At 31.9% G+C, this 144,179-nt stretch overlaps 1 protein-coding gene across 1 annotated transcript; it reads left to right on the forward strand.

Moving 5' to 3' along the window:
• The first annotated feature begins 24,316 nt into the window (after positions 1 to 24,316).
• Positions 24,317 to 89,155, forward strand: LOC113401931 (uncharacterized). Its single transcript, XM_026642009.2, has 8 exons — positions 24,317 to 24,510; positions 68,879 to 69,235; positions 69,879 to 70,375; positions 73,297 to 73,398; positions 76,964 to 77,072; positions 77,935 to 78,081; positions 82,807 to 82,941; positions 88,815 to 89,155. The coding sequence occupies exons 2-8, from the start codon at positions 69,019 to 69,021 to the stop codon at positions 88,943 to 88,945; spliced, it is 1,338 nt and encodes a 445-aa protein (XP_026497794.1). The 5' UTR covers positions 24,317 to 24,510; positions 68,879 to 69,018; the 3' UTR covers positions 88,946 to 89,155.
• Positions 89,156 to 144,179: the final 55,024 nt, after the last annotated feature.

Consider the following 144,179-nt stretch of genomic DNA (forward strand, 5'->3'; position numbering starts at 1 on the left):
AATATATATAAATTTGTGTGAAAGACGATATGGTTAGAAATAATGTTACTTGTGAGATGACGTCCGACAGAGAAGTATGGAAGAAGAAGACGTGCTGCGCCGCCCCCAGGTAAAATTGGGATAAGGGCAGGAGGATGATGAAGCTATTTATTCTGATTATGCAATAAATACATACAATATTTTTATACATATGTATTCTTCATTGTTAAAATAAAGTTTTGACCGAATTTAGTTGAACAAAAACCATCGGTAAAATCTAATTTGCTTGTTGTGAATGAAATTATTTTAACATTTAATTATTACGATTCATATTTAAAATATATTTTGTTGTCAGCGGAAATGGACGCAGTATTAATTTAGTCAATTTATAACGTCATTGCTTTTAATATTAATGGATCCCAAATAATAAAATTATGCGGCAGTATATGATACGGACTTGAATCACTTTTATTACATCGACGAGCTCTAGGTGGCAGTATAACCAGGTAACTACCATTATCTGAATCGAAATTTTATTTTTCCTACGATAATATTGTTATGAAAGATGCAAATAATCTCCATCCTTCAGCACTCCAAGCATTACTTGGTTATTGATTCTCAAAATTGTACAAATAGCTTTGAAGAAATGAAAAGAACCAGATAAAAGAACTGAGCGGAATTCTCATAATAAAATGTATAAACGAAGATTTTTTATCATCTACAAAGTCATTAGTTTCATCATTGCAAGTAACCGTTTTTTTATTGTTTTTTCACGATATTTCTCATTGATTTCTGGGATCCTATTATTTATGTCGTCGAATAACAAATAATAGGCTAAGGTGAGTCGATCAAAAAAATTTTTTTTTTAAATTTTAGTAATTTGGGTTCTAAAAACGATCAAAAATGTAATCAAAAAACAAATTAGAGAGTCCAGCAAAAATTATAATTGACTTCTTATTAAACTGAAAAAAAAACACGCCAGTTTTAAGGTATACTGAAAACCATATACCAAGTTCCATCACAAGGTATAAAAATATCGTAACGTTAAAATAATTGTCACACCTTATTGTTTTATTATCTGTGCATTTATTATGCACAGTTAATAGCCCGCTTTGTAGCCCGCTCGTAATTCTCTGTAATAGTCCATCAATGACATTGGTGCGTTGGATTCAATTCATAGTTAGTATTATGACTTCCGTTAAGACTAAATTATATATTTCGTTCCATGGAGTTGTATTTCTTAAGTGGAAAAAATTTAAATACCAGCCATGATATGAGGAGAGATACATCTTATTTGTGCCGTTATGACTTTTGGGGAGAGATATTTCTCATTTGGAGCTCATTCCACCACGCTGTTCTAATGCATGGTCTTGGATAAACATGTCATAGAATTTTAGTTCATTTACACACAGACAGGTTACCTCACCGATGTTTTCCTTCACCGCTGAGCACGTGATGAATTATAAACACATGAAAATTAATTGATATTTATATTATCAGTTCAGATTCACGTCTTCAAACCACTGGGCGATTCCAACTTACGGATAAAATCAGGGTCCGTGCTATTAGCCGATTTTACACTCATTTATTTAAATATATTTTAATATTTCTAACACTATTTGTCCGAAAGTGTAAAAAGCAATATATATCTTGATAAAAGATTTAAAGTTGATATTTTAATTCGAATTAATATTGTGTAAAAAATATTTTTCCCTCTAGTCCAAACATATAAATGAATGAATGAAACTATGAGTCTTCCTATTACTATGAATCTTCAATATATATGTTTATGCCGTCGTGATCTTTTTTGTAGAAGTAGAGCCCTAAAAAACTCTTATATTAGCTGTCCGTTCCGAGTTCGTCGAAGTAAAATCCATATAAATTTAACCCTCCCAGTGACACACGTCTCAAAAAGAGTTACTATGCTAAATTTCAAGTCAATCGGACCTATAGTTTCGGAGATTTCGTTATGGGTCATTCAGTAATATTTCGCTTATATATAATAAATTATTACACATTTAATATTATATTAAAAAATATGGAAGTTCCATATCAATCGAATTAAAGTTTATTGAGTAAAACTAGGAATAGAAAACAAATATACAAAACCTACATCTTTGTAACATTCGTTTCATATAATTACTAAATACAAGTACTACGAACAGGATAAGTCAGCGGTCACCAACGCCGAAAGACATTACTCATTCAAGTCGGAACAGAATAAATAAGTAAAGTGCGTGTATATATATATGTATACCTATTTACGCGTGTATATATTGGGCTATGGTGACCGTCTTCATCCGCCCACCCAGTCTTTGCGTTTGTGTATGTTTTATCAACATAAGATTTACATATAATAAAAACCAAGTTGATAATATCTTCAGAATCTAATTTTAAAACCAATAATTTGTTCTTTTACAACGATTTGTGCTGATTCCTTCAATATTGAGAGTATTGTGAATATATATATATATATATATTATTAGATGTACGTCGTTTTGTTATCATTCTGTAATACCAAGCAAACATATAAAAGGACGGTGCCCAGCGATGGTGGGGTGCCTTTCGTCTCCCGACATCGCACGGACCGGACCTCTTCGCATTTGCTTGGTATACGTGAGCCATTTCGTTTTGCTATTTCTTTTGTTATTTTGTTTTACTTCTGTCTGTGTACTGATTTGTTGTAATAACAATAAAAATTAAGTAAGGCTGTGGGCAGTTGTTTCCTTTTATATATATATATATATATATACATGTAATGTATGTATTCATGACGACAAAGATGTATTAATAATATAAAGTATCTTATTTTCAAAATCGTATGTATCACTATCGAAATAAATTGAGGAAATATAAGAAGAGGGGGAATAAATTTCCCTCAGACGTATGTTAGAGGGAATAATCGAATCGCACACAGTTCTGGTTCTCGCACGGATATTGGTTCCTTCATTGGATGTTACATTTGTGTAAATGTTCGAGTTTAGTTGGAAAAATTCGAACATTTACATTTTTTTTTTCTAAAATGTTTTGGCAATTAAAAATATTTATTTTGTTTTTTATTCGTACGTAGTGTTTATTTTTATTTTCGGTTACTATATACCTGGTGGTACGTGCTCCCCACCAAATAAACTATACTGATAAAATAATAAAGGCCTGTATATATTGGCAGTATAAACTAAAAATGGCAAATGTATTTTTCTGTACTAATATATATATGACCCGAAATTGCTTAGCGGCTAGAACGTGTAGATATTAACCAAAGATTATGGGTTCAAAGCCGGACAAAATTTACTGGGTTTCCAAGTGCTTTATTGTTGTTTGTAATTTGTCTCGTGCTCGGCGGTGGACGAAAACATCGTGAGGATTGCGAGTGACGAAATAGGCATCAAGCTATCTTCAAAAATATACGAGGTCCTTATCCAGCTGGAGGACATTATTATTGCAATGTTTTAACAATTATATCTACCCGTCGGGTCCTTTCATGTCGTTGACCCTAAACCTTTTCTGCTAACGCGCTGTTAAGGCTTTAATTGACTGTATGTTGTTCTTGTTTAATAATTATTTTTTTCTCTACCTTCTATAAGTTATATTGTTGTTTATATCTATCTATCTTTGTCTTTTTCATATTTTTTATCTCTTTCGTTTTATTTTAATTCACTAATAATAAATAGTCATATTGTTTTTAATTTAATTATTAAGTCTCAAAGTCCAACTGCCATGATTGTTTTTATTCTAACTGTCGTATTGTTCCGTTTCTCTCCAATATTGAGCCATTTACTCCGCAGAACGTGTTCACGTCAATCGTCCGCGGCAGTCCGTTACCACAATATACAAGAAATTTTATTTCTTGTTCAATATATTGTCTTTTATAAGTTCTGGCACGTAGTGATGGTTTGCAGGATGAGTTTTTTTTTTTTTTTAAACATGAATCTGACAAACAGTACACCCGATTGTAAGTGGTCACTATTGCCCAATGTATAATATATATATAATGTACATAGTGATACTAATTTCATCCTTACCATCTCTTACAAGAACTAAGATATCATGTTCCTTATACTGGTTAATTGTCAAAGTCAAAAATCTACCATCTCAACATCACTTTCAAACCAGAACACAACAATACTAAATTTTTCTTTTCAGTTCCTACTCAGTGAAGTGAACAGATTATGTATCTTATTTAACTTTATATTGATTGAAATAGATAAATATTTTATAATTGATTGCGTATTTTAATATAATTTAAATAGAGGAATACATCAGTTTCCAGTATAAATAGACCCTACATAGAAAGGAAATGCAACGCAAACACGGATCTAAAAACATTTGTACGATGTACTATCGCAAACACAAAGCATGAGCTGTTGAAATAGACAATACAGATATTAAATTTCTATCCATTTTTGCGTGAAGCGATGCATAGTTCAATCGATTTCACAGTCGAATCGCTAGGTTTCTCAATGACGCTACAAATCGTTCTAAGATAAAAGCATTCATATTGTGTACCTACACAAGTGTAAATGGTTCGATGTTAATGAGTGGAAGACCTAGTTCTGATGTGTTAGTACTTCATTCAGATGGAAATGTTTTAGATTTCTTTTTAGATCTAGAAATAGTCTACTCAAACGAGGTTTTATGTCTCGCTAAGTCGCTATTTATTTTAAAGGGCAATAATTATTTTCAATTAAAATTGGATCTGGAAGATGTAGTGTTGAATGTAGGTCATACCATTTTTCATAGTAATAAATTAACAGCCCGTTTATATTAGGTATTTTTTTGCTTTCGCTGGACATACGTATTTACGCATTCCCCCCAAATAAAGTAAATTCACTGGAATACCTATTGAATACCAAAGGTACTCCGTTCCCCCAGGGGACAGGCTACCGTGACACGTCTTCGTTAACATTAGGTCTGCTCAATGTTACAGGATATTATTTTTTAAACATTCTGGTATGACAGCGTTGTTTTTACTAATAAGTACTGGATATTTTTTTATAATTAGATTTGAATCTTATATTTATGTTTATAGGTACAATTATTAAATATACTAAAATGAACGAATTAGCTTCTTTCTCAATCATTATATAATTTTCATTTAAGAAAACCTACAGCGATTATATTTTGATAACATAAAGGCAATTAATTTAAAAATAATTTAACAAGAGCACAATACCAGCATATTCAAAATAGCTTATAGATCTATTCACTCACAAATGCGCGTGCTTCTATGTTAAATTATATCATCAGAGTGCATCAGTGTTAGAGAGTTACACTCTTACCAAATTTGTTAGTGTGCGTGAGATGACTAAGAATAAGAAATAGCAAAAAAATGCAAATTAGATGATATTTGTTAAGTTTATTTTGTTAAACCGTACATCATTTAAAGCGGAGAGGCGCACCCTAGTTATTGAAGAGATCTGTACTCTACTCGAATTGAACTGAGGGTTCCGACTTCGACGAGCATAATGATAGACTTCTTGCGTTTTTGTAACATAATATACTCATAGTGAAATAACATCCGAGATGTTCTGTTTATTTATATTGATACAGACGTTATTATTGTAATACCTGACAAAAATCTCGAATACGCGACGCATTTCAGAGAACCATTAAGTATATGATATTATTAAATAACTAGCACTGCTTCGCAATTTCGTCGGTTTTTAATTCATACTACTGATGTAACAAGCGCGAATGTGTTTGCTCATGCGATACATAAATCGAAATGTGTGTCGTGTAGACATTTTAGGAAATACGTTAGTATTTTCTAGTTCTTATTAGTGTGTGTTATTTAAAATATAGTGCAAGAGAAAAGATAAAAACCCGTATCACTGTCTGCTTTGAAGCCTAACATGACTTACTGTGAAATCTTGAATAGGCTTGTGCGTCTTATTTAGGAATTACTCATCACTCAAACGCAAGTAAATAAATAAAGAAAAATAAACTAAAATTTCATTTTAACTTTTAATAACTACAACTTACTCGCCACTTTGCTCGTGTTTTTGTGTTCGGTCGTCAGGCATAAAAAGTAACTTATGTCTTTCCTTGGAGTTTCAACGCGCTACATACAAATATCATCAATTTAAGTTCAGTGGTTTGGCCGTGAAAGAGTAACAGATAGAGTTCCTTTCACGTTTATAATATTACTGTAGATTAACATTTAACAAATTCCCATGAAAATTAAATGTTAAAGTTATGATTGACTTTGTAAATGTACGGAAAGAAAATTATTCTATGACATTCTTTATTTGAAATATAAAATTATGTATATATTATTATAAATAATGTATTTAATACAAAAAAAAAACAATTTTTTTTGGATAATCTTTTGATTTTAAGAAGAAAATTCAGTCGTGTTATGAATTTTACCGAGCAACGTAAATACGCTTTAATTTCCGCCCGTCAGCGTCAAACAGAGCTGTGACAGCCACAGACACGGTGCTAATATCGCGAAGTACTAGATGTTAGTGACCCAATTAATCACAGACGCAGAAGATAGAAAGTCACGTGAAGAATACTTCTTGCCATTTCCTAAGGATTGAGACCCTCGTTGCTTATAATGTAAAGGTTGCTGTACGCAGCGGCTATAGGCATCTGGCCCTTAATATAGTAAAGTGTATCAACACAACTTCCTATTGGATAAAGCAAGAAGAGTCGGTCTAGATGTACCACAATGAACTGTTCCTATATGACATGATGAATAAACTGCCATATTTCCTTTTAAACATAAAAACTTCAATAGTAACAAGTCTTTGAAGTAGCAAGCTATCCTCGAAGTCAACTTTTGAAAATTAGGAGCGCTTTTTTTTATGTTAGAGGTGGCAAACGAGCAGGAGGCTCACCTGATGGAAAGTGACTACCACCGCCCATGGACATCTGCAATACCCGGGGGCTTGCAAGTGCGTTGCCGGTCTTTCTGGAAGGAGTCGCGCTGTTGTGGATTTTCGGACATCTAGGTGGTGCGGGTGATATTTGAAATTTTGACGAGATGTCCGAAGGTGAAATTCAGCAGCCGGGATTATTCCGAATAATTCCTCGGAACATTCCCCGTGATAAATTCTGTAGAAGATTCAGAGCGATCCAACATTTCTATGCAAAGCCAAAGGATCAAGCAGATCGGAAAGGGCTTGATCGTCGATAATTCGAGCCGCTCTACGTTGGATACGGTCAAATGGAAGGAGCTGGTATTTGGGAGCACCCGCCCAGAGGTGAGAGCAGTCCTTCAGGTGTGGCCCAATTTGTGCCTTGTAGAGTCTTAGACGATAGGCCGACGTGAAATACTGTCTTGCCTTGCTGAGCACACCGTGCTTTTTTGATGCCAATATGGCTTTGACTTCCAATTGACCGCGGAACTGAACGAGGCTCGAAATATCGACGCCAACTATTCCGATACTAGTTGTGGCAGCTAACGGAATGTTCTCAAATCGTGGAGATACGACAAATGGTGTTTTTTAAGCAGTTAACGCGCAAACTTGCGACTTTTTGGGGTTGAAATGGACTAGGTTTAGCTAGACTCGATTTCAGACACAAGTTTGTTCCGGTTTTCTTCGATGTTTTCCCGAGAAATATTAGCACGACCGGTGTATGAGGCATTTGAAGTTTTTAAATTAAAATTTGAAATCAGAATATACACCATTCAAGTAGGCTCCCATAAGCACAGTCGAATCGTCATTTAACAAGATTAAATTAAATTGAAAGTTAAAACCACTTTGTTACGTGAATTCTGTCGACAAAAACCGACAAGACAATAAAACGGTACAAATTATTAAGTGAATGAAATACAATTAATAATGTATTATCATATATACTGCATTCACATCAACGAACGCTAACTGAATTTCTTATAAAAAATCGGCCAAGTGCGAGTTGAACTCGCGTTCGATCATTATCTATGAAACTGGCAAAAAATCGTGTCTGTTGTATGGGAGCCCCACTTGAATATTTATTTCATTCTGTTTTTATTATTTCTTGTTATAGCGGCAATATTAATACACCATCTGTATAAATTTCTAGTATCTAACTATCAAAGTTCATGAGATAGACGGACGGACAGCGTCTTAGTAAGTAGGGTCTGTTTTACGGGACCTAAAATAAGAGACATGCACTAAATCTGTATCTAACTATATATGGAAAACGTTCTTGTTTTGAAATCTAAGTAAAAACAGCTTCCACAGCTCCCGTTTAGCGTTAATCAGTGCTCTTCCCCTATCGTCATTTCATTCATCCATTGGTCGCTTCCCCTAGCGACATTTGTGTGAAGATTACAAGTTATTTATTACAACGAGGGGACGGGACGTTGTTCTGCTTAATTCTTCGCTTGTTCACGCTGGGAGTTTAATTTGTCGATTGAAAATTAACGTATTGATTTATTATACAATGGAACATACCATTAATATTATTTCTAGTAAATAATGAATTTAAAGAAAAATATGAAGAAACGTTGAAATATTTTAAGGTGGTTAATAAAATAATTATATTATTCTATCGTTTTTTTATATACATACATACATAAAACAAGAAAATATACATCTAAGTAACTACCTATTTGTTTTTGACGAAAATAGAAACGCTTAAAAACGCCTAATGTGAAACAAGCCTAAAAGATTGTTAAAAGTTAAAGCGTCGTTTCAAACTGCACTTATTTTTTTATTTCCTTGACCGCGAAAAATATGATAAAATATCGCAAATAAAAAATAATGTGACGTCATTCTAATTCCAATATGGTGGAACATTCGAGATGGCAGAATAGTTATTTTTTTATCCACTTATATAATATGGATGTCAAGAATAAATTGAAGGCCTATTACTGAAATTATATGGCCCTGCTTCCGAAGAGCACAAATGTATGACACTGGTATACCATCCGTCCGAATAGATTTCGGTAAAGACGGTGTTCACCTCATTCAGCCCAAATCTGTGCAATTTCCAGCAAAATATAGTCACGGAACCGTGGAACGAAGAAGGCTGCCACTTATATTATGCTGGGCTTGCACAGTACACAAAGTGCAGGGTAGTACTGTCGATCACGCCGTTGTTTATTTAGGCAAGAAGCTCTTTGCTTCTGGTCAAGCATACGTGTCCTTAATTAGGATAAAATCGTTAGAAGGTCTTGTTATTGAAGATTTAGACTGTTCGAAATTAACCGGCAAACGACCTTGCAACAATGATGCGTTGAATAAGATGAATAGACTCAGAAACCTAGACAGTCATAACTAAAAAGTAAAAAATAAATTCAAAGTAAAAATTCTTTTTTAAAAAAAGCTTTTATTTAAATGCTCTAAAAAGAAGAAAATAAAATTTTCCTTTAAAATTTTAACTATCAATTGATAACCTCATGATACACAATTTCTTTAATCATAAAAGCTTGTCGCGAGGTTTTCGTAAGTACATACATAGAAGTAATTAATTAAACTGGGTTAAAACAACTATTTATCAAAATATAAATTAATTACACCCCAATTATATCATCTGTCCAATTAAGAATTTCCGATCACAAAACTTTCGAAGTCCCAAAACTAACAAATATCTTTGATGATGGCTAACGTAATTTAAATAGTTCATATTTATCAAACGTAATCTTTAATATTCACAACTTTCTTGTTTGTTCACTTTAAAACAGTAGTTTCGAATAAATATTGATATATTATAATAAAGCGTTGAAGATTAAGGCTATTTTTAACTTTTAATTATCGAATGAAAATCTTAATTTGACATTAATTTATGAGTTTTATTTTTATATTAGGAGTTGTTTTTGTCAAAATACGTAAAGGCAGGTCTCCACTTCTATCAGTTTAAGCCATTTGATTGATCTTTTCTTTATAAAACTATAATTTCATAATATAAATAATTACGAGGAACCCAGGCGAGAATTTTCGCAGATGTGGCGGTTGCAGTTAACTACGTCACAATAATGGCGGCGTTCAACGTTCCCGCCAACGATGCGACGTTTCATCAGACCGACCAGCTGTCAAATCTTGTATCCTTGTAATTTAAAAGATGGCGTTAGCTATGTCTCGTATATATAAAAATAGTATAAACATCGTTACGTAAGGGAAGCTTAGGCTATTGTGAGATTGAAAAAAAATCAATATGAAAAATCTCTATATTATAATCTTCATATTGCAAGTCATTATAGATCTATTTAGTCAAGAAGATGTAGCCCTCCACGTTAAATCATTATTGATGTATGAGTGAGTGACTCTCGTGCTTAAAATATGTCTTAGTGTGTGTGAGACGACTATGAGTAATTATATTATAATTTGTTAAGTGTATCTTATTTAAAAAAAAAAACCGTTTACGGATTTACCTCTGTCAGTCATTACATACCGATATAGAAATCGCACCGTATAGAGCTACATTTTAGTGGATACATAACTCTAGTGGCCATTAAAATATATCAGTAGCCTGATAATTGATTATTTTAGGAATCGTTAAAATTCGATGAGTACATTTTAATGGCCAGTTTAAGACACCTTAAGACTGATTTATTATTATTCGTTCAACTATTTTAACGATATCTAAATTAGAAAAAAGTTGTAAAATGCGTTTTTTTTATTATAGGTTTGAATATAGTCTGTTTTTGTGGTGAGTTTGCTTTTTTTACTGTCATATTTTTAGAGTCGAGATGGCCCAGCGGTTAGAACGCGACTGTTAATCGACTTAACCGATGGTTTCGGGTTCAAACCCAGGCAAGCACCACTGAATTTTCATGTGCTTAATTAACTGGCAATACTGAAGTTATACTTCTTTATGAAAAATGATGAAGGTCCTCGCTAAACAGCCAAAAAAGTGACAGGCCGCTCGAAATAGATAACTTCACACCTTGCTTTATGTCGTAATGTTTATGTTTTTTGAATTTGAATTTTGAATCATTAAAATTTTAAGTGAGTGTGATTAGTAATCGGAAAAAAGGAGAATTTACTTTTATCACAATAATATTAATTATTTTATAATTAATAAGTTTTTTTTTAGTTATAATTATATTTATAAAAATATGCAAGTTACGTATATTATTATTATTTGATTGTACTTGCATGCAATTAAAAACTATTTATAATTGCGCCGAACAAGTAGAACTTCTCACGCCCGTACATAAGTACGCACTCTTTTATATTATTCAGCTTGGCGTTTTATAATTACTTTTGAATCGTTATTTTACTGGTTTATATTAAATGAATAGCTGATATTCTTTGTAGACAAAACCCGGCATAAACTCATAGGTTACTATCATACGCCACTTAAATTACATACATTGAATGTTGATTCAATTGAATTAACGTAATATTCAATATTTAAGATATATCTCTATATCAATTCTTCTGTATATCTGTATATTAGAAATTAACCTCCTAAATGACTGTAAGTACCGATTTTGATGTTCTTAGCGTATGTTTGTGTTGATGGAAGGTTCAGTATTTGTTTAGTTGTATTAGTAGGAATAATGACCAACATCATCCTCCTGCCCTTATCCCAATTTTACTCGGGGTCGGCGCAGCATGTCTTCTTCTTCCATACTTCTCTGTCGGACGTCATCTCACTAGTAACATTCTTTCGAACCATATCGTCTTTCACACAATCCATCCAGCGTTTCTTTGGTCGTCCCCTACCTCTATATCCACATCCATTCTCAAAACCTTTCTCACAACATGGTCCTCATTCCTCCGCATAACATGCCCATACTAGACAATAATAATAACATATAATAAATAATAAGTAGGAATAACGACCAACATCGAATATAATGTAAGTTCTAACATATATGTGTTTCTTATACAAGGGACATAACATCTTAGTTGCCAAGGTTGATGGCGCATTGGCGATGTAAATAATGCTTAAAATTTCATACGGTGCCAATCTCTAGGCAATGGTGACTTACCATATTATGGTTTATTTGCCTGTCCGTCTTCATATGATACAAAAAATATATATGACCACTATAACATAAACTAGAGAAGCCGTCGTGATTTAAATTGGTCAATAAGATATCATAATATATCTTAAATTTTATTTTCATGACAGTAATTAAGTCTATCCCTTCCTAAGTTATCGCGTTAGAAAAGGACAAATCAATAATATAACACTCGCATTTCTTACGTTAGAAGGAATTTAGCATTTAGTGGGTTGAGATAGCTATTTTAGTGCAAGTGAGTCAGTGTGAGTCAATACAGGTACAAAATAACATTTTAGTTCCCAAGACTGTTGGTAGACTGATTTAAGGTGTAGATCATTTTTTTTTTTTATAGTTCTGATATCTGTGTGCGGTAGTAGCCACTTACTATCACGCAGACGATAGTATGTTTACCGATATAAAATAAAAAAAATGAAAGAAATAGGTACCTGCAGACTTTCAGAAAAATTTAATTTAAATAAAAGTAATAATTTTAATAGAGCTAATTCGAATTTAATACATAATTATCTACAAATATAAGAGTTTATTTAGCATTGCGACTCGTAAATAAGAAGATCAAAAGACTTTAAATTTGAAATAAATGTTTAATACGAGTTAAACAATTTAAAGTAGTTTTATTAGAAGAAACTTCGCTCTTAAAGCTTTTTATTCGCGCTAACCACTGATTAAACGCTAACTACATTTTATAATTTTCCCAGGAGCGCGTTAATAAAATTGCAATTAAAATCTCTATCGTCACTTTTATAATCTTTCCGTTTACAAAAAGAAACTTTTCATTGCTACACAGTTTCTAGGAATTTTCGTTTGAAAAAATGAGAAAAAATATTTATTAGTGAAACGTGGAGTTGAAAATTGTTATTTTCTAAGAATAGGAAACAGTGAAGGTCTATTATATCATAGTATTAAATATACGATTTATTTACTTATTTTTATTAGGCGTAAAGCTATATTGTAGGCGAAATCAAATTATAAAAATGCAAATTGAAATTTGATATTATATAACGACCCGCCCTGACTTCGCACGGGTTCAATGGTGATACTGAATATACTACAGATATCTTTATATGCAAGGTTCAGAGCCTATTAATATCTTTATTAAATACAAAATATATTTAAGGTACTTAATTGGATAAGGATTAATACTGTATTGCTTAAAGTCACTTCGTAAATATGCCATAATATCTCGTAAAAGGCAAAGGATAAAAAATGGTTATTGTGGGTTATCCGTACGAGATACGCGTAAACCGTCCTTGACTTTTTTGTAGACCTTTTTTAGGCGTATAATACTGTAGTACATTATTTTGATCTATCTAAAAATGTGTTTATTTACGAAATATCATTAGAAACTTCTAAAATTTTATCAGTGTTTCTCTACTATATTATGCAAGTATTATACATATAATATACTATTGAATCACTTTATCTATTAAAAGAGTCCACATAATATCCGTTGCGTATTTTTAAAAATCTAAGTAGACATAGGGACAGACAGACAGCGGGAAGCGACTTTCTTTTATATACTATTTAGTGATGCAAAATTCATTTTCATAGGTTTTTTCACGGTCACAAAATCATACTTTCGAGTTTAAAGTAATAATATGATGCTTACTTATATTGTCTCAATTCAAACAATTTATAGAGAAAAGTAAAGTCTTCTCCAAAAGGAGAAAGGACTCTTCTCCTTTTGGAGAAGTTTGGAGTTTAGAACTCAATCCTAAACTCTGCTCCAATACGATTTGGAGGATTTATGTATATGTGGTAGTTTGTTTAGATTGATGCAACTTTCCTCGCGGTGTCTTCTTTCTTCTCCGAGCATGACATTTATGAACCCAAATGAAGCACATGTAAATACAGTGCTTACCCGAGCTAGAACCCGCAATCTTCGGTGAAGATCAACGTATATTAGCCGGTGGGCCACCTCGTTAGTATTTATTATTTATGGCACAGTACTTTTAGAATGACGAAATTTCGCAGTCTTTTTGTACAAGTTATATATAACAAAAACATTATTAAAGCGTAACACATCTTATTTCATTCACTGGTGACGGGGATAATTTATTTTTCGCCCAAAAATCGGGATGCGATTTGACGGGAAAATTACGCTATCATTCATGTCAACATTCCACGTGGTCGTGATTGTACTGTAGTTATTTTTAATTATGATTCGCATCTAATAAATATTCTTATCCTACTATATATTACTTTTGAATAATCTATATTTATAAATCACGAAGGGTTTTTTTAAATGATCACTAAAACTTTTCTGTGGTTTCTGGGGTTATGTAATTATATAAGTAGCTGTGCTTTGCAGTTTCATCCAGCTTCAATTAAGAATATTGTTGTGACTAATATTGTTGCCTTTTTGTTCTTGTATAAGCTCAGCATTTTTTTAAAATAAACACAAGGGAAACTGTCAGTAGCCGCATATGATATGTAGCACCTGACATCTGACATCATATTAGTGTTAATAAGTTTCTTCATGCAACAACTTATTGAAGAATAAAGTCAACCACATACATCCGTCACTCTGTAACACCTTCCGTACTTCAAATGGTATGTCATCTGGACCCAAAGCATAAGGGCAGGAGGATGATGAAGCAACATTAACAGTATATCCTTTTATAAAATGGATTGATACAATCTGATAGCCGCAACCCAAAAAAATTAACGAAATCAAAGTAAACTTTATTCAAGTAGGCTTTTACAAGCACTTTTGAGTAATTTTACAAAACTATATTAAATAAAGCGACCTATATCTAATATAAGCCAATCGCAATGCAAAGCGCCGGGCGCACTCATTGTTCAAATCGAATAGCGCGGGTTTTCCCAGCTTCCTGTTACAAACTTCCGTCCCTTTTGACGAAATCACTTCCACATATCGCAGGAGTGAGAGAAAAGATGTTACATATCAGAAATAATATTTTTTTAATCAAAATCAACTTATAACAAGATATACTGTTAATTGCAAGAACCTAAGCAGTATTTCTACGTACAAATGCTACAATGGAAAAGCATTCGAATATTTACTATATTAAGTATATAAATATATATATATATTATGATATAGAAAGTCGGGCGGGGAAATGGGCCACCATAGATGGTATGAGATCACAACCGCCCAAAAACATTGGCTGTAAGAAATATTTATCATAAATATAAAGACATAGATTTTTTTTTTCGATACCCTTTGGCGAACTGGCGATGGGTCACAAAACATATTAACGCCAATGCACCACCAACCTTGGGAACTAAGATGTTATGTCTTTTTTGCATTAGCTCACTCACTCATCAAACTGGTACACAACAATAATAATTATTGCTACTTGGTGTTATGTAAATAGGTGGTACCTAAACTTGGCTTGCACAAAACCCTACCAACATACATACCGATTTATATGCTTCCGTTTCAGAATACAATGTGACTAAGCGAAAAAGCGAAGTACGAGCGTAACGCTGTATTATTTGACTTCGTATCTACATCGAAACGGAATGTTTGGTTTATTCATAAGTCATCAAATTATTAAGATCGAATTTAATAATACAAAAAGGTGATAAGGAGATGTGTAAATCCTGTGCGAGTATTTTTGAAATCGCTTCAGAATTGTAAATAAAAATCGTAAGATAAAATTAAAACCACGCGTATTTCCTAAATATATAACCTTTTAGTTTTAAAGGTATTTTCTTTTAATATTTTTTTTTATCCTTTAGAATTGAGCCATTATTTTACAATTAATATTATTTTTCAAATTTTGAGTTCTGTCGATGTTTTACTAAGAGTGATATGGAAAATTATTTTCCAACCGTGGTATTGCCCGCGTGTGAATTCGTAACAAAGAAACAAATAAACAAAAATCGATTTCGTAATTATTATATCAAAATGAGTTCACTCTAAGGGACTTACTAATATCTATAATTGGTGGAAGAGTAATTCTAATGTGAGTTAATCCTCAATGAAGAACAATCCTGAGTGAAGGAATAGAGATTACGTCTCTGTCCGTGGACACATATATAATAATAACTTTAGTATAGTTGACAGTAAGGACTTCATAACTAACAAATATCATACATATTTTAATAATAAACACACAGTTCTTTGATGATATAAACATATCCCGTCCAATCAAACGGAAACAAGACAAACATAAACTGAAATACGATCACAAGGGAACTATAAAACACAAAGTGAACCAATAGATTCATATCACACAACGCAACTAACTTTTGCCGACATCAAGCGCCGACAAAAGCCGACAAAAGCCGACACCGAGATTGTTATCTGAAATATGATCAGTCATGTCGCTTAATTGGAAACCACATATGATGTTCTTAATAACAGTGTATGTAAAAGCTTATTTTTTGTGTGAAGTAACAATCAAAAAGGCATTAAGGTTGTATATTTTTAAGTAAGTTTATTGGTTGTTAAGACTTTTAGATCTCTATAGCTTATGTATCATATGAATAAAAATTCTAAATTTGATTTTCTTGATTTTATACAGAAGCATTTCAGTAATTTATTGATAGTCACAGTGGATACTAACGCTGGTTCGAAAAGAAAATACCCAGACCAGAAAATATATCTATAGGTTTTTTTTGTCAGACATTTATATTGCATATGAATGAAGATTAGTCCTGACCGATTTCGTAATGGGCGCCAATGTTAAAATCCACAAGTATGTGCGCAAACATAGACTGTGGACTCTCAAATACCTCACTTTCATAATTCGATGGGATGGCAAATCCGACAACAAAACATAAAACATAACATAATCAGCCTGTAAATTTCCCACTGCTGGGCTAAGGCCTCCTCTCCCGTTGAGGAGAAGGTATGGAGCATATTCCACCACGCTGCTCCAATGCGGGTTGGTGGAATACACATGTGGCAGAATTTCGTTGAAATTAGACACATGCAGGTTTCCTCACGATGTTTTCCTTCACCGCAGAGCACGAGATGAATTATAAACACAAATTAAGCACATGAAAATTCAGTGGTGCTTGCCTGGGTTTGAACCCGAAATCATCGGTTAAGATGCACGCACAACATATAAAAATAGTTTCCGTATGTTATGAGTATCAATGAACACGACTCCCGATCATTATTTGTTAGTGCAAACGGAATTTCGATTTTATTTTGCATTTCCCATATTATTTCCTCTTACTTACATTGTGCAGCACATCTTGACTCGTGTGTTTTATTGAATTCATTCTATACATAGTCCAGTCAATAAAGCCCAAAATCCCTAACAAATTCGTAACTCGGCGAAATTTTGTGGGTTTGATTTTGCAGCGTCGTGGGTTGAAGGGAAAGGGTTGAAAAGGGGTGAAAAGCGTTTTTTGTTAATACCATTGTTAAAAAAATTAGTAACACGCTGCAAATTTCCAATTATCATAATTTAGGGCATTTTGCAACATATATTAAATTTGCAGCGTTTTGCAACATACCAAACATTGTTTATTATTAAAAAAAATAATGATATTTTTGAACAATGTTTGGTATGTTGCAAAACGCTGCAAATTTAATAGATGATACAAAATGCTATAAACATGATAATTGCAAATTTGCAGCGTGTTACTAATTTTTTTAACAATGGTATTAACAAAAAACGCTTTTCACCCCTTTTCAACCCTTTCCCTTCAACCCACGACGCTGCAAAATCACACGGTAAGTTATTTTACCTTATTAAACAAACCCACAAAATTTCGCCGAGTTACGAATTTGCTAGGGATTTTGGGTTTTATTGACTGGACTAACAAGAAATAAATAAAATCCAAGTATTTGTCTGTAATGTCAAACAGCTTGTATACTAAACGCATATAAAAGTATGAACGGTATTTATAACAAAAATTAACAACATTTTTTTGTTAGTCAGTCTGCTTTGTTTGGCAGATCTGATGTTATCAGAATTAACTAAAGCTAGTTTTATTTCATAAAAATAATAACAGTTCCGCCCAAAAAAATTGAGGCCCATGAAATTCTTAACTTAATCCGATTCAACAACCACACGTAAGAAGTCGCGGGTTTTATTTATATATTTTGACGACCTCCGTGGTCGAGTAGTGTGTACCGGTTTTTCATGGGTACGCCACTCCGAGGTCACGGGTTCGATTCCCGACCAAGTCGATTCATTATTTTTCTATGTTGTCCTGGGTATGGGTGTTTGTGGTACCGTCGTTACTTCTGATTTTCCATAACACAAGTGCTTTAGCTACTTACATTGGGATCGTATAATATATTTATAGGATAAGGGATCAGAGTAATGTATGTTATGTTGTCCAATATTTATTTATTATTTATATGTAGATAGACTGTCAAACCAGGAGACGCGTCGAAAAATAATGACCAACAGTTGGACACTAACTACAAACTACTAAAGTCGTATGACGTTCGACGAGTGTCAAGCGTTGCTGTAACGCACACCAATACAATAAAGTTTACTGTTTTGTTTTAGTTCTTTTGTACTACGACACGACAACTATGACGTACTCTGTCTAGATATTTATATAATCTATGATGTCAATAATTTTAAATAACACATTTAAATATAGAATGTAAATATATTATTTTATAATAATGAGTAAATTACGAAAATCTCTGCTAATACTATTCGCAGATCAAAAACAATTCATCTTTTGAAAAACGAATGAAAAACTATTACTTACAATTGAATGATTTTATAACGCTATCTTGTAAATTAAGGAGTCTACGCCATCTCTCATTGATAAATTCTAGCCCTAGACAACTGTTTGAAAGCAATCGTTAAGCAATAAGGCCGTCTTATTGTATCAATGTATCTTTTGTAATATGTACTTTTGTATTTCCTCTATCAGTGTTCTATATTATAAGCTTTACTAGGTAGAGATTGAAAAGGTATTGAGGCAAGTTTAAAATATTTAAATTGGGGCAAATGCTTTATAGACCTCTGTGGACCGTTTTAAATCAATAATTTAAGCGCTGAACGAGTTTATTACATTAACAATTTTAACGGTGAGCCAGATGTAATTTCAGATGACCTTGCTTCTATTATAAAACCAGCTGGACACTCATTGCCATAAGGATTTAATATGTTCAAATCAAATCAAAATATACTTTATTCAAGAAGACTTCTACAAGCACTTTTGAATCGCCACACAAACCACAATTTTAGTATATGAGTCTATAAATAAATTAAAAAGTACTTTTTATAAAACGAAGGTTATATGTTATTATGTTATGTATTATAATAAATAAGTAAATTATGTTTGATCTGATTGACATACTTGGTGGTAAATTAATTCAAAATCAAACCTAAATTCCTTTATTCAATATGGAAGCATTACACTTACTTATTGATAGTCAAATGAAACACTACCACCGGATCGGAAAAGAAAATACACCGACCTGAGAAGAACCGGCGAAAGAAACTCAGCGGGTCTTATTTCTTGTCAATTTTAGTATTTACACAATTGAATGTGAACAGAAATAGCCAGGAGGCGATCGTTTAATTCCCAAGGTGTGGTATCAATCGTACTGTCGTGCCATTCTACCGTCAAACAGTATTATTGTTTTCCGGTTTGAGGGAGACTGAGCCAGTGTACTTCAGTGACTTCCCGAGGTTGATAGTGCTTTTACGATAGAAGGAACAATGAATATTTCTAATAGAACCGATGTATATGGACGGTGGTGACCACTTACCGTCAGGTGACCTATTGCATGTCTGTTTACCTATATCAAGAAAAAACCTATGGGTTTATATTTATTTATTGATTTTTTGAAGTGATAACTTCAAGGGAAGGTAAAACGTTACGTAACGCGTTACGGCGCCAGTCTGTCTGGCTTTCCTTTCTCTTATAGCGCCATTGTCTATGGGTGGGGGTGGCCATTAACCATCAGGTGACCTATATGCTCGTCCGCCAACCTATAACCTAAAAAAAATAGAAAGACCAGCAAAAAACTCTGCAGTTACTAGCAGTTACAGTTAGTCACTAAATATATTTAAAGATACAAAGAAAACCTATAAACAAACTTAACCAATTGATTTTTATCACACTCACCCGGGAAAAATAAGATAGAATAGTTGACTCAAAATATCGTTTCTATTTACTTCGAAAATAAACAGAGTAAACAAACTCACTGTATTTTACTTCACTTCAATCGAAACTTTGGTTTTTTTTGCTTCTAAAATATTCCTAATGGAATCATAGATTAATATAAGATAAGGAGTCACTAATATTTATTTTTCTTTTGATTCGAAATTCATGCTAAGAGCTTATGTCATTTTTACATAGATTATAAAAAATCGGCCAAGTACGTGAAGGATATAGAAGGGTTCCGTATCATCATGTATAAAAAACAGCAAAATAATCATGTTCGGAAAAATATTTATTCTAATTTTTAGTATTTGTTACAGCGGCAGTTTGTTGTTTGTACAGCGGCAGACGGACGGATGTTTTACGCTTTAGGTATGGACGTCTAAAAACTTAGTGCTTAAGCACACATATTTCAAAATCTTAATACTGTTTTTAGGTGTTAAAGTTTGTGTTACGATTGAGAGCAAATATTGTTCGGCACGCGTTGGTTTCCTATTAATGTCACGCACGTGAAAATGTTGCCTTGAGTTTACCCGCTATTTAAGGTTGATTAACGGGTACTAATCACTGATCCATATAGCCTGTTGACCGTTAAATATTAACATAAAATCTTGTTAATTTTGCAATGTAGAAAATTTAAAAAAATGACAAAATTATTTATTTATATTAAATGTTCGGGGATACATTAAAGATTAAGCTGGCTCACTGGGTTACTGGTTTATAAGGCAGATAAACCAGGATTCAATCCCTGCGTCAGGGCACTAAAATGTTATTGCAAAAAATTCTCAACAGCAGCCGGAACTTTAAAAGTTTGTCGGTTAGCTTGTTAGTTTGGAAGTTTTAAGTTAGTTATATGAGTGTGCTTACATTCTCTTGCCCCTGGAAGTGTTAAGTGTAGTACCGTGTTCCAGGATGTCGATAAATTAAATCTATCATCGAAATTAATATTTACAGCCGAGCCGAGATGACTCAGTAGTTAGGACGAGTGCATCTTAACCGATGATTGCGGGTTCTAACCCTGGCAAGCAGCATTGAATTTTCAAGTTTAATTGTATACAATTCATCTCTAGCTCGCAGTGGAGGAAAAAATCGTATGGAAACTTGTGTGTCTAATTTCAATGAATTCGTCTACATGTGTATCCGCCAACCTTTGGAGGAGCTTGATGGAAAAGCTCCAAAAAGCCAGTTACATTTATGTTTTTTAATAAATACAATCGTATTTTATATCAATATTACATATATATATATTCCTATTTTATAAAATTAAAGTGCCTCAGACGATGTTTACTCAGTCCGATTGTATTAGAGTAGAGTGTTCCAGCTTCCAGTCAGCTCGTGATAAAGACAGGTACAATTTTCTTGAAAAGTTTGCCAAAATAATAAAAAGTTACAGGTTGAAACCCAAGTAAACAAAAAAAAACTTACTAAATAAAAACTTTAAAGTGTACAAGTATATTTATTATTATAATAATGATGAAGATTGTGAAGCTGTTTTCAAGGGAGAAGAGTAAAGTGCGCGGGACAAAGTGCACAAGTGTGTCCGCAAACACAGGTGAATCTCTGTTTTTCACTCACAATCTGATGGGGAGCTGAAACGGAAATGAGGCGATGGCTTTAGGTGTTTTACTGGATACGGGAGTTTTACTACTGCGATTGATTTTTTTTACGGAAACTCCAAAAATGTGTGCAAAATATATATATGGCTTTCAAGAAATTACAGAAGTCGGTTGAAATGATAAAACCAATATTTTATTTATAATATTTTATAGATCATTGCAGTGCAATGACCTAAAAATAACACTTATGTAATATTATGTACTTAAGTATTCATTTATATATATATATTATGTGTGGGTGGTTTAGGTTAGACCCAGTATGCGAATCTTATTAATAAAATCGATAGGCGGACTTGCAAAGGGGATGCACCCTGATGGTAAGTAGTTAACGTAGAAATTTTTGCCGTTAGAAATTTTACCATTTACAACCACGTCTTAAAGCACCAATTCGCTACCAACCTTGGCAACTAAGATGCTATGTTAGTAAAGGCCATGTGCCTGTAGTTACACTGACATACAACCACCCTTCAAACCGGAACACAACAGTACTGAGTATATCTTATTCGCTACTAAGTGATTGATGGCCACTGGACTAATTTCGATACTGCTTTTTTGCATCCCTGATTGGCTTAGATTGGACCTGGTAGATGTCACTGAGATCGTGTTACTGGATTTTCTTTTTTATAAAACAAATAAAAATATTTTACCCGCACATAGTCGTGACGGACGTTTTGTGTGTCAATTTAGTTGGGTACCTGGCAATACGATAGAGTTTTAAGATTTTATAATAACAAAAAATATAAAATCATTTGTTTATTTATTTCATTAGCACGAAGTCTTGACAGCTAGCTAAATTACTATGAAGATTTATTAAGAGATAATATACTATATTTTGTTGTATTATTCTTTGCAATTGAATATGTAGTTATTCCTTGGAATTCAAACTTGCTTGATACCGAGTTTCATCAAATTCGGCTCAGACGTTTGACCTTGAAAGAGCATCAGACAAAAAGACAGACATACTGACTTACATTCGCATTATTATGTTGGTTCAGATGAAGAATGGTGTATTTCTATACTTACTTAGAACTCGACTAAATCCAAAGCTATCAGTGAGCTGAGCAACTTTCAGCACAATTCGTTTACCTATATGTTATGGTTAATTCCATAATACTATTGTGAAAATGTCCAATCTGTCTGTTGGATTTTATTTCGAAGAATGTCGCAGGATTAAATCAGTGAAGCAATTCCAGGAAAATTTACCATTGACAACTAACAATGGTTACCTACGCTATAAATAAATAAGATCATGTCTCAATACAACGTCAGCGACTATGTTGTATTATTATAAGGGAGACTCGAGAAGAGGACACAAATGGTAAACGCTAAGACTCTGGATTACAATCTCAAAATGGCGATCCATAATACAGATGACCAGATTATTGATTATGATATTTATTATTGATTATGATATAGATTTGACAAACTGGACAAATATTATATTTTGAAGACTAATAAAAGAACAGAACCAAATAAATGAAGTTGTCTTCGTAGAATTCAGTGTAAAATTTTCAATATCAATTTGTATCCAAAAAATTCAGATGCAACCTGTTAATAAAATGTAAGAATATTATAACAAAATAATTTGATAAAACAATTATAAATAATATGATTTAACAACGGTGCGCACTGTATGCCTTCGGAGAAATAATAAAACTGTTATTTTGATCTTACTTAGCATTATGTACTCATACGTATTCATCATATATTGTACCGCTAAATAGCACTACTTTACTTTACTTTAAAGGTTGAGTTTCAGGGTAATTATAGGCACAAGGGACATAATTTCTTAGCTTTCAACTGCTGCGTTGGTGATGTAAGAAACAGTTAATATTAATTCTTCAATCCATCACCAGTTTGTTTTCCTATTCAAAATAAAAAATATATCGACTTTATTGGTGGATTGACATTTTGTTTGTAATCAAAATGTTTTAATGCTAATTAACAAAAAAGAAATACTATTTACGAAGTAAGTATTTACGATCAATTAAATGACAATATCGATACTTATGCGCAATCAGAAATTAAATTCGTTTGTTTTCAAAAAATATATACACAATATATTAAAACATTCGAAATACTTATTACAATTATTAGTTCTAAAGAATAAATTTGATAAACCATTGAAATATAAGTTCAATGAACCCTCTTATAAAATAATGGTACAAATTTGTCATTCATTAAATGGATATTAAAAATTAGTAATCATAATAAACAGTTTACTGTATAATCTGCAACTCCCATAAAATAATTCCAAGTTTTAAAGCTTTACGCACTTTCAGAGACATTATTAACTCTATACAATCACTAAGCAATCACTACAATGTATAATTATAGATATACGATCCCAGAACTATTGATATATCATCATAGCAATATTAAATAAAAACATTTTATAATAAAAAGGCTAAAAAAATTAAATTTATGGTTTTCTACGCAATAAAATATTAAGATCATTTAAACCATCATTAGTGTTTTATTAATATATTTCATTATTGTAGAATTTATTAATTATTAAAATAATTACTTTTAATTAAACATAGACTTATTTTCATAATTTAAGTTATTACGATTATGTTTACATACGCGTAAACCTCATACAAATCTCGTCCAAAAGCTTCCGTATTACTTGGACAGTTTATAAGCTGTATGGATCACACCCTTGCGTTTAAAATACGTCTGTCTCGCTCCCTCACTCGTATAAGCGCACCCTATTCAGTGCGTTTCGAACTCTCGAGCTAGAAGGACGTGTATTCGACCACCGTCGATATTTGCGCGATATTACGATGTATTAAAATTGTGAATATATTTACTTTTTAATTTGTGTAGATTCTGTGTTAGTGTTGGTGGTTTATTTCTTTGATAGATTAAATTTTCTTATAATTTCTAAGTGAATTGTGTAAGTGTTTAGTAAAATGTGATATTACGGTCGAGATATTCAAGGTAACTTTTTTATTTTGTTGCAAATAATTAAGTTGTAAGAACAGAATTATAGATGAATGTTTTAGTAGTTTTCAATTGGTAATAATTTTTTTTATTAATCGGATTTGAGCTAAAGTACAAAGTATTCATTAAAAAATGATTAAAAATCAAAACGCGATGAAATTTGTTATAATTTATTTTATTATAAGAGTTTGGTTTTAAATACGATATAAATACGATAGGTTCATGATTTGATAGTGATGATTGATAATGATGTTAAATAATGTACAAAGCATTTGAATCAGTACCTAAAATATTGCGTATTACTTACCAGATATATTAATTAAATATAAAATACTTTCGTATATACAAATTGATATAATTTCAAAATAATCAATATTATATTAGAACTTATGTCCCTGAATGTACATAAATTCTTATAATTTTAATTAATTTTAAAGCATGAAGTTTTTACGGAAATCGATATCAATTATTAATTTGCAATTTTTTTTTTTTATAAATCTGTTAAACTCCTGTAAAATCAATTATCTCTTTAAACATTATTTGAATTATTTTGGAAAAGTAAATCGGTTATAAAGTAGATCAATATAGAAACCGAGGTTAGAGCAAATTGCTGGATACATTGTGCAGTAAGTGTGGTATATTGATTTACACATAATAATGTTCATATTCATCAGTAGTTTTCTATGATGGATATTATATAAACATTATTCCTTGTGAATAAAAAAAAATACTATGCTAATAATACATACGAACTGTCAAGAGTGTATATTATTTTTAAATTAATTTAATAGTGTTAACGAAGTTTTCTACGTTTATGAGTTTTATCACCGTTTCATTACTTGTGAATTTAAAAGTGACAATATATACCCAATAATTTTAATATAGTTGTATATCAATACAACTTTGTTTTGTGACTGGAAATTTTAAATTGGTTTTATTTTATATTATATTAGGTGATACTCTACTTAATTCTAAGAAAAATATGTCTTTGATGAATTACCTTATTAAACAATAATAAAATTATATATTACTAGCATCGACAAGGAAAGAGATCTGTTTTTTTTAGACTTTTAATTTAACGTATGGTGTATGAGAAAATCTTTAACAATTAGTTAGGTACTTATAAATTTAAAATTATTTTTGTTTTTGTTAATTTAAAAGCATAATAAAAGGTTCTTTATTACGTTAAGAAATAAAACTATTTTCAATATGCCTTGAATTACATTGACTTTTATTTTTCTTAATACATTAAAGGAAAAGTAAGACATATTGAATTTAACTAAATTAATCTTCTACCATTTCGTTATTGAACGGCTTTATGTTATTTTAAAGTCGTTACGAGTTTGATTAATCATATTTTTGGCTAGGTTTTTGACATTCGACTGGCTTGTATGCTAATTTTTTATATTTTTTTATTCAAAATATACACACTAGTAAATAACACATCTGATAGTATGTGCACACCCTTGCGCCCTAAGAAATATTTAATTCTCTAAGGGATTTAAAGAATATTAGCCCTTACATGGACAATGTGTCTTTACACTTGGAGACTAAGATGTTATGTCATGTGCCTTTTGTTACACTGTCATATTAATTTTTCAAATAAGAATAGAACGATACTAATTATTGCTGTTTGACGGTAGAAAATAAGGTACCTATCAAGAAGGACTTACACAGAGCCCAAACAAGCAAAATAATAAATAAAAACAAAATTCTCACAGTCGTATATATAATGATATCTTCTATTCGAAATCTTATACAATTTTAAATAAGCCATCACGAGAGACATCGTTACCGGAACACAATTTTATCTGCGCCCTCAGGGAAATTTGGTAACATCGATGTTTCAAAGTTACATCCCAGTACATTCGACTCAAAGATAACATATTGTTAATATAAAATACTAGTTGATTTTATAAAATCGTTTGCTTTTACCGATAATTTATTTATATGTAACAATATTGATTTTACTTTCAAGAAATGTTATATATTCTAGTGAATGTCTGTCTACACATAGGTATTTTATTTTTGAGTAAAGGATTTGTACTCACCATCCATTCCAATTGGGGTCTGTGAATGCATAATGTGGTACCTCTCAGTCTCTCAGCAGATATTCCGCCGTCAAATATCAATAGTTAACACTGTTATGTTTCGGTTGGAAGAGTGAGTGAGCCAGTGAACCTGTGTAATTACAGGCACAAGAGACATAATATCTTAGCTTCCAAGATTGGTGGCGTATTGATGTGATGTAATATGATTAATATTTCTTCAAGCGCCAGTATACGTGGGTGGTGGTGACCATTTACCATAAGGTGGTCCGCCTACCTATCACATAAAAAAGTAATAGATTTTTATATGACATATGCAGGTTTCCTCACGAGAAATTTATTAATAAACTCAAATTAGAATCTGCTTCCTTCGATTCAATTGTTCTAACTGCTAGACCATCGCGGCTCAGAAAATCCTCCGTTGAAAATAGTAATAATATTCGTAATTTTTAAATAAACCTTGACATATTTTAGAAGATATTTTGTTTGCAAAGGCAGAATATTTACAACTATATTTCTCTATTTCTACGTAAAAGAAATCAATTTCATTACCTACTTCTAAGAATAAAAGTCGGACTGTTTTGTATATTATAGTTAATAATAAAAAAGTGTGGACTATTTATTTGTTAGTTTCTAGGCATTATATATATATATAACATAAATACATAATCAGCCTGTAAATTTCCCACTGCTGGGCTAAGGCCTCCTCTCCCGTTGAGGAGAAGGTATGGAGCATATTCCACCACGCTGCTCCAATGCGGTTTGGTGGAATACACATGTGGCAGAATTTCGTTGAAATTAGACACATGCAGGTTTCCTCACGATGTTTTCCTTCACCGCCGAGCACGAGATGAATTATAAACACAAATTAAGCACATGAAAATTCAGTGGTGCCTGCTTGGGTTTGAACCCGAAATCATCGGTTAAGATGCACGCGTTCTAACCACTGGGCCATCTCGGCTCTCTATATATATTTCATTGTAATTTATTCACATACTCTGTAATTAAAATGGTGAAAAAGATTAACTACTGAGTGTCTTGCTGGTTATTCTCGGTACAATTTATTTTCCTAACCGGTGGTCGCTTTATATTTTATTCAACACTGTAAAAGTGCTTTTATATGCGTACTTGTAAAGTGTATTTTGATTTATATAAATACATAAATTATTGGATAACATCACATACATTACTCTGATCCTAATTTAAGTAGCTAAAGCACTTATGTTATGGAAAATCAGATGTAACGACGGTACAACAAACATCCAGAACCACGACAACGTAGAGAACTTATGAACTTTTTCTACATCTACTCAGCCGGGAATCGAACGGGAAATCGGAGTGGCATGGCCGGTGTACACACTACTCGACCACGGATGTCGTCGATTTTTATAATTATATTAATTATATGATCGTTATATTATATCAAAAATAAAATATGTGTATTGGAATTCTCATATACAAACAAGAAAAACAATTTGCAACAACTTAAACAGATATCTGTAATCTTCAAAACTCAAATGAATTCGACTTTGACCCAATTCGAATAATTAATTCTGACGTATTTACGGATTCTAGCTTTTATTTTCATAAGATTAACGTTTTATTTATATTTTATTTTAATAACTTACGCCCTATTTAAAAATGATTTAGAAAATTATATTTATATATTAGGTATTGTTGATAAACGATTATTGCGGGTTCGAACCCAGGCAATTGCAATGGCAGATTTTCATCCTCCTTGATGTTTCCTCACGATGCTTTCTTTCGCTTCCAAGCAAAACATAAATTATAAATGCATCACATTCAAACATTCTAAATTCATTACAATGACCAACATGTATCGCCTTGTCAATATATTGTATTATTGTTTGAAGGATATGTGGGCCAGTGTAACATCTTAGTCCCATCGGTGGTGGCGCACTAGCGATGTGAGGAATATATCTTAGAGAATTTATATCTATGGAAGGTGGTGATCACTCAACATTAGGTGACTAATTTGTCCAAAAAATTGAAAAATAAAATCAAATAATAATCAGCGGTGCTTGCCTAGCTTTAAGCCTGCTATTAGAGCTCAGATGTGGTAGGGCCTTAATCAGGTCCGTCGGGGTTAGTACCACCCACTCATAAGATATTCTGCCGCCAAGCAGCAGTACTCGTTACTGCTGTGTTCCGGTTGGAAGGATGAGTGAGCCAGTTAAAAAAAAAAAAAACAGGCCGGCAACGCACCTGCACCTGGGTCACCTGGTGGTGAGTGGTCACCACCGCCCGTAGACAATGGTGCTGTAAGAAATATTAACCATTCCTTACAACTTTGAAACTAAGATGTTATGTCCTTTGTGCCTGTAGTTACAACAATACTGTTGTTTGGCGGTAGAATATATAATGAGTGGGCGGTACCTAGAAAGACGGGCTTGCACAAAGCCCTACCACCAAGTAAAACCGTTAACAATATTACAACTTTACGCTGATATACATATGTATATCTGCCGAAATAGCTCGGTGGTTAGAACACGTGCGTCTTAACCGATGATTACGGGCTTGAACCCAGGCAAGCACTACAGAATTTTCATGTGCTTCATTTGTGTTTATAATTCATCCCGTACTCGGCGGTGAATTTAATCATCGCGAGGAAACCTGCATGTGTCTAATTTCAACGAAATTCTGGCCCATGTGTATCCACCAACCTGCATTGGAGCAGCGTGATGCAATATGCTCCAAAAAATTCTCAAAGGGAGAGGAAGCCTTAGCCCAGCCATGGGAAATTTAGAGGCTGTTTCTTTCGTTTATAGTATGTACACAAAAGAAACGGCCTGTAAATATATATATATATATATATATATATATAATAAATAAATTTCAATGATAAAATTAGAAACTAAGTGGAAAAATTGTCATTCATTTAAAAAAATAATTTTCATTGACATTTCAATAGCAGGAAAGGCAGGCGATTCTTTTCTAAGCATAATTTAACATCAACAGTTTAATCTATATACAAATAATCTACTTATAATGCTTAAATAAAATCAGAAGAAATAAAATATAAAATAAAAAGATCTTAAATATAAACGTGGGAAGCCATTAAAACTTTTCCTTATTCTATTTTAAAAAATATCCACCGAGTTTTTCATAAATTACTTTGAATAGTAAAACGGAACGAACGAGATCATAATACGAAATAAAAGTTGAACTTTTCCATATGCTTTGATTACCGATTTATTAGACAATATACAGACAAAACAATGAGTTTGATTAGAAGAAAATTGCTATCAAAATAACCTTGTTTCTATCTATCTCTATATCTCTATTTCTATCTATCTACAGCAAAACTATGTCGTTATGTTATAAAGAGTAACTTCTAAGATTCTTGCCGGTTCTTCTCGGTAGAATCGACTTTCCGAACCGGTGGTAGTTTTCCAATTAATTCAAATTCAATTTATGAACCTATTTTAATGAAGAATATTTTGTTTTATTTTTTTTAAATCCAACAGGATTTAATTTTTATAAGGTAATCGATCAATTTATCAATATTTAACAAAATAATAAAGTCCATTGCACGAATACTGTTATCAAACATAACAACACGTTGGGTTCGCTGTTTGTTAACACACGCTGGGCGCATGATGTCTGATAATGTAACTAATTGCAGGACACGCGTAATTTCCTTTCTTATCTTACCTGGTAGACTACCACTGTAAGTGATAAAGGTCGTATGTAAAAAATAGTTCTAATTTGTAACTGCAAAGAGTCGTATTTACTGTAATTATCGATTGAAGAGACGAAAATAGGTTATTACCCTTGAATCTTAACCGAATTATACTTATACTTTACCGATTATTCTTATAATTTTTAACTATTAATCTCAAAATTGAATCATATAAAGACCATAAAAATTATAATACAGGTACTATAGTAAAATAAAAGAAAATTAGCACTATGCTTTAAATATGTATAAATATATAACTTTATATCAACAATATACGCACAATCGTACATACGACCTTTTAAACTAACAGTAATACTGTGTATTTTTTTTATTAAATTTACATTGTGACGCTTTAAGTAGTGATCGACCATTAGCTTCGATTTCCAAATAAAACTCTTATGATAAAAACGTTGTATATACCTCAGCTTGTACGAATCTTAGATAGAATAAACTCATCAAATTACATTCTCAAGATTAGTAAAATTAATTGTAATATTGCATTGGTCACAATGTTCAACCAACAATAATCGCATTACCGTATGAATAATATTATAAAGTTAAGAGCATTTAAAGTATATAAAGCGCTTTATGAGCACTGGCTTAGCGTATTTCAGTGTAAAGTATTAGATATATAGGTCATACTCACATAACGTTACAGAATATAATATTATATTTCATAGTTGTTATAGAGAATTTTGATAAATGAAAAACAGTTTCCTAGTAACAGAGCTACGTTTAATTTTTTTTTCGTTTCTACTCTAAATTCAAACAAAGGAGACAGTGTGTATGCGAATTCGTCCAGGTTGGTACGTCAGGTAGGTATGTGATACCTACCCAGTCGGACACAGCCTACCTAGCTAGCACTTTTTACTGGGCAGCTATTACTAAGGTGGCGCATATTGCACTCCACCTTTCGCTTGCATATAAATAACCAAACTACATAATAAAAGATTCGACGACCCCCGTGTTCGAGTAGTGTGTACATCGGTTTTCATGGGCACGCCACTCCGAGGTCCCGGGTTCGATTCCCGGCCGTGTCGATGTAGAAAAAGTTTTCTATGTTGTCTTGAGTCTGGCTGTGTATGGTACCGTCGTTACTTCTGATTTTCCATAACACAAGTTTAGCTACTTATATTTGGATCAGAGTAATGTATGTGATGTTGTCCAATATTTTTTTATTTATTAGTTTAACTAAGCACAGAAAGGGAAAGCTTATTCCGTAACATGACGTAGTTTTTCCCGCAATCGGCCATTTAAAAGCAAAATAAAATAAAAGCGTGAACAAAGCATTGTTTATTAATTGAATCGATAGTTTTCTAACTTTTAACTCGTGGAAAAAGCAACACAATCGATAAAGAATTCTATCACAAAATAGCGTAGATGTAAGTACTATTGAAATTCCGAATTTTCGTACATAAAATTTTCAGTACAAATTTTTGAACCAATTATTCCTGACAGTTTGTCTCTGTTCGAATTAAACGAGTGTATTGACGCTGAAAAAATCGAAAAAAATCGCGAATTGTGTGGATTTTTCACTTTATTTCCGACTCTTTTTATTTGTATGCATTTTGTTGTGTCGTGAATCAAATGGACGAACAGTTTGGGTAAAGTGTCAATTAGAAATCTTGTTCTTGTATAATATCGTGTTCTTGTATTAAAATTTTTAGTAAGGCAAGATGGATCAATATTCCGAACACGTCAAAATCGTACAGAATCTTATCCTAGTAATAAGGGCTCAAGTGCCATAGACTTTTTATGTGATTTATTTATTTTAATAATAAATTCATGTACATATTAATTATTCAAGCCGCATCTAAGAAGCGTGATGGAAGTAGTGGTTATAGGCAGACTTTTACTACTAAAATGTTATCTATTTTAAATATATGTATTGTACATAACGGTTTTTCTCTAGTGTTTTCATTCAATCCTACTAACATTCAAGTGTTTATAATAGTATAGGCTTCATAATTGTTCTATAAGACCCTCCGATTTCTCTGAGACCTTAAGTTGATTATACTGTAGGAGTTGAATTAAACCTAGCTCTGTCATTCTTCAATTCGATTGTGTTCTTGGTTATATTAATAAGGAGTTTTAACAAATTATTAAGGTCATTGGATTATTTCTAATTAAGATTATAGTTTATAAAGCCAGAGATAACGTATGCACAAATAATTGTTACACCAACATAAATTTGTATGTTATATTTACTCGTACTTATGTTGAGAAGTCTGTTACGGATTTATTTTAAATCCCCATTAACCAACCATATTTGATTTTCCGCAAACATTCTTTTAATAAAAGCTTCATTCATATTACGGTTGAGACTGATTACATAAAATATTTTTGCTCTAAAAATGTTGACCTGCCAATTAACAATTCGAAAACAAAATCCGATACAAAACCTATGATAGTAAATAACTTCATCAAGTGATGAAAATATATACAGATCTATTGAAAACCACAAATCATTCAAATGCTACATTCATACATGCGTTCAATATTTTAAATCTGGTTAGTGAAATTTCACTTTGAGCAAAGTAGTTTTTTAATATTTTGTGTTTAAAGGAAATATTCATTGAACATTTAAGGCTTCATTTCCAACATTTCTGATAAATATAATACGAATGTTATTAATTTAAATGTATCAATCCTTACTAACATAAATAAAACAATTATTTTGAATAGTACTTAAATTGTATTAATAATACTTAAATTGAAATTGTTATTTACAATTTCGACGAATGGATTTGGATTTATTGAACGTGTAAAATATGCATCGGTCATGCGGCGGGACACTTTACACTGGGAAAACGAATGGTGTCGTTGACTGTCTCGTTATCCTAGTGACTAGCATGGCGCGTGATTCGAGCCAAAAAAGATTTTATTGCCAGTGTTAACAACTCCGTGTTTTGAAAAGTTCAGGTCGAAGTCCCTTTAGTCGTGTTAGATTGCTGTCTAATTGGATTATGAGAGGTAAAATATCTCCTGGGATTCTCCTTTCAGAGGTGAGACGGACACCGGTCAAACCGACATCAGATCAGCGCCAATGCTGCACAGAATCATAATGACAGTGCTATATTAGTAGATTATTTTTGCTCCTAACAAAAATGAAAAGGATAATTTATACAAAATGTCAAGACATATTCTAAATTTTTATTTAAAAGGACTTTAAGTTGATATTTTTATTTCAAAGGTGTGTTATCATCTGAACAGTTTTTTTTTAATTGAACATTCACTGGGGTTCTGTTGTAAAAGTGTACTCACGTGTATTTACCCCTTTATAAGCGCGTCTAACCAGTTCAATTGCTTAGAGTTAATTATTTACGTAATCATATTATTGATTGGGGAGTTTTTACTATAGGTAAACATAGAAATTAAATAAGAACACATCCTTTGTTTGATAACCCAAGAATAGGGTTGATCATTTATATAAAAATAAGATAGAAAAATGAAGAAAAGACCCTTATGGAACTCCAATTACTCACCTAGTCGGAAATTACTTTATTGATGGAGGCTTCTATTATGCCGTAGTGACGTAACTTCCTGACCAGTGTATCATGTATACAATCAAAAGCCAACTAAAATTAATTGCTTGTATTCGCAAACTATTATGTCCACTAAAACGACGAGATAAATAATCTTGTGTTAATCAACTGAATAAGAGGCTGACATAATTGTTAAAATGAATTTCATACTCGATTGTTAACATAATATACTTAATAATAATATTTTTCTATGTTTAGTTGGATATAACAATCTTTCAATCGTTGATAATAGATACATTGACTTCCAGGCAGGAGACATAACATACATATTTTATATTTTATACTTATTTTTAGATGTTGATTCTTGCCGGTTCTTCAAGGTAGAATCTACATTCCGAACCGGTGGTAACTTTACTTTAAATAGTTTGTTAAATGACGATTCAAAAGTGCTTGTAAAAGCCTACTTGAATAAAGTATATTTTGATTTAATTTGATTCAGTAAACATAAATATTTTTTTTATTATTTAAAGCATGCAATAAAATTTGCATAAAACAATTAAAATCCAGATTAAAAAGTCAAACTTGTTGTTTAATACAAGAAAGAAATCATCAAATTAATAATTCAAGCTTTGACATATCGCTTTGAGATATCTTGTATTCGAATGCATATAATTATTTGCGGTGTATGCATTTGACTACATAGTAAAACCAATTCTAACCACGATCAGATCTTGCCCCAAGATAGAATGCTTCGACCTTTATAATTAATCTTTCCAAACCATTAAATAAAATGTGGTAAAAATACCTACACGTGTCAAACAAAATGAACGAGAATGAGAACGTTATAGAATTAGCTTCAAACCCTTCTTCGTTTGAGGAGAGACACATTGAAAATTTCATCGAGCGACGAACGCAGATGTCAGATGGCAATCTAAACGGTCAAAAGTTATTCACTAAAGCTAGAAACTTGGAAAATCTAGGTTGGAATACAAAGTGACCTGTTCACAACTCACTGAAAAATATATTAGCCATTTAAATACAGGGTGTTTTGGTACATGCAATATTCTCAAGAGACTTTTATACGCAAAACTTATTAAGCCTGCTCTATTGTTGTTTCTCATTCCACAAAGTGAAAATGTTTTGCATAGTAGGTTCCACTTTTATATTTACTTAATACATTATAAACATCTGATTAAATTTTGGACTAATGAATATAATTTATTATATGCGTAATTTTTTAGTCTAAGGTTTTCTGACTAAGATTATCATCACTGTTTTATTTTTTAAGATGTTTTTTTATTAAATTAACCATGAATATAATGTTTGATTTATATTTTACAGTAGTACAGCTTATATCTCAAAGCAGGGCTTAAAGCTTGGTGGAAACAAATGTCGACCAGTATATATAAGGACATAAACTTCTTTTTTTATTGGCTGGAACAATGTATTTACGCTTTTCCAATTCTTCAGGGGACGTCACGTCATCACATGTGCAAGATGTCGTGACGCCCCGATGATTAGTCTGCCTATGCGATGTTACCTATTTATCGGTTTATCGGTTTCCAATAAAAAAAAATCTTACTAAAAACAACCTTATTAAACGATTAGCTTAATTTAAAAAAAAGAATGAGATTATCAATTCGTTTCTATTTATTTTAATCTGTTATCTCAAAAATCTTTCATTTATGAACAAATTTGGAAATTGTTTTCACTTTTAGTTTGGTCCAATGAGCATTTGAAGAATGTTGTAGGCGGTTTTGTTTTTATTAAAATTTTATATAATTTTCCTCCATTAATTGAAAATCGATATTTTTTTACTGTTCTTAATTTAAAAAAAAAAGGAAAAAGGAATAGGAAACAAAGCTTTAAACATACAAATTGATACATATTTTCCATATACTTTCAATACTAATTTTTATGGTTGAATTTTCACCAATGGTTACTTCGACCAGTTCTATGTTGGAGTACTATAGACTAAATATAAAGACTAAGTACATAAACAGTTATAATAACTGATCATAAAATAAAATAAATAATTTAATACTATAACAAAAGAAATTTTTTTAATGTTATTTTTAAAAGTGTTTTTTTACGTTATTTTATAAATTTACTTGAGTTAGCAAATCGTTCAGGGAGAACTTAAGAAACGGTTTTTGTTATCATTTGGATTCATTGTAACCCACGCACTTCAAAAATGAGTCACAGAACGATATTAATTCTCTCGGGTTTTTCTGTACACTTTGACCTTTTCATACAACTAACTGAAGAAAAAATCGAGCTAATTATAAAACAGAAATAAAATAAATAAAAAAGCAGGTTTATTTTCTTATTACGTCTTGTCTGTAAATGTTATGTCTTCATGTATATAATATTTCCGTACGTACAGTTAAATTATGTAACGTATGTCATTGACCTCTTAAACGACTGGACCGATTTTAATGATTGGGTTTCCAGTATGCTAAAATAATGGAACGCTTTAGTACTTAAGTCGTAAAAATATTCGTCTCTTATTTCAAATTAACAATTATAAGAATAATAGAGCATAAAATAATGATTTTACAGTCTTTCCTATCGGCTCCTCTGGTGATACTGCGACATTGGTAAGGAACCAATGTCGCAGTATCACCAGAGAGTTAAGATAATTAATGTTGCAATTTAACAGGAAAATGCATCATCCATCGGGCTCTTAGTATCTTGTTCATCAGTGCTATTCTGGAAGTCACTTTTTATTTCACTTCTGAAATGTTTGATCCATATGTACATTAAATAAATAAACCAATAGAATCAACACTTTCCGAATTTAAATAACATCACTTTATATATGTTACTGTAAAAGCTCGAACTAAGGTAAATCTTAAGATTTTTCAGTAAAACTTAAGATTTACCAAGTGAATGATGGTAAAAGTTCGAATCCCAAAGTTTGGGACCATTCATATATATATAATATATTATAATTTCAAAAAACTATGACGTCACAAATTGTAAATCGAAAAGGCCTGAGGCAAAACTCGTAACTCACAATTATTTTTAACTTTTAGCCTTTATATGTAAAACGATATTCAAATTTGGATATAGAATGTAAATGCCTATGAATTGTTTGCAGTATAACAAGATTACGCTTCTGGCTTGAGACAGAATGTTTTGCATACGAAAGCCTCGTATAAAGAATTTAGGGGTTAAATTAAGTTATCCCTTTCGAGAGGCATCGATAAATTGGCTTGAGGTTTTTAAAAAGGTGCTGTGAATGTTGTTTGAAAATTTAAATGAAGCCAACTGAAACAAGAGTTGATGAACTTGACATTATAAGTTAAGTTAAAGAATATACGCTAATGAAAATTAGATATAAGTATCCGACAATATAAAAAAATATTTATCGTTGTACATGTAAAATTTCATACGACATAAACGAATTAGGTTACTATATTTGTTTTCCTTTTCTCCGAAACATCAACATGACATTTTTATATATTACTAGCTGAACCCGTGTCTTTACCAGTGTGAAATTTATAAAACTACCCATACACAAACCTTCACACATTCACCCCCTCGAGGAGTTAATTAAAAAAAGATAAAAGTAAAGAGTTACCGGTTTTCTTATTATAAAGACATCAAATTAGACACTTCACGTGCTGTTAACGTTATTCTGACTGAATTCCATCCGGGTTTACATTCCATAAGAACTAAATATCTACGTAGGATTTATTGTGACAAAGTATGTGCGCAAACACGGATGCACCATCTATTATTTCACTCTCATTGTCCGATAGAACTATCCGATACGATGCACTCGAGATTGGTAGGAACAGCTATCTGTATATACTTTACTAATTTTTTATAGTATAGGTAGGCGGACGAACTAATGAGCTACCTGATGGTAAGTTAACATCGCACATGGGCATTGCCAACGTTATTACGTTAGCGTTATTAAATATTGCCTATATCACCAATAACCTCTAACCTAAGCTAAGGCTTATCCTTATCTCTTTTGCTTGTAGTTACCTGGCTCTCCCTTAAAATCAGAATATAAAGTATTGCTGTTTGGCGGTTTTGCTTAATCCTACCAATTCATGCTTATTTTATAAAAACATTTTTATATAAGAGGTTAATTCGTATTTAATTATTAATAAATTTAATTTCGTTGCTTAGACACAAAATATGAATCGCAGTATTCACATTCGTATTGTGTACATATGATAAACCATTAGACCAACTTATCTTAAAACCAATAACAATAATTCATCAATATCTTACCAAAACTGATCAAAAAATATTTTCCCAACTCTTTTTGAAAATCGAACAAAAACTCAATTATTTAACATGATATAGCGAAATGTAGAAAAACATTCTAAGAATTATTAAACGGTCCCGAAAGTTCTATCAATAATTCTCGAGTCCGATGTCTGTTTTTCTCTTTATATATGAGAGAATGGGTCATTGACATTAAGTATTGTAAGAACCTTAAAATATTCATCACGTTAAAGGAAGGAAATTTTAGATTGGACGACTTCTTTAAATCTATTTACACACAGTCCTTCAAAGGAAGCGGAATCGCCGCGGCGATGGTCAACTCCATCTGAAAAGTAATAAACGAAACTCAAACATTTGTAAGAAATGCAGCACCATCAGCGTCTGATTCTACGCCATCGTGAGGCACAAAAACGACACAAAATTTTTTGTAAATTATTTTAAGACTGTCAAACATAATTTATAATTATTAATATAATTGCCATTAAAAGATTGAGAAAAAAATGGTCAGTATTTTTTATAGCCATTCTACCGTATTTCTTATGAAGATCAATATTCTTGAGTACAATTAAAGAATTAATCTTTTTAGACTGACTTCCTGTAGATAAAACTGTTTAGATATCCTGCTTAAAATTTACATCATCTAGCGTAAGATTTTTGAGAACAACCTTGCTTAGCTTATTTTTTTTTACCTCTATCACTCAAAACTAAAATAGGTATTTCACATTTCCAACTGAATCATATTAGTATATGTGTTCCAATACACCATAAAATGTTCACATCGTCAACATTCATTGGTATATCAAGTAAATAAAAAGCGAACGAATTTAAAAATCGAACCGTTTTTATTGACACTATTAGTAATGACCAATAAGGTGATGGCAAATTCGAAAATTTTGGAAAATTGCTCCTCGCTTTTGTGTCATATAACGAGATTTCGCTCTGATCCACACATCGCAGCTGACTGGCTTTAATTTCGAGGCTGCTCTCATTTTCGACATTACGAACTACTGAATGCTTCATTTGACATAACTGAAACGTTGGCACATAACTGTAGGTATGATTAGACCCCTTTGGATGACAAAGGAAATAGTTATGCAAGAGTATGTATCTAATATGCAGACCATATTTTGTATTAAATTGTTATTTTATGTTTTGTTGGCCGAGATCCAGTAGCTAGAACATTTGAATCTTGACCAAATATTACGGGTTCAAACCCGGAAAAACATTACTAAGTTCTTATTTATTTCGGATATGTATATGCAGCAAAATTGCTGCATATACTATTGACTCTCTGATTTTCCTCTGCTGAATCTTCTCAGAACCGGTGTTAGATTTTTGATAAGCAAGTTTAACGCTTCTATATTGAATAAAGAATTTGACGTTGACTTTGTATAAGCTCCAATTATTTTCCTCGAGAGACGATAAGGCCCAACAGTGAGACATTTACAAGCTGTTAGTTTACTTTATGTTTTTGTTGAGCATACAAATATCCGTCCTTCGAAAACCAAATACCAAGTACATAACACGCCATCCATATTTTGTTTAATATTAAAATACAAAAGAAACACATAAAATCTGAAAAGTCGTTCTTAAACTGAAAAGTTGTTGACACCAGCTAGTTTTAAAGTAAAGGAAAAACTGAAAAACCGTTGATCCATAGAACAAGACGATATTGAAAAATGATACGAGTTTTTCCACTGTTAGCGGTTCGAACCAAAATATCAACAAACTACTTCGACTTCTTTGGACTTTGAAGCAAGCCGGCAAAAGTTTAAACTTAAGGTTTACTTTAGAATAAAACTGTCTACGACAATTCAGAATATATTCAAGATGGACGATTAATAAGTTTTTTAAAGCTAATATTTATTTAAATTAACCGAAAAATAATATATTTCTTTGAACAGTTCATTACAATAAATATATATATTTACGAATAGAGATTCGATATTATAGTCTGTTTTACTCGGAATAAATTATTCAAAAAAGTTTTTCTATTTATTTTATGAATATTATTATAGTGAATAAATTAACGCTTGAATTTTAATCGCAGACCAAGAGTTCAAGTCCGCACAAGCCCCATTGAATTCTCATGTGTATAGACCAGATTTGTGTTCGGTTTTGATGCACGATGTGTGATATTAATTTATCACATAAATGTATTCCAACTCGCATTGGGGTATTGCGATATAATCTCTAAGCCTTTTCCTCAACAGAAGAGTAGGCCTTGTCCAGAAGTGGGACATTTAAAAGTCGTTACGTTATTTTACATTTATATACACATAAATTGTCTATTTCAGAAAATTTTTGAGCGTAGGACACGTAATCTCGATGTAGAAGCAGTGGCAGCAGAATTGTGAAAATAAATAATTTAAAACAAAATTGATCTTATTAATAATAAAATATAACGTAAATATGCAAATAAATATAATACTTTTATTATTATGGTATAATAAAATCTGGACAAGTCCACAATTACTATCAATGGCGGTCAAACAATCAATAAAAACATTCCCAAGCAGAGTCTAGTATCCTAAATCCATGCAAAGCTAAAAATGCAATGCGTTGACCAAGTATAACAAATGCTAAGTTTTTCGATGACTGGCAAAACGTTATTTCAAGGAATAAAAATTTCTGGCTAGACATCATTCTCTTTATAATATCTAACTATATAACTTCTCGTTTGACGCCTTTTTGAGAACATACAAAAGAAACTGCCATATCGAACTTCACGAAAACGTAATCGTTCGTTTACTATGCAATTCCGTGCAAGATTCGGTTTTAAGGAATAAATATTTACACGTGTGTGTATATTTATATAAAGAGAAGAAAACATTTTTTAATTTGATTGAAATCAGCACACAGATAATATAATGCGATATTATAAAAAAATAGCAACTGGGCTAGTGTGATTTGGCCTCGTGCACTGAGGGTTCCGCACCACCAGATAGATAAACAACCAGACAGACGACCAACGAAGTGATCTTATAAAGGTTTGTTTTTTTTAAAGGTACGGAATTCTAATAACATTAAATCTTAAATCAATTAAAAAAAAAACAGACACTCACACAAATACATACGCACACACAAACAAATTACGCGAACTCTGGGGTCCTCGGCACGTGATCTGTCAAAATAGCTAGTCGAAAAGTAAACATAAACATATAAAACATCACTGAATATTTAAACTACATGCATGGCTAAAAAATGTTCTATTTTTTTTGTACGAGTATATCTCGCCAGCCGCTGGATAAATGTAAGGAGACGTGTTAAGTGTTTTCCACTCACAGACCTACAGCATTGTGTCATCTCCGAAATTCTGGAATCATGCCAGATACTAATTTAGTAACTACGGTTTTCGTTAAAATATTTACCATAGGGATGTCATTACGTGATACTTAACCTTAAAACATAATTGTTTGTGTATAATTATACAACAAAAATAGTACGTACGTCTATCGTATGGAAAGGAAATTAATATATACAGTATAATTTGATAATAACGCTATTATTCCGAAATGAAATTATAATACGGAAACGAATATATCAAATTAATACATACCTTCTAAGATAATTGTGTCTGTTAAATAACAATTTGAGCGAAATTATGACTTTTATGGAGCATTTTGTAAAGACATCAAATTATTCATACACTAATTTAATGTTGGTACTTGATGGGACATTAGAAATTTAAAACGTAACCAAAGGTACAAATTCTGAGTGTTATCAAACGTATTATAAGTGTTAATATTAAGTTTATCTTTCATATAAGTATGTACATACATCAATAATAATCAAAAAATGCTCGAACTCCTTGGAATTTTGTAGGGATATATGCTCATTATCATTTGAAAACATTAACTGGGCGAGTCTGAACTCACAAATTTTAATTTGTTTCACGTGTTGTTACCTAATAAATTCAAATAAGATGGTAGTTATTATAAGAAGGTACGTACGATTGCCTGATATGCGACATTCATTTATTTTAAATTCTTATTAAAATACACGGCGCCCATTGAACTGTATAGATCAATTCACTGACAAAGGCGCGCCCCTCAATAAATCTTTATCAGCGTGTATTATTATGAATGATTGACGCTCTTGATGACAAGACGTCTTAGTGTGCGCGATACGACTAAAAGTAAAGACAGAAAAAATATTTATACAAATATAATTTAATTTGTGTAAATAGAATAATTTTACGTAGAGTGGCGAGCTCTAGTGAATTGATCTATACGGAGGAAAATATCGGTTTGCGAATGTATATATATTTCATTGAAAAAAAAATGCACCGCATAAAATCCTTATTTTACTCGTATGAATTTGGACGGGCAGCTAGTGTTTTTAAAAGAAAAACATATCGTATAAAAAGCACGTATCGGAATAAATGTTAAAAGAAGTGACTTTGTATACTGTATATACATATTTAAAATGGAAAGAGGCAAGAGCTCAGCTCAGGTACGTTTTAGTGTCGGTATGGTGTGTAGTATTTTAGGTATATATGTTGATAAAATTTGTTTTTATAGTAATAAGCTTAAAGCAATTACGACTTTGATTCGTTAATAAATATTTCTTAAGGTTGAGTTGTTGAAACAATTAATTGCATTTCTCTAATTTACGCGTGCATCTTAACCGATGATTTCGGGTTCAAACCTAAGCACCACTGAATTTTCATGTGCTCAATTTGTGTTTATAATTCATCTCGTGCTCGGCGGTGAAGGAAAACACCGTGAGGAAACCTGCATGTGTCTAATTTCAACGAAATTCTGCGACATGTGTATTCCACCAACTCGCATTGGAGCAGCATGATGAAATATGCTCCATACCTTCTCCTCGAAGGGAGAGGAGGCCTTAGCTCAGAAGTGGGAAATTAACAGACTGTTAATGAAATGTAAAAATATGAATAACATTAACGTTATAATGAAAGGATTGTTCATAATTTTATTCGTTTTAACTGTCGATGATGTGTTTATAATACTTCATTAATTAAGAAGGAATATTTGACGATAATATTGAATCAATTACACAACGCATTATCGTTCGTATTAAACGAAATCTAAGTGGCCTTTTCCGTGTAATGCGATTAAACAGCCCAGAGGTATTAACATATTTGTACGCAAATGAACGCGTGAACCATGGATTGAGCCGTTTATGAACAGTTTTGAGCCGTAACGGAATATTCTGAGCCATTACAGAATGAGGTGAGCCATTGTAATTGTTGATTGCGGTTTGACACGAGTTTGCGTGGACATTGGTTGTAGATATAAAGTATTATGACTATTCATTCGGAACCTCTTTGTTTTCCGGTATTGAAATTACGAGTATATTGATCTGAAATATATAAATATAATAAAATTGGAGTGTCTGCTTGTAATATTAAAATAATCGCTTGTTTGGATACACGATACATATATCAAAATATATTTTTTTTAATTTTTGTGTGTCTGTCTGTTTGTTCCGGCAAATGTCTGGAATGGCTGAACCGATTTTGACGGGACTTTCACTGGCAGATAGCTGATGTGATAAGGAGTAATTTAGGCTTAAACAATAACTTTTTTGTTAAATTCGAACGCGCGCGAAGTCGCGGGTACAGCTAGTATAAAATAAAATTATAATCAAAATATACTATAATACCAATATTGTAGGTCAGTTTGCTTTTATGTTTTCATCCAGATTCAATTAAAAAATTACTAAATTGATTTGATATAGAACTCATTTTTCGAGTTTATAGGTCCGAGGTGGACATGGACTTTATAATATAGTAATAAGTTACATATTTGGAACTCTTGCTTAGTTAATAAGATGCACTTTCTGTAAACCCGTCTGGCTAGATACCACCCACTCATCAGATATTCTTCCACAATACTTAATATTGTTGTGTTCCGGTATGAAAGTTGACAAAAAAAAGACCCGCTGAGTTTCTTTCGCCGGTTTTTCAGGTCAGGGCATTTCCTTTTCGGAACCGGTGGTCGTGTTTAATTTCACTAACAATAAGTAAGTGTAATGGTTCTATATTGAATAAAGGAATTTGAGTTGAGTTGAAAAGGTGAGTGAGCCAGTGTAACTACAGGAACAAGGAACATAAGGAGCATTTGTAATTTTAAGAATGGTTAATATTTCTTACATCTCCGATGACTATTGGTGGTGGTGAGCATTTCATTCAGGTGGCCAATTCGCCTGTCCACCTACCATATCATAAAAAAGTATGTCTTAATAAATTTTTTTTTTTCAAACTAATTATTTCAGTAAACATCCATTTCGATGTTTCGCATCTGCCGTACGTCCCGTGACAGCTTAGATTTATATAAAATTACATACTAAGTTTTCGTCGTTATTAATTAAGTTATATATTTTTGTAACTACTTAATTAATTAAAATATTTTATTTACGAATCAGGTACCTTAATTCTCAAATTAAACAGAGGTACATGGGGATGACTTCAAATTCAGACAGTTTTACATGAACTACAAAAAATATATTTAAAAAAAAAAGATAAAGAAACTGATTACATTCTTCTTAAAGGGAGAAGAGCCTTAACTCACAACTGAGCCACAGGACATTACTAACTTCTTAACCAAATAAAACAAAACATGTGTACATTGATATATCGATTAAGTTTTATCGAAATTATTTATTTTAATCAATTCCAATGAGGTCAATATTAAACCAGTTGTATAAACAATTATCTATACAAAAATTAAAATGACCGCGATATTATGCTGTAATTTCCCACGAAGAGTCTTGATACCCCGATGTACTAATATGTGCACATAGTATATTTATTTATAGGTTGTATTGGGATTAAGTAAGACCGTGGAAATATGTAATTGTTACGCGTGTCAGCGATAACCAATCGAAAAATGGATTAACCCACATCGCTGGCACACCGCACGTTTGATTTAAATTATAATATTTTTAACACGTTAATATCTATGATGTAAATTGGTCATTGCTCTCGAAACCAATATAGTTTAATGCGAAAAAGGTAATTTTCACATTGGTTCATTTGAATTTAGAACTTAATTACCGTGGTTTCATTTATTAACCGGTATTAGGATTTTAGTATTGTTATTATAATTTTAGCTATAATGTTCATATCTATACATATAATAAAATTGGAGTGTCTGTTTGTAATATTAAAATAACCGCTTTTTACTAAATGCATATGTATGTATACATGGTACATATATCAAAATATTTTTTTTTACAATTTTTGTCTGTCTGTTTGTTTGTTCCGGCTTATCTCTGTAACGGTTGCACCGACCCCAAATAGATTGGGACATGAGCAGGGATAATAAGATTTTATAGGATGTGTGATACAATACAAGCTTGTTTTATTCTTAAGTAGTAGTTATTTGGATAATACGTATAATAGATGTGAACATTTTTATTAAATAAATTTTAAGTTAGTTGTATTCGGGGGATTCAGAGTGTCCAATCAAAGTGAGCTAAATATTTTCTGCAATTACTGCTTTATACCTAATTAAGATTTACGATTAGATTTACAATACAATCATTTCTTTCAGTAACAATCAAAGGATAAACAAACAAAACAACAAAAAAAATACATAATTATTAATCACGATTAAAAAGAACCACACACATACAACCAAATATTGAATATATGTATTTAAATCCGCATGTCTGTGTGACGATTTCATTAACCAATCAGATGCCTCAAACAGACACGAATAGTCTTAAGTTATAATAATACCATAAGAGATATTATTATACTGCAATACTGTAAGAAATCAATCCTTAGTATTGATTTGTTCCGGTTATAGTCTAAGCTTGTGTCGACAATCGACATAATGTCTTAGATGTATTATCGTCGGAGGCGTATTGACAATGCTAGGATTTTTTTTTATTAATCCAATGTATATGGCCGGAGGCGACAACTTCAAATGCCCTAGTTTTCCGTCTTCCCTTCTGCCATTAGTAAAATTAAATATTGCGGTTGTTTTATAAGTTATTCATAAGAGAAAGATGAATCGAGTTAAACTTTTCCCGTATTTCCTTAGTCTAAATTTTTGTTAGTTTAATCTTGTCACTCAAATATATTAAAATGTTTAATTTTTCATCGCAAACTGTTCAAATATTCACACATGTAACACCTCGATTCACTATTTTTAAAGTCCTGTTTACACTCGAAAATTTGTTTATCCATTAAAAATAATAGCTCAAACTAATAAAAATATTTATTTATTTAACGTGTAAACAACCAAAACGAACAATCCATTTATTAATACATAAAGTGTAAACTGTATTTTTTATATATAATAGGTAGGTATGCGGACATCAAAAAGGGCCACCTGATGGTCAGTGATCACCACCGCTCATAGACATTGACGCTGTAAGAAATAATAACCATTCCTTACATTACACCAATGCCACCAGTCTCGGGAGCTAAGTTGTTATCTCTCTTGTACCTGTAGTTACACTGGCTCACTCACACCCTAAACCGGACTGTAATAGTAAGTAGGTACTAATTATACGTATTGTTGCTTAGCGAGGCCCCAAATGGGTTTGTTGTTTGAAATTAAAAATTATTTTAGCTGTGAAAACTTTAACCATTAAACTCAACTTAGAGTGCTGACAATTACAGTTTTACGATTTATTAATTAAAAAGTCGAGATGGTTTTCTCCAACGGATTTCTAGTAGCTCTTCATAATTGAACTACGGTTCCTTTGTCAGGTCAAGACTCTTCATTTTTAAGAAATGTATTACGTTGTTAATAAAAATTCACTCAAATGAACGAACGAATGGAATTAATTATTACTACACAGTAATGAGATTTCGGTTCGTATCAGATTTAAAATTTAGTCAATTATTGTATTTACGAATAAATTTTAAACGATATGTCATATTACAACAAAAATATTACATGTTTAAAGTTGTTTAGGACTAGCTGGTGCCCGCGACTCCGTTCGACTCAAAAGTAATGGTTTTGAGATTTATATGTTTGACATATCTGTGTATCTTTGAGTCTGTCGTGGCATTGTAGTTCCCAAAATGGATTATGATTTTTTTTTTTTGATAGATTTTAGTGCTTTGCCAACGTAAAAATCAAACAATAAACAACCGAACATTTTCAATTTATGATTTAATCTTGTAATATTAAAAAGTTATGGTGTATTTGTCTAACTGCGTTGTGCATATTAAATGATATTACACGTAGTGCTGTAACCTATAATATATTCTACTATTCAACTAAAATTATATTTTATAAGGCTAAACTAATTATTCAGACATTAAAAATATTGACTCGTTCGATATATTCAAAAAGCGACTGTCCCAATACATTATTACAAAAATATCTGTCTAAGTATGTAGAATCGTAGTTGTGTTTGATTATTTCATGATTCGTATGTTATTTTCTACAGTGGAAAATGTAAGTACGACAATGAATATCTGTAAATTGTTTTAATTTTTTTTAATTGTGTTCTCATGTAAGTGATGTAATTGTCTTTATGAGAATAAATAATCTTTAAACCTAAACCTAATTATTGTTAGCGAAGATTATTAACAAACAAAAATAATTATTAATGAAATGTATTATCTATTCGAATAAACGACAGATTGCGTAAATAAATACGCCCAGTACTATTTTTTTGGAATATCTTCTATATACAGATTTCGACCAGTTAAGATTTTATTATATGTATAGATATAGAATATAGGTATATATATATATACTAGTGTGAAAAGTTAAATATTTTTAGTCTTTTATTATGTTATCAAATAACACTTGAAATCATTAAAACAAATATACTTTAAATTTTGGTATTTCGTTCTATAAATAGTTTACTTATGTAGAGAATAATTTTAGTTTTAAATTCAAATAAACATAATAATTCAGTGTACGTATGTTTCGTTACGAACCTTTTGGGAAATTTAAATATATTTATGTATGTTTTGTAGTTTATACATAACAACTTTTAGCTTAATACAATAAAATATTGGTAAAGAAGGCATATTATTCGATTCTAGATTATATTGATGATAAAAAATCGTGGTGTAAATGCTTATTGACTTCCAGGCCGGAGACATAACATACATACATATATAATTGTATTTAACTAACACGACTGTATTTTTAGATATTGAAAAAGAGTAACTACTGAGTTTCTTGCCGGTTCTTCTCGGTAGAATCTAATTCCGAACCGGTGGTAGCTTTACTTTAAATAGTTTATTAAATGACGATTCAAAAGTGCTTGTAAAAGCCTACTTGAATAAAGTATGTTTTGATTTTGATTTTTTGTGATAATCTTCTATCGCTCTTTGTCAAAATCAGAATGTTTTTTATACAGGTTATTGGTAATTCGACGTATTCCCGTTATATTTAGGAGGTAATAGGGGTGACTTTTTGTGATAATTCGAATCCCCATACGCCTGATGCAAAAGTAAACCATTTTTGAGTTATTACGTTTTTTAGCTTTTTCTTCAAAAATTTATTTAAATAAATTTATAAGAACAATTAAACACTGATTATTTATCAATATTAAAATTATTATTATTATCGGTCCAAATTTTAAAATTCGAGACGGAAAAGAACACTATTTAATAAAATCGATTTTCATTCCACAAAATGCCTTAAAAACAAAAAAAAAAAATCGTTATAAAATCAGTCCTGGATGTTAACCGCTCTGACAAGGTTGTAAAAAGCCCTACCACCGACTTAAGGTATTTCAATAATAATAAAAACATGTGAGTTATCTAAGTTTTTAATAATATTTACAGTAAACACTTCGTTACACTACTAGTATCGAATCCGTGTTAATTAGGTTTCTACCGAAGCTTATTTGCCAATTAAATAGTGTATTCAAGTACTTGTAGTGATGAAATATTGATACTCTGGAATGGAATTTTGAACTCACTTACGGCTTATACTACAGTAGTATTGACAAATGAAGCCTTCTAAAAATCTTTATTTAAATATCAAATCCAAATTGATAAAACGCAACTGCATATGAACTCGTATGCGCTTGACACCTAATTTATATTGACATATTCAAAAATACATCTGTCCTTGTTACTCATTACTGGAAAAGCAGTCTCACTCACAAAATGAAACGAATGAAAATGGAATATCGAATATTCGATAGCAATTTGACGAAAATGCCCGAACATTTCACTCTATGTCCGGTTTAGTCTGATTTAGACACAAAACAGTGGCATTACAAAAGATACTCGATCCAATTGTCACACGAAATTAAACTGTATCCCGTTGAGGTAAAATTCAATTTCCCTTGTAAATTGCCGCTCCAATTTTCTTACTCCAAAAGCCAAATTCTGAGGCCTTGTCTTTGATTAAGCTCCGAGATGTGTCTGTTTCAACCGTTTCACTTACAATTTTATTTGTGAAATACTCGTATTACAAAACACAGTCTACTTTCATGCAATTTTGTAAATAAAATGAAAATATTTCTAAAAAAATATATCACAATTATGTAATTTTATTAGTTTGAATTATTTTAAAAAATTAACTTAGCGTACTCAATAATGTATCGTGGAAATGTTACAGATCTTATATTTCTGCACAAAATAATACACGGAACGATACATTGTAGTAATCTGTTACAAAAGATTCAAGTTAATGCTCCTTCTCGCATATCCTGTATAAAAGCATATAAACTATTTAATATTCTGACATTTCAATCAAGCTTAGGACATAACGCTGCTGTTCCAAGGCTCTGTAGACAATATAACACACTTTCTAGGAATAATTATGACCTCGATATTCATCGTTACAGCTTGTCGAAATTCAGAGTATATCTCATTAAACTTTTAAAGTAACAAATAAAATCTTTAATGAATAAGCTGTTTCTTAAATTTAAGTTTCTAATTTATATTTGATGTTTACTGTTATGTATTATTTTTCTTAATAGTGCATGCTGTGGTCTCCTATAATTGAAGGAGCACACAGTTTGTAGCCCTTATATTGTTTAATATTAATAATTTGTATTTAGTTTGTATCTTTTGTTGGAGAAACATAAATTAAATTAATTAATTATTTAAAAATAAATCAATTTTCATAGTACATTCATTGAAAATATCCAATTAATTAATTAAAAAATTATAATCATAATTAGTGTAGGTTTTGTCTGTAAAATTGTTTCCAATAAAGAAATCTCTTATTATTTTATTTGTCTGAACAACAGTTGATTTAATTGGTTAGACTTATTTCATAACTTAATATTTAACTTTGTAAATACCACTTTATATATTTTTTTGTTTGCAGTTATCTGATACGTTCGAGAGACTATATACTGTGCGATGTTCAATTTAAAGAATTTCTCTCAACAAAGGTCGACAAAAACTGTATAAAATAAACTTAATAAATGCGTATAATACATAAAATAAGTTATAATTTTCATATTATAGACGTATTTATAACGACAATATGGTGGTTGGCTCTTGATAATAGATTTTTTGATAAGGTTCTAAAAATAAATATGATGATGTCCTCCTGAAAAATTCCCATGGCGGCCATTCTCAATGAAAACTAACAAAGTTTACTGCACATAAATTATACTGCAAAAATGTGTCTGCAAACACTTACCTAACGTAATAAATTCGATCTAAAAGCCTTACGGCTCCAGGTCCAGGCCCAACTTCTTTGCGTTTTAGGTTTCCAGGATTGCAAAGAGAACTTCGTTGTTCCTCTAATTCTGCTCATACGAACTTCCTGCTACTGTGAATTCCTTGGTTTTGAGGATTTGAAGCTGAGACGCCGGGATGTTCAGACTTATAAGCTATTCTATACAACGTACTACACAATCGTTGTACGAGTATCTCCTAAACGTGGTGTTAAAGTTTTATTAAGTCTAACTTTACCATTAAAGAACTATTATAATTTAAATAGCAAATCTAGAAGTCCTTTTGTTCTTTTATTCCGCATAAACTTCACTCGTTTTTAGACGACGAACAAAAAAATTTTAATGTAGTTATTAAACTTAAGACTTTTTAAGCAAATATAATGAGGACATTTTGACGACGTTCTGTCTTGCAGATGAAATGAACACTTGAAATTAGCTCAGAATTAAAGTGGTTTAAAAATAAAATAGTATACTTACTCTTTTATAAATAAACAGATCTCTATTAGAGGTGTGGTCCATGCCTTCGGGTACTTTTCTATTATTTTGATTGATCAAGGCAATAGCATTAATATTAACTACTTTGTACTCCATTGCATACTAGAATATTTAGAAATCCGATTCGAAGGTCTCGTCTTAGCTTTTTTTTAATGATGAATTTAATGCGAGTAAAATTTAAATTTGGAATTTGAGAGCAAAGTTACAAATTTAAACGCTTGTATCGTTCTGCTTCTGTTATGTATTGTTGCAAATGTTCGTTTTGTTGTTACATGATCATAATCACTGATATATGAAAATGAATGTTCTATTTTTAAAACCTATATGACGAATGTTTCTATGAATTCACAATTGTGGAAACCTTTCCTTTTAGATGTTATTTATATACGTTTCTTATTAAATATTATATATTTGTGCAAGACTTTAAAGTTTTAATACTGTCGCACCCACTACTGACGATAATAAAATACCTTCTTCAAGTATACACATCGTAATTTAACACAAAACTCATTTAATTTTTTAACAATTAATACAGTTTTTTTATGTTATAGTTTGGCGAACGAGCATATGGGTCCCCTGATGGTAAGTGGTCACCACCGCCCATAGACAATGACGCTGTAAGAAATATTAACCATTCCTAACATCGCCGATGCTCCACCAACCTTGGGAACTAAGATGTTATGTCCCTTTTGCCTGTTACACTGGCTCACTCACCCTTCAAACCGGAACACAAGAATACTGAGTACTGTTGTTTGGTGGTATAATATCTGATGAGTGAGTGGTACCTACCCAAACGGGCTTGCTCAAGGCCCTACCACCAAGTTAAAATTTTTAAGACCTATTTATAAATTAACATAAATTAAAAAAATATATATCACTATTGCACCCAATAGTTATAGTGATATTTAATTAAATACTTCTTGTATATAAAACATACTTTAATACAATAGGTTATTAATTTTTTCAATTACAGTTTTTAGATAAATCTATGAAAACTCATTTAAGGTTATAAATAATATCTGTTTTCTTTCCCAATATCTTAAAGACAAGCGTTACCGCGTAAAACGTTTACTGCTTTGCCTACGTGGCTCATAGAGTGATGTTTATAATGTTTATACCATGTATATTGTTTTAAAATTAATAGTTTATCTAACACGACTTTAGACTGGGAAATCCTGAGATTAGTACAAACAAACAATTTTATAAATTTATGTAATTAGTTTAGATAAGTAGAACGAGAAAATATAGTACTATACCTACATTTAATAATGAACAAAGTACTTAAACTTACAAAGTACTTTGTCATATTTCAGAGAACTATACACAAACTTTTAACGGATTTCATACAAACATTTGTGTAGTGTTTAGGACACTTCATATAATTAGTTTGTGGTCTTTCCATCATCATAATACTTTGTTATAAATTAATTTTACAAAGTTATGATAAGTTTTAGTAAGCTCGTTTGCATATATTTTCACTTATAATGTAAATATTTTTATAATATTACCCATTCGTCTTGATTTATGAAGAATCGACGGAAACGTTTATGGTAAAGAAAAAGTATAAAAAAATAACATTTTTTGTCTGACCTTCTCGAGTGTATGTAAAACAACTCACTAAAGTTTCAGGAACGAATACATAGCAAACATCGACGAAGTAAAATAATTGTATTTTTTTTTTTAAAGTTTCAGCTCATCCGGTTGAGTGATACTGCTTTAAAAATATATATAAATTATTTTGATTTATTTTAATGTGTAGGTGTTGGGAAACATTAAATATAACCTTTGCATATCGTCGTGTGGGTACTTGTAGTATTTTTAATTTGACATTTCATGAATTCAAGGCTAAATTTTATTTTTAGGGACTTAACCTACATATGAATCATTTTTCTAAAAATAATCTGTACTATGTAATTCCGTACTGACGTCAGACGAGTCACTTCAAGATGTTATCAAATGTATTTTTTATTTGACTGCATTCTTGGTCTAGTAAATACATTTTCAGCTCCAGATACCCAATTTCGGGTTCAATTCCAAGGTCAAGGTAAAAGGTTTTTATCTACAGACAAAAGGGACATAATATCTAAGTTCCCAAGGTTAGTGCCACATTAGCGATGTAAGGAATGATTAATATTTCTTACAACGCTATTGTCTATGGGCGGCGGTGACCGCTTACCATCCGGTGGCCCATTTGCTCGGCCACATACCTCTATCATAAAACAAATACAGGTATATACAATTTAAATATTTTATTTCATATAACTTTACATACTAAATTATGAATGTATTACATAACATAACTAGTCTGTAACATGTTATTAAACATTGGTTAAAGTCAAACAATGGTAACAAACGGACGAACACGTTTGGTTTTATTTCAAACAATGTAAAAATTTCAAATTTACTTGGTGGTAGGACTTTGTGCAAGCCCTGGGTAGGTACCACCCACTATTCTACCGTCAAACAGCAGTACTCAGTATTGTTGTGTTCCGGTTTGAGTGAGTGAGCCAGTGTAACTACAGGCACAAGGGACGTAACATCTCAGTTCCCAAGGTTGGTGGCGCATTGGTTATGTAAGGAATGGTTAATATTTCTTACAGCGCCATTGTCTGTGGGCGGTGGTGGCCACTTGCTATCAGGTGACCCATTTGCTCGTCCGCCTACCGATATCATAATATATATATATATATATATAATAAAATAATGACTATATTTTAATTAATACGCATTTACAAAACGAACGGGTTTATTAACAAGTAAACAATTGTATTCAATTCAAATAAATCTTGATTCATGAATAATTTGTATGAAATTCGTTACTCGTATTTAATATATTATTGTTAATAAAGTAAAATCATCATTATCACGCTCATTCAGCCAATGGGGGGTCAGACTGGCCAATCATATTCCAAGGAGCGAGAAAAACAACTGACAACAACCAATCACATGCGGAATATTTCCTCGTGTTTATAATTAATCTCGTGCCTGACGGTGAAGGAAAACATAGCGAGGAAACCTGCATGTGTCTAATTTCAACGAAATTCTGCCACATGTGAATCCACCACCCCGCATTGGAGCAACGTAGTGGAATATGCTCCTAACCTTCTCCTCAATTTAGAAAATTCACTTAATGTTACTATATCAAAACAGTAACTTGCAATAACAGTAAAAATATTGGAGACATAACATTTGAATTAATATTTTACGTAATACTTTTAAGATAGTTCTTTTGACAAAAAATACAGCGTAATTTCGAAATGGTCTTGATATCGACTCGACTCCGTTAAGAATATTCTCCCTATAATTTGGTAAAAGGAATGATGAAAGATTTTTTTTTACATCACTGAATAGACAAATTGAATTGGTAGCATTTTCTACTAAAATTCTTTTTATTTTTTTGTCAGCATATCTGTTAGCTACCGTTATCAGATGACCTCGATTGTAGCTGTCTCGCTCTTCCATATGTATAATGATAAAGATAGAGAAATTCAATCGACTATAGGAGATTTCATTTAGATTATGATCAGTGCAACGATTCTGCTGCGTTTTTTCGCTTGATTCGTTCGCTTCATTCGAATTTTTCTTATTGGATTTACTTTCCGATTCGATGCTTCATGATTGAGTATTGTAAACACAGTTACATTTTGAAATACAAACATTTAAATGATACTATAAAAATAAATGTGTTATTTCAAAGAGATTCTTTAAAACATTTTTTTAGAAAGAAATTAGAAGTCGATATTGTGTTTATTATTTTAAATATACCGTTAAATGTCTATTTGTATATCAGACTTACAAATATATTATGATTCTAGTAATCTATTACTGGAGGTTTTTTTTTTTTTTATGTTAGAGGTGGCAAACGAGCAGGAGGCTCACCTGATGGAAAGTGACTACCACCGCCCATGGACATCTGCAACACCGGGGGGCTTGCAAGTGCGTTGCCGGCCTTTCAGGAAAGAGTACGCTCTTTTCTTGAAGGTTCCTAAGTCGTATCGGTTCGGAAAAACCGCCGTCGAAAGCTGGTTCCACAGAGTGGTTGTGCGAGGCAGAAAGTGTCTTAAAAATCGCGCTGTTGTGGATTTTCGGACATCTAGGTGGTCTGGGAAAGTATTAGTGATTATATTTTTCTACCAAGAAATCATTATTAAAAGTAAGAGTTTGGTAGAAAGCAGTGCTTTTGTTTTTTGGATAACACAAAACGTTCGCTAGTCCTGAGTGATGGATTGCAGTCCTATCTAAGTGATAATGTAAGTGTGAACGGAATAAAATTAAGCACCTCGTACTTATTCATTCGCACACTCTTGTGCAACATCGTAATTCAATAGAAGGATCTCATCGAATCCAATAAAAAATAATATTTTAGAGTTCAAGTTTTTTTTTTATCCAATTTAAAAAAAGGCGGTTATTTATAAATCTAAATAGAGAATCGCTCTACAAAAAAAAAAAAAAATAACAGAAGCGAGCCAACTATTTTTTTTCAATTTAAACTACATCCACTTTTAAAGACGCCCGTGCCTTATTTATTTTTTTAGTTTTAGTTAGTTGAGGCGGCTTACAATTTTTCTTATTTACTATATATCAGCAGATCTTTGTTGAACTTGGAAGTCGTCGACCTTTTAGAAAGACGTGACTCACACTACTCTGTTTTTTTCTTTAAATATTATATGACAAGTCAACTTTATAATCTTTGTGTGTGTGGCAGCCACTCTTGACACTCTTCAAACGTCACACTACTGTACATACTAGTGTGCGTGTAGCTTTAACGCATATCTCGAAATACAAATAACCAAAGCAAACGTATTTACATATTAATCGCTAAAACCTTAAACCTTCTAGGATCAGCATATATGACTCTTTACAAACGACTTACAGAGTAGAATGAAAGGCGAAATCCCAAATAGTAGCTTGTATTGTTTCATACTATATAGGTAACAAACTTTTCAAAACTACGTACTCCGAATGTTTTAGCACTTTCAAAGATCTTGGCCTTTGAGACTCCTTTACATGTACAGAACAATCCAATTAGCCGCGAAGCTACGGTATGAGTACGTCACTATATATATTCTGCATATTTCGTTGTAATCATAGAACAATAAAAAAGCTAATCCATCATTGATTATTTAATAAAACTATGCGGATTAATTGCCTTTTGCTACTCATTGATCTTAAGTAAAGTAGTAAATAAATTATTAGTCTGTGAATGTAAAACAGTGCATAAGTTCTGTGCAAGCCCGCCCAGATACGTACGACACAATAATCATATTCTACGGCAGTAGACTATATAAATAAAGCAGTAATACTTAGTACTGTTGTGCTCCGGTTTGAATGATCAGTGAGCCATTGTAACTACAGGCACAAGATAACATCTTAGTTCCCAAGATTGGTGGTGTATTGGTTAAATAAAATTCCATACGGCCAGTGTCTATAGCCAGCTGTGACCACTCATCACCAGGTCATTAGCCAAACAGTACCGACGCCATGAAATATTAATAGAAATAATATTATTTTTATTTAATTTTTTGTAAGTTTAAACTTTTATTATACTAAAATAAACTGCAATGGAATTATTCAGGGAGCTTAAACGGTAGAACAAAACGCGAGCAATAAAGATGGAATGTACATTTTCAGCGGTTGGGCATCGATGTCTCTATGGCTTGCTCCACGGTTATCGATTTCATAAAATAATTATATGAACAATTTAACAGCGCTTCAACTCATATAAGTTACAAAGTTACCGCCTCAGTTAACGATACCCAACTATTTATCGAATCAAAAGACACTCGAGTACTTTCATTAAGAAAGTTTAACGATAATTATTATTTATTTTATTCTAGAACTTTATCATTGGTAATAAGATATTGATTTGTATATTTCTGAACTTCATTAATTTGTCTCTTGAATGGGAATTGCTTTGAGTGAATCTTAGTTCTTTTTAATTCTAAAATGATATATTTATAATAACGCTGACTTCGTACGAGTGAAATGAGATATATTTTTATTTGATAAAATTCAGGAATCATTTTCCAAAAATCACGTACTCAATAAAACAAACATAAAAATATCATCACGACAATCCAGCCGCTTAGTAGGAGTTAAGTAATAAACACACGAATAGAATAATTATATATACGTATAAAGATCAATTTTCCCGCAGATGCTTAAAAGTGAGCCTCGATGAAGTTCTTTTATGTGACGTCACATGCTAATCGACCAATGAGTCTACCTGTTCTAAGTTGATGTTGAACTTTATATGTATAATGTTTCAATGTTACTTCTAAGTAAAGAACGTGTGAACGTGTTCTAAGTAAACAAGCAATTGATACAATTAGAAGATTTAGTTAGAAGCGCGGTACAGCTAGTTAACGTACTACTAATTAATATGATATATCTACACCATGATAACAAACATCAAGATGAACAAACTATTCTATTATGATATGTAGAATAACAGATCACTTTGAATCCACTTTAATGATATCTATAGATAGATTTTACATAATATAATTTAATATATATGTATAAATATAACCTGCTTTATTAATGAATTTAAATTTCATATCAGAAATATATTATTATATAGTTTGTATGTAATATTAGTACATGCGTTACTCTGGCAATCCGTTAAATAAAGTTACATTATGATTTCAGGAAAGATATTTAATTATCTCTATCTTCTAAATCGACTCACATAAACAGCCTTATCGGTAAATGAAGGAAATCAGTGTCACTGAAAACGTTACCTAGTTACCTTAGACCAAACAATATCAGCCAAGTAAATCCGAGACGACGTCACCACAAGGGACCGACGCAGCGACCGAGATCAAACCACATAGACTCTGACCCCACGACCAGTCATTAAGAACCCGCTGGAGTATTATCAGTACAGCGCTCTAACAATGCCGCAAAATTTTACTTACTATAATCAGTTAGCTCTAGTTGCAGTATAACTTCACCAGATCAATGAATGCGTGAACATTTTTAAAACGCTATTCTTATTAAAATAAGTTTTTAGTATGACCTCTTTATGAACTTCCGTTTGTAGTTCGGCATAGTTAATGTTGAGTTATAATTTAATGGACTATGCGAATATAAGTCTACCTGTCACGTGTATTTATGCATAAATATAAATTATATACTAACATATACGCCAATTCTTATTGATACCTTAATACGGATCGATGATAATCTTGAAATGAAATACCTTTTTAGATGATAACAGTTGGGTAGGTACCAACCACTCATCAAATATTTTACCGACAAATACTCAGTACTGTGGTTTTCCGGTTGGAAGGGTGAGTGAATCAATTTAATTTCAAGCGAAAGGGATATAATATCTTAGTTCCCAAGATCGGTGGCTCGTTGGTAATGTAAATAACATTACTACTTCTTAGATACCAATGTTTTTGGGCAGTTGTGACCACTTACCATCAGACAGTCCATTAGACCTATCAATGTTATAATATATATGTATATAGTAACCTGAGGTAAATGCGTCTTTTGATGCAATCGTAGAAAAACAACACTTTATAACTACCACTTTTTGTTTATATGAACAATGTCTAATTTAAGTCACTAAAGGAGTGTATGGTTTTAAAATGTTGTGCTTCTATTTCATCATCAAAAGACGAATTAGACGCATTTACCTCAGGTGACTATATATACATATTTATATGTATGTATGTACTGGCATACGTTAGCCCTGGTTGTAGGATTAGTTTTAGGAGTATATTCTTTGGGGTTGAAAAAAATTAATCAGTGAGAAGGTTCGAGAAATCACTACCGAGCTACATCACCTAGTATCATCACTGATAAGGGTCACTGTATCACCAAGACTCATAATTCTCTTTTGTCCATCACTAATATCACAGCAAGTCTCCGAGCACCTTCACTTATATTATTGGCTTTAACCACAATGACATTCGGCACAGTGTTCCCAGTATTTATCGAGAAAAAAATGCCTCTAAATATGTCACTTACTGACATATTTTTTCTCTTTATAGGCTTTACAAGACTATTAAATAAACTATTATCAGTAAATAATATTAAAAAAATATATATAGAATGGTTATTATTACATTATATATAATGTAAAACATTCTATTGTGTTCATATATTTCCCGGGTATATTATTTAACTACAGTAAAAAAGGTACAGCCATTTGTTCAAAACAGCACCACTACCGAACAATATTGTTACAGCCGCATCGTATAAAAAGGGACTAATTCCGTTTCTTATACATAAAAGAAGTTATTAAAGCGATAAAACACTTAACAGGGACCGGAAAGTAGACCTAACTAAATATACCTTAATACTTTAAGGATTAGCCGTTCTATCTGGAACGTCGCTGGAGGCTTGGTTAGTGTAGATAACAATCTCGTGAGTGAAGCGCTTATCTCGTCGATAAAATCGTTATAGTAAATCTTTATAGCAGTAACCTACATCGATACTTGATATAGTTACAGTTACTGAGGCCCCGCACTAATATTGCTCTTCCTAAAACAATAGTAAATTTAGACTAGATATATATGAATATGACCAACAGCTGGACAAGCCTTATCTCATTTTGGGGAGAAGATTTAAAGCTAATTCACCCACGCAGCTTTGACGCGGTTCGTTAAATTCACAAACGGTAGATTTTTCATCCAACTAAAATAGATTCGGTCGTCGTTTTTCTTCAACGTCAAACATGAGATGTCTTACAAACACAGACATAAGAAGATTCAATGGTCCTTGTCGGTAGTTGAATAAGCTCTGATCTTTAACAGAAATCGAGGTCTCTGTCCGTTAGTAGATTTGCTGACTGGTTCTTGAACTTCAGTTTTTTTTTAATGGGAAAAAAACATAACGTTTGGTTTCGAAACGCATTTAATAAATAAATATTGGACAACATCACATACATTACTCTGATCCCAATGTAAGTAGCTAAAGCACTTGTGTTATGGAAAATCAGAAGTAACGACGGTACCACAAACACCCAGACCCAAGACAACATAGAAAACTAAATTCTTTCTACATCGACTCGGCCGGGAATCGAACCCGGGACCTCGGAGTGGCGTACCCATGAAAACCGGTGTACACACTACTCGACCACGGAGGATTTATAAATCAAGATCAAATAAAAATGTTTGTACCAGGCACGGGGTCGTACGAATACGTTACATCTATTTTTCCCCATCTTTTCCCTAACATGAATTAAACATTAGCGTCCGGCAATACTTTGTACGGTAAGTTGTTTTCGTGACCTTCAATCCGAAACTAAGATTTTCTTCCCTTATTCAAGCTGAAACGCTTTAACGGACAATTAAACATGTTTTGTTTTCTACTCAAATACTTCAAAGGATTCTTTTGTATAAATACAAAGTTCTGTTCAAATGAATTTCGTTTGGGATGGATTGCATTATATAACAATGGAAGCACAGCTACGTTTCGTGTTACTTTTGGTATTAGAAGAACAGAACAACCAAAAAATATAATTTATTCACAAAGACTATTAACACTCATTAAAGATTTTTTAAAATTTATATTTTATATAAATTCCACGTGACGATTCAAAATTGGTTTTGAGCTTGTTTGATTAAATCGTATTTTGTGTTTGGTGTTTTACGTTTATAGTCATTTTTTTTTCTAAATATAGCCATATTTAGCTTTACATATAATAACTCACAGATTCATATACAGATAGATAAATTAGTCAATTATTTATTTAAAACGGACTTATTTTTAAACTAAATCTTATCCTACTAAAAAAATATTGCATTTGTAGACACGACCTATTTCTATTAATTTACAATTCTAAATTTCAATAATTTAAGTTTTTTTTTTTAATTTGTGTGGTGAGTGATCAATACCGCCCAGAGATATTGGTATTATAAAAAACATTAACCATACTTTCAATCGCCAATGCGCGATCAACCTTAGGTACTAAGATGTTATGGCCCTCGTGCTCACTCACCCTTCAAACCAAAACACATAAATAATAAGTATTACTCTTCGGTGGTAGTATATAGGAATAATAAACTAATCTAAAACGTATACGAAATTAATTATACAATACTAATAATAATTTATTCACTGAAAACATTAATATTAAAAACCATATTTTGATTAATAAATATTAGTAATCTTTTATCAGTATTGCTTTCTAAGTGATATAACATGGATATAGTGATATTCCATTAGCTAACTGAAACTACGTCAGTTAAGTCAACCGTAACTGGTAGACTAGTATACTAATTAAGTGTAGTTAGCATGTTACTTGTGATGCTTTAATGTATTGTCAGTTGTTATGTACATTTTATCGACTATTGTTGGTTATTAGTGGTTACATATATGGCTGCAAAACTCGAGGTCCTCAAAGCCCAGATCAGGCCTTTAAAAAAATTTTGGTTTTTTTTTTGGGAAAATTCGAAATACACTCCTGTGTCGACGAAAGCACATAAACCGTTGGGTCAGCGACTAAACTCTTTCCAGTCGTATTCATCGTCGTGAATTTCTATATAGTCTTCCATATGATTGATTGGTCGTAGCTGAAATTGATCAGGAAAACACCATCATCATACAGAGACAAATAAAATCTCTGAAACTTGATCAAATCAAAATATATTCCAGAATAATCGTTTTATACGAGATTAAATTAAATTTCAAATTTCCATCAGGTTCCCAATATAGATACTTCTGAAAAGGACAAGAAAATGTTACACTTATCCAACACTTAAAAATGTTTTTTTGTAAGTTTATTCAGATGTTGATTTTTTTCTTTTTGTGACGAACATTTTTCGAAATTTAATTCTAGTTGCATTCGATATTTTGTTTATTCTTACAGACTGTTATGAACAGTATTGTCCAATTTTTAAGTGATAATGCAACAATATAAAAATAAGCCTAAATTTGTTCCGGTTTTTCGTATATATTTTGAGCCATGCAATTACCTGATTGGAGATTACATATATGAAAGTGTGGAGTTAGCTTTTGTTGATTTCAATACAGGATAGAATGTAACGATTGAATTATTTTATATATTATGTAACTTAAAGATGGATTATAAATAAATAAACATTGGACAACATCACATACATTACTCTGATCCCAATGTAAGTAGCTAAAGCATTTGTGTTATGAAAATCAGAAGTAACGACGGTACCACAAACACCCAAACACAAGACAACATAGAAAACTAATGAACTTTTTCTACATCGACTCGGCCGGGAATCGAACCGAGGACCTCGGAGTGGCGTGCCCATGCCCACGGAGTTTGTCAGATTATTTATAATCAAATAAAATAATTTTTATTCAAGTAAACTTCACAATGAAGCGTTTCCGAATCGTCGATATTTAAATACTACCATTTTCATTCTAATTATAAGTAAAGATGCTTTGCAGATTTAATACTAAGTAGATTTTAGCAAATTGATTACTCATTTATACGGATCGTAAGACACTATGAAATAATTATTCATAATCTTGTATCCTGCACGGAAACGGAATTCAAAATATTACTTATATATAACTGTAGCGTCGACTTATATGTTAACCGATGTTTTTGTCTATGATTAAAATGTTACAATAAATTTAAAAAAAAAGTATGAAAGATATGATATATCAAGTTTCAATATATTATAATAATAGCTGTAAATAAAAATATTGTAGTTTAATAGATAATATTTAATCGATTATTCAAAAACAACAATAACACACACAACATTACGATAACATCTAAAGTTTTAGGAAATGTCGTGTTTATTCACGGAGAAGATAAGACCCATTCCTTGAGGGTTATAGAGCGAAGTTATAGTTTGAACCAACAAAAACGAACAACAGTAACATAAATATATATGATAATCTTAACCTTGACCGACATTATTATACCATATACCTAAATATACATGTATATAAATACATGTATATTTACATAAGTATACTAATGGTTGAAATAAGTATTATTATTCTTGTTTCGTGTAGAACTTATTATTTATTTGACAGCTAAATAGAGAAGCAGAAAATAGAAAAATCTGTAGTCTTCATTCTGATATTTTGGGTTTTTAGATGTTAATTAAATTAAATATAGAAAAGATCAGGTTTTCCAATATTATAACAATTGTATGAAACCTTAATATTTTAGCTCAAAGGTAGATAATATGACATCATTATTGTTATAAGCGTCTCGTGTTATGCGAGTTGTCGTAGCGCTACGTTAACTTTTGTGCGGTCCACTAGTTTTTCAATCTGCTACGAAACATAGTTATGATTTCTATTTAAGATTGTTTTTAAAAATATATTATTAGTGCTTTCGTAACGTGTTTTTATTTTATAAGTGAATGTGATCGATTGTTTTTTGTTTGTCTTTAATTCAAAGGTAGAGTTGATTAAATAACATAGAGGGTATTTGGCTTTGTACTGCACAAACAGCAGTACCATCACACTATAAGAGAAAGATTAGGGGCTTATTCAAAACCATACTTATATTATATATATATGTATGGAAGTGAGCAGCTTACTTCAAGATATTTTCATTCATCATAGAGCACGAGATAAATAATCTCTAAAGGGATTTGAACTCGCAATGCCACGAAGAAAATCATACGTTCTGTTCATTGCGCCGCGCATTATAATTATTCCTTTTTTTATTAAACAATTTCTAGAATACATTTTGTTTTATCTTGTTTACTTAAAAGTGACAGCAGGAAATATTTATGTTGACCTAAATCCTACATTAGTATAATAAGTTCACCTTGACCCGAGCGCTGTAGATCAGAATAAAGGTCAGATGACTGTGAGCGTGCAAAAAATACTCTCATTTTTATCGGATTAAATTGTTTTTCAGACGACTGGTTTTTTGCACCCTTAGTTTAATCATTAAGATTTTTTCTTTATTCGCATTTCACCTTGGATTAAAAGAAAAACTCGATTCACGTAAGACATTTACGGATACACTGTAAGATGATTTATTATTACTTTTTATAATTACTTATATGTTCAACTAAGAAGTATTCTTTTATCAGTGTATTGATTATCTACTGATTATAAACTATTGGACGTCACTCTAAATTTAATATCAAGTATTAGACTATTTGACTACCTTGTCGGTCTAGCTACTGGATATAAAGCTTCTGAAGTCAAGAGTTCAAGCCCGGTCTGGTCGACAGAAAGTTTGTTTGTTTATCTGTCAGTGTTTGTTTGTTGAATCTTATAAATATCTGATTTTGTTGTTGACTGTACAATTTATCTTTGATAGTTATTATTAATTGCTTACTTAAATGCATGCACCAGCTGTGCATTTGAGTAATAATATTTCTGGAAATTTATTGATATATTTATATTATTCATTTTATATGTCTTTTTTAACAACTGTTTAACTAACTTACTGTGGTCATTGCTGTATAGTATTATTATTTTCTAAACAAATATTCACAGACGAATATTCCAAGTTCAACTGTGGTGTATCTCATTTTTATTTCTATTAACCGTTACAAATGTCATAAATCGATCACTAATAATAAAATGAGTATGAAAAAAGCTACACTTCGTTGTCAAATAACACACTGAACTGTATTTGAGGAGCCTATCATAATTTCTTGGAGTTTAGGTGGTAGGGTTTACCCACCAGCAATACTAAATATTGTTGTGTTCTTGTATTAAGGCTGAGGGAACCGTTGTAATCTCAAAATTACATAATATATAAACTAAATAAAATGTAGTATATAATGTCCCGTAATAAAAAATAAAACGAAAACGAAATCCAGTAGAGAATATCTTAATGTCTTGTCTGCTATTTTTTTTTTTTAATAAACTCGTTAAATTCGTATCTATGCCATCTTCAATATTTACTTTATAAGACACGAATCGCATTACAATTATATTTTATAAGTATCAAGTACAACCGACACGTTATACAGATTTTAATAATGGAGTGAATAGTTTAAACGTCAATCGCATTACGTAACACACAGATTTGCGTTCAATAGATTTCTGTACGATCATTATCGGATCGTTTGCTTTACCGTTATTAATGGATGGTATTACAGTCAATTAACCAGTGATCTGATAATACCGTGAATATCCGAAAATCTCTTATGTAATTCGTATATAATAGTGTTATAAATGTATGTATTTACGCTATTAATTGTGATGATATAATTTTCCGAATTATCATATAATTTTATCGTATAATCGAAATATTGAACTTCGATAGCACCTTTGTGATGTAAATGTCGAAGGTTTGAAGCGTCTGCTACGTAATTAAAGGGCTTTACTGCTTATAAGTTAATTAAAGAGGATTTTGTTATTCTATTTTCAAAATTTGGAACTTTTTTATTTTAATAAAGGTCGCAACCATATCGAAATCTCTCGACAGCATTTATTTTAAACAAAAAGGTCTTTTATAAAATGAATAGAATATATTATGTATTTTACGAGAGTGTAAAGAAGCGTGTTATAATATCGTTATAATTTATTGAAAATAACGAAACACTTGATTCGAGAGTCTTTAAAATAAATTTGTTTTCTTTTACTCTCGTTTGCCCCTTACTTCTTTTAAAGTGATGTTTTTTCAACTCATAGAAAAACAATCACGAAGAAAATGAAAGTCTTTTATCTTTTGGTAACTTTGAATATATTATATTTAAGATTATTCGCTTTTCTCCTTTATTATTGGTAGATAAATAGTTTAGATATTCGTTTGATTATGAATATATTACATATATCGTTAATAGAAATAGTATTAAACTGATAAAACAAAAGAAATAAGACTACGTAGTTGTTAAGTGAAATAAGGCTTCGTGTACACCGATGCAAAATAAAATATAAAAACCGCACCGCCACGCCGGTACCGCGCTGGTGCTGCTTGGCGTATAAGTCGTTAATCTCACATTGAAAAATTGTTGTAATGTTAAACCTACCCTTGAAGAGTTAATATAAGGTTTCGATTGGTGCAGCTGTGGTGATATGTATACACCTTCCTTTTCATCCAATCAATATCACCATTTTCAGTGCCGTTAAATGAAAACTTTTTTTGATATTGTAAGATTTTTTTTCATGATGTCTTTTTTTTGTAGAATGTTCAAAAAATTCAATCGAAATTTTTTCGTATCTTCAACGATCGAGGTTTGGTTGGAATTATAGATTCAATAAGAAATTAATATTTTTACTTATATTTTCGATTTATTTAATATTTACAATAAAAGTAGTTTATAAGTAAAAAAAATACTATTAATTAATAATATATGGTATTATTAATAATACATCGTTCTAAAATACTTCACAAAAATCGAGTCTAGTTTAACGTTTGCTTGAAACTACAAAGTTAAATTTAAAGGCATCCTATTCTTAAAAGATTCTTTCCACGACTGGGATAGCTGTGGTAAGAAACTTCCATTTTTTTTAGTTTACTTTTCCAAAGCTTTCAAGTTTTAGTACTATATAAAATACTTACTAGTAGAGAATAATTTTGAGATGTATCTACAAACACACTTATTAACCTTTTTCACACACCAATTCCAATAATGTGATGATTACACCTAAAAATAATTTCCGGCTCAACTAAATTACATCTATAATATATAACTTATGTATATTGGCTCAGTATTTATAGCAGAAGATGTAGCGCGCTTTGAAAATATTTTAGTTTACAATATTATGTATGATATGGGGCGCTTAAGAGTTTCATCTTATTTACGTTTAGACTATTGATGTGACTTGCGTCGATTTCTTTTTCTTGTTGATAAATAACTAGTTACCTCACCCGGCTTCGCACGAGTGCAATTTCTTTTTAGTGCGCTTATCAATAATGTGTTAATTAGGTATATTTATTCAATAACGTTTATTTATTTTTTGGTTTATATAAATATGCCATACAACAGAAACATACGATAACAGATTGTTTTGAATACTAATTTTACTTATAGAATCTATAAGAGATTATCAATTTGAGTATATCAACTGCTAAGGTCAAAATTTTACTGTCAAAGTTATGTAAGGCTACCTCCATTACCGAACAATATATTGATTGCTTGTCTGCAATATCTATATTCATCTAAATTATGCAAATTATGACGACCTTGTCGTCTTCCAAGAAGACGACAAGGTCGAAGTCCAGCGAAGATCTGCTGATGTTCAGTAAAAATATAAAATAACGCCACAATTTATAAAAATAAAATGTAAAAAAAGGCACGGGCAACTGTGAGCCCGTGGATGTTGTAAAATAAATAAATAAATAAAAAAAAAAAAAAAATTATGTAGTAAAATATAGTTATGATATATATTACATTTTAACATACATTTTTATATACATTTAAGTTAAGTAAGGTGTTAAGTAATTTAAAAAAATCTATAGTTTTTACTTATGTATAAAAGATAGAAATAGTTAATGTAAGTTTACCTCAGAAGATATATGAAATTTAGAACCTTTCTGAGGGAATTTTTATGACATACAATTTTGTACAAAATAATTATAAACTAAAATTATTTATGGTATAGTTTGGCAGACGAGCATATGGGCCACCTGATGGTAAGCGGTCACCACCGCCCATAGACAATGGCGCTGTAAGAAATATTAACCATTCCTTACATCGCCAATGCACCATCAATCTTGTGACCGAAGATGTTATATCACTTGTGTAGTTATACTGGCTCACTCACTCTTCAAATCGGAACATAACAACATTGAGTACTGTTGTTTGGCAGTAGCATATCTGATGAGTGGGTAGTACGGGCTTGCACAAAGCCCTACCACCAAGTAAAAAACCATTAATATTAAAACCACCGTCATTTAACGTTATTTCTTTTAGTGAAAACTGTATCAAAAACAAATGAGAAGTTTAGATGAAGTGAGCGGAGATACATATAGAAACAGAAAGTGATTATGTTCTATAATATTTATAGAAGAAGAAAACAATTAAATGATAACTAAGAACAATATTGTAGTTTATTTCAAGAAGCAGAATTTAAAAGGATTAAAAGCGTTGAATCCAATGTAACAAGGTACATAACTGCCCTGAATACCTAAATAACTCGTTAGTCTCGATCGATTCAACTGAAATAGGACTCATTAAAATGTAAAAGGTCTTTGATTTCTAAATCAGGTTAACATTTTGTATGAAATTTATTATCAATTTATTACTTTTAATATATAAAGTTAAATCAGTATAAAGTCATAACGCACGTCATTCATCATAACGTCATACACTGATTTTCCAGGTTATTGTCTTTAAAGAATTTAACGATTTGCTTATCTGAATTTAAGCAATATTTCGTTAGAATAAAACCGACATAAGGACGTCGATAATAAAGAAAAAAAAAGTACAACTATTTGATAAGAAACACGACCTGTTACAGAATAGTAAATTAAACGGAATAATTTTGCGGAAAGTATAAGATAGCTTTGAATAAAATGAAAAACGTCATTTTTATTATTAAGACCACGGGACCATATTATTAAGACTCAGCTGTCCGTTTGTCTATCTGTCCGTCTATCACCAGGCTATCACGAACCGTGATAGTTAGACAGTTGAAATTATCACAGATTTTGTATTGCTGTTGCCGCTATACCAACATATACTAAAAAACAGAATAAAATAATATCCAAAATTCCATACAACAAACGTTTTTATAGATAATAAAATTATACGGAACCCTTCATGCGCGAGTCCGACTCGCACTTGGCCGGTTTTTCTAAATACTGACTTTTATCCAAACTTAAATTGTCAAGAAGCAATAACCAAAATATGTGACGACATTTATGACGTCGTAGATTACAAATAATATATATTTGAATTATTGTATTTTTGTTACAGAATGCAGAAACTGCGGAATCATCAACTACCTCAAAGAAGCTAGCGTTCTTTAATTGAAGCAATAATGACTATAAATTTAAGTGCGACGAAATGTGACCAAGTTTCCCAAATGTGACTTTCACTAAATTCAGTGCCAAACAATGTTTTGCTGTAAAGAACTTAAACTACTCTACGCCACTGTTGTTCTTTTACTAGAAGCTGAATTATTGGTGAACACAGGTGCTATGGAGTCGAAGAGGTCTTCCATTCTGGTCACTCAAAATGCAGACGATCTAAAATCCTTAGAATTGTGTACGACCAGAAATCAACAAAGATTGGGCAGTGTGTTTGGGAATTTTACTCGACACCATAAAAAAGGTAATCATTTGGCATTTTAGACGTTTAAATACACCATAATATTAACAATTGTTTTAACAATTCAACATGAATATTTAAAGTATGCTGTGGTCGAAAATACATAACTACCATTATTATAATGTCGAACATTACTAATTAATAAGTAAACAGGCAATATAGCTACTGCACCTGAATAGCTTGACACAAATAAAATACAATGGCTAATGTTAATTAACTTTTAATAGTAGTGAATACGGCCCGTAATTATAAATCCAATAATTAAAAATTAACCACAGTAAAATTTTACGACCAAATGGAAACAGTTGAAACCAACAAAAGCGCTTAAAATGTTCTACAAAGAAAATTACGTTTTTGTGTAAATATGAAATATAATTATACTGAATTAATGATATACTTCTGCATACTCCATTCATATTACAATCTATCTAACAATTTAAAACTTAATATTGTATTAAATTAGTCGATGTCTTTTGTAATTACAGACAAAAGGAAGCTAATTACACAAATCACGTATTAGTTAATCTTACAAATTTATTTATTAATAGAAAATGGAATAGTTAAGGCCTGAAATCTTATTATTAAAGCTGGATCTGATCCATTGATAGATCAAATCGTTGGAATTAACTTAAATGCATTTTTACAGGTCACAGAAGAAGAACTACAACTACCACGTCATCAACACAAACCACAATAGTTTATACAACTATCGATACAGATGAAGATTCTACTGAGTCTTATACGACGAGTGCCTATAATATTAGCACAACCACATATCCTAATCTGCCCAAACCACTTCGTTTGTCCTCTGAATTAGATAAAGATTTCAATGAAGATGTATATAATATAGATAATGTTCTAGAAGAAGCTAAGGAAATAAGTCGTGAAAGACATCACAATAAACACCACGAAAGGTTACAAGATAAGGAAATAATTACAGAATTAGACGAAGGAGCACTATCAAAATCTTTAAATAAAGTTAAAAAAATGTATAGAGATTCGACCGCGTCGGCGGTTAATAAGCTTAGTGCAAAGGGTTTAAAAAACGGTATATTTTTGACAGAGAATTGTACTACTGTTATAGCTCAAATAGGTACAACAGCAATATTACACTGCGAAGTTAGTGATATAACAGAAAACACGGTAAGTTTCCTTTGTAATGTACGTCATCATATATTAAAATCCCTATGACGATTGGCTTATTTACATTTATTTATCCTTTTTATTTATATTTTGGGACACGATATCCACATGTATTTGACTTATCAGGAGAAAATATTTTAACTAATATACACTCACAAATCATCAGTTATTCATCTGTAAAGAACAAAATCAAACTCCTTGTACCTTTTTTTTATGTTATTGGGGGCAAACGAGCAGGTGGCTCACCTGATGGAAAGTGATTACCACCACTCATGGACATCTGCAACACCAGGGGGGTTGCAGGTGCGTTGCCGGCCTTTTATGAAGGAGTACGCTCTTTTTTTGAAGGTTCCCAAGTCGTATCGGTTCGGAAAAACCGCCCGCGAAAGCTGGTTCCACAGAGTGGTTGTGCGAGGCAGAAAATGTCTTAAAAATCGCGCTGTTGTGGATTTTCGGACATCTCGTTGATGCGGGTGAAATTTAGAATTTTGACGAGATGTCCGAAGGTGAAATTCAGCTACCGGGAATAATCCAAAAAATTCCTCGGAACATTCCCCATGGAAGATTCGGTAGAAAATGCAGAGTGATCCAACATCTCTACGCAGAGCCAAAGGATCGAGCAGATCAGAAAGGGCTTGATCGTCGATAATTCGAGCTGCTCTACGTTGTATACGGTCAAATGTAAGGAGCTGGTACTGGGGAGCACCCGCCCAGAGGTTTTGAGCAGAGTACTGCAAGGCGCAAATTCATGGAGTACCATGTGAGGCCGAATTTCTGCCTTGTATATTCTTAGGCGATGGGCCGACATGACATACTGTCTTGCCTTGCTGAGCACACCGAGCTTTTTTGATGCCAATTTGGCTTTGCCTTCCAATTGATCGCGGAACTGAACGAGGCTCGAAATATCAACGCCAAGTATTCCAATACTATCTGTGGCGGCTAACGGAATATTCTCAAATCGTGGAAATACGACGAATGGTGTTTTTTTGCAACCGGCACTGTACTCTGAACGAGACAGTGGTCCGACGAGCCCAGAGGGGGATCGACGATAATCTGATAGCTATCCGTATTGGAAGTCAGCAGAAGGTCCAACAGGGAAGGTGTATGATCCTCCGCGTCTCGTATTCGCGTTGGCGAGGTGACCAGTTGTGTCAAATCATATGCTAAAGCGAAGTCGAGAACAGATCTACCCGCATGATCGGTTGTGCGTGATCCAAGCCATTCGGCATGGTGGGCATTAAAATCGCCAAGAATTACGATCTCTGCGGATGGGATCTGCTGCAGCACGGAATCTGTAGTCATTTAGACGTGCTCGACAAGTCGGTCGGTTTCGGCATTACCGCTATGGGACCTATAAAGGCACTCGTAGATTCGCGGATGGTCTTTGCAATCTACACGCAGCCAGATAATCGATAGGTCCTGCCCGTCAAGGCTGCCGATGCGTTGAGAGCAGATATCATCTCTGACGTAAACGCACACCCCATCTCGTGGTACAAAGGAATGTTCCAATTTATACCCGGGGTAGGAAAGAAAAGTCGTATCGGCAGGAGAGGATATCTGGGTCTCGGTAAAAAAGAGCAAGGCCGGCTTCGCCGTAATGTAATGTAAAAATGAGTTTTAAGGTGAACGGCGTTCAAGTTGGAATTGAGCCCACTTATGCTGCAGAATTCCACAGTGAGGGTGGTAGGGGTTGCCTTATGATACCTGCTCTGTTTGCCCCGAACAGTGGCGAGCGCAAAATTGCCCCCCCCCCAGAATTCGGAGGGCAGCCTGGGCATCCCTGCTCAGGTGGTGTACGTCCTGAGCATGGATGTAAAGAGAGGTATTCTCCACCGCAGTCGCTGATGGTACCCTCCTGGGGTAATGTAACCAAATTCTGCACAACCATCATGTTTGTGGGGCGGGGGTCGGGCCACCGGGACTCTCACGTACCAGACGAAACGCGGTAGCAGAGCTACCACTTTACGCCGGTTTTAAGTGAGAGAGTGGTACTTCCCGGGCGTGCCGGCCCATTCGGCTGCAACCCGAAGGTATGCAGTGTGGCACTACCACTTGAAAAATCTCAAAATATGGAGCTAAGTTATAATTTGGAAATCCAATAATTTAACTTATTACAAAAACTTCCAAATGGAAAGTTAGATTTGCTTCAAGTTTTGACTTAATCAAAGAATTCAGATAAAATAGTTAAAAGCAATCAAAGTTTTTCAGCAAAAACTTCTATAAAACTTTTGTATAATTATGAGAAATAATATATACATGATAAAATACACATAGTATATTTGCATAACATACTGTATAGAAATCAATGGCGACATAAAGACAGCAGCAGCATCAATGTAGGCCAACAGACGTGACCATTATTGGCTTTAAGGAAAAAAAGACGAAATCACGAAAAATACAAGAAAAACCTTATTTCAAACATTTTACGCATCTCATTAGGATATCGTATATAATAATTTAAAAACGTTTTAAGAATTTGTTTTACGTGTCGTAACTGACTTGTCAAATAACTTGTACGTGTTAAATTCTATCAAATTTAATAAATTACGCACATTTTGTATTTCACCTCCGTTAATACTTTTAAGCAATATTAATATATTTTTTCCATTGGCCATTTTACTTCTATATATACATATATAGCAGCAAATAATTTTATCTTTTCTAAAAGTAAAGTTATTATCGTCACCAATATATTTATATCACTTTGACGATGAATACATAAAAATCGTACTTTTTATGGAATTGTAATTTTCGCATAAGCCATAAAAACCCAATAAAATCGAAATATACTTATACTATTAATGTTCATATTTATTTTTTATTAACCCCAGAGTGACTATGTTGTTGGTTTACGATAATCTCATCATGATCCAAGAGTCGATGATATTTTCTTGTTTAATTACATACGATTTTAATTTTAGGTGACTTGGATAAGACGGAAAGATTACTCGCTGCTATCCGTCGGTCTCGTCACTTACAGCGCTGACAGTAGATTCTTTTCAGCTCACGGGAGACATGTCAAGGTAATTGTGTTTATTATTAAAATTGTAAGTAGAAACTTAAATGTACTCTCTGTAACAGTACTATTGTTAAAAAATATAAATAATCTCTGAAAATCGCTTTGACTTTTGGTATTAAATTAAGTCAGTAATAATTATCGTCGTCATCATAATCATTATCATCATCTACTATCTCTATGGCTGTATCGTTTACAGATTTTTTTGGTTATTGAAAAAAAAAATTATATCATAAACTTTCAGCGAGTAATACCTCACGAGCACCTTTGAATTTTAATGATTTCTTAAAGGTGAAGCTAGCATCTACTGGAAATATGGATTCTGCAGTAAATAAGAGCTCAAATTATCGAGAGAAAACCTGCCTTTTGCATATTTCTAAAATCACAAGTTGCAATCGCAAGCAATGATGGCGTCTAATTCTCGCATTGCTCGCATTCTATTGAGATGTAAACGTACATTTAGCCTTGCTATCTAAAAACATGTTATATTTAAATTAATTCACAAAATACGATTTCAGAATTGGCATTAGTCTATCATTTTGGGATTATAATAATTTTAAAATATTTTTATATTTTGATTCTGTAATACGTAATAAGCGAAAAGTTCCTTAATAATTAATTAGATCACTTCTTTTATGCCTTTTTCGTTTTAATTGTTATTCGGACTTACGTCAAACTTTAACGGTAATTCTCATTGTGAATGTCAAACATTGTGAATTTAGTGGCGTGTAAGGCTGCAAATCTCGAAGTCCTGGGCTGGCCAGTAAAATATATATGTTTTTTAGTCAATGTCCAGTAACAGTCTGGTGTTGAAACTTTATCACTACAGTCTAGCGTTTTACTCTAGTTCGAAAAATGAACGTACAATATCCGTTGGTCCTGCTCTTTATCTTTCTCTCTTTCTTTAAACTCTTCTTACTCTACAAGTTAAATACATGAAGTCAATGAATCTATTATTATCCACATATTTTAATAAAATATGTTAGTGAGAAATATTAATAATTATATAATGTTTACGTTTATGATTTAACGTTTAATAAAATCGTTTGCAAAAACCCAACAATATGTACCTCATAACTCATTCAAAAAAGAGGTTTTTATTCATTTATTTATAAGAAATTCAATTTCCATACCGATATATTACTTTATAACGACTAGATTTATTTTTATAAGAGTTTTTTCAACTACTTTAAAGAGTTTCGTTATGAATAATGTAATAAATCGTCTCTTGAACAAACCAATAAATAAGATTATGGATGAAGATCTCGATTTAATTATATTATAAACAAAACCATTGTCGTATTAAAACTCAATTTTGTCAGGAGTAAGATTTTCGATTACTTTATAAACTTTTGAATTATAAATTTAGGAAGCTCCTGATTGTTTGATTATCTGATAACATTAATGTTTGAAGATCGAAATAGAATTTTGTTTCTTGACAATATTAACTTACTTTTGCTTGACATCAAACATTTATTTATTTAAGGAAGAACAATGATAATTGGGCTATCTATGATAATTGGTCAAATTTTCCTACAGATACTGCTACAGTGTGAAACATTCCTTATACTCTCAATGCATTGCTTATCATATCATCTAAGGTGTTATATCCCTTATGCTTGTAATTATGCTAATTATATAAATGACCAGTTAGATTTTATACATATACCTGTAGCAGGTGACAAACTTTATCCTCTACAAGGGGGGTTTTACAGGCCGTTAAAGGAGTTTTTATATAATTACCTTATCCATTATGGTACATCGTGGGTAAATTCGCCTTAAATTAAATATTATAAAAAGTGCTATTTCATTTTACCGTAATATTAATACTTTAAAATATCTACTCATAAGATGTTTTGATAAAAATCTCATATAAATATAATTTACACAAATATTAAAAATTATGTTATCCGTAAGATTGTTAAAAGGTTAAATTGAATAAATAAAAAAGTCGAAAATAGGCTTTGACAAGAATGTAGATTTTTTTTGTATCTTCTCAAAAGTAATTACGTTAAAGATATATTCGAGACATATTTTAGAGTCTTAATAACAAGTAATGCAAATAACCAAATATCAGTCCTGCTTATATGCTTTTAAACTCGCTTATACTTTTTTATGTAATTTTATAATTTATTCAGTTTTCAATGTCAGCTGTCAATCATAACCGAAGTTAATCCAGTTGTTTTGATTGATTTTAATTGACAGATTATTTGCGACAATTATTTACAGTTATCTATTAATAACCTCAAATTTTGCGTTACAACAACCTTTATAAATTAAATTCCATCGTATACGATTACAGACAAATAAAGGGCAGTTATTTTATTTTCACGCAGAATATATAAGTTAAAATTGTATATGTATTGATAAAAAGGTGTTACTACTCAGTTTTTTACTGATTTTCCAACGAATTCCAATATGAAGAATCCAAACAAAGTATAACTTTACATTAAATTTATCTTGTAAAATTGCGATTCGAAAGTTTTTGTATAAGAAGTTCATTGAATTAGGCATATTTTATTAACTTTGCATCATATCCAGACGATGATTTCTAAAATTCTAAAACTCAATCTTCATTGATCGTAATCAAATACCAATTTTAATTGAAGATACAATCTAACTGGTTTTTTTAAGTATAGGAACTTAGGTGTATAATTTTCCAAATTCATTTCATCATTCCACGTTACAAAAGGAACCTACCTTCCCAATTTCATACTCCAATCTCCAATTGTTTCGGCCGCGCGTCGGTATCTCAGTAAACATTCTCTTATATATTACGTATACCAGAATGTACCGAATTCGGGTATTCCTAGTATTCTTTTGAAATACGAACAATATAATGTATACGAAACAAATACGCGATCAGTTTTCTGGCTTGGGTAAATACTAAATACTCAATAATAAATATCATAAAAGGAATTCGCGTATGAGTGAATGAGTTACCGATCGATGAGATGATAGAGAATAAACAAGAATGGACATATAAAATGAATAATTTACACAGATTAAAAAAAATGGATTTCGGCTTAAATTTTAAAGCCTAGTCCTTTCATCTTGAAGGTTTGCAGATTGTTTAACTTCAATACACACGTAAAAAGATTTGTTCAAATAAATGTCAGTCCCATTCAACACGTGGTAGTTTCCTCACGATGTTTTATTTCACAAATGAAGTGAATTATACACACAAATCGAAATTATTCACACGGTAAGTCATTGTTGTGTGACCGGTTTTGGTCCACAGTTTTAGTAAATTTACTCCTAAACTCTCAGTTATGTTTAAGGTTCTTAGAGTTTTATTGATATGTGATATTTAGGTAGGTGGACTGTCAAATAGGTCACCTGATGGTAATTGGTTACCACAGCACACAGACATCGGTACTCACATCATCAATGCATCACCGATCTTGGGATCCAGGAAGTTGAAGATTTTTTACCTCTTGTGCCTACTACCCATATAACTATTTATGGGTGGTAAGTACCCAGCCGGACTTGAACAACGCCACCATTATTTTTTTTTAAATTCATTGTTGTTCTTATTCTATTTTCATTTTAAAATATAGTTTTACTTGTAGGACTGGGCTCTGCACATACGCTTTGCAACGTCGGCTGATGCGGGCTACTATGAGTGCCAAGTGCCAACTCATCCACCGACTAGTATCTTTTTTAAGCTCGTCCTTGTCGGTAAGTAAACCCTTTTTGTTCCTAACCTTTTTGGTGTATAAATATTCATGAAAACGTTAAAAGGAATGTGTTATTTTTAACGTCAACCGTTATAATATAGTTAAAATACCTTTTAATTAAATATAATATTGTTGTAAATTTAAAATAAATTAATCAAATTAAGATTCATCTTATAAAAGAACTTTTTACATTAATAACTAACAGTGATTATTGCTATTGATATAAAACAATTCAATTAATCTTTGTTGTATATTAAAATTGTAACAATGAAAATAAAATATGTACACAAGCGGTTTTATTGTTAATTAAGCTATCTCTTTAAGACTACCTTTGAGCATATGACACAAATTATAAACGACGGTTCTGAGACTTACACCCTTTTAAAGTATTGAAGAATAAATAAAATTAACCCTTATTTTTTACACTAGTAATTTTACTATATATACGTTTTTATTATATAACATATTTCGATGATAATTCCATTCTTTTTTTAAACTTTTAAGTCGAACATAAAGTATCAGGAAGTAATATGTATCATTGACAACAATAATTGTAACATTTAAATAATACACGAATTTAAATAATATAATATATAATATCACCGTATAATTTCATGTATTATGTCAAGTATATAATGACAGAATCGCAAGATAGATAACCTTTTGTTATAATAAATCTAATCATATAAATACCTACCTAAATATCTACATTTATGTATTTGTGGTTAATATTTAAATACAAACATACGTAAAAAGTATATAAGTAAGGAGGCGAACGAGTTCCAAAGTCAAACAGAGTAGGAATAAGTTTGAGAATAAAATTAAATTATATTAAATAAATTAATTTAATTATTTTCCACCAGCCGCTTACGCAGAGATAGTCGGTGAATCGGAGAAGATTATCCATGAAGGGTCCATGTTGAAACTCGTGTGTGTCGTCAAGCGATCCACTGAGCCACCGTCTTATGTATTCTGGTACTTCGAGAACCGTATGATTAACTATGACCTGAGTAAGTATATTTATTAAAACACTACTTATATAAAATCTGTATAGCCTAGTTTGTCTTTTTCTTCTAAAATGATTTGAGGTCCTCTATGTATTCTCCTTCCTCTCAACCTTTTGTAATGAAATCTTAATGAGTGGTTCTGCATATGTCAGCAATACTTGGCGTTCAATATTCGTTTATAATTATTTATTACACATACGAAAGTAATTCTGTCCGCCTGTCTGTTACTATTTAACAGCCAAACCACTGAAGGAATTTGATGACATGTTGAATAACCCTTAAAAACGAGCAAAGCTGCGGGCGATAAAAAGTTTATAATTTTTAAATATAATTTACTAAAAGTAATAAATGATCTTGGGAACTAAGATGTTATATTATTTTTGCCTATAGTTACACTGGCTCATCCACCTTTCGAACCGGAATACAAAAATACAAAATTTTACTGTTTCATGCAAGAATATCTTATGAGTGGGTGGTAAAATTTCCTATTATAATATAGGTTATACCATTACATAAATTAATATATAATTCGTAAAACCTTGCAAAGTCTAACTACGAAATAATCCTGAGTTACCATACAGAAATATAAAATATACATACGTAAATTTATCGACGGTTCTTGTATTTTATTAATTAAACTTAAGCTTGTGGCAACTCAGACTTACTTTGTTGGACAAGAGTTCAACTAAGTTGACACTACCATTCTAACGATCGATTTTATGTTATGTTAAGGTACGTACTATTGATATTCCTTAAATTTGGCGTATGCTACGCTATATACGCTAGACATTTTTATAGCTGCAAACAATTCTAATCGATGTATAAATAATGTTGGTTCGTAATATGTTTGAGATTAGATAAAAATACAAATTGACACCGTTCGACAAATTAGTAATCATATTTTTTATGGAATACACAATATAGTTGTTTTATATTTAAATACTAAATAAGCGAATAATTCTTGGATTATTTTTGTATCTAGATAGAGTTTCTTACTACAAAATAACTAAAATTAACGAGCTAACTTTTCTATGTTGATGTGCCTGACAGTTACGCTTGACACTCGCGAAACGTCACACTAATTCACTGATGTGTGTGTTTATAGTGGCATATTTTTTCACTATATATTCCATGCGTTCCCTACTGTAATGTTATATCTTGTTATATAAATAATCAATCAAGTTCCTGCCACTAATAACAACATTGAATAGCTTAAAACACTAATCATAATAATTCGTAATAAAACTTTAAGAATGAAACAAAAATAATTAATAATAACCTCGTACTTTGTTATAACTTGCCGACATCTATACCAGTTAACCAATTACCATGATTAAAATATATTTTCACTGTTAAATTGCTAATATTGTTAGTTGATTCGCTATATTGTTCATTATTAATCTAATCAGATTGTAATTTTTTGAATTATTATAAACGGAGCATTCAAATTACAATGAAACTTAAAAAATCTATAGATTTAAATTTCGTCTTAAATTGACCTGTTATACTAAAAACACTCATGACTCATGTTAGAATCTTAACCTTTAAAATCTGAATGTCAACCGATGATTCCGAGTTCAAACCTTTGCAAGCATTGAATTTTCATGTGCTTTGATTTTATTTATAAGTTGTCTCATTCTTAGAGGAAAGCGTCGGTCACATACCTCGCATGTAGGGAATGAAAATATGCTACGTACACCCTCCAACATTCTCCTCAAAAAAAATTGAGGAGGCATTAGCCTAGCAGTGATATATGTACACGCTCTTACTTTTTTATTTACTATTTACAATCTGGCTATATTTATTACAACGAACGTTCCTTACAATTATCCTGTAACATATAAACTCAACCAGGACGTCGTCTACCAGGTTTTAAATCAAATTCCTGTATTAAATATAGAAGAATAACACTTACTTATTGATTGCCAAATTTAACACTACCAAAGGTTTAGAAAACAAAGTACCCTAACCTGAGAAGAATCGACTAAAGAAACTCAGCGGGTTTCTTTTGACAATTTTATTATTTACAAATATTCAATACCAAAAGAAATAGTCAGGAGGCGATCGTTGTATTACAGAAGCGTGCTATCAACCATGAACTCACTAAGTGTTTTTTTTTTTTATTTTATTTGGCAACAAAACTATTTCTGGAATCCTGTTGTAGAACCGTATACATTGTCCCACAAAAAAGTTACAGATTCTATGCAGTCAAGTAGCAGGAGTAACAAGTTTCTGTTTGTTCCTTGTTAACCAATGCTACTAGTATCACAATTTCTCACAAAATCATTAACATTTTTCCGTCCATACATAACATTACAGAATATATAATAAGAAGCAATAGTTAATATATTTACTTATTTAAATGTATACCTCAATGATTCTTTAGCTCCTAGGTTTTGATAGTATTATACGATTATTAAAATACATCAGCTATTCCTTATCAGTTAACTATGCTGTATTTGTATTAACGGAAGTATCATTAAAATAACAAGATCAAGTGAGTCAAAGTAACCTCATAAGGAAATATGCAACATAATCAGCACAGCGTGACTTCATTTGATCTTAATTCCCTGAGTGGTAACCAGAAATTCTGCGAAACTATTAATAATAATTTCCCAGCGTATAGCGTAATAAAATCACGCAGAATGTTTTCCGAGCAGTATATGTATTAACAAGAAACCTTGCTTCTTAAGAGGCACTAATGAATTAATATTTGTTGGTTGCCTATAACAATGACCGAATATTTCTTAGTAGTCATTTTCAACAGAGATAATCCAGCTTTATTTTAATTATTTTAAATTTGGAATATAGGACATCTGATAGTAAGTAGTCACGATCGCCCCAAGATATTAGCACTATGAGATATATCAACCATCCCTCATGGCGCACGTGCGGCCGAGTTTAGGTCTAACAAGATATCTAATTAAGATGCTATGTCTTTTTCGATTAGCCCAATATGACGAATTGTTTTTAATAACATGGGTTGGCGAACGGGACAAATGGGTCACGTGGTAGTAATTAGTCACCACTGCCCTGAAACATTGGCGCTGTGGGAAATTTTAACCAATCCTTTCACCGCCAATGCGTCACCAACCTTGGAAGCCAAGATGTAGTAACTAATCGTTCGTGTAGTTAGATCACGAAGTACGAAGTATTTCTTACCATCTTTATGACCATTTATCATCAGGTGGCATTTTTGTCCCGTCCGCTTACCTATACTATAAAAAAACCCATAATATCAATCCTAAACTATAATTCGATAAAGTACAGAAATCTATTTAATTCATGAACATGACGTTACTTGCAACCAATAAATCAAATAAGTAATGTTTAAAAGTTCGCTATGAAATTATTGTTTTAATTATGTCATTACTCATTGCGTTCGGGCAGTTTTCAATTTATACATACATAAAATAGATTATTATTACAGTAGCTTGATTTACGTTTGCTTTAAGCCATTTCGTTTTTAATTTAGCCATAATTGCGGTGTTCGCGACGTTTGTAGATTTATTCAACATAACTCAGGACAAATAATAAATGTTTTTTGCAACGTAGCCTTTTATACGGCTTACAGTAAGTTTACATTGATATCGTCACGTAAGGAAAAACCGTTTTGCCTTCTCCCAGCGACCTTTTCCTCTTTGTTCTGTTTCTGTCTCGTATATACGACTTAATATTAAAATAACATCATTTAAACTATTTTTTTTTTATTTTGAATTTATGTTACAGTATTATTTTTCAATCGGTTCTAGTATTGATTCCATTGTATTTGTTATTTTATACATAATATTTATGTAGCGATAGGATTTCATTCTAACTGGGTCGTCCCAGTTTTTCGTTTTAGAAACATTATTTATTGTAATTTAAAACTAGGATTCTAATTAAGTATACTATCATCATTTATGTGTGAAATGAAAGTAAACTAATAATTATTAAATAGGTACCATTCACAATTTATTCTAGAACTGAGCAGAAAATATTGGCATCGATGTGTTCCTGTTTAAGTTTAAGGATTTGTGTGACAGCGTAACTACAGGCACAAGGGATAATATCTCAATTCTCAAGGCAGGCGGCGCATTAGCTATTGAAGAGATGGTTATAATTCCATAATATGGTGCCATTGTCTTGTCTTACTTGGTGGTACGGCTTTGTGCAAGCCCGTCTGGGTAGATACCACCCACTCATCAGATATTCTACCGCCAAATAACAGTACTCTGAATTGTTGTGTTCCGGTTAGAAGGGTGAGTGAGCCAGTGTAATCACAGGCACAAGGGACATAACATCTTAGTTCCCAAGGTTAGTGGCGCATAGGTGATGTAAGGAATTGGTTAATATTTCTTAGAGCGCCTTTGTCTATGGGCGGCGGTGACCACTTACCATCACCATATGCTCGTCCGCTAACCATAGCCATATAAAAACGAAATGTCTATGGGCAGTGGCAATCACTTACCACCTATGACATAAATAATAAAAATAATCGTATACAAAATTTAAATAGAACCCTACGACGGCAAAATATTCAAGATTTATTTTGAAATGATTATTGAAATCTCTTAATTTCAATATTTTCTCGTTTCCGAAACGCTGATCAAAATTCGATAAACTAATTTGAATTTGTTTTTGGTCGATGAGGCAATAATCTAACAAAAGGCTTTTAGTCAAATTAGTATTCGGTTTTTAGTCAAACTTTTTTTATAATTTTAATATATTTTTTTCGAATTTGTCCAGATGGCGTCAGTGTTCACAACGGTCGTCAAACAAGTGAACTTATCATTGGCAAAGCAGAACCTCGACACTCTGGCAATTATACCTGCGTGCCAGCGAATGCCAGAGCTGCATCTGTCACCGTACACGTCGTACAAAGTAAGTAAACATGAAACGAATGGTTTTTACCGTTTTTGAACATCGATCAATCAGCTTCAATATGAATAAGGTTTGTTTTTTTATTTATTTATGAAGAACATTTTTTGTTTAGTAGACTCTCAAATGAGCAACCTGAATATAAATGGTCACTATCGCCCTTTGCACATACATCACCAACAGTAGGATGTGAGATGTTATGTCGTCTTCTGTGCCTACAGTCACACTCACTTACTCATCCTTCATACCGGACCCAATAATACTAAATATTGCTGTTTGGGGGTAGAATAATTGGTGATTGGGTGTAACCTGCTGAGATGGACTTTTACAAAGTTTCTTACTTCAGTCTCTTAGGCTTATTAACAGAAGCCTAAATACCGATAATTTCCATACAAATTCATCTTCTATTGAAACCCCTTGGTGTATAAATTTTCTTCCTCAACGCTCAGTGTTCCATAAGGAATTTCTTCGCAAATGTGATTTACTTGTGGCACACGGCTTTACAATTAACGTGGGCGAAGGGTGTGATTACTAGTTATACTATATTTATATAGAAATGTATAATATATACAAAAGTTCAAACAGATTGACGTCATTATCTATAGTATTATTATAAATGTGAAACTTTGTCTGTCTGTAACCTTTCATGGCCGATCCACTGAACCGATATTAATTAAATTTGATACGAAACTAGCTTAAGCTCAGAAAGGACATAGGCTTTACGTTTAACACTTGATGTCCAACCCTTAAAACGAGCGAATCCACGTAGGACAAACATATATTATATATAATAGGCAACTGAATGAAAATAAAAAGCCTTTGTTATGTTTACTCTGCCCTATATATTATACCAATATATTTTGTTATAAAAGAACACTAATACATAATTGAAAAACTACACAAATAATAAACAATATAAATGTTTTATATACATATTTATGTTCCAATATAATCAGTAATGTTAGGTTTTTTAAATAAAAAATGAACTTTATTTATTTTCTCGGTAAATACGGGCCGCTGGATGTAACACTATAGAATTGGACATGGTACACAACGTATTTGATCTGTATGTCATTATTCGGCTCGACGCGTTACGGTATTACACCCGGCTGATCTATAAATAAGTTGGTTTAGAATTTGAAACGAGAATTATCTGGTTAGGCTACGCCATTAAGAGGCTCCACAAATGTTTGCGATCGGACGTAGAAAGGTCGCTTTTGAATTGAATTCGATTACACATATTATAAGATGTGATGTCCCAGTGGGTATAAAATTTGTATTTTAACCAATGATTTCGGATTCGATTTAGGCATAACGTCTTTTCACGGGCTTCATTTATTTATTTGTATTTGTACAACATTTTGTCGTATTGCGGTAATGTCTGAATGTACGAGCCGAGATGGCCGCGAGTTAGAACGCGTGCATCTTAACCGATGATTGCGGGTTCAAGCCCAGGCGAGCACCACTGAATTTCCATGAATCTAATTTGTTTTTATAAATTATCTCGTGCTCGGCGTTAAAGGAAAATATCGTGAGGAAACCTGCATGTGCCTAATTTCACATGTGTATCAATCAACCCGTATTGGAGTAGCGTGGTGGAATAAACTCCAAGCGTTCTCCTCAAAAGGAGACGAGGCTTTAGCACATCAGTGGAATATTTACAGGCTGTTAAACATCACTATCATTGAAATAAAATGATAGCTCAGTGAAGATGGGTTTAAATTTCAACCAACATTTTTTTAAAGTGTTGTGTTCACATTCGCATGTTGTAAAAAAATGTGTCTTAGGACGTTGTCTCTATCTAATGATACAGAGTCACCGAATCTATTCATATATGTGCATGTAGTAACATGTAATATGAAACTGCCTGGTTTCTATATTTAACGAAGCGTTATTATGATACCAGTTTGAATATTAGGAAATATTTTTTTTATAAAATCACATTTAAACATTGCAAGCTATTCGATTATTTGTAAGCGAATAATAATAATAATGTTAAAATGAATCGATTTCGAATATAATAGTATAGTAATCATTCATTAAGTAACTTTGGAAAACTTAGTCGATTACGTTAAAGCTACGACAATTCTTGTTAATACATTTCCCTTGAGAATTTCCTTGAATATTTTATTTTAGATTTTTCGAATAAATAAATAACTATAGGTAAATAAATTCAAGATAAAAGGCAGTCAACTCGTACAATCTCTCTCCCGGGACTTCCGCGCACCTGACTCTAATACGATTTTAGCTTTTGATAATATTCATCTTTTGATAATCTTGTTCCTCATCTTTTGAACGAATCCCGTTGAAATGTAACTTTCCTTTAAACTCTAAACTGTTTTTTAAATTCTCAAAGTTTAATCTACAATATTTTATATTGATCTTTTTTTTCATTGTATAAGGGAAAACATGAAAATTTGTAAGAGAAAAAAAATAAGTCGAGTCGAGATAAGAAGACCGAGTCGCGTCAATTATAATGTCGATGTCTTGTGATAATATAGAAACACATGAAGTACACTCCTAAGGGAAAGCTACGTAGTACATAGTATATTAAGTATACATAGTATCATAGTATATTAAATGTAAACTCTATGTAGTTGCATTTCACTGATTGCAGTTTACCAGCATGACAACTACTGATACTTGAGTAGGTTGCTTCGACTGCCTCGTTGGTCTAGTAGCTAGACCATAGATCTCGAGCTCCTGGGGTCAAACTCCAAGTTAGACAAATAAACTTTTTTCTCACAAAAATGTCAGGAGCAGCCCTAGAAGTTAGAAATAGACATTTCCGTGTTTCGGAAAGCAAACTTTTTGTCGTGTCGGATTTGCCATTCAATCGGATTATGAGAGTGAGGGAATCAAGAGTATTTGCACACACACTTGAGCACTGTAATAATAATCCTGCGTGGTGGGCTCACCCTTGAGATTAACCGCCGTGAAAAAAATCGGTGAGGAGAAAATATTAAATAAACATAAACTCTGTGATATTTTTTTCCCACACTATTCCTTATTTGAGCAAGAATCATATCAATTAAAGAAATAAATGCATAATCATGTTTAATATTTCAATATTTATTAAATACTAGCTGAATTCATTAAACTATGAAGCATATAAACCCAGGATTCAAACTGTCTACATAAGAAATTTCGTCTAAATCAGTTTAGCGTTTCAAGCGTTACGAGGTGACAGACATAACGCATTATAATATTTGTAGGGTAATGAAAAAAATATGTTTTTATACTTGTACAATTCAGTATCATTTGATCTACTTTAATCGCAATTCCTTAGGTGCCTGACGAAGTAAAAGTCGCATTTTCGAATTTGACCTCTTGCCCTATATATGTAACTGTCATTCACACTCCTAATACAAGCTTTACTTATATTTATAGTGGAAGAATATTAGGGATTCATTAAAGCGGGCATCATTATTCATCAATATACACCCAAACATGTTTTTCTAAATAAAATATGGCTCAGTAAACATAAAATTATTATATTTCAAATAAATGCTACAAATAAAACTTCAGAATAAATAAAAAACAAACCACTGGACTCACAAATTTTTTATCGTAAAATATTATCCTTAATTATGGAACATCTCAAACGATTTGGATAAATATTAAACCATATTAATAAAAAAATCATAAAAGAAAATCTCATAGAATACGAAAATGTAAGAAAAGTTTATTTTCATATAATGTTATGCTATAGAAGAGATAATTTTACCTTTTTCATATTAATTAAATATCGTATAATCTTCATTGAACAAAAAATAAAAATCTTTTGATACCATTAGCCTTGGATATAGATTAAAAAAATGCCTTTCGTATAATTAGTTGCCCTTTTCATTTAATACAGAATTAATAAAATATTTCTAAAAGTAATAATTCGCGTAATGCGGACAATATTTTGTTGAAATAGCGATCTGCCCCGGCTGCGCGCGGGAAATAAAAATATACTCGTATCATACAAATATATTATAAGTATTTAAAACGGATTATTTACCATGTTTTTTATTTTTATTTGGTGGAGCTCGATATTTTGACATTATCTACGAATGTCTTGTTCAAGAGACTGCCGGTAAATATCCCGTTTTAAATACTTAAAGTAATAAAAATAACCATGTTAATTTAAAATCTTACATACAAATATAGTTTATTAACATTGTTTTTTTTTTAACTATTAAAGAACTTGTATTTGAACCTTTAGATCGCAGTATTAGTTGGCAGGATTTAAATCGTTACCTTCACTTATATATAATATATTCTAGTAGATATGTTAGCGTTGATACATTGTTATCGATATATCATAATGTCATTACGGTAACAACATATTATTATATCCACTTGATAACAAATCAACGACTCTTTGCCTTATTCCAACGTACAATTAGATGGGCCTTCCTTAAAAGCAATCTACTCCGTAGAAAATTATAAGTAATGTTTTATGAGCCCGTCAATCGTAAGTAATTGTGATGATACTCAAATAATACTATGTTATTATGGACGCAAATTAAATCAAATGGAAACCAGATACTATCAATATAAAATGATCCAAAAAATAGCTCTGTTCTGTAGCCGCGAATTGAAATATAAATCAAGTTCTGCTTTAGCTTCTGAATTCAACTATTAATCTTCCAGTTTCATCGACCCTATTCAATTGAATACGTCAAAGTTTTTTTTTTCTAACCGCATCTACGCTTATAGAATAATGAATTCATTTTGAATAAATTTAAATTTCGAACCCAATATTTAGAATACGTGAATAACTTATCTTAAACTAGCAGCGGGATATTAAATCTTGGGTTAATTTTATGCTAGACTTTGGGTTGAGACTCAGTTTCTCATAGACGCAGAATTAAATTTTAAACTACTCAGAAAGGTGCAGTCTTAAAATTTGATTAAATAAATATTGGGTGTGTTAGGGCTTCGTGCAAGCCCGTTTGGATACACACAACCACTTATCAGAAATTCTACCACCAAACAGCCGTATTTAGTATTGCTGTGTTTTAGTTTGAAGATCCAACGAGCCATTTTAACTCCAGGCACAAGGAACATAACATCTTAACTCCCAAGATAGGTGACGCACTGGTTTGATGTAAGGAATGGTTACTATCTCTTACCAACCAATGTCAATGGCTGGTGGTGACTACTTACCATCAAGTGGCCCATTTGGCTGACTACCTAAAACATAAAAAAATGTAATATATACCGTGTAATCATACTAATATACGCTATCAGTGCAAGCCCATCTAAGTAGCCTTTCCCGATAATTTTACCATTACAAAGTGTTTTTGTATTCCAGTGCGAAGACTCAGAGAGTCAGTGTTACTACAGCCTCAAGACTTTTTTCCATCATAGATATTGCATTGACGATGTAGGATTAACACTTATATCCTCATTAACTATTTATATGAAGAACTGTTTGACAAAGGTCAACCAGTGCGATGACATTGGTCTTTTGTCAAACAGTCTTCATACTTTAAATAAACTTAAGATTAGTAAATTACAATAAAATATAAATATGATAGGTATCAATAAATAAATAATAAATAAATAAATATTTGACAACATCACATACATTACTCTGATCCCAATGTAAGTAGCTAAAGCACTTGTGTTATGGAAAATCAGAAGTAACGACGATACCACATACATCCAGACCCAAGACAATATAGAAAATTAATGAACTTTTTCTACATCGACTCGGCCGGGAATCGAACCCGGGACCTCGGAGTGGCGTACCCATGAAAACCGGTGTACACCCTACTCAACTACGGAGGTCATCAAATAGTATATTTTGCACTTAGCAATATAGGTTTTTTTTTGTATATGTGTTATGAAGTACGGTTATTTACATTCATTTTATTTTTCAGGTGAAACGCCAGCCGCAATGCAGCACGGTAACAATTCATCAATGAAATCTTTTCATGTGAATTTAGTGAAATATTTAATACTTCTTTCATTATTACTTAATATTGTAAAAAGTTTAGGCGAATTCGGATAACAATAATACGATGTACAGTTATCGATGTAATCCATTCGGATAATGATGTTTTCTAGTTGAAAATATGTACAGATATATTTAAATGAATAACTTGTATTTAATATATTATCGCTTTAATAAGTGATATGATTTACATTTTAATATTTCTATATTTTCGTAATAAGTACTAATATATGTGTAGGCAATTATGATTTTATTGGATTTCAAATAATTGTAGATATTTTTTTTGAAATAATCTTTTTATGTTGTTATTATTTTTGCGAAAATTTATATTCAAAACTATTTTTATGAAAAATTTAACTAAAAACTTTGATTAAACAACATCTTTTTTATTAATACAGATATAATTATTTATATATTTAATTATATTTATATTAAGTCATCATTAGTTATTGTAATAAAAATATGGGTAACAATTTAAATTCTTGCTTACTTTAAACAAATCCAGACATTCGTAGAAATAAGATTGGGTTAGTTTCTTCATAATGATTTACTTTGAACGTTTGACGTTTTAAATGGAGCGTAACTGAGCACCATAAAGTAATATACACAAATGGCTATAGTTTAGAACTAACGACGCTGTATTAAAACATCAATTTGTCATTTACTGTCTATCTTGATGTGAAACATCAATTAGCGCACTTTGGGGGTAAGAAGTAGCGACGACCGACGGCACGGCAAACGCCATGACGCTCTTTTATGCCGTAATGCCTCTTCCCGCGCTCCCTACTCCCACGTCACAGGGGAAATGTGTAATGTAGATAAATATATTTAATTTATTTACGAAAATCTATGGTTGTATTTTTCCGTATTAAATGATTAGTGGTTTTCTTTAATCGTATATTCTTTCGATAATCAATATTTTAATGTTTCATATCAGGAGACTGTTATGCTATTCTGTAACAAGAAACTCGAAACTCACAGAACACGAGCTTGAAAATTCAGAATTTAATATGCGACAAAATGACGTATCACTATAAGTCTATTGTCAATATTTCACGAGTGAGATTCGAAGGGATTTCTTTACAGAATCGCACTTCTGTGACGAAAAATTTTCTGTTTCAGTATGACAAATGACAATGGCCAAGTAAAGATACATTATTTTATTAAAATATAATACCATTATGTGTACTAAAATGTATTTTATTTGTGAGTTTAATAACAATTGAAAATGTTAAACATTTTAAAACTATTTACAAGCAACACTGAATTCAATGACAGTGACAGCTCACACTGAACACAATGACAGTGACATAAAGGTTTGTTGACCTTAAAAATAGAACAATAAATCCTTTGTTATAAAATTTTATATATAAAAAAAACTTTCAAACTGGAAAACATCGTGTAAATTTGAACATTTTATTATAACAGTTGATAAAAATAAAGTATACCAATGAAGTACAATAATATTTGATGTAAATAAGCTGTGAGATATGTTCACATATAAGTGATAAATATGTAAAATTATCTGTAATGGTTTAAGAATAAATAAGATTTTGAATTTAACGTGCCAAGTTTCGATGTGTTTTATTTTTCATCATATACGTTATTTTATTTAAATAGAAGAACAGACAATTATACCCAAATATGGTAAGCAGTATTGGATTTAGAGGAATGCAACCGGGGCACCTGCTCCGGGGCCTCCTACAACAGGGATTCCGATGAGATAATTACTTTTTTTAAGTTACTGATACAAAAAGTAAACATTATTACTAACAAACCTGACTTACAAATGAAAATGTTCAAATTAATTTGTAAAATAATAATTAGTGACCCCCGCTCCACTATCGCTGCTCGGCCTCCACTCATTTTTGGCCCCAGGGGCTCCAGATCTTTAAATCCGGCTCTGGTGGTAAGTATTCTTTTTTAAATATCTCCAGTAAATGGGGAGATTGTGAGTGTATATTTAGGCATGGTGTAACTTTTGTTTTGGTTCGGGTTCAGTATAGCTCGACTGGGATACCATCTATATTTCATTGGTTATATTTATTTTTATGAATAATAAATTGAAATGTCAGATGTATATAATGTTAATATTATGATGATGAGAACTAAATTGTTAAAGAACGAATCAAATTAAATCCTATTTTTATTTAAGAAGGAGGATGTAACTAAAAAAATAGAATATAATTTAAATAACAATAAAGAAATTAAATTTAAATTTACTAGTATTTAATACTTGCTGAACCCGCCGCTGTACCTACGATACCCATTTACAAAACTTTACCTATAGCACACCAAACGTAAATTAAAAAAGTAGCCTGTTTTCTTCTCCGGGACTAAAACTATCTCCATAAAAAAGCGTTACGAGGTAGCTGGCAGAGTTACTTCCACATTTATAAAATTAGTATAGATTAAAAATGTTGATAATAATTGGCGATTGATAAGAATTGTCAAATAAATTCAAGCGCGATGACATATCCTCGAACAGCGACGGTATTCTATTTTCAAATAACAATTAATTCCTGCTTATACTTAATGTAAATATAAGCAGTAAAATGTAAATAAAACAAAAATGAACGGATATTATTTATTTGATGGCAACCCAACGCGACTGTGGAAAACAGGCGTAGGAGTAATGCGATTTCCAAGGAATGACATTTTAACACTACTGACTACCTAACTCCGAATTACTACTGTGAATTTTTCGACAACATCACTCATCATCAATCAACATATTTTAATAGCCTTAACTGGATTTCACTTTTTGGTAGGACTTTTGCAAGTCCGACTGCGTAGTTTCCACTCACTAGCAGGAATTCTACGGTCAAACAGTAGTACTTAGTATTATTGTGTTCCGGTTTTACGAGTGAGTGAGCCAGTGTAACTCCAGGAACAAGAGACTTAACATATTAGTTCTCATGTTTGGTGGCGATGGCGTATTGGCGATGAAGGAATGGTTTTCTTACAGTGCCGTTGTCTATGGTGACCACTTACCATTAGGTAGTTCACTCACACTTAGGTAGTGTACTCGTATAAGTATTGACATCAAAAAACTCCTTCAGTGCTTCAAAAAAAAAAAAGTAACAACCATTTGAACCGTGAATTACTTTAATAATTATTTTAGTTGTAATATATTACTTGTATGAAGTACAAGTACCGTTGAATTGTCTTTGTAAATGATTGAAAAGGAATGAACATTTAGAATATTCGCGAAATTTCGCGAGCTACATTCAACGACTGTTGGCATGTTCTAGCACTTTCGAAAGTTCTTCAACTTTGAGATGTAAATTGTACATGCATGCTACGGGTGACCTTTTTACGAGTGCAGAAACCAATAAACTTGACTTTATTTCAACTGTTACATGTATATTTTGTTACGTTTTATTGCGACAAAGTTTTAAAAGTTTGAAAAATATATGGCGTTGTGGTCTTCCTCGTGTTTTCGTTACAATTATAATTAAGTTGAAATTTTGAAAAAATAATAATTTAATCGAATGCATAATTATTTACGCCTGGGGATTATTTTAATCACTCTCTGATCAATCACGTAGTAATATTATGTTAATTATAGTAATATTATATTTGACGAACTCCGTGGTCGAGTAGTGTGTACACCGGTTTTTATGGGTACGCCACTCCGAGGTCCCGGGTTCGATTCCCGGCCGAGTCGATGTAGAAAAAGTTCATTAGTTTTCTACGTTGTCTTAGGTCTGGGTTTTTGTGGTACCGTCGTTACTTCTGACTTTCCATAACACAAGTGCTTTAGCTACTTACATTGGAATCAGAGTAATGTATATGATGTTGGCCAAAATGTATTTATTTATTTATATTATTGGCGATACATGGCTAGACCAAAATTCACTTAGTATTACTTCGATTGTAACTACACTTTTGATATACCCCATGTGTCTCTGTACGTTAACAAGAACCTCAAATGGTAATAATTACTCAGGGACTTTCAATTGATAATAGAGCTTATAACTTTTTAAATGAGACATAATTTTTTTTACAAAACCTATACAATATTACACTATACGGTAATACTGATTGTTACAGTAAACATCTGTTGACCAAAGTAAGGGTAAATAAAATATCCGCCACGCAATATACTGGAAGATCTTATTTATTTATTTATTTGACAACACCAACAAGTAGTCAAACAAAAATACACTATAGACCAAAAATTAAACATAAGTAATTAGGTAATTGTCTACTTTTTTACAGGTGTTCTAAAATTACTCGTGAGTTGAAGTATAAGTAAACACGGTAAAAACTATAATTATAAAAAGTTAATTGATAAAATAAAACAATTTAAAATTAATGAGATAATAGAAAACAGTCTAAATAAAGTTTTCTGTCAAAATACTAAAAATAAAATAAACGATTGTGAATTTAAAAATACATCGTTAGAATTTGTAAAATGTCAATGGAGATATAAAGTTTGATTTAGACATACGAGTGTTATAAGTTCAAGTGTAAGATCTAAAAATCAGGATAATATGATAATTAGCTTCAAGAGAAAACATCATCAACTTGTTGCCAGGTTTGACATGTTACTTTTGTTCTAGGATTACTTCTAAAGAAAGAGCCAGTTTTCAATTACGTTTTTGAAACATGCTCATTTGAAATAGAATAAAAAATATTCTTTAGTATAGTGAAAATGTACAAATTTCTTCAACTTCGGCCCAACATAAGGTAAATAAGCTCCTAAAAGAATTCGCTGTCAACTATGAGTTAAATCTGACAATAAAACGCTGTTGATTTAGGTAGATTGTGAAAAGATAGTATTCTAAAAAATACATTATAATAGAATTTTTCTGTACAGTTACCCAATGTGATAAGATTTAATTTGACTTTTATTTGATTTATTAAAATTTCTTTTGAAAATATTAATTAACTCCTGAAGTCCCCATATTTCGGAAAGTTTAAAATTATAGTTTCCATATTTTATTATTTTTGTTTAATTAATCTTATGCGTAGTTGATTTATGTCACTGTGTCTGTTTCATAAATAATATATAACGGTTTTCCTACTATACTTGTTTCTTTATGATAATACAATCCATTTGAGCAATATTTTAAAAGCTCTTAATATCATATATCCGAAAACTCATTCAATAGACGAGGTCAGTTCGAATGCCAATCAAATGGAACGGCGAGATCAACCCTTCAATCGATCTGATTGATGATTGTTTTCTAACCGAGTGGTCTGGTGTGGACACGTTGAAAGTCTTTGTTTCCTCATCCATTCAATGTTGGAATCATACGGTGAAGGTTTGGCGTGTTGACAGCGTGACCGACTTTTAACATTTGACGTGAAATGTCTTTTTGTTTTACACCCAATTTTTTTATTGAGATACCATCCATTTGTTGTGCATCGATGATTAAAATTGGTTAAAATTTCTTACGGCCCCAATGTATCTATGGGCAGCGTTAGCCACTTTCAATCAGATATCAGGTTTTAGCCCTCCGCTTACGAATTCTATAAAACACCTTCATTGAACTGTTATTACCATCGATATTGTTATCATCTACAAGAGTCACAGCCTCATATTAAATAAAATTTTTAAAAATCTTATGTTGTTAAACTGTTTGAAGAAAACTTTTTTTCTATGAAACTGTTTTTCATGATTATTGTTAGGATTTATTGAGGCGTACAATGAGACAAATTAATGATTGTCAGAAGTATTTTTAAAATAGAAACGCTTTTTTTATTTTTAATATGGGAACCGGAAATTATAAAGGAAATGGGGGGAAAATCATTAAGCGTTCCGGATGAGAAGATTCGTACGCGAAAATAAATTGTCAATAAGGAGAACTGAGAGAGAATTGTATATAATATGATACTGCTACTGAAACTGATTATTTGCGTAGCCAATTTGAGGGTAAAAGCGTTATGTAAATAAACTTATGTTTAAAAACCTTTAAAAAAAATTAGCGAACTTAAAAAAATATACTGCTAAGTATTTGCTCACATTTATTGAAGAGTTCCATTGTTTGTCTCCGATACTAATTTTATCAGATGTCTTCGAAATTTTAATGGGATAATTTCTGAGGAAACTATCGAACAAAAAGGAATTGGAACTGGAACAAAAGCTGAAGTGGATCTGGGGTGGTCTCATGTGTCACATACCCAATAGCTATTGCTAAAGGCGAGTAATTGAGTAGAGACTACATTCTAGCAAACGTCATAGAGGTAGTGTAAAGGTGGACGATAAAATATGAAAAATAGCCGTTGGTTGTTGTAAAGTAAGGTACGAAGGTTCGAGCGTTTGCGTGGTCTTGGTAAGGACTAATTTCTGCAATTATTATTTAATTGCTAGTGATTTAATTATTGTCTATATGACGCTTGTTATATCAATAGTGTAAAATTAAGGCTTGCCACACTACAAAGTAAAACTAGTATAAATAATATAATCTTAAGCAATATATGGTTGTTGATACGCAGTGTAAGTTGTCGGCACTGATTCCTAAAATACAGTTGGATCTAGTTTAGGACTCAGAGGCACGTAACATATTTGTTAATATTGTGTTGTAATTAAGATTATTCTTATTATATTATTATTGGTTATATAATTATATTCAATATTAAAGCCTTCTCCGAACGCGATTCTTATTCGGGTATGATTTTTATATATTTTGGTTTAATTTATTTCGTCAATTAGATCCTATATTACTATGAAATATGTTTGAAAAAAAAAAATCACAAGTAATTCAAAAATTTAACTTATACAAAATGTGTATAATATTTTATAAATATTATTCTTGAATGTGAAATACTTGAATTTATTTTGTTGTATATATTTTTTCGAACTTTATAATAATGACTGACTGAAGTTCTTTCGTTCATTATGACTTATCAGAAAACTTTATGTATGTCACTCGTCATTAAAACATTTTATTTTCGTTTTCAAGTAGACAGTAAATTTTCATCATTACCTAATAGATTATTTGATTACTACTAATGCTGTAATAGGTTATATTTGTTTGTATGTATGGGGTATTAGTTAACCAATTATTATTTTTTTACTAACGACCTACATTATACCTATAGGTATAGGTATTAGGGTATATTATTATTATTATAAATGCAAAAATAACTTTGTCTGTCTGTCTATCTCTTTGTCAAGGTTTCACGGCCGAACTAATTAAGTGAATTTAATGAAATTTGCTATGGAGCACGCTTGAACCCTAAAGAAGGACATAGACTATTTTGTTTACCTAACACCTGAGTACCAACCCCTAAATTATAAATGAATCTGCGAGGGATGTCTAGTAGGGTATAATTATATTTATATTAAATAAATTTCTTTATAATTAAATTGCACCTGTGCGAAGACGGATGGTTCGCTAATTATTAAAAATCTAAATGTCGAAATACAACGCGTTATTTTAACAATGTAAATTGTTATAGATCACGTTCTTGGATACTGTTAAACCGGGCTTCGTGTATGTATCTAAACTTATTTTTTATGTGAATCTAAAATATTTTTTTTTTGCCTTGTATACATTTCTAAGCCATTCATCTAATTGTGTTGAAACTCTGACGCTGTTTTGCTTACGCGAAGGTTCCTGGGTCAAAAAAAGGTTTTTTTTTTATGTTTGACCTTTAACAAATATATTACAATGGTTAATAAACAAAAAAACATATATAATAATAACGGTCTACACAAACGTTATGTGTAGACCGTTATTATACCCAAATATTAATCTGGGTCTGATAGCTGTAAATAAAGAAAGGCCAATTGTTTTATGAGACAAGGGACATAACATCTTAGTTCCCAAGGTTGGTGGCGCATAGGTGATGTAAGGAATGGTTAATATTTCTTACAGCGCCTTTGTCTATGGGCGGTGGTGACCACTTACCATCAGGTGGCCCATAAGCTCGTCCGCCAACCAAGGCCATAAAAAAAAAAAAAATGTCTCAACATTAATGAACAGGATATAAACCTTGTCTGCAGATATAAATATTACAAGTATACATTCTATATCCTATCCTATCCTACATCCATTCCTTATTTGTGTATTTGGTATTGCGCTATCAACCATGAGATTTAAAATGATATTACTCCTCTTGGGCATGTTATTACAATTGCCTTTTACCTAAAAAAGATTGAAGAGCTGAGATGGATGAGAATTCATCAGCCGTCTGGTCCAGTGCTTAGAATACGACTAGATGAATTCTCACCCAGGCTTGCGAGCGCACAGACATTGTATTCCGAGTATTCATGTATGTATTCACAGCAGTAACATTATATATTAATTGTTAAAATATATATGTTTTTTTGTTTTTCAAAATATCCTACTTTAGACTTTCTCATATGAATTCAAAGCTATTACTTTCTATTCGTGCAAAAGTTTTTATTTGAAAAAGTCCAGCCACTCTGGAGAATTAAAAAGTGTCGAACTAATATTTATCACGTATAAATAATTTTTTATCTAGGAAAAATTCGCAAAGCGACAACTGACTTTATAAATTAGTCTGTAATATACTGCAGTATTTAAATAATGATTGTCTCCTTATTAGTGGCTACATTTAAGGCCATTGATCCCTATCTTGAATCCACGGATTCAAACTCCAGGTCATGCTGACAAAATACTTATTAAGTTTTTCTGTTAAGAAAATAGCAGTAGCAGTCCGGAGTCTAGAAGTTTGAAATGTTTACAGCCCTTTGCTTCGGAAAGCACGTAGAGCCGTTGGTCCTGCACCTAAACTCTTTATTGTCCTGTTGGATTTCATCAGATTACGAGATTGAGATAATAGAAGGTGTACCTTTCTCTGTGCACACTGGCTGTTCTCTTTGGTTATTATTATTATTATATATATTATTTAATAATGGTTGAACTGGCTACTCCGGCCAAAATCAGTCAGAAGGAAATTTCAGTCAATTGTTATTGAATGTATTCCAATCGAAACCAACCAAGCTAAGACCTAAAATGACATAATTTAAATCAATCGTTCTATAATCATACTACGCAATGATTTTTAACTTATCAAACTTATAGAAATATATAATCACTTTTATCTAAGACACGATTACCAGAACATGTGCCCGAAACATTTAAACCGAAGATTGTCTATTGAAATCCAAATGCTTCTGATATCTTATATTTTCCTTAATTTCGTGCGACATTGAAAATATTGTAAGAAATTCATGGATGGACCATTCTCCAGCATAGAGAAATTTAGTCTAGTTCTCCTTATAAAAATTACTTAGAAGTGAGGCTGCTCTAATCTCAAGGTAAATGTATGTCAAAGAATGGCCAACCTTTTAAAAAAACAACCATTGCAATTAAAGAAACAGTCTTCAAACAATCTGAACAATAAATTTCCGAGAAAACCCATTTTCTACTATTATTTCACCGCAGCATTTTTTAGAAACAATCAATTTATATACAACCAATCGTAACATATTTCTGAGAATTGGCAAAGTCCTAGAAATACTAAATACATTCGAAGAAATGACGTCACGTCAGAAACAACCAATACACATTATGAAAGACAATTCTGGGAACGATGGATCAATGAAAATGCTGTGTCAACTACAATACTTATTATTGTATGTGTTTAAAGAGAGAGTGAGCCAGTGTAATTAGAGCCACAAGACATATAAATATCTGTTCCCGAGGTTGGTTGCGCATTGGCGTTATAACAACTATTATCGTGTAGATTATTTGACCTTTGTAGGTCATATCAACATAAGTCAGGTCAGTACCTTCTCGCCCCGCTGTAAGCGTTACTGAGAGTTTCTCTGTACTCCAGGAAACTTTCTAGATTGGGGCCTCCAATCTAGAAGGGCTACCGAAAAGGTGAATCAACCATCCATGTAGCATGCGCAAGCGATCTTATGATGCCCCTGAAATACGGAGTCGGTACCGGTGTTTTTTAGCTGGGTGAGCACCAGGGATTGTCAGATATTCTACTGCCAAACAACAGTACTCAGTATTGTTGTGTTCCGGTTACAAGGGACATAACATCTTAGTTCCCAAGATAGGTGGCGCATTGTCGATGTAAGAAATGGTTAATATTTCTTACAGCACCATTGTCTATGAGCGGTGGTGACCACTTACCATCAGGTGGCCCATATGCTCGTCCGCCAAACTATACCGTAAAAAAATACAACCCTACCCTTACAACATCATGTGGGGAAATCGCGTGGATCGTTTTTACTGCGAGAATGAGTTAAAAAAGTTACCCTCGTTATGAAAACAATCAACAACTAAAGCAAATGATGAAAAGGCCGCGTCACTATGATTTTCAAAAGAAAATACTCGCGATAAAACATACATTAGTTTTTAAAACGGCTTTGAATCGTTACACGTTACATCGAATAGGTTTTAAATTCACTCACGTGACGTAATTTGTTGAATTATAATGCTCCAATTGCTGGCTGAATTAATTTCAGCGGATTTTGTGGGTTTTGATTAATTTGATTTAATTTTAAAACGTCATTGCAATAAACATATTTATCAATTAAAATAATACACTGCTTATGTTGTTTTGTTTTTAATGAAACGAATAATTCATTTCATATTTTAATTATGAGTTTATTTATGTAAATTTACTTATTTTTGTTAATGATCGTAATTAAGTATATTTTACGAGTAATTGTTGTTATTTCATTAAAAATTTATATATGGACATACATTGTTTGTGTACCATTAAGCTATATATATAAATACTTATAATATGTGATGATCATGTCGTCTTGACTGATTTCGACCACTGCATCTTATGTCAAAGGACCAGCCACCCACCAGGTGGCTTACAGGTGCGTTGCCAGCCTTTAAGGAATGAGTACGCTCATTTGTTGAAGGTTCCCAAGTCGTATCGGTTCGGAAAACCGCCAGCGAAAGCTGGTTCCACAGAGTCTTAAAAATCGCGCTGTTGTGATTTTCGGACATCTAGGTGGTGTGGGTGATATTTGGAATTTTGACGAGATGTCCGAAGGTGAATGATGCACACTCTATTCTCCCACTCTTATAATTTAACGGGACGGCAAATCCGACACGACCGGAAAGAGTTCAGGTGGAGGACCAACGGCTTAACGTGCTTTCCGAGGCACGGGAGTCAACACACTTCCAAATCAGACTCTAGGTTGTTGCTGAGAATTATTCGTTGGAACTCTCGAAACATTCTTATCGGCCCGACTTAAGTTTAAAACCCAGAACCTCGATATCTACAGCCTTATATGTAGCCACTAGACTAACGAGACGATCAAATAATTATAATATCTATACATATGACAACTTTTCCAAAATCTCAGATGATAATAATTTCGTAAACTGTTGTTCTTGAGAAAGAATGACTATTAAAGTACACAAGTCTGTACGTAACTCTCTTGAACAAACAACTTTAGAACTTTATAATGGCCTGTCACGGGATTTAAGATTTTGGGATCAGTCTAGGCTGTCTTGATACCGTGACACGAATACGAAAAATCTATATAAATCAGATTACCACTTTTAGATGTAAAACATATATCTTCATGACATAAATCTTACATCACCATTTTACATGCTCTCTAACTATTGCCTTAAAGAAGGTTCGCGGTTCATATACTGTGTAATTTAGAGCAAAAACTATGTCTACAAGACGCTCGACAGAAGTGATAACTTAATCTAATCTTAGTTGAGCTATTTTATATTAAAGCTCTTTAACTTATGTAAAACTTAGGTTATTACATAAATTTTATGTATATTATAACATAAGGAAAGGTTATTTATTAATAAATTATTTTATATATTTTTAATTACAATTCTTGAATATTTACATAAGAATTTTGTGTATGTTCATTATTAGTATCATTATTAACTACCTAACGCTGCCGTATGCGTAAGAGAAAAGAAAGCCAGATAGACTGGCGCCGTAACGCGTTACGTAACAAAGCGGTTTACCCCTCCATAAGAAGTTATCACTGCAAAAAAGAGAAGTGTCCTGGTTCACAGATTGGAACGAAATTTCTTTCGCTATATATAATGTATTAAATAATAGACACAATGGAATACATTAACTTAAATTAATTTGTTATTAGAGATGAGTTGAAATAGTGTTATGTAAAGCCGTGAAATAGAAAGAGAAAGAGATGGACAAGTCTGGTAGTCTCGAGTTCACTCTAGCGTCTCGCGTAAAAGGACATCGTTTCAATGACTAATTGATATCCGTACGAAGTTACAAAAAAATTGCTAAATTAAATTAAGAAATATGTTACAACAATACTATGTTAAATTTTATGTAATTTCTCGTATTAGCTTAAGAAGGAATTTCTCAAGCTCGAAAGTATTACCCAGTAACAATTGATATATCTAATGTTGGCGTGAATCCAAATTGTAGTTAAACTTGTTTATTTAAAGATTAAATCTGAACCACAACTTCGTAGATTTAAATTAGATAACATTAATCCAAGTGCAAATGACGAAGTAAAGTAAATTTCATTTGAGCACATTTCATCGTATGAAAGTAAAACTTATGCTTAATCTGTTTACAGCAAATGGCATAAAAAATTTGAATTTATAATGTTACAAGCGATCCGCCCCGGCTTCGTGCGGATGCAATGCTGATATGTATATACTAAATATACTACAGAATATCTATACCTATACAACGTTGAACAGCTTTTTTGTCATTAGACAATACAAACCGCTATGTCCCTGCTTTTTAAATCTGTAATATCTTCGAAAAGATTTATTTAAATTACACGCTGTAAAGAGTCATATTGATCTGTATTAAATTTGCAATGTATTTAAGGTACTTTATTGGATAAGGATTAATGCTATATTGCTTAAAATCGAAAATAATTATTTCGCGTATAAAGTAAAGGATAAGAATGGTTGTTGTGGGTTATCCCTAAGAGATAGACATATGCCGTCGCGGAGATTTTTGAAGACGTTTTTAAGGTGTACAATAGTGTAGTACATTATTGTAAGCGCACCAAAATGAGTTTTTTTACATCACTTTAGAAACCTCTGAAATAATCAGTGTTTCTTTATTACATTTTGCTTGTTTTATACATATAAACCTTCAACCAACCTCTTCTTGAATCAATCTATCTATTAAAAAACACATTAAAATCCTTTGTGAAAGATCAAAGCATACAGACAGACAGCGGTAAGCTACGTTTGTTGTATACCATGAATGATAACGAGCATTAATCATAAATAATAATATTCAATTTCTTGCTTTAATTTCTGAATTCCTTGTAAAAATATTTTCGGAAAATTGCAATTCCGATAAATTTTGATTAAACGGAATAAGGCTTTCATTCTTGTCCCATTACAAGTCATGGTAGGTACAGTTACTTAAAAAAAAAACATTTAAAAAATATATTTTTGTACACTTACACTTTCAACATGAGAATATAAATTACAGTATAAATTATCATATTAATATTATAACTAGCTTTATATCTCATTGGATTAATGTAAATTTTTTTTAAATACAATATTAAAATATAATAACCAGTACAGAATTTAACTGAAATAAAAGGATCGTAATGACTGTTATTAAAAAATTATTTAAAAAATTCTGAATATATTATACAGGTAGTATGAAAATAAATTCGGTCCAAGAAGTTAAAAACTTGTTTGTCTCATTTTCTCATCGCTTTAATTTGAGGAGGCAGACGAGCAAGCAGAACAAATTATGTTAAGTCACTGAAACATATACCGATAATTTTACCGTCATTGCGCCTGTAACCCTGGATCTATAATTTTAAGACTTAACAAACAAGGCCAAGACCTGCCTGGGTCTATTTTTCCTGATAAGTTAAACTCTGGAGCCTTTAAGAGTAAAGTTTCTTTTCGATGGGCGTGTACCACCTTCGTCTTCATCTACACTTTCCATCAGGTGAGATGGAAGAAAAACGCCTATTCCTTTACAATTATAAAAAAAAAAACTATATAAAAAAAACCTTTTGCCTCTAACAATCACTCACAAAAGAGCAATATAAAATATTAATATTTAGTGTAGAGCAATTGATGATTTAGTCGTATCTATAGTACGGGCTTATTATATAATTTATGTTGAAAATAATTTTCATTTGTGAATTATTGTGAAACTTACATTCACTTTATTCGTAATGATAACTGTACATACTTTACAATGCATTTCAATAATATTAATGATATCAGAGTAGACATAATAGCATACGAGCGAATGGAACGGTTAACTCATTATATATGAACATGTTCACAAATTCAGTTGTGGGGATTTTAGTGTATTTCCGTCTCTGGGAACTGGGTGCTTATGAATTACCAGAAAATATTATTACATACCTTACTATTAAACTAGTTATAAATATTTATTATGCAACATTGCTATTAGTTATTTTATAAGTATTATTGAGATAATATTTTAAGGTACCTAGAACTAAATGATATTAAGGGCATATCTATATGTGTGTGTATTTGTATGTATGATAATATTTGAGTAAGTTATATACCATATTAAATCGACGTGGGTCAGTTTTTATGAATATCGATTTCGTTGTGTTTTGTTCGTAATAAAAAAAAAATATAATTATTAAATTATACAATTTATATGAAGTAAGAAAAATATATCAAGAAGACAATATAATATATATGATAATATAAACGGAGAATTAGACGGAAAATGTTGGAGGAGGAGTTCAATGTGTTCACAATAATACCAACTATTGCATTTTTATTGTAGAACATGACATGGCAGATTAAAAATTGACAGCTAACCGAAATTAGACCGAACGTACAAACAGACGCGATCGAACACTTTAATTTATGATCAAGTGATTGATACTGCGTCACACCTCGTTTCGCCGTATGAAAATTACTTCAACAGTAAAATGATACGAGGTTATTGTGTTTTTATTCAATGACCCGAGTTTTATCGACCATTAATATCGAAGTTAACGCTGACTCATTCTCATTCGGTTATTCAATTTTTTTTTTTTTATCAAGAATTTGATGTTAAAATATATGAAAAACGTAACACGTGTGCGAGGTTTTATTATATTAGCGATTAACTGCCTCGTTGGTTTAGTGGTTTGATATAAGCCCCCAGAACGCAAAGGTCAAAACTGGGGTTTTCTCTCGAAGACATAAAAAAACATAATCAGCCTGTAAATTTTCCACAGCTGGGCTAAGGTCTCCTCTCCCGTTGAGGAGAAGGTATTGAGCATATTCCACCACGCTGCTCCAATGCGGGTTGGTGGAATACACATGTGGCAGAATTTCGTTGAAATTAGACACATGCAGGTTTCCTCATGATGTTTTCCTTCACCGCCGAGCACGAGATGAATTATAAACAAATTAAGCACATGTAAATTCAGTGGTGCCTGCCTGGGTTTGAACCCGAAATCATTGGTTAAGATGCACGCGTTCTAACCACTGGGTCATCTCGGCTCTAATTTCTCTCGAAGAATTCCCTTTTAATAGCTCGGATTCTAGAAGTTGTAAGTACACTTTCACATCTTGGGAATACGTGAGGCCGTTGGTCCTGCGCCTGAAATCCTTTCTCATGTTCGATTTGCCGTCCTATCGGATTATGAGAGCGAGGGAATAGCCAGTGAGCAAACACAGGAGAATCATGCGCAGGATGTATCGGCGTTACGTGCTCACTGAGGCACGGCACTAGAAACACCGGCAACTTCCAGACTTTGACCTGCTTCAGAATCATTTTTGATGGAAATACCAAATTAATTCGTATTAGTTCATTTCTGACGCTTTGAACCAAGATCACGAGAACTGCGCCTTTAGACCAACGAGGCACACTCATGTCGCCGCATTATATTCTTAATTTGAAAACTAATGAGTTTAAGTCTATTAAATCATTTTCAACAATTCCTATATAAAATGAACACAAAGATAGAACGCTAAGTGCTTTCATAATTTATTTGCACAACCACAAAGCTTGAAAGGAATCCAATTTCATGACTATTTACTTTGAATTACAAACTAACATAATGAGATGTTCTGACTTCGAAATTATTTCATAACAAAGCATAATAAATGTTAAATACATCATACTCACAAAATATAAATTTATACGCACACTAAAACCCACACATGTACATACGTATCAACACGACCGCACGCAGACATTTATACGTTATAAACACAAATAGAAGATCACGAGAATGGCAATATAGACCATTCTTAGATACTTACCTCGATTAAACATAGATAATTGTAAATTTATACAATAGTTAAATTTATCAAAGGTATGGTATGGTATACTTGTATATATGAGCTTCTCTCTATTAAAACACCCATCATCAATAGACTTGTTTGATCTGTCAATATTTGACTTGCCCTTCTATGAATTAGGATATAAATCAACAAACCAGGAATATATAATACTATCTGTTATATTTATTGTCTGTGTAAATATAACCGCGATGCCAAATGACCCGATTTGGAAGAGAAAATTTCGCGTTCCAATTTTAAAATTTCTGGGTAATAGATGCTTTAACAATGCATACCCTTTTATACGAATTCGAACACTATCTCTTTAGTAACATTGGGTAAAATGAATCATTATAATTATTATTTTATCACGTTCAATTTTGCATGTTTCTTATTTTCCTATCAATAGCTACTTGGAAACAAAAAATGTAATCAAAAATCTGATCGGCCTGATTTTATTGTAAATGGTAACTCCTGCTGCCAACTATTATTGCCAGCTACTTATATAACTTAGTGGTAAGGTTTTGTGTACGCCAGTCTGGGTAGGTAACGCCCGCTCATAACTCAGGTATTCTACCATCAAGCAGCAATACTTTGTATTGTTGTGTTCCGGTTTGAAAGGAGAGTGAGTCAGTATATTTAAACACATGTCCCTGAAAAAAAAAATTAAGATTAAAATTTCGTCCTGCGTCAATGTTTATATATATTATTAGGTAAACTACTGAATTCTTAAGAAAAAAAATATACTGGCTTTAAGAAAAAAATGAAATATTATACTAGAATTATCATGCCGATATACCTCATGTATAGAACCCGTGATTCTTAACCTAAGATGACGACAAACACCGCAGAGTTTTTATACATTATACTTAATTCAGATTCGTAATCCATATTGTTTCTGCGATAAAGAAAAATATTGTAAGTATGTGTTGAATTAAAATCTGTCACATGTGAATCCAGCCTACATAAGAACAAAACAAAAATGAGTATTAAAATATACTTTATTCGAGTAGGCTTTCACGAGCATTGTTGAATCATTGTTTTACAGGATTCGGAATGTAGACTCTAACGAGAAGCACAAACAAAAAAATCAATAGTTACTCTTTCCAGTGTGATGGAAGAACCTTCAAAAGAGGAGCCCTTTGCCTTTATTAAATGAAAATAATAATAAAAATAAAAAGAATCACGCCACAAAATAATTAAGATAAAATTAAAATTCGATAATTTAAATCCTGTCAAACCGCGAAGCATTTTTCATCAGCCTGCCTTCGATCACAGATGCGCTAATTAGCTTCAGTCACGTTAATTGCGTGTCCATATGACGTGAAAATGAGACAGCCATCGGTTTTAATGTTCGGTAAATATTGGACGTTTATCAGATAGTTTGTGACATGCAAAGATATTATTATGTAATTAATTTTCCTGATACGTGCATACATATTTTACATCCCTTTAGACAAACAACTATTGAGAGTCACTAAGTCAAGCATAAGCTGTGCTGTAATTTCTATTGTAATTTGTCAGATATTAATTAACAACAATCAACATCTTTACTTGTTATACTTCTTCCATTTGACACAAAAACACTAATAAGCTATGTGGAAACCGGCTGTCATGTTATACGGAGGAATGAGGACCATGTTTTAGAAAGGCCTTGAACATGGACGTGGGCTGATATAGAGGTACCCCTACCTCTTCTAATTTCTTCTAATCCACGACCAAGGAAACGATGGATGGATTGTATGAAAGACGATATGGCTAGAATGAATTTTACTAGAGAAATATTGAAGAAGACATGCTGCGCCGACCCCAAATAAAATTGGGATAAGGGCAGGAGGACGATGACAATTAAAAGAAGAAATAATTAAACTGTATCGTATGTATTAAAAATAAACTTATTACTTTACACACATACATACAAACACGTGCATATTCTGAAAAGGTGTAAGTATTTTAATCTTATACAATGAAACGAGTAATGAGTTTATTGTAATGCTTTGAAATCACTCATTACACAAGTTATGTTTACGATTGATATTATTGATTATCAAAACTAGATTAATATCTATTGTAAAATAAATAATTTTAATTTAGTTTTTCTTTTTAATTTAAACTTTTTTTTAAACTTAGAATAAATGTTTTTTTTCTGTTTATAGCCGTAGCAAGCTATTTTAATATTCTTCTCATAAATCTAGACTCAAAAATCATCAAAAATCGAGTGACTTAAGGTATATTTACTCAAGTAATATTTTTTTTAGCTTTTATTTTTAATGAAACCGTTTAACTTGAAATATTCTTTTAACTATTTTATAATATCCTATAATTAGAAGTGCAATTAACTTCACTTGGTTGGATGTTCTGAATAAATCCAAAAATTTCCATTTTCATGAGGTTCTTTTGTTAAATTATCGTATTTATAATACAATAAATTGATGTAACACTTATGATTACAAAAAAAACATAAATGAAAAAAAAATCACCGTTTGAAAAAAAACAGCATTTTTGTGCAATACGAAGTATTAATTAAATAATTAATTAAAGGTCAGGACACATTACGTTAGTCTGTAATGGAAAGTAAGTCACGAAATTGTAATTTCCTTTAAAACTGTCCTTTCCTTTCAAATTGTCTTATATTCTTTACTTTTCAGATTTAAAAATCGAACAGATACTTTAAGAATATGTAAACAGTGTTATATGTAATGTAACTGTAATACAATTGCCACAAGCGAAACCACAGGATTATTCATTGTCAGATTACAATTTGAATAAAGAAATAAAAGGTTTCACTGGATTATCCAAAAGGTGTATATTATGGTTTACCGCGTTTATAGTTTATTTAAGTAACAGCGTTTTATAACAAAACCAAGGGAGCAATAAAGTTTTATTTAAATCTTGGTCAATATGGGCTATTATTAGGTTTTTTGTACCACACTGTCTGTAATAATTTGGAATTCCGTCCACTATTCAAAATTTAAAGCCGATTAGAGGCGATCTGACCCGATTGAGCTATGAAACGAATCTTAAACACAACTGATGATTTCGGGTTCAATTCCAGACAATCTTTCTATTTAATATATATTATTGTGTTTATGACTCAGCATGTTCTTAGCGAAAAAAACTATATGTGTCTGATGAAATTCTGCCTCGTATTTTGCCAACAACTGGCATTGGATCAGCGTAGTGAAAATTGAATCTTATTCTTAAGAAATTTACATACTTTTAAAACATTTCAAATTTACATGAAGCAACGAAATATTCTAAACTAAAACAAAACTAAAACAAACAAAAAATCGAAATTCAAACAAAATGGACAGTGTCAACACAAAAACCACAATTCAAAGGCAATAAATATTACAGCTCCATCATCCGAAACACATCCACAAACAAGTTGCTACAGTATTAAAGGCATGTAACCTAAAATACGGTGCGAGCAACTCCGCGTGTGGCTATTAAATATGCAAGATGAAGTTTGTCCTTGTAAGTTCTTTGTACTAGATCAGTATGAGTTAGCGAAGTTACACCACTAGCTGTGCTCCCTCGTGGGTTACAATTAATCTCTATTATTTATTAGTTGTCGAACAATCGGGTTCATATATATAAACAATCACTACAAAATTACAAAACAAAGTGCCGCGACCACGTCAAAAACTACTACACAGATTTTCATACGATTTTCAATAAATTCAAATTGTAAGTTTGACGATCTCCGTGGTCGAATAGTGTGTACACCGGTTTTCATGGGTACGCCACTCCAAGGTCCCGGGTTCGATTCCCGGCCGAGTCGATGTAGAAAAAGTTCATTAGTTTTCTATGTTGTCTTAGGTCTGGGTGTATGTGGTGCCGTCGTTACTTCTGATTTTCCATAACACAAGTGCTTTAGCTAATTACATTGGGATCAGAGTAATGTATGTGATGTTGTCCAATATTTATTTATTTATTTAAGTGATATATGAACATAGTTTGGGTGTATAAATCATTAAGGATTCGCGTAAATGGGCTGTTATATGACGATTCTTTTTGAACATTTTGAAAAACAAACGCTTCTTAGCGCGCTTCGTTAACAAATAACGTTATGTGCGTTACGATATAAATGTTTTATGCATATTCAAATAAATTATGTTTATAATTTGAACAAAGGAAATATCTTATCGTGTAATTATAGTATTAAATATTAATAACCAGCTAATGGCTCACCGCTGCCACCTCCATTTTCCTTAAGGAATAAATAAGAATACTCGTCTTTGAACTCACATTAATTCGATACAGCATGTAGAATAAATATGTTCGTTCAACGCTGAGCATGAGATGAATTATAAACAGATATTAAGGACATGAAAAGCGATTTCTGGTTTTCTCGATGAGAAATCTCGTCCTTGGGGATATTAGGAAATAGTAGATGATGAGAATGAGAATTAAAGTAGTTATTAATCGCAATTGTTTTTAAGAATCCGTAAATTTATTTGAAAGTAACTAACATGTTTTTTGTTCGAATTCGTATTCGAAACTAAAACCTGTTTTTTTCACTAATTTTCCCTTATAATATATAATAATTTTAAGTAATTTATAATTTATTTAAGTCGACACTTTTAATTATGATCGCGATCAGCTATCGAATTAAAATTTATTGCGAAGCAGTGTTATGTTTATTTATTATTATTATATTAAATTCAAACTTGCTAAGAAGAGCCTTATTAATGAAGGAATATTTTGATTCAGACTTTTTCATTTTAAACATCATCTGTTTTTTGTAAAAGATGATATACAGAAAGATACACGACAGGTAGCTGAGCAACGCAAGAACTAACCCCACAGCGAACGCATGTGTCCATAAATAGTTGAGTTAAGTAGGACGTCATTCCGGCAATAATATTTTAATAGAGTACCTCAGCATCTTTTGCTCGAAAATATTCGTTTTTATTTTGACCTCATAATTAAATATGATCAAATTAATTAATGACGAAATAAAATATTGTTTAATACAAAATATTTAATATTTCGCAAGGCTACATGTTTTCGTAATAAATTTTATTCATGACGACAAATATTTCGCACTAATTAAATGTTTCTTTTTGCTAATATTCGATGGGCTACTAAACTTCTTTTGAAAATGCCCGAGGCACGGACACACTTCAATAACATATTCACGATATTAATTTTTATATATAGATGGTATGTAATTATACGTCACATCAGATTCATCCGCTTGTAATGATATTTCTACATGGCCGTTTATTTGATAAGTATATGTATATAATTTCATAGACTTTTTTATATTATCGAACTTTTTGTTATTCAGCACTCGATCGCTTTGCAACACATTCGATTCAAATCGACTATATTTATAGCCAATAAAAAATATAGCCCAATAGTTTATCAATCAAATTAATGTAACAAGATGTATCGACGATATTATAAGAGTCACGGGAAGCAGCTTGATGCGGGTATCGTTAGATCGACCATCGTGGAGAGCCTTGGGCAGACCTTTGTCCAGCAGTAGACGTCTTTCAGCTGAAACAATGATAATGTATCAATTAACTATTCTAAAGTTTGTAATTTACAACTTTTCTAGATTTAATAAATATTTTCCCCTTTTTTGAATTAATTCCAATAAGAAAGTATACAGTAACAGCTTGTTAATATACCACTGCTGGGCTAAGGCCTCCTCTCCCATTGAGGACAAGGTTTGGAGCATATTCCACTACCCCAATGCGAGTTGGTGAATACTCATTTGGCAGAGTGTCCTCACCGCTGAGTACGAGATGGATTATAAACACAAATTACCGATACGACTTAGGAACCTTCAAGAAAAGAGCGTACTCTTTCCTGAAAGGCCGGCAACGCACCTGCATGCCACCCGGTGTTGCAGATGTCCATGGGCGGTGATAGCCACTTTCCATCAGGTGAGCCTCATGATCGTTTGCCACCTCTACTATAAAAAAAAATTAAGCACATGAAAATTCAGTGGTGCTTGCCTGGGTTTGAATCCGCAATCATCGGTTAAGATGCGCCCGTTCTAACCACTGGGCTATCTGAGCCGAAATAAGCTATAAAAAAGTATAAAATAAAGTAACAATTATCATTCTGAAAATCTTTGCGACAAAATGTAAAGCTTGTACATCAAGGAAGATGCGCAGCTTTCGATTTTTTTAAATAAATTTTATTTGAATCAAATTGACGATAACACTTGGAAATATTATTTCATATTATTAAAAATTATCTAAGTATTACATTCTCGATGAAAATAAACTAAAGTCAAACACAACAGGCCAAGCTTTAAATAAATAAGCTTAATGTATATAAGTCGAAGAGTAATGTTATGTTATTGCGTTGAGTTTAATATGTACCTTTTGGTAATTGAAAATTTATACAAGTTGACACTTATGATTGTGATTTTTTGGTATTTTAAGATATACAAATTTTAGCTTTAAGTATCGTCTTAAAACTTAAGCCGTGATTGTCAAATGGAACACTTCATAAAAAAAAAAACATTTTTATTTAACAAAATAAAGTTCGCGGATTCAAAATGATAAAAAGTGTAACACAACTTGATCTTGTGCTGAATTTGTATTTTTAGTCCTTTTAATGCTCCAATCTCAATTTAAATAGAATTGAATGTTTATTTTTTTATATCTAAATATCGCTTCGGCTCGGAATTTCGTCTAGTTACGATCGATATAACATGGTTTATGATAAACCCAGTCTTAGACCGTCAGATATCAAAAGTTCAATCGACTATACAGGGGTCGAATAAATCAGATTTCTCTTCTAAATAGGCTCTTGTTATAAATATTTTGTTTTATTCATTTGAATGTTAATAATTCATTAACAGAAAATATAAGTAGTTGGAATTATGAGATACCAGTCTCATTTCCTTTAACACCTCTTGCGAACAGCTGAAGGATTGTCACTTCTCCCTTCTTTCATCTTTATATGTTTAACTTATTTTGAAAAGTATAAAACGGGGAGATATTAAAGGATATGGAACCGGTATCTTTCTATGAAATTTACCTATTGTCTGCTTAATTGGGTCCACATATGGTCTGTATTAGACTCGGTAGTTTGCACTGTGATAGGGTTACAGAATTTTGTTAAAAAAATAATTTTATTATTTGCCGGCAGTAAAAAGATATTGTACTAATTTACAGACTGCATAGCTCAAAATAATTTAATATGTACTTAATAAATAAAAAAAGCCTTCTCCTTCACAGAAGAGGTTATTGTTTAACATTTTCTACTTAGTTCAATCATCGGTACGTGTTATTGTTATCACAAATATCCATATGATAAAATTGTTGTAATTATTGACAATGCTTAAAGCCTGTTGATTGCTTAACTCTAACTCAATTTCATGGTACGGTTTGCATTCATATTAAGACCTTGTTATCGGTGATAAGCTTGACGACAGTCAAGCTGACTCATTTTTATTAAAAATGATAAAACTTAGGAAAAGTTTCGTCACGAAATTTAAAATATTTGTATTATCAGAAAAGATTTTATCATCGAAATCTAACGTACTATCTGTTAAAATACAAGACAAACTGTAATATATTTTTCATACTTTCTTACGTGCAATGTTTTTTTTTTATGCAGGAGGCTCACCTGATGAAAAGTGACTACTACTGTCTATGAACAACTGCAACATCGGGGGATTTGCAACTGCGTAGCCAGCCTTTAAGAAATGTGTACACTTTTTTCTTGAAGGTTCCCAAGACGTACCAGTTCGGAAAAAATGCCAGCGAAAGCTGTTTCCACAGAGTGATTGTGCGAAGCAGAAAAGGCCTTATAAATCGCGATGATGTGGATTTTCAGAAATCTGGTTGGTGCGGGTGGGTCTTGGAATTTGTGTTGTTCTGGAATGACAAAATTATCTTAAGTGACTGCTTTAGCCCAGGTTAAGGTGCGTTAGCCACCACAACAGTCTGTGCTAAGCTATAACTGATAACTGAACTCATTGTTGGGCTAAGGCCTCTCTATTTATAAATGGCTGCAATAGTTGGATACTCATGGAATAGATTTTCATCCCACACGTGCAAGTTTCCTCGACGACGTTTTCATTAACCGCCAAGCCCGAGATTTATTACAAACACAAGAAGCACTTGTTCGGTGCCAATGTAACCCTTACTTTTGGTTATCACACAAGAAACAATGTTGATAGTTGTTTTATATTTGATGTCTTTTTGCTTAATATTCGAGTCATTTATTACAAATGTTAACAACATTACGCCGTTTCAGTACGTATACACTTTTTATTATTTTGGTCACTGGTGATTTTTACCCCAATTGTTTGGCGTGTTAGATGAGTTAAGAGTTTGGGTTTCAAGGGATATTTTCGTAGTTACTTTACTTGGTGGTAGGGCTTTATGCAAGCCCATCAGGGTAGGTAACACCTATCATAACATTTTCTACCGTTAATAATACCAATATCAATTTTGACGACCTCCGTGGTCGAGTAGTGTGTACACCGGTTTTCATGGGTACGTCACTCCGAGGTCCCGGGTTCGATTCCCGGCCGAGTCGATGTAGAAAAAGTTCATTAGTTTTCTATGTTGTCTTGGGTCTGGGTTTATGTGGTGCCGTCGTTACTTCTGATTTTCCATAACACAAGAGCTTTAGCTACTTACATTGGGATCAGAGTAATGTATGTGATGTTGTTCAATATTTATTATATTTATTTATTAATCAATACTATGTATTGTTGTATTCCGGATTTAAGTGTTACTGAGTAAAACTAAATGGAAACTAGGACGTTACATCTTATTTCCAGGTTTTTCACGAGGATGCATGTATGTTTATGTAGTAGGTATAAAATATGGATTATAGTTTTAAAGATTGAGTTCATTATTCATGTTTTATGTTTGTTTAACTTTAATACATATACCAAAATAACATTATTAAAATTTTTGTCAGTCTGTCTGTCTGTTTGCTCCGGCTAATCTCTGGGACGGCTGAACCGATTTTGACGGGGCTCTACTGGCAGATAGCTGAAGTAATAAGGAGTAACTCGTTGTTACAAAGGAGATAGTCGCATAATTAGGAAGGTAGTTTCTTATGTATAATACCAAACTAATAATAAAAAACTGAAGAACATTGTTCAAAGGCACTAATCAAAGTCAAAACATACTTCATTCAAGTAGGCTTTTACAAGCACTTTTGAAACGTCATTTTACAAAACTACATATATTGAGTGAATTATAAAGGCTTGGAATGTAGATTCTACCGATAAGAACCGGTAAGAAACTTTGAAGTTAATCTTTTTCAACATTTAAAATATGAAGTTATGTTAGTTAAATACAATTATATATGTATATAATATATCCTGCCTGGAAGTCAACAAGTATTAGTTCCACGTTTTTTTATCATCTATATAATCTTGTATGGAATATTATGCTTGTTTTATTAATGATTTGAATTTATGAATCGCAGAGTTAAAAAAATTATGCGGAACTTTAGTATAGAAACAGACACTTTAACCCAAGAATGATTTATTGACTCTGCAGAGTCGGAAACTTGGCGTTATAAGTTTATCCTCTAAACTATATAATAAAATTATCTTATAATCTAAGAATTTATCACGAGATTAAAAAAAAGAGTTAGATAGGTATCTTATTTGAGAAATTATAGATTTTCATTACGATCAACGGGGCCAAAGCAGTTACGTGTAACGTGTCCTTAATACTCCTATTAATACGTAATCATGACGAACACACCACGTCCGATTCCGTTCCATCCATTTCATCAATCGAATCAATAATAAACTGATTATTTATACGTCTATAAAGACTGTCAAAGCTAGATAGACCACAGAGTACACGCACACTAGTAAAGTAGTACGACATTTGTCGAGTGTCAAGCGTAGCTGTCACGCACACAAAGACATTAAGTTGTTTTTAGTTATATTGTATTGCGACACTCTATCCAGATATATTAATACTCTAAAGATAAACTGTTGTGGAAAGCGAAACGAAACACGAAGTGCGTTTTTTAATTATTTTTTTTAATATTATATATAAGTACTTAGTAAGTGATTGCTGATAGAAACACAATTGTATTCCAAGACATACAAACTACTTTTGTTCATTCTTATTATGCTTACCACTCAAACTGAAATACATTAATACAAGGCATATATATTATTTAACTGTTTTTCTTCATAATAGTATTTCATTCGGTATATTACTTTGAGTAAGAAAAGAACCGTTCAGGCTATTCCTGACCTTGAGCTCGAGCTTTTCTTTTGTACGACTTAACAAAGTAATCATACTCACAACTTTGTCACAATGATTATGTTAACGAAAATATTACGACTAATGATGGTAATATTGATTATTTATTTATTTTAACACGAGAATAAATATATATATATAACGGGGCGAGATTACTTTGATTGTTGATTTGGATAATTAATGAATAGTTGGCAATAATGTTTGATGGCTGATTTACTTTTAAGAGCGGGTCACCCCGACTGGAGCGGGTCAGTCCGACATATATATAAGAATCAATTCAGCGTGTTCGTTACTATAGTAAAATATCATAGGTATATTTTACTTATCAAATAAATTAATTGAAATATTTTTTTAAAAGAAAATTCTTACTAAATATATGATAAAACTAAATGTAAGAATTTTCAATTGAAAGTGTACATTAGGTAAGAATCATGTATTTAAATTTATTAATAATTGCTAATGAATCCTAAAAAAAAGATTTCTTAATTTTAAATGTCCTTTTAAGTGAAAAGTGTATTCATTTACTTAATGAAAATCCGGCTTTGCTCGAGTAAAAAAGAAAAAAACTAAACAAATACGGTGTATCATTTATTAATAATTTATAGTGAATGAGTTTCTATTGACTTTATTGTACCCCTGCAAATAATTATTTGGAACACTCTCAATGAACGTGACCGTGTTTAACGTTTACGGGTGTAAACGTCCAACGATCCAAATATTCGTATCTTATTCCATTTGCTGCTAAAACACTTGGACCTTGAAGTAATGGTGTTAAAAGCTTAATTAAAAGTATGACACCTCGTCTTATTGCTTCCACTGGGGACAGGAGGGCAGGTTAATTTTTTGACCAGAGGATCGGAATTGCGATTCAACGGAGAAATGCTGCTAAGAGTCTTACCAACATACCACTCGATCATGATTTATACAGTAGCAAAATTAAATTCATATTTGTATATATTTAAACACTTCATGTTAATAATTCTTATGTCAATAACATAAACATAACATAATCAGCCTGTAAATTTCCCACTGCTGGGCTAAGGCCTCCTCTCCCGTTGAGGAGAAGGTATGGAGCATATTTCACCACGCTGCTCCAATGCGGGTTGGTGGAATACACATGTGGCAGAATTTCGTTGAAATTAGACACATGCAGGTTTCCTCACGATGTTTTCCTTCACCGCCGAGCACGAGATGAATTATAAACACAAATTAAGCACATGAAAATTCAGTGATGCCTGCCTGGGTTTGAACCCGAAATCATCGGTTAAGATGCACGCGTTCTAACCACTGGGCCATCTCGGCTCAATAAAAATACAAATTATATTATATTTGTTAAATTTATAAAATTAAAATTTAATTCATTTAACTTTATAGAAACGCACCATCGTGAATAATTAAACCTATATGTTTTTATGGGAATAAGTGTCAACTAATTCCACGTGGTCATTATTTTGTACGCTAGCTTTACAATTTTTATTTATATAATTATACTTAAGGCCGTAAATATTTTGTAAATACATGACGGGGAGCCGGCAAGATTGTTTGATTCGGGGTCACCATCTTCGTCATACGTATTCATGAAATAATACAACAAATCGATAGCTGGATTATCCGTATATTGATTTTTACAAAATTTCATAGGCCGCGACCACATCTGTCATATCCCTCTTGACAAACGACATTCCATGTTTTTCTAACGTGGCAACGAGCGATTGACCTCAGTGTCCATCCAGAATCAAATCTCAAAACGAAGAGATTACATCATAGTATTTAATTATTTAACGCTGTGACATATAAATATTTCTCACTATACAACAGTATTGATAATAAAAACTGTTGAGTTGATTCGTTAAATATTACAATAATATTTAAATTCACCATAAAATAAAGACGATATTGATAACGTTACTTCCTTGGTAAACAACAGTAACTACGTTTCTTGTTCGATTGTTCTCAAATCTAAGCTACGAATAGTTGGTTTGATCTTTAATTTAATACCGAAAAAAAAGTTCTAGTAGTAACTGAGTAATGTATGTTTTGGATTTTCGACCAGACCCAGACCGTCAATAGGTATCGTAAGATGTAGCATTTTTTTATACGCCTTATTAGTTCTAAATTATATAAATAAACTTTAAAATCAAAGGTGCATTTGCTTCTAATATTTAAAACCCCGTTTACACTTTATCGGAACGTATTTTATTTAAATATATTTTTTGTGTATGTATGTTTACAAGTAATGCTAATTCGGAAATTAATCCTATCATTTTCCACCATTATCATATATATGGTTAGAAAGAATGTTACTAGTGAGATGACGTCCGACAGAGAAGTATGGAAAAAGAAGACATGCTGCGCTGGCCCCAAGTAAAATTGGGATAAGGGCAGGAGGATGATGTTGATGATGATCATTACCAGTTACCAACAATAGTTTTAACCATAAGCGAAATATTATAAGAGTAAGAATAAGAGTATATTACTTTTTGAGTTAAAATATGTAACAGGACGTCGTCAGATTATTTATAAAATTCATTATAATTTTAATATAGCAACGTAGTCATTTGTACCCAAATTTCACGCCGACGTTCAGCCGAGATACGTTCTAACAGGAATCACCCTAATGACGTTCGTCTCACTGAGCCCTTACGTAGGCTCCCCTTTTCTTGACTGAGTCTCAGTACTCGGCCCCACAACCGGTAACGCTGTCAAGGCTACTGCGCCAGTAATTTACAATTTAGAAAAAAAAAACTGCTATTGTATTTGTTTTATCGGTATGTTACGCTAATGACTTTCAAAAAGTTGACCATTATTAAAATTTTACTTTAAGTTTAGAAAAACTTATATTATTACTGTGAAAATGATTAGTAGTATGTAGTTGTGTTTCTTTCTCTGTTAGACTCTGTTACACTTTTACGGCTAAACTACTAAACTAAATTTGATGAAGTTTCATATGAAGCCAGCTTGAATCGTATGAAAGGGCATACGCTACTATTTAATACCTAAAACCTACGACGCCTTTGATATGCGGGCAAACTTGCGGGCGGAAAGTAGTACGAACATATATAAGTAATTGTAGTTTCTTCTTTAACTCAATTCAATATCGCTTTGTACTTTTTATATTATGGGGAGGGGGGCAAACGAGCAGGAGGCTCACCTGATGGAAAGTGACTACCACCGCCCAAGGACATCTGCAACACCGGGGGGCTAGCAGGTGCATTGCCGGCCTTCAAGGTTATTAGTTTAAGTATTATTAGTTTTAGAACGTGGGACATAAAAATATTTTCTTTCGTATTATAAATTACATTTATTAGTAACTAATTGGACTAATCTTTACATACTTATGTAAATTTTGATAAAGCTTTTTAGATAAATAAGACAAATTAATAATTAAAAAATTTAATATGAAAATTTTAAAGCAGTAGTCTTTGTAGTAATTTAAATAAATGTACTTTAATCAGGCTCCATATAATAAACAGGATAGTGCCAAATTTTTGTCAACAACTTTTGTCACAAACCGCCTCGCATATGAGGACACAGTAATGAGCTCGTTCGTCAGCTTCAAACCCGAAACAAGGTACAAAATAAAACGCGAATAAAACATTTATATTTAAAAAAAAATACTTAACACAATGGACGTTTCTTTTATTTATAGGACAAGTAATAACTGCCAAGTGAGATGAAATATGAAATAGCATTACTTTCGTGCTTCAAACTTGAAGACAAAGCTGTTGTGTAACATATAATAAGTAACCTTGAAGTTACAAGGTTACACAGATAAACATAACAACATACACATTTCACTTGGTGGTAGGGCTTTGTGCAAGCCCGTCTGGGTAGGTACCACCCACTCATCAGATATTCTACCGCTAAATAACAGTATACTGTATTGTTGTGTTCCGGTTAGAAGGGTGAGTGAGCCAGTGTAATCACAGGCACAAGGGACATAACATCTTAGTTCCCAAGGTTGGTGGCGCATAGGTGATGTAGGGAATGGTTAATATTTCTTACAGAGCCTTTATCTATGGGCGGTGGTAACCACTTACCATCAGGTGGCCCATATGCTCGTCCGACAAGCAATGCCATAAAAAAAAAAACACGTAGACTGCAAAATACTGCAATAAATACAAAAGTATGAATTACAAGTCATTAGGATATTGAAGAAAACAAGAAATAAAATTGATCCCTGTGGAACGCTTACCAATTAAAAATAAATTCGTCAGATTCATAGACACGTATGTGTATATTTCGATAAAGTGTGAACTAATTAACTGAATCGATATCTTTCTTACCATGATAAATATTTTTTTGTTGAATATCTCCAAAGTCTCAAATCCAGGTACGACTCAATCAAGTTACACACAAGTACGAGTTTTAATTATATGTATGCAAAAAAAAACTTGATTTTGTTTACAATCCTTATTCCGAATCAGATTTACTAGAAAAATAACGACTTCAAAGTGCTTGTAAGAGCCTTCATGAATAATAAAATGTATTGTAAATATTATATGGGATTCACAAACAATGCATTTCAAAGTTATATTAATAATAATAGGTAACCATCTACCTTCAGTTTCCTAAGCTTTGATTACAGTCCGATTAATTTATTTTGCTATAAACTGAACGTTCAATGGTCAAACAGTTGATGTCGTAATAGACGACCAATGAGCGCTGAATATTAAGATTGATTTTTTAATCTAATCATTCCAAAGATTGGTGGTTTGATTTTATATTTACTTTTTAGTATCTAATGGTCAAAGTGTAAACAGGTTTTTGTATATTTTAATTTATCTAAGAATTTAATTCAATGGAGCTCCAGCTTTATTTCGTATTATTTAATTTAAAACGAGTTCGCTACAAGGACAAATTCCGAACGTGGTTAAGCTCTGAATCTTTCGCCTTATCGAAAAAGGCTTTGGTACATTTATACAAAGATAATTATACGAACGGATTTACTCAGCACATTTTCGATTTCACTGTTTTCATTTTGTAAATGTTCAAAGTATTATCATTCGTAGTAATAATAGTATCTATTCAAGTATATTTTAGATATTCATTTTGATTAATGATCGACTCCAAAGAAATATTCAGAAAAAATATATACCCCTTTATTCAAATAGATTTAACAATATAATCTACACTAATATTATAAATGCGAAAATAACTCTGTTCACTTTTAAACCGCTGCTGAACCGTTTTTGATAAAATTTGGAGTTAATAGTATTGAGAAGAACCAGCAAAGTACACGGTACTTAATAGTGATATTTGCCTGTGCTTTACTATCCACATACTCGTATGACTCGTATTTATTGTGTTTAAAATATCAGTAATCTATGGCCAGTAAGTTTTCTTAAATGCTAGAGGATTTTTAGAATCTAGAGATTTATCCAAGTGTTTTAAACGTTTAATCCCATCAAACTCGTATATTTGTTTTAACATCTCACGTTCATCGTGACAAATATACGTAACAAGTTTCGTATGAGTTTGTATTACTTGGACTATAACTCTCCTCTTAAAATTTTTATTATATAAATAGAGTTCAGGTACGCTACTTAGGTCTTATATATATATATAAGTTATTGCGATTGAATTTATAAAGTTGTACTGTTGTATTTGAGAGTCACCTGGTCCTTAGTAAAATAGCCTGTCGTGGCATAAACTTGTTGGTAAGTAAGTAGGTTTGATTATACCACCCACTCGTCCGATATTCTTTCGCCAAACACGACTATGTTCTAAACACGACTATTTGGAGGGTGGATGAGCTTAAAAGGTTAGTGGTGGTTACCATCATGTGGGTACCATCATATGAGTCATTTGCCCAATGGATTATATTGATTAATTATATAAAGTTGATTTTTTTTTTATATAATTCCATGACAAAAGTCTATAATAAGCAGTTTAGTTATTATATATATTTTTATTTATTTATTTTGTTAAAAGATAGCAAACGCAATAGTTCGATAATATTATCACAGAAAATGTTTGGCTTTTAAGCTTAATCCGGTCGATCTGATTTAAAGCTGTGATTGAAAATTAAGCACGTATTATGGATGAGTAAAATGTCCATAAATATTTAAAAACTATTTAAATAAGAATGGATTTGTAAATAAAATATAATCAAATGAATTGCGCATACAAATCAATAGAAGTTACACACAATCGTGAGCGTTAAACGCATTTTCATTTTCTGTCTCAAACAACCACTCTGTGGAACCAGCTCTGATTGGCGGTTTTTACGAACCGATACGACTTGCGAACATTTTAAGAATATATCGTATTACATTAGCGGCCTGTAAATTACCCACTTCTGGGCTAAGGCCTCCTCTCCCTTTAAGGAGAAGGTTTGGAGCATATTCCACCACGCTGCTCCAATGCGGGTTGGTGGAATACACATGTGGCAGAATTTCGTTGAAATTAGACACATGCAGGTTTTCTCACGATGTTTTCCTTCACCGCCAAGCACGAGATGAATTATAAACACAAATTAAGCACATGAAAATTTAGTGGTGCCTGCCTGGGTTTGAACCCGAAATCATCGGTTAAGATGCACGCGTTCTAACCACTGGGCCATATCGGCTCACATTTCTTACATTTTCTTATTTTATTACATTTCTTAAAGGCCGGCAAGAACACGACGCATCTATAACACACCCAGTGTTGTAGATATCCATGGGCGGTGGTCACTTTCCATCAGGTGAAAACCGCAAAAATATTAATTGCGGCGTGTTTTTCTTGTTGGAACAGAAGCGTAACGCTCTATAGACTCTATTTGATAAAACGCTTGTTTATTAAAATTGCTCAAAATGCGCAAATTATTCTACAGGCATAAATGATTTATAGAGAAACATCAGCTCCTTGTTTTGTTTTGTTATAACTATGTAGTAGCGATTTGAATACGTATAAACTGACGACACGAACTCTAACAAACTTTATACGAATTAAACTAATATCACAAAGAGGAAAGATTTGTTTATTTTTCCGTATATGAAACTTGCTCAAGTTACAATTGCTTTAGTTTATAGTTTTCAGAAGATCCGTGTAGTATGCTTCTCATCTTCGTCTTTACCCAGTACAAGAAGTTCGGTTATGTAATTCCTAGTCACGAATTATAAGACGTGCTTAATATGTTACTATTTTTAAAACTACTAATAAAACGACATTAAACGTGTTTTAACTTTTTTCTTAATAAATAGTAATTAATATTTTTACGTAAGTTGTTTTATTTGTGTACTTAATTGCACGACGCAATAGATTGTACAAAAGACGAGCTTAACGCTCCTACATTCTCTACCGGCCAACCTAAAAACGTATAATAAAAGTTTTTAGTAGGCGTGTAAAATGTATACAATAAAATGAAATAAACAATTCTAACAATACTAAAACCTACATGGACAGGTTCATAAACAAAAAAATATTTAAATATATATACATATTTTTTTTTATAAAACATTTTAATCAATAATATTATGTTCTAATTAGCTGAATCGGTTAATATAGCATTGTTTCACTAGACACTACTTAGTAAATTGAAACGCTTGAAGGTGTACAAAATAAATATATCAGAAGATCTCTTACATTTGAACCGAATACGAAATATCATTCCATGAGAAAAATATAAAAAATAATAATATTGAAAGCAGTATAAAATTTTAAAGATACGTCAAAGACGCTACCTTGAATCTTATCTTACGCTTAAAACGATGGATGAAGTAGATGAAGTAGCGGGGACTGGATTGACGTCGGTCACAGGTTGACAGCTGCCATTGCAGATAAAAAGAATTATTAAAAAATATAAAAAAGAGAAAACGATTTTAAAAGAGTAAAAATATCATTTCACTTTGCTATGATGTCTCATCCATCTCATTATGAATCTGATAACGAGGATCTTAAATTACTTCCATGAGATAATAATGAGATTTGAATACATAATAATGGCAAATAATTTGTTGGTATTTTAAAATAAAAATAAATTACAATTACAACCAGTACATCCCTTTTTTTTTAAAAAAGAACACTTAGAATCGTTCAAAGTAATACCTAACATTTTGTAATTTAACATTTTTAAGTCTGTCACAGTAAATCAGTGAATTGAGCTCAATCCACATCAGTAAATACGTAATTACATTTAATGTCAATTAAAGTCGCTTGTATAATCTAAGCTACATAAAGCAGTGCAGAACCGCTAACCCGCATTGGAGCAGCGTGGTGGAAAATGCTCCTTACCATCTCCTCAAAGGGAGAGGAGGCCTTAGCAGTGGGAAATTTACAGGCTGTTTCTATTCTATTATACTCAGAGGCGTACTTAGGCGTTAGGGCTTTGTACACGCCCATCTGGGTACCACCACCCACTCATCAGATGTTCTACCGCCAAACAGCAGTACTCAGTATTGTTTTGTTCCGGTTTGAAGGGTGAATGAGGTAGTGCAACTACAGGCATAACGTTTTAATTCCCAAGGTTGGTGGCGCATTGGCGATGTATGAAATGGTTAATATTTCTTACAGCACCATTTTCAAAAAACAAGGAAAAATAATATAAGTTAGCAATGGTTGTAAATTCTATTCAAAATACCTTTTATATCGATCGCCTAATTGGTCTAGTGGCTAGCTTACAAAGCATAAAATCTAAGGGTCTAAATGCCAGACCAATAAAAAGTCATTGGTTTTTCCAATCGTGATTTTTTTAATAGCAACCTTGAGTCTGGAGGTTGACAGTGTTCACACTTAAACTCAGTTCATTCCATTGGATTAAGGTAGTGCAAATGTACTTGAGCATATACTTGTAATCTAAAATATATTTCGAATGACCGTCGTGTGTGAAATCCGGTAATCTTCACCGCATCTATTATTACATCGACATTAATTCAAACTAACATATATAAGAAACTAAGACCGAAAGCTCATGACGAATTACTGTATTGACAATATCAAAAAAATCCCTTCTCAACTTGCAATAAAAACCGAACTGGATGAACCATTAACGTCGCCCGGAATGAATACTAAAATAAGTAATAGAATAAATCGAAATGAACCGATAGAATCTTAAGGATCCACGACGGCTGACAATCCGTGAAATTGCATTGGTCTTTTTAAATTATATGTCTACTTAATCGAGCTTGCTAAAGAGTTTATTGTTGATTTTAAATCTAAAGGAAAAAAGTTCCTCAACGCCAGTATATTTAAAATTGTCTTTTTGTCTTAATATTTTTTCAAAGGTTTCGCTTTTGTTTCTCTAATTGGTTTTCATACTAACGAATACAAGTTCGATCCAAGCAGTGGACAACACTGGATTACCAGAAGGTATTCTTTCAATGACTTTATGGGTCTTCGTTACTATGTCAGTATTTTTATTAGTATTAAGGGCATCTTACAAAACAATCACCAATCTTACGAAACTTTAAAAATAATTTCAAACATTTTTCGCAGCGAAATTTTTCAAAAGTAAAAAGAGAATTGAAATAAATCATTTGAAACTAAACCTCTAATTCATTTCAAAAACTGTAAAACAATTCGAACATGAATACTATAAAAGGAATTCATCGTTTATCTGCAGCGAGCACTCCTATTTATTGCCTTTGTTTATGGGAAAATGTACGATTGATACTTGTAGTATAAACAATTGAATATTTTATTACAATAATATTGTCTGTGATTGATGAAACGGTTCAATGAAACTCCAATTGACGTACACTGTATTTAACTGTAAGTAATAACGTTGAAACATTAACTTTACGAATGAATTAATAAAAAAGTCTCGACTACAATTTATTACGTATAATGTTCACCTGGAATTATTTTTTTATAAGAAAATTTATATCGAAATCTCAGTACAGGATATGGATATGTTAGGGTATAAAATTATGAGATTTACTGACATAATTTGCTAAATTAGCCCTCTGAAGAAGTAACCGGTAACCTGAAAAAGGTTATGGGATTCGACCGACCAGAAAACACCGTGAGAGAAGCATTTGTCCAGTGGATTATAATTGGTTGATAACGAAGATGATGATTAATCTTTTTGAGTGTGAATAATGAAAAATAAATGTCGAAGTTTATCGAATCACTTTTCACACTTGTACTGGTATCTTAATAGTTAATTGGATTACTAAGACCGATAATAGTATGTAATTTATCAAAGAAACATTTAACTATTAGTGTCTGAACTGGAAAACCAAGAAAGTCAACATAATCAAGAATACGACTTCGAGTTTCTTAAATTTCAAAAGTCCTTCAAGATTTACAAAATAGTCCTTATATTTCCGATATCCAAATATATTTAAAATTAATTATTTAATAAATCTTTATCTTGTACATAGAGCTGACCTAAAATAGTTTATTCACAGTATATAAAAGATTCACTTAGTAAAAAACATAAAAAAAAATTGGACACAGTTTTGAGACAATTACGACCTCTTATGAAATGAAATGATCTGAAATAAAGTCGTTACAATACTCTGTTTGACGACCTCCGTGGTCGAGTAGTGTGTACACCGGTTTTCATGGGTACGCCACTCCGAGGTCCCGGGTTCGATTCCCGGCAGAGTCGATGTAGAAAAAGTTCATCAATTTTCTATGTTGTCTTAGGTCTGGGTGTTTGTGGTACCGTCGTTACTTCTGATTTTCCATAACACAAGAGCTTTAGCTACTTACATTGGGATCAGAGTAATGTATGTGATGTTGTTCAATATTTATTTATTATTTATTTAATATTATTGTCATCATCACCTACATCACAATCATCATCCTCTTAATCAGGATATTCATCATCATAATCACGATCAGTATAAATATAATCATTATCATCATTGTCGTAATCATAATGATCACAATCATCATCATCAGCCAATTTTATTGACTGTAGGGTCTCTAAAAAGAGTAATTTAATCACAGCTTTGTGTTTTTCTTTAATTATGAGATAAACAGTGATTAATAAGGATTATTAGTAAGGATTCACCGTTTCACGAGACTTAAGTCGTTAATTTAATTACAATACGAACTAAAATTCGACGAAACATAACCCTAAATTGTAACAATTATCAGCCTTTTAATACTAAAGTTACATATACCTATATACAAACATATACGTATATACATTTATTTATATTGGTACGTATGTAGAGTGTAGTCTGAGATAGGATATCGAATACCAATTATGTATTATTAGTTCATAAATGTTTCTATATTTATGTGCAACTGAATACTACTATACAAATATAATCAGATATAAAACAATATTGGCATGTCTATCTGTGTGTACGCAATAAACTCAATAACTACCGAACGAATTTTCAGACAGGTATTTAATAACGCAAAAATGTAAATTGACAAAACATTCGTGAGCTTTCAAGATTCTGGATTTCAATTCTGGAGCGGACTATTTGTAAAGTTTGAGTTTTGTCAAGAATAATTTTTCTCAGTGGCGATCCGAAGTAAGGAAGTCCTCTGAACTACTGTATCTAGGAAAACACCTTAACCCATTCCTCTAGTAATTAAAGTAGTTTAATATTAATATTTAATATGGAATATTAAATATTACTATAGAATATTAATATTATAATAATTTAATTGGAAATTTTTGTTAGTAAACGTAAATTCTCTTCGATTTATTTGCATAGACTTGAAATAATTATTCTAGAAAATTAAAACCCAATATTTAAAAAAAAATTAAGTAACATGTATGTAGGTATTATGTAAGTGTCAGGCGGTTTGTATTGCGATTGGCCGGATAAAAACAGAGAGATCGTTTTTCCTTACTTATATTATATTTGAATAATGATATCGCGATATAAATTTATTAGGATAATTAGTATATTAGTTATAAATGCATTTCTTGTGTGTATTTTGATTTATAATATATTATCTGATTAAAGATAATTTATAATTAAGTCAACATGATACGATGTGTCAACATTGAGTACATTATATATATATATATAAACGAACCTTTTAAAATAAATGAATAAACATTTCTCAGTAAAATTAAATATGCTAGAATAATTTCTACTGTAACATAATTGGGTAGAGGATCGTATTATATAAATTCAAATACCACATTATTGTATACGAACATTATATGTATTACTAACAGTATTTAAAACGGGATAGACATTCTCGTGAACGAGACATTCTCGTGAACAAGACATTTGTAGATAATGTCGAAATATCGAGCTCCACCAAATAAAAATGAAAAACATGGTAAATATCCCGTTTTAAATACTGTTAGTAATAAAAATAACCATGTTCATTTAAAATCCTATTATATGTATTTTATGTTAAATCAATAATAGTTTATATCGCTAAGTAAAAATTTATGTGAATTGTAATTGAAATCAAAACTTCGAGCAATTAACTTCGCCCTCATAGATTACAATTTATTTCAAAACTCCCCGAACATACATAAAGTCATTGTACATTTATGTTTCTTCGTCGTTTTATTGGGAAAGTTTGAGAACTTCATCATTACGGCCAGATGTCATGATCGATCAAAGTTTTAATAACGCTGTCTTTATAGGTTTAAAACTGATAAGTTTAATGGATATAGCTTAAATGTAACGGAATTTAATTGACATGATTATGTTTTTATAAATCTATCCGTTCAGACATTAATCTATACTAATATTATATATGTGAAACTAACTCTGTCTGTCTGTACGTCTGTCGATCTTTCACTGTCAAACCCATGTACTGAATTTGACGAATGGTATAAAGTTTGATGTGAAGCAAAATTGAGCTCCAAGGAAGGACATGGGCTACTTTTTTGCCCAACACATGACAACCCACTCCTAAAACGCGAGCGAAGCCGCGGGCGATACTAGTAATTAATATTGCTTTGTTCCGAGGGTAAGGTGCTAGGAATACACACACAAGGAACGTAGCTTCTTAGCTCCTACAGTTCACGGTTCACATTCATTCCATTGAGTGACCACTTACCATGAAACCCATTTGCCACCGTTGTCGTTATATTTTCTTATTAATGACAGCTCATATTCGAAAGTCACGACATTTTGTTATAACAATCAACAGATTTATTCATTACAATTACCATAAACAAAACATGGTAACTCGTACTATTTTTAAATATTTAATAATTCGTACAAAATTCACATGTTAGACGGTCGTTCCCATTTTTAGAGATAACAAGGGATCCAGTATTTATGTTCAAACACGTACCTTTCTCAAACAGGGTTTCGTGTTGTGTAAAAATAAAATTTGAAATAAAGATGCTGAGTAAACAATTTTTATATAGAATAAGCTGACGTCATTCAACTTATTCTATATAAAACTTGATATGTTATTTGGCAAAATAAATATTGAATCAATGTCCGTCTCTTTTGTTATGTTGGCTGTTACATATATTGGCTGAATCAATTGTAGCTCAAAACGTTTAATTTAATCCTGTATAATGAATAATATATTTATAGATTTAATAATGCAATAGGAGCAGTTTTGAATTACTTATGTACATTAACATTAACAGCCTGTAAATTTCCCACAGCTGGGCTAAGGCCTCCTCTCTTTGAGGAGAAGGTTTGGAGCATACTCCACCACGCTGCTCGAATGCCGGTAGATGGATTCACATGTAGCAGATTTTTTTGAAAATAGACACATGCAGGTTTCCTCACGATGTTTTCCTTCACCGCCGAGCACGAGATAAATTATAAACACAAAATTAAGCATATGAAAATTCAGTGGTACTTGCCTGGGTTTGAACCAGCTATCATCGGTTAAGATGCACGCGTTATAACCACTGGGCCATCTCGGCTTATATATTTGAATTAAGAATACTTTTACGAAGTTTGGTCAAAATTCGAATAATTTTCCGTCGTATAATGTATGGCTTAGTACCGGTTATAACAATTTCATTCCTCTAACCTTTTACTTATTTTAAAAATAATTAATGAGTTCTAATGGTTTATTAGAACAATGCAAATAATTCATTTTTAAAACTTTTAAGTAATAATGATAGCTTATGGCTTAATACCTATTATATTTACTCACTGCAATTCAGGTAATTTTTTTTATGATATTTATATTATAAGAACAGACTACTCCAAAATGTACGACCAAATTTCATATTTACGCATGGAGAGCAAACGTCATAAATCTCAATAAAGTACTAACATTGTATCTTACTAATATGTATGCGAGAATTTGTGCGCTTAACCGTTTGTTATTTAATCACGGTCGAATGTGCCTGGATGGGGCTTAATGTTGCATAAAAGTAGATTATGTCGTCGGTCCTATTTCCAAGATAAGCTATATATATACGTACTATATTAACAATTTGCTTTTTCTTAACTCTTGCTGTCTTGTTAGGCTTCAGATTACGAGTTACCGAAAACTGTTTCATATTTGGATAGGAATAGAGGATGAAGAGATTCCTATTACGAATTGGCAGCAGGTCAGTTTCAGATTGGTAGTTTTATATCCAGCTGTTAGTCCTGCGCTGATCCTGTCACCGATATCAAATCGTATGGAAACCTGATATTATCATGTCGAATAATAAAACAAATAACATGCTATTCCTTATGGCTTTAATTATTTATCACTATTAAGCTTTTCTTGAAGATTGAATAATAGCCGTACTAGATTCCTATTTCTCGATAGTATACGTTTAATTAAATGTCTTGGCTTTGGAAGCATTAGCTACTTAAGAGTTAAATCGCTTTGAGGTTTAAAATGGCAGCTAAGCTCTCTAAGACTGGATAGATAAAGTTTATAAAAAGAACTCGCAATAGATTAAGCAACCAGAACAATTAGTAACAATCTCTAAATAACTATTACGCAATGTAGGGAATAACTGTTAATTAATATAATTTTAAAGATATGGCTTTGGGTTGTTCTATTTAAAACTAGCCGTGCATCCGATGGGATATCCTATTGGAAACATAATATAATATCTGTTGAATTTTCGTTAGTATTAGAGATTTTTGGTAACATTAATTGCCTATCGAATTTTAATGTTTTAGCCTTTAAAGTTATAAAATTTTCTACATAAATTCAACCACACCCTTATGGAATTAATTTTTAATTACAATGTTACAATTTTTTTACTCATAAACAGAATTATTGTAAACAATTTCTATAATTCTAACTTCAAGTATGAAGATCTTTTCTACAAATTTTCACCTCAATCTCACCCATTTAGATAATTAAAAACGCTTTAACAGCTTTCTATTACTTATAAGCAAAACTGTAAACATTGTTTTCCATGTTTATAACATCACAAAGGTAAGTACTTCCGTATAAACATCATCCCCAATATCTTCATTATCGATATTGATGATGTACCATATTTCTAACTTTCAAAAATTTCGAACTTTTATACAAACATACATTCTAAATTTCACCTTCTTAAAATATGAATTTTCAAAAAAACTTTCATAACTGTTCTTAGCTTAATAATAATAATAACAGAAGCCTAATTTCATAAAAAATAACATTGTTTTCTATTTAACTACCCTCGGGAGGTGAATTTTGAAAAGTCCTCTCTTAGGAATCACTTGTAATTATGATAATGTTGTCCTAACCACCTGAGATTGACAACCAGGCGCAGGACCAACGACTTTACGTGTTGTCCGAGACATGGGAGTAAACACACTTCCACCATACAGACTCTGGGCTGTTATTGAGATTTTTTCCGATCGAGAAACCGATAAACTTTTTATCTGCGGGACCTCGGGATCTGTAGCCACATGACCTTGGTCTCGTGGTAGATATGTACATACATATCTATCACTAAACCAATAAGGCTCATAAATAAGGGATCTATCAGAATTATTATGAACATCTTGTAGCAACATTGATCAGACAAACACAATAATGTGCTTAATACGTTAGTATAAATAAAATTCCTTCAATGTTCAAATCCACTCAGCTCATCTTGGCAAATCAACCGAGACAGTCAGGAAACCTTCCTTAATACAGATTTTTCTCATCTCTTACAATTTCTTCCAACCATTTGTTCCTGCCGAAATCCCGTGATAAATGTGTGTGCCAACTCCCAAAACGAAGACGAGATACAATAGAATTCAAGTTAAAGGAGGTTTACCAATATTTTTGCTTTCCCGGGACATAATCGGATTTTATTTATCATAGTATTTCATTCTAAAACAGTTGGCTGAGATTGTAACTGAAGATTTCACGTGCAAAACCGGACACCATTGAATTTTAATGTGCTCAATTTAAGTTTACAATTTATTTCGAGTATTGAAAGGAAACAGCGTCTGTGATGAAATAAGCTACAATACTTGTCCTTAAAAGGACACATATTTACTGGTTGTTATTTCCTTAATTTTAATGAATAAATTAAGAAAAAGTAACCCTTCGTTTATTTGGTTATTTTTAAAGTATAGGTAAACGGACAGGCAAATAGGACACCAATAGGCAGTTTATGGTAAGTTTGACCACCACCCATTGACATCGGTTCTTTAAGACATATTAACTATTACTTACGAGTACATCACCGATGCGCCACGCATCTTTGAAGTTAAGCCCTTCAAAATAAAACACAACTTTATCATAGTAGTAGTAACAGTAGCAGATAATCTGATGAATGCACGATACCTACCCAGGCGGCTTTCTCAAATCCTTACCACTAAGTAGCTTTCTGTATTTTCAATTTTGTGACCCGTTACACGCCTGTTCGGCCGTATCATTTTTATGTTTAAAAAAAATCTACTGTTTACATTAACGTATACCTTTCGGCATTATCTTAAACTAAAAATGAAAAACTACCCTCCTGCGAGTAAGACACGGGAAGACACTGAAATATTTTTATAAAATATCAAAAAATAATTTAAATCCGAAAAATAAAAGAGAACATTATTTATATATTCTATATTTAAACGCCCGAAATAAGTTCTGAGCTTGACAGTTTCATTTTATATTTATAAGCTTGAATTTAATTTTTGTCTAAAAACGTGACTGACATCCGTCTAGACAACTGAAAAGATAATTTAATCATATAAAATTCCGTTACTATTTATTTTTTTTGATTTGAAGAAATAATTCTTTATGTGATACGAAATGAATTTATACTTACATTTGGCCGTTAAGTACTACTTTAGTAGAATATATATTTAATTCGTTTAACCTTGTTCCAATATATTTCAAGTCGGCGCTATATGTCTTAAGGATATAGCTCATATTAGAAGCAGAACATATACCAGTCGTGGTTTCCTCATAATGTCCAAGGCGTGACGTCATCCTAGTGGATGGTGGTTAAATGTTGCCAAATCTAGAAGTATCTAGTATGACTAGTGTGATTTGAAGCGATAAATATTCAATATTATACAATATTATATTAAACTGTCCTATCTTCCAATTATAGATGGTTACTCTATGTTAACATTATGCTGTTTTTTTGTTCTAAATCGGTACGCTATCTACGTGATAGCGAATTTTATAGAACAAAAATCGTTTAAAACTATTAAAGTGGCTACAGACATTATTTTCTAAACGTCTGTGAATTTTGTAATTATATATGAATAACTTGTTTAACTTTAATAATTTCAAATTTATAATAATGAATTTCTTATTTAAAATATAAGTTAAGTTACTTACGTTATTACGAATTTCAAAATTTACTTGTTCAATAGACTATCTCGTGGCATTGTACCCAAGACGTTGGCGCTGTTGCCGCTCTGAATGGCTAGGCTTAGTCTTTGAGCTAGGTAAGCGCCGGTTCTTGGGTCGCAGAAGCAATAGCCAGTTCTGTAAAAAGATCTTTTCAAATCCTTTTATTTCTTGCTTGATTTTTATTATAGTTACTACTGCTAGTGAGGAAGTAGTCAAAGGGAAGTTTATTATAGTGATCTACTTTAGTTATACATATGTATATACGTTAGTATTGTGATGTATTTCGTTTTTGACGTAAGTAGGAAAGCACTGCCTATTATCAAATAATCTTAATCATAGTCATAATCACCTACGTATATAGAATACTCATAAGTTAACATAATTATTACATATACCTATTCATACAAAAATAAATGTATGATTTTTTATTGGTAACTATGTATTCAAATGTTTTCTGTGCTTTACGTGATTACCACGGCAGGCTTGATTGTCTCGTTCGCCTAGTGACTAGATATAAAGCCGCTGTTCTTGAGGTTCTTTATTTAAAACCTATTCTGGCCGAAAAAAAGTTAGTGATTGCGTACTCACTTATGCACTATACTGTGTCCTGCGTAATTGTCTGGTCACCCTAAAGAGTGGCCACCAAGGCCGAAATCGATCAGGACATCACCATTACTTATTCATTTTATTTATAATGAGGACCTGTTTTGATTTAAGTTAATGCAATGTTTAATTTAATTATATTTGGACATTATAATTATATATATATTTAATAAATATTGGATAATATCACATACATTACTCTGATCCCAATGTAAGTAGTTAAAGCACTTGTGTTATGGACAATCAGTAGTAACGACGGTAACACAAACACCCAGACCCAAGACAACATAGAAAACTAATGAACTTTTTCTACATCGACCGGGAATCGAACCCGGGAAATCGGTGTACACACTACTTGAGCATGGAGGTCGTTATTTGATTCCATATATTAAATTGTTGATTCATCGTCAATAAAAGAGACTATGCTAAATGACTTGACGGAAGTTGATTTATATTGGAAATCACACAAGGTATTTTGTAAGGCTATATAAATCGTTTTACAGAACGAAACATTCCGATTACACGAACTAAACGACGAACGAAGAGGAATTTACACGAACTTTTAGTAAAGTATTGTATTGAATTACCAAACGTATCTTTTAAATTCAGGACATTGATATTTTTATGTGACAAGGAATGATTGATTTTATTACTTTGAAACTAATTTATTACCAAATACCCTACGATACATTTTCACAAGAGTCCACAGAACATGGAGATTGATAAAAATTACGTAATGTTCGATATAATATCCAGCCAGACGTTGAGACCTGGAATGGAAACGTAGGTACGAACAAATGCAACGCTTCTTCTCATCATTTATTTTGACAGTGTTCTCGGAGTAAAAGGTCTTTTAAGGAACCAATTGCAAACTGGTATTATGTAAGGTCTAGCGTGAAAAAAATGGGTTGGGACTGATTGAAGGATGAGTTACAATAAGCATAAGGAAATAGGGATCAATCGTGATGTCGTCATTTATATTACGCATTCTTAGAGACAGGGGCCACTGAAGACACCATACATTGCGAGTTCAAATCTTAGCAAGCACCATAATTTTTTTGTGATTCAATTTATGCTGGATATATAGAACCCTGCATGTACCAAATGAAAATCTACCAATTCGCATTTGAAAATCGTGGTATATTAAGCTCTAAGCCGTCTATTTAAATGGAAAAGTCCCAGTCCGATATTTACAAGCTACTTTTACCTAACTTTTTTTTACTTTTTAATGGAATATTAATGTCATTTCTAACAAACCTTGTTCTTTGTTTGAAACGGTGTTTTTTATAGCTTCATTGCGAAGTTTTTATCGTCCATAAAATACATTTCGAGGTAATGTTGATTTTCATTTGATAAGTGTTATCAATTTTAAGATATACGCAGTCTGAGAGGAAATGTAAAAATATATCAAGAATTTAAACTGGCAATCGGGAATCAATAGTAATTTATTTGTGGGACAAATGTAGTATGCTATTTCCAAATATATTTTCAAATATTTCAATTTAATTTTTAATAATTAAAAAAAAGAAACTCGACATCTCGAGCTAAACAAAACTTGTCAATTTTTACGCATTACTAATGGTATTTAATTAATAATAATAAAATTTTTCAAGTGAAACATAAAATATAAAATGCTTTGATTTCCTTACGAGAATTCTTTTCAGACGAGTACAGTTATTTTTAAACGAACCAGTGGATTGATTTTTGACATCTTGATAACTTTGATAAATATTTAATAATATTTTATTTACAAACTGCATATATTAAGTGAAGTTACCTCCGATTCGGAATGTAGATTCTACCGAAAAGAACCGTCAAGAAACTCAGTAGTTACTCTTTTTCAACATTTAAAATACATAGTCATGTTTGCTATGTATGTGTGTTTATATATGTTTATAATATATCCAGCCTGGAAGTCAACAGTTGGTAGCTCCAAGAATTTCTATCATCTATATAATCCAGGATTGAATACAATGCTTTTTTTATTAATGTTATTTTTACAAAATATTTGATTTTATGAATCGGCAAAGTTAAAAATAAGGTTTTAATTCGTCCGTATTTGTCATATATATTTACAAATAGAGATTACATATACCGATTCGTGAATAGATATATCATATTTAGAAAGGTCATTGCTCCCTACATTCAAGCATAAATTTTGTGTAATGTAAATATTTGTGAAGTGGGATCGAAAGCCGAAACAATATAGTAGAAAATGATGTACTTGTATTATAGTTATTTATGATTTAGAAATTGATACTATTTCAAATTGAACAACATACTAAATAAATGGTGTTTAAAATTTAATATCTTTCGTGGCTAACCTCTGTTACAGTGAAACTTATGAAGATTAATAGTCACAGTTCGCAGTAGACATTGCAACTATCTTCTGTGATAAATATGTATGTTTAATGGCTAAAAGTATTTGTTGAATGACTTCCATGTGATTGTAAGGTATAAGCGTTGCTAATGTTAAATGTTTTCTTCTCTACATTTGTAACAAAGAAGACTGTCATTGTCATACTAGTGTGATAACACTGACTTTAATCCACTATTCCGTATTTTTTAGATAAGTGGACTAGAAATTGGGCCGCCGCTAAGGTAAGTGGTCGCATACACTCTACCAACAAACAGTAGTACTCAGTTTTGTTATGCGCCAATTTGAAGGCTGAGTGAGCCAGCGTAAATACAGGTACAAAGGACATTATATCTTAGTTCCCAAAGTTGGTGAAATGGATATACGTAAATTTTCATAATATTTATGGGTAGTGGTAGATACTGACCATCATATGGCCCATATGATCAACAAACTACGAATACCATAAAAAAATTAAAATAAAGAACCTATGTTTTTAAGTCAGTTAAGTATAAAGGTATTGCAGGACTAGGTTGCTTAGGTTCATACTAAGGTTAAAACTAGACGACGTAATATTAAACCCTCATTAACGGTCGAACCCTTTAAGGGCTTGTTACTTTGCCTTACAACCATCCCAAGTGGAAACAGTCGCTGCTATTAAACTGTATACTTTGTTCACTTAACTAGTTCCCAACTTAGTAATGACGCAACTTGGAATAATGTATTGCACTAAATAACGTGTAAGTTACGCCATTAAAATAGTTCTACTGAAGAATCTTTGAGCATTTGTCACATACCTTTCTTATAAGAAAGTCCCTTAGCATCTACCTCTACCTGGTAGGCTTCGTGTGAGTCCATCAGTGTAGATGTCACGAACTTATCATATATTCTACAACCTAATAGCCATGAGTATACTCAGCATTACAGGTACAAAGGCCATGGCATACAATATATAATACATAACAACTTGATGGTAGGGCTTTGAACAAGCCCGCCTGGGTAGGTACCACCCACTCATCAGATATTGTACCGCCAAACAGCAATACTCAGTATTGTTGTGTTCCGGTTTGAAGGGTGAGTGAGCCAGTGAAACTACAGGCACAAGGAACATCTTAGTTCCCAAGGTTGATGGCGCATTGGTGATGTAAGGAATAGTTAATATTTCTTACAGCGCCATTGTCTAAAGGCGGTGGTGACCACTTACCATCAGATGGCCTATTTGCTCGTCCGCCTACCGATATCATAAAAAAATACACCTGAATTCCCAAGGATGGTGGCGCATTGCTACCATATAAGGCATAGATAATATTCGATACAACGCCAGTTACTAAGGGTAGTGGTGACCAATCATTATAATAAGGTCTATTTTCCCGTCTAGCTTCCTAGCTACCTAGAGCTAGTACTTAGCTATATTATAAAAAAAAAGTCAAATATTTCCATAATTATCGGTAATGTTAATCTATTGTTGTTTCCATCCGACTTTTATCTATCTATAAGTATAAGATCTAGGTTGATACGAGAATTAATGATGCATACGATCTAAATTTAAAGTCACATACTTGCATTGGTAATAAACGACACAAACTTTTGGAGTAATATGACAAGACGTATGTTCGAGGAATAGTAAAATAGTTTTATTTCTAAAGTATTTTTGCTGTCTTTTATACATATGAATTTATATTTGTACGTATGTATATTAAAAAAAGTCTTTAGAAAACATATTAAGACATCACTATTATGTTAAAACATTAAATTATCTACGCTTTGATTGAAACGACCGGTAAATTTTTGTGTCAATTGTCTTTTCGTTTTTGGGGCAATTGTAGTTTGTTCAAAGCAACGTGAATCTTAATACCAGCGTAATAAGGAATAAAATAATTTATCAACAAGTTTAAGAAAAACGATTGGTTTATAGGTAATGTTTACATTGCGTGTTGAGCCAAAGGTTACGTCAGATGTTTTAATATTTTATTCTGTTATGTTACGGGCAATTTTACATCGGACTGTATTCGAGTAACTAAGGTTGTATAGCCCAAAACTTTGAAAGGAAAAATGAAGCTAAAAATAAGCTTCGTCTTTTATGGATGCTGGTAGAATATAATTTTAGGACGCTGATTTATCTATTTATGGTTTGTAAATTTATTTAATTTTATGACATTACACGTTGTTAGCTAAATTTTATCCCACAGGGTTCAGCTCTAACAGTATATGATTTTATGTTAAAGAAATAGACGTAAAGCATATTCTATAACATTGGTTTACTATGCATTCATGATTTAATACACATTAACTCACTGACTATCTTAGTAACCACGAGAACTTAATATTATGATTATACTCTTAAGCAATATGCTGCTTCTCGAAGCAATATCTAAAGAGTGGGAATATCTAAAAACACAGACGAACTTGAGTAAAACCTTCTTACTTTACTACGGTGACGATTAATTGTAAAAAAAAAAACACAAATACTCACACAACCACAATCAGCATTTGTCTTGAGTTAAAACTTTGGCCTTAAGTAAATATATAAGATGACTCTGGTCTGAGCTATTTTGATTTGTTATAGCAAAGCCATTTCATGGATTACTTAAACCCTAAATTGTACTACGAACGCAATAGTAATTGCAGTTGAAGTTTAACCACTCGTTGCGCACAGCTGCCGTTAATTTCACTTTTGTAATTTTTACGCTAGAATTACGTAAACAGTGTGGAAAATTTCACCAAAAAAGAATTAGAAAACAAAATGTGTAGTCGCCTTTAAAAATTCCGAAACAACGTTTATATTATAATGACATTTGAAATACACTTATAATATACTTTTTATAAACAATCCATTTGTCATTTGTTTTTTTTAATTTATAATAGGATATAGAGATGATTGGATGTTGAAACTGATAGAATAGAATATTGAACTGCAATATAAATTAGCTGAACGGTTATAAAGTGTAGAACTTGACCAATATTAACAAAAATGACACGGGCGTTTGGGCAAACGTTGCTGAGTTTTCAGATGCCTAATTTTTTGTTTATAATTTACCTCGTCCTTAGTGGAAAATATCTCGAGGAAATTTGTATTTGTCAGATGAAAATCCATCACATTTCTTCCCACAAAGAAGAATCATTGGAACATGTTCTAAGCCATATGAGCTAAAGTGATTATCATTGAACTGACACAATTCTTCTGGTTAATTTTTTTCACGGTCCTTAATTTTTTCTGTAATTTGTATTGACGTTGCATTGCGTTTTTAATCTTACATAATACGTTTTATTATTAATAAAACTTTAAATATGGAATCTCAATCATTTAAAATTAGAATGCAGTGAATAATTTCAATTAAAAGACCATGTTAATTCTTCAAATCTGTTCGACTGGATATTCTGAACCAGTGAACGTTGATTGTTTCAATCTACAGGCAACAAAAGGCGTCTGTCGTCAAAATTCGTCTAGTTTGATCCCATGTGACGTGATGTGCACATACAAACAAAACACAAAGTATTTATTTATTAATTCTGTTAAAACTCATGTTGTGGTTATAAATATATATTGCAAAATAATATAATAATAATAGAAAATACCCAGACCTGAAAAGGAACGGTGAACATAACTCAGTGCATTTTTTTTTTTGATATTTTTTATAATGAAACAGCTAGGAAGCGATCGTCATCCTACGAAGTAACCTTGAAAAATAATAATCTTGTTGTGTTTCGGTTTAAAGGGTAAAGCCAGTGTAACAACAGGTACAGAGGACATACAAATAAGAATTAATCTTAAGGTGGTGGTTGGTTTCTTAACGACTGGTAAATATTTCTTACGGTTTGAGTATCGATGTGCACATTTGAACATGCCTGTAAATTACCCCCTCCTGGGCTAAGGCCTCTCCTCTCCTCTCCCTTTGAGAAGAAGGTTTGAAGCATATTCCACTACGCTGCTCCAATACGGGTTGGTGAATACACAAGTGGCAGAATTTCGTTGAATTTAGACATATGTAGGTATCCTTACGATGTTTTCCTTTACTGCCTAGCACGAGATGAATTAAAAACATAAATTAAGCACATGAAAATTATGTGGTGCTTGCCTGGGTTAAAACCCGCAATCATCGGTTAAGATGCACGCGTTCTTACTACTGGGCCATCTCGGCTCTTGAATATCGATGTGCGATGGTGATGATTTACCATCAGGTGATCCATTTGACACTACACCTAACTACTCCATAAAAAAAAACCATAAGCTATTCTATAAGGAGCGACGCGATGATGAGAGATGAGATTTATATAGAAAAAAAATAGTCCCGTTATTTAACTCAAGTTGATACAAGTACATATTGATTCTTAAAACAAGTAATACTTAGTAATAGTTTTACTTGAAAACAATTTGTTAGCAGTTGAAACATGTTCTCAAACTAAAGACTTCGTAATTGCATGTTACTTTAATATAGCACTAAACATAAACAAGCAGTTTAAGGCTTCTAGATTCGTTCGAATAATTCTCGCTGCAGTTTTATGGTTAAATCAGTTTAAGAATATTTGTTAATAGTTATTTTAGTGGCATTTTATTTTGGTATTGTACGAAAACAAAGTTTCATTATATAAGGTAACGGCCTGTAAATGTCCCACTGTTGGGCTAAGATCTCCTTCTGATGTGAAGATTTGTAAATACACGTGTGACTAATTTGGGCTCGATGTTTGCTAAACACGACGTGAATTTATGCTTAAACAATGTTCATCTTTGCAATAAATAAACTCTTCAAAAACTCGCAGTGTACCTGATGGTATCCCATCGGAAACGTTATAAAGGAACCCATCAAATTGTCATAAGAATTACAGTTTTTGGTAACAATTATTCGAATTAACATATTTGAATTTTCAAAAATGTCCGTCCCGTATTATTTTATCTTATAACCTTCTGAGATGAATATTTAAAAACATTGAAACGTCTGTCTATTTTCATAAACAAATGCCGGAAGACAATCGATGTTTCGAATTTTCATAATTCAAACATTGAGAAAAGGCAAACTTTTATATAATATTTTGATCCTCGATTTCACCCTCTTGGGAGTTAAAATTTTCATTTTAAGCCTGTATACTCATTTTCATACACCTAATATCAAAAATAACAAGTTTTCTTACAAACTTTCATGCCCCCTTAACCTCTTTAGGGGGTGAATTTTTAAAAATATAATCGCTTATCTAAATTCTATAAGCAATTCTTTTGCAAAATTGCATTCAGTTAGAATAAAAAACGCACATTTTTGGAAATTAATGAGTACCTATCATTAGAAATTACTTACAAAATTAGGTTAAGTTAACAGTACTTCTGTTAATTAGTACGGTTTCTAATGCCGTTCATGTTGCTATCGTGGTTGTTCAACGCGATAACGCTTATGTAACTTTACGATACTATTTTCCACACTACCGATACTTGTATGTAAACAATCTAAAGGTGAAATCAGACGGTTACTTTATTGTGCATATTGCTCTTTCATTGAAACTGAGTAAAACTAAAAAAAAAAAAAAATGAGTAGTGAATAAATTAGTAAATCGATCCAACTGTGTTAAATATTGACGTTAGACAAAGAAATAAATATTTAGTCGAATTAATGTTCTTTAGGGTGAAACTGTCTGATAACACCTTAAAACTATACCTACAATTTACAAAATTTATTTCACAATCATTTCAGCGCTTACCTTGACATTCCATGTGTAAAGTTACGTCAATTGGTATGTAATAATATGGTATTTATACATTTAGTGTTTAAATGATCCGAACACTCTTGTGCAAATCGATAAACTAAAACTAACAAAACGAATTCATGTATCATATCAACAATCAAATGGTATTCAATATGCGAAAATTGTATCATGACTAGTCCGTAAAATAACAAAGCCAAAATTCTTTATTAATTCATAAAACCAGCAAGTATACATATGTATATACATTATGTACTATATACAAATTACTAATTGAAATTCATACCCGATTACTATATTCGAAATGATTCATTTTCAGTATCCCATTTTTGATTAAAATACTAAATGTCATCTGTTTACTCGTATAATTTCTAATTAATGTGCTAATGATGCTCCTAAATTACGCTTCATAATCAACTCTTTCATTCGTAATTTAAACGATTTATTTCTTAAATATATTACTACATTCTGTCCGGTTCAGAGGGAAAGTTGGTGTTACTGAAAACAAAATTGGTGTTAAAATTTCATGATCATTGTTTAGTAGTTAAAAAAATAATAAACAAACTGACATGTACAGCCTGTAAATTTCCCACTGCAGGGCTAAGGCCTCCTCTCCATTTGGAAGAAGGTTAGGAGCATATTCCACGCTGCTCCAATGCGATTTGGTAGATTCACATGTGGCGCAATTTCGTTGAAATTAGACAGTTTTTCCTCACGATGTCTTCCTTCACCGCCGAGCACGAGATGAACTATAAACACAAATTAAGCACATGAAAATTCAGTGGTTCTTGCCGGAGTTTGAACCCGCAATCATCGGTTATGATGTACGTGCTCTAACCACTCGGCCATCTCTTGTGTGGTGCACACAGATCTATAACAGCATATTAATTAGTACTAGACTTATATTTTATATGAATATATATTATCTGTGTATTTATGCATCTGTCGTCTCGAGTGACACAGATCGCGAAAACGCGGGAAAATAAGATATATGAAAATTGGCGCGGTGAAGAGGGTGTGTGCAGAGCGAGCTGGTATTTAAATATAATGTGAGTTATATATGTAAACATTACAGTTGGGATGAGCATTGTAAATTCCCATCTCAGTAACTAATATTTCTTAAAATCGCAAATGTTTCATGTTGTATAGAACGATCAGCGAATCTCTCTCATAACGATTTACTCGTCCAAGTTATACAATAAACGCTATCAAATGCGTTAAAAATATTTTAACCGAAAACTTTCCAATAAATATTTAATTCACAATGTTTTCATATAAAACGCATTAATATTTAAATGCAAAATGAACGTTTAATTTTTAAAACAGTTCAGTTACGCGTTCGTTAAAGTCACTCTTCTGAAACGATACTGTTTTTACGAGTTTTTTTGGACAAAAATATAAGCTTTATATTGTTACATGATATTTGTTCAATGAAATTGTTTTTATGAACGCATGACTGTTTGGTTTACGTGAAAAGAATGATTATGAAAGTACGTGTTATTTTACGTTATTTCATCTATTTATTTTTATCGTTTTGATACTTCGGTTGCAGAGTTATGACTTTTTTATGTAATAGGTAGGGGGCCGGACAAATGGGCCTGCTTAGCATCGCCCATAGGCATTAGCGTTGAAACCATTCACCTTAATGCGCCATCAACCTCTGCAGCTACGATGTTATGTTCCTTGGAACCTTTGGCTTACCCTTCAAACTAGAACATAACAAAGTACTGTACACTGTAATTAAAATGGTGGAAAAGTAAGTACTATGTTTCTTGCCGGTTCTTCTCGATAGAATCTACTTACTACATTTAAATTTTTTGATTTTGAATATCTTATAAGATGGTGGTACCTACCCAGACGAGCCTAAAAGACTGTGCCCTGTTCAAGATAGCTTGATCTTTTTGAGAGACGGGCTAGTGATGAGAAACAGAAAATATAACATATATAACAGTTGATGGAACGATGGAATGCGTAATTCAAATTAGAATTCAATTTTTTTTAACTTATTTTTCTAAAAAGAGTTGTACCAAATAAAGAGACCCCAACCACTAGCCAAAGAGACCCCAACCAAAAGGACGTTCGTAACAATAACTTAATGATCTTTAATAATGATTTTTGTAATCGATATTTGTAGCAGTTACTGCCTGTTATTCGCGTCCCTACCGTCCGACCGATGTAATATTGTACAAGCGTCTATTATTTTTAGTGTTTCTATTTAAATTTTACTTTGAAGCAATAATATTTAATAGAAAAGGTCTTAAAATTTTCGGATAACGCTTGAATCTTTAGAAACTTTTGTATCAAATGTATTTTTTTAAATATTTTTACAATTTTTAAAATCATTAAATTTAGAAAATAATATGTTCGTCATTGCAAAGTTATGTCGATGAGAAAAATTTACATATGTCAAAAAGATCAAACTATCTTGTACAGGGTATATAAATTCTTTTATATATTTTTCTTCTTTAAACCTTCGTAAACAACAAATTCATCACCTTTTCCTTTATTTATTGGGATTACGTCGGACACGGAAACTGACACGAAAAGCTCTGAGATGCATTTAACACAATATTATTTTATTAATGAATATGAAAACCTAACATAAGATCATATTTTATCAAAGGATATTTAAATTAAATAATAAAACTCCTATTCAATTTAAATATTGTTGGAATACTTAAGAAATATAA

Source organism: Vanessa tameamea, chromosome 23, assembly GCF_037043105.1.
Source record: "Vanessa tameamea isolate UH-Manoa-2023 chromosome 23, ilVanTame1 primary haplotype, whole genome shotgun sequence".
Lineage (NCBI taxonomy): Eukaryota > Metazoa > Arthropoda > Insecta > Lepidoptera > Nymphalidae > Vanessa > Vanessa tameamea.

What these genes read in the sequence shown, in the direction of transcription:
- LOC113401931 (XM_026642009.2), top strand. Translation starts at nt 69,019, where the DNA reads ATGTTTTGCTGTAAAGAACTTAAACTACTCTACGCCACTGTTGTTCTT. An exon ending in TACTCGACACCATAAAAAAG is followed by an intron (nt 69,236 to 69,878) that starts GTAATCATTTGG and finishes GCATTTTTACAG; the next exon opens with GTCACAGAAGAAGAACTACA. An exon ending in TTTTAAGCTCGTCCTTGTCG is followed by an intron (nt 77,073 to 77,934) that starts GTAAGTAAACCC and finishes ATTTTCCACCAG; the next exon opens with CCGCTTACGCAGAGATAGTC.